Here is a 144,179-nt window from a genome sequence, read left to right on the forward strand (position 1 = left end):
AGATCACATATATGGAGCAGATCAATGAGGGAGGGACTCTTGACCACCCTTCAAAACATTTTAGCCTCCATAATTCTCACCAGCGATGTCACATTAGCTATTGTTTATTGAATGTTATCACCAGCTTGTCTTCACCATAATTATGATCAACAAGCCATGTGCTAATTAAAACCCACAATTAAATATATTTGAGATTTGCACAGCATCCATACAAGTGCACGTGAATGGTTTGATATTAATTTAGTTATTAGCAACTCGTACAACACTCTTATCAGAGTTGCACATGATTTGATGTTAATTTAGTTATTAGCAACTCATACAACACTCTTATCAGAGTTGCTATTAGAAGACACCGCAACAAAGCCATTGTGTTTGTTCAACCATAATTCATGCAAAACATTTCACTACGATGGCATTACTTCTGTAAGCATAGCTGTGTAGACACATTAAACAACTGTGCATGCACATGTGGGGGGGGGGGGTGGGTTCTACACACTAAAGTCCGTCAGCTCAACAGCTTCGTGAGGGCTCGTATAGATCCCTTCACCAAATGTCTATGGCTTCTATAGTTAGCTACTGTTGATGTGTTTTATTAAGGCTTTACAGCACAAGTGCTGAAGGTCTGTAGGACACCTGGCCCTACAGCTGTTGAAAGTTGATACATAAAGTGTAAGGTGGAGAAAGCATCTCAACCTACAACTACCACTTTACAAAAAAACAATTGACATGCTCACATTTGACCATCCCACTACAGATCAGCCCCTAAGCGTCATACCAAGGAACAATATGGTAGTAGTTTTAGTCATAGCAAAAATGGAACAGAGTAATATAATAAGGTAATAGCTGTACTGTTGGAACTGTGTCACAGTCTTACCCTTCTCCAGGCTGTGGTGCAGCTACAGTACCTTCTGCAAATGCACCTTACTCTTTGTATAGAAAAATAATTTTTAATAAAAATCTATAAATAGCAGCAGTATTTCATACATGCTTACTTATAATAGAACAAAGAGATGACAGTGTAGGGCACGCCCACATAACAACATGACAACACCACAGTACTGAAGAAGTAGAACACCACCTTCCGCCATCTTGTATAGCTGTTGGTACCAGAGGTGTATTTATTAATGGAGTACTTCAACAGGTCTGTCATAAACAACACACTGACGAGATAGAAACTAAATCCTCCAATCTTAGCAAATGTCGTAACATTAGGGTCGCCAGTGAAGTGGATCAGGAATGGAGTTCCACAGCCGACACGGAATAATGCAAATATGACTACAAAACTACTGTCAATGGCATATTCCAGCCAGCCGTCATAGTATCCGATCTCTTTAACAAACCAGCGAAATTGTAGCAATGGATTGGTTGATTCACTGCCGCCTAGCACGGCGACCATTTCACACCCTTGGTAACCACTGTAAAGTACATGGAAGAAGCCATATATGGATAACAGGTGATGTACCAACATCAGAGGACCTTCCGTCTTCATCTTGACACACCAAGCAAAGTCAAACATGAAGTATCCTAGACTAATAATGATCAGTATGGTATGGAATAACAAGTTGGGTTGTCCTATGTAGTCAAATGGCCATGGACCAGTAAACATTACACTGATCAGTCCAGCATTAGCTGCTATTAGTCCATGTAACATAGTGACAGCTCTACAGTTCCACTCCTCTCCTTTATGGCCATTAACAACTAACATGATGAAGTACAATGCACACCAAGTTGTGAAGCTTCCCATAATACCCATCACTGTCACTGTATTCAAACTGGGTACTGCTGGACTGAGGTCCGGAAATGACGTCACATTGGGCGCGTCCTCATCCCCGCCAGTGGGTAACATGAACTGTAGAGGGCAAACAATGAATGCTGGGCGTGGCACATGTCACTAATCTACATGACACAACAAACAGCACGCCAACACCACACACACAATAACAACATAAAATATATAAATAAATAGCACAATTACTATGGATACACGGGAGGGATAATGGTACTATACGTGTACTGTTAATCAACACAATAATCACACCTACACGTAGACTATACTAACAGAGTACTCACTAGAGATGTGGCAACGCATTCGTGTGATAGATCGTCTACACTGGCACAGGACATTGGAGCATCCACAAAAGGTCACTGCGCTTTATTTAAATTTCATGACGTGATCACGTGCAGCGTTTCAACTAACCTTTTTCAAGAAATATATTTTTGCGAATGGTCGCCTTTTGCGATTATATTCTTTGCGAACATTCCTCATGCAACAGTACCCTTCAGTATATACCATTTATGGATAGATAACCAGTATTGTCTTCTTTTGGGCATAAATTATAAATCTTGTTAACCATAGCCTATGGTAAATGAAGAAGGATTATAGTATGGCTGTGCATTAGCTAGTGCAAAAACATGACAGGCAGTTACCCTGTCCAGGTGGAATATCATTATGTGCCTATCAATTGTAACCCCCAGTACGGGATCCATAGGGGGATTATACGGGGGTTCACCTACAAAGTTACCCCCAGTAGTGGCCTAGTGGGGCTTTTGACACTGACAAGAATTTCTTATAACCGAATTGTGTAGCTATATTTATTTAAATCATGAGACGTTGACCCGTAGCCTTAGGGTTAACTGATTATGGAGTGGGTGAATACCTTGGGGAATATAGGGGGTAGGTAGGAGATTAGACAAACACTGAGGCCCCAGTAGTGGGGTTATTGCTCTTGCAGGGTGTCAAATCCCCACCTTGTCCCCACATGGCCCATACTGGGGCCTAACATTGATAGGTGCATTACTAATCCAAAGTGTGCTCTTTGTCTAACTCCCCAATTGCAACCTACCACAAATCATAGATGTTCTGTTGCTCTCATTCAGGGTAGGTATACCTGGATGCATGATTCAGCCATGGTCTTGCAGGAGAGATTGCAGGTTTTCGTTCACGGGCTTCAAAAGCATTTACCAGATTTAAAAAACTTTATGCTGACTTTCCATGTTATCTTGCCAGTGTCAGCCCTCCTAGCACTATCCCCACTGAACTTTCTATCTCCCTTAGCAGACCTGACTTGGTCTTGGTTTCTAAGGATTCCATCTACCTGACCATTCCCACTAATACCCAGCAGCACTTATTGGCTGCAAGAGCTAATAGATATGGCTATTTATTGTATGATCTTCAACATACTGGGTCATTTTTATTGAGATATATAGGATGTCTGGGTCACTTTTTTCCAGAAACACTTGCTCAAGTGGCTACTGCTTGTTGTGTGTTGAAGAAAACTGTATGGTCACTGTTTGAGCAGGCTGCTCGTATTGCCATCTCCTGCTCTTACAGAATTTTCAATTCTAGAGCTTCCCCGGAGTGGGATCTATTGGACCTCTTGACCTGAACTTTGTAGTTAATTTTGTACTGTAAGTTAAGTAATGTAAGTCTTGCCAGGGCTCCTGCACTGATCACTCTTAGGCTATCAGTGTACGGTAACCTGAGTGTAGGCCCCTGTTTGTATATATTGTCTTAATAATCAATAAGACACTTATCATCACATTTATCGTCACATTGACTAGTATTTATAAAATCAACAAAATTACACTTGGTATGATTCCATGCTTTGCAGGTGATCCCTTGGTGGATAAATATTAATTAAAAATAAACATCACATACAATAGCCACAAACTGTTTCAATATAAAATACAATATAATCACATGTTAGTCACATGCTAGTCACAGTGTATCATCACTTTGATAGCCCCACCCCTTCCTGTCTTTGCTGTCTCAAATGCCTCCAGGGAGTTGGCTAGTTTGTAATGATGTGTAATCATGTGATCCAACTTGTCTGCTGGTACACGCCCCGAGGACACCATCTCCAAGGCAACCGGGTAGCTGTGTGTAACAACAAAGTAATATCATCTTGATGACCACAAACTTAACAACACCTCACTACACTTACGTAGTAATGGCAGGAGCTCATTGCTCGTGCTTTTGGCGCTTATAAGCTCCCGGTATTGGCTTGAGGAAATAAATATAGCTCAGATGACACAGGGAACGATGATTACCTGACTAGTACATAATTGCTAAGGTAGGCATTGTAAGGCTAACAAGTATGGAGAGGACATAGCATTCACCAAACACATTGTAAGGCTAACAAGTATGGAGAGGACATAGCATTCACTAAACACAACTACCACAACCCTTGAACACTACATAACACCTCCAAGTGTGAAAGAAAGTTAATACTTTACACTAACCAGTCTGTGAACTATGTGGCTGTAACTCTATTGTGTTAACAATGTGTGTGTGTGTGTGTGTGTGTGTGTGTGTGTGTGTGTGTGTGTGTGTGTGTGTGTGTGTGTGTGTGTGTGTGTGTGTGTGTGTGTGTGTGTGTGTGTGTGTGTGTGTGTGTGTGTGTGTGTGTGTGTGTGTGTGTGTGTGCATGTAGGGATCAATAAGGCTGCAAACCAACCATATATGGTATATCTATGAACTAACCAACACCTCTCACAATCCTGTACAGTTACTACACAAGAACCTTGGGGGAAGGGCTTGGGGCATACTTTCGTTATTTTATAAAATTAATGGGTATAGGTTCTATGGATAGTAGAGGGCTTGATAGTAACCAATTCTCACGATTCTAGTAGTCCATAGAGCTGGGGGGGGGGCAGTTAGCTTCCTTTAGCAGTGATAACACAGCTCCTGTAGTATTGGATGATTTGTAGTAAGGTAACAGTAACTTGACATCATTGCTGTGCTTACAGGTACAGCATGACCCAGAGAAGGGCTGAAATGCTTTTATTTAAAAATATACTTTTAACTTTAAGGTGATGTTGAATATAGTGTATATAATAAGAGCCTTGGTGTTTGGATATAACACCAAACAGTAATTTCATTAAGGTGTCTAGCTCTCTTAATATCACAGGTAGACACACCCACCAGTTACGATATCGGAATATCCCTCTGATATCCACTTCTCTGACTGATGCATTTACTATAGGAATAGTTGCCATGGCAGCACCAAGTCCAACCAGCACCACCACACCCCCTGACCGGGTTGCCTAGCAACACAACACAGGTAATTACAATATCATCACATTTACCACACCCACATATATTGCCGTGGAAACACTGGCTTCTACTCCAGTACATTCAATTGCCATGTTGGGTGCCCCTCCCATTTTCTCTCTGATCTGATTGGCTAGTTTCTGTGTGTCCTTTGTGTCTACCTTGATCACTTGGTCTGCTCCCATTGCCATAGCAACCTCCAATCTTTGCTCCACAATGTCTACACATCAATACACATATACACACACTATACACTGACTGGACTTTTCCAAATCACGAAGGTAGAATGTGCAGTACTTATTTGAACAACTATACCCTTGGGTGTATGCCAATAGTGACACAGAATGCTATTGTAGAGTTTTACTCCTTGCCAAGTTTCCATTGCTCCAGTACTTGGCACTGGATCTTCAGGTTTCAGTGATGGACTAGCTGGCAAATGTGTTGATGTTTAGGCCACTCCAAATAAATTCTCTACTTCCCGTCCACCACACTGCATCTGGTTACTGCTCTAAACATTCCATTATTCTGTATTCCGTTATTTTCCAGATATTCTTGCATTCTGTACTGGCTGCTCATGTGTCAGCAGTGCTATTAAATCGGCACAAATTCATTATTTTTGCAACTTAAAAAGGAAGGTACAAGCTTTGAAGCTTAAGCCTTTATGCTGTTTTTATGGTTGTGCCAGGCAAATAACAGCTTGAAAAGCTGCCAATCTTATTACGGAATAATAGAAATGGACCACCCACCCACATGCAAATATGCCCAAGTCCAGGGCGGGAAACAGAGAATTTATTCAGAGTGGCCTTATGTAGCTTGTTACGTAGTCACCCCTGCCCGTGCTGTGTACATGAATAGTATGTCTATAGCTAGCTCATGCATAAGTTTGTATTGTGTATATGACTGAAGTTCACCACTCCATAGTTCACCACTCCACATTGCTATAGTTCACCACTCCACACTGCTATAGCTCACCACTCCACACTGGTATAGGTCACCACTCCACACTGCTATAGCTCACCACTCCACACTGCTATAGCTCACCACTCCACACTGCTATAGCTCACCACTCCACACTGCTATAGATCACCACTCCACACTGCTATAGATCACCACTCCACACTGCTATAGGTCACCACTCCACACTGCTATAGCTCACCACTCCACACTGCTATAGCTCACCACTCCACACTGCTATAGCTCACCACTCCACACTGCTATAGTTCACCACTCCACACTGCTATAGATCACCACTCCACACTGCTATAGGTCACCACTCCACACTGCTATAGGTCACCACTCCACACTGGTATAGGTCACCACTCCACACTGCTATAGCTCACCACTCCACACTGCTATAGTTCACCACTCCACACTGCTATAGGTCACCACTCCACACTGCTATAGGTCACCACTCCACACTGCTATAGGTCACCACTCCACACTGCTATAGTTCACCACTCCACACTGGTATAGGTCACCACTCCACACTGCTATAGGTCACCACTCCACACTGCTATAGGTCACCACTCCACACTGCTATAGTTCACCACTCCACACTGGTATAGGTCACCACTCCACACTGCTATAGCTCACCACTCCACACTGCTATAGCTCACTACTCCACACTGCTATAGCTCACCACTCCACACTGCTATAGCTCACCACTCCACACTGCTATAGCTCACCACTCCACACTGCTATAGCTCACCACTCCACACTGCTGTAGTTCACCACTCCACACTGCTATAGTTCAGTGACTTAGTTTGGACACTTTTTGTAACTGATTAGTGTACGTGTGACTTCCATGAAGTTTATGATTTATAAAGAAGAGTGGTAGCCCAGCAGTGGTAGCTTGATAATGAATCCTCCATCTCATTACAAGGGCTAGATAACGCCTGGTTTATTGTTAATAATCTGTTTCAAGCTCAGTCATGCAGTCCATGAGTCCAGTCGGTGGCCTGTTTGTACTGGGGGATAATTTGTTAACATTACAAACTCTTTCAAGTACATCACTGTCTTATCACAATGGCCACCAGTAATGATACCCCACTCTGTTACACACACTATTACAAACAATCCCCACCCTCCATCCCACTCTGTTACACACTGCTCACCAGTAACAATCACATGAGCTGCTCCACAAGCCTTTGCTGTTAGTAGACACACCAGACCAATAGGACCTGATTGGATAAGCATTGTGTTACCATGGTGATGTGTGCCCTTGAGGGGGTTGGTCATGTGATCCACATGTGATAGATACTTGAGTTACCCGAGTTTACGATAATATTTAGAGGTGTCCATTACTGACATGGAAAGTTGTTACAACTGATGTATTAGCTGCAGAATTAACCTTGATGAATTTAATATGGTGTACATGACAATGTTATCAACACTAAAATTATCTTGTAACAGTAAAAAAGACTACTAAAAGGATGGCAACCAAAGAGAAAAACAATTAGAACCTTACCAGAAATTCATTTCACTCATTACACTATAAAGCTGTAAACCATCACTACATTAGACAGTTGACCACTTACTAAACTAAGCTAAGAGTCTACACTTCACCAATGTACCTGTAGGAACAGGCAATAGTGGTATTTATTTCCTCTATTTTGTTCTACCAGTTATCATAGTGAGATCACATGACCAGTGCCACACCCACCTGCTCCACAGATCAACACCTTACTACCCAGACATACTCCGGCTCGTTGACAAGCATGAACTCCAACTGATAGAGGCTCCAATAATGCTGCATGATCATATGATACGTTGCTTGGCAACCTGGAGGTGTAGTGACATCATCACACATCATGTGATGAACCAGCCACACCCACTTGTAGCAGAAATCAGCATCATGACAATAGTAATGAGCTAATGAGCCATGAATTGGGGGTGTGGCACAGAACCTCATGTCAGGACACAAGTTGTAAGTTCCTTGTTTACAATGATCACAATGTCGGCATGGTACCCCTGGCTCTATGGCAACCCTATCACCTAGGAGATAACAGCATTATTTACAATAGAGTAGTATTGTTAGCACATATAGTGTGGAAACCTCATATTTAGGACACATTAATAACTATTGTTACATGGGCCAGCTGCACTGTGAAGCCTGCACTTTGATACAGGCAAGAACAAATGAGTTGTGAGGCTTTAAAAATATCCCATACATTTAGTATGGACGATTCATGTGTGCAAACATGTTTACAACATGAAAACATGCTTGTTCCAGTACAAAACCATTGGGAGTGAACACATGTTCACTTCATTGATATTAATATAGGATCGGGAGTGTATAAACAGTGGAATGGACTACTGGAACAGTGGAATACTGGAATGGAATTTTTTAAAAGTTCAATATCAGTTTTTACATCCAAATAAGTACAACTCCTTCCCATAAGTAAGCAAATAAATAGGATTCCCCTTGAAGTCAACTCTTCTGGCATAATTCACCTCATCATAGACAAAGTTTACCAATGTAATGTAGTGTAAAGTCAGTTATGAACATGCACAATATCAGTTTACTGGGAACACCAGGAACTCCTGATTGTTCCCAAATGATAAGAAGTTAGCTAGCTAGCTGACTACATGTATGCATTGTAAACTACAGCACACTCACTGTATAATGAAGTATTCATTTATTTATTATCGACTTTACCAGTTAGGCACTGGAGGGCAAACACACAAGGTAGAGCCTGTACGAGGTGTTTACCACTAACCTAGGAGACTAAGCGAAAATCTTTGGGTAAAGTGAAATGGGACTACACTTGTAAGCATTTAAAATGAGAAAATTTAAGTCAAATTTCATTGTGGCGGTGCCACATTGCACACTGAACCTTCATCGAGACAGTTAGTTTCAGACAAGTAATAAAGTATTGAGTTATAAGTCATACAAGTGTTGTGGTGAGGAAAAGTATGCTAAAAGAGTTGACTTCAAGGGGAATCCTTTATTTATTTGCTTACTTAAGGGAGAACTTGTACTTATTCGGATGTAAAAAATAATATTGAACTTGAAAAAATTCCATTCCACCGTTCCAGGATAACGTGTTCATATGAGCTGGGTTAACCTCAAAGTCACAAAATATCATAAGAGAGTTCAACCCTACTAAGCAGTAGGGTTTAACCCGGGTCTGCAAAGTAAAAGTGAGTTGCGGTTTTTGGTGAATACATAAAGTGCTTAGAAGACAATTAATACCGTCACCTGATGATTGTTTGTGATCAGAAACTGGGTTGAAAGTGAGTTACTCAACCGGGTCTGGGTTGAAAGTGAGTTACTCAACCGGGTCAGTTTGAGTGTCCATGTGATAACAGTGTGATTAATGTAATGTGTTATGCAATATTATGTAGTAATGAAGTAATAATTATAATGTGCTACATTTCTTGAACTAGATAAAAGTACACTGTTATACTACAGTGTAACTAGTTACTGGTTGCTATAGTAACACATTACTGGTTGTTACAGTAACACATTACTGATTGCTACGGTAAAATTATTACTAAAATTATTACTAACACGTGTACCTACTTAACTAACACGTGATAACAGCAGTTTAACATTACATTAATATTATTACACTATACTAGACAGATGCTAAAGCATGTTGGGGTGAGCCTGAGCAATGGAACAATTTGCGCAATACTGTCTGGTGGTGTATGTGCACGTGATACAGCTGTAATTTTATTTTAGAAGTACAGTATGGTATTGCTCTAATTGGAATACGCATGCGCATTATGGATGTTTCCGACGTGGTTGCTTCGTCCGCAGTTTCACTCTGTCGGCGTAATCTATCACCCTCCCTTCTTGTGCTAAGTCTATCCTGCCTCTCTGTATTGCTACCTCGGTTGTTCCGATGATGGTGTCGTACTGCTTCTTCTTGCCGTTGTTCTGTAGTTTTAGCTGCACGCCTACTCCTGTCATATTCTCTTCATGTTGCTAATCTATAATATAATATTATATACATTATTGGACTATGCTTTAACTTCCTTTGGCCTTTCATTGAATTAATAGGCCTATGGCCTTTGATTGTGTCCACTTTTGTAGCTGTTCTTTTCATTACGAGTTCCGTTGGGAAAAGAATGGTGTGTAGGTTTTTTTTATCTAGCAATGTCAATACAAACCTTGCCTCTCTTTCTTCAGGGGTCTCCCGTTCTCTTCGTGCCCTATCACGTTCTCTTCTCTTTCTAAGCCTTTCTTCCCTGGTGTCAACATTGGAGGCCATATTGACCACATGTTCTGTACAGTCGCAATGGAATTCACCGCTTTCATAATGTAAATGTTCGGGCACGCGTACAATTCACGGCAGCCTGTGTGGGGGCTATCCGTTTTCGTATTGTAAATTTTTGGGCACGCAACGCTTGTACAACGTACAGCGACTACTGGTTTGTGTGGGACTCGCTCAGGCTCGCCCCAAATAAACCAGTGTATATGAACACCTTGGGATCAACCAGTAGTGTCCTGATCATCAAGGTGTTCTGATCATCAAGGTTTCCTGATTATCAAGGTGTCCTGATCATCAAGGCGTCCAGGTCAGCACTAAGGGATACTTTGGGACCTTAACTAAGTGTCTGGATTATGTAGGGGTCCTCAAGTGTCCATCCATATTAACAGGTTTCTCCACCAATTGATAAGGCCATACCATGTTTCATGGGTCACTTATCATCTAGTAGCAGTAGTGACCCGGCAAGTCAAAATATAAATAAACATCCCGGAATCAGTTCTGATTGTATATGACTGCTCTATTAGAGTATCTCAATCTTTACAGGAGCTAAGCATTTCTGAAATGGAGAAGGGAAATAATTCCCTTCACTTTGCTGCTACTATATTTATGAAGGATTGTACAATATTCACTAGTTAACACTTTAGGTAGTCAAGTGATTTACATTGTTATGGACACATGGGCCTGCTGCATCCATGAAACATAATAAAATTAATTCCCTAGTAAAGTCACTGTGATCATTACACTGACATTCTGTGATGTCATCAGTCAGTAGGCTAATATTTGTAGGTAAATAAGAATTATGAGTCAAGATTTATAAATCATAAATAAAGAATTTAGTGGTTATTACTCTCTAGCTAAACAGCTTGAACAAGACAAGACAACATGATGTTAACATCATACAATATATCATACAATATTACTAGCTACTATAATGTAACATATAACATTGTAGTGACAGAAACAAGCAAATATATTACCATGGTAACACTACTCACCTACTTGAAGGTTCTTTACTCCATCACCAACGGCAACAACACACCCACTAGCCTCATGACCCATCACCATGGGAGATGTGACTACAAAGTCACCAATTCTACCAGCCGTCCAATAGTGGACATCACTACCACATATACCAACTGATTGCATCCTTAGTAACACCTCTATAACGGATCACATGAGCACCATGTAGATCATGTGATCCATACCTCCTGGTTTAGGTAATGGCTTCTCCCATGGTACCTATTATATAAGTCACCTTTAATGTAAGCACATGGTACTTATTGGTGCTATGATACCTATTATAAGTCACGTGGTAGTAAAGTTTTGGAGTTAACAATGTATACAAAAACTACACAGAAGTTTTTTTCTATCAAGTCTGGAGAGATGTCAGAGTATCATAGACACTTAGTTGATTATCAACAACTAGTTCAGAGGAACAACCAAAAATTGTACACTTTTCACATAGCCATGAAACTTTCCACATAAGGAGTACTCCTGTATTTTATAATGCCATCGTAGATGTGACCCCTTTATTGCCATTGTTACATAGAAAATATCTCCCTGAGGTATTGATTACATGGTAGCAGAAGTGTGCAAGACTCTCAAGATTTGGAAGAAATTCAATGTTGTCAATCTCTGCTGGGCCACAACATTCAATAAAGTGAACCATTACCACACCAGCTATGCCTTCATTACTGGTATATATCCCCCGGCCACAACATTCAATAAAGTGAACTATTACCACACCAGCTATGCCTTCATTACTGGTATATATCCCCCGGCCACAACATTCAATAAAGTGAACCATTACCACACCAGCTATGCCTTCATTACTGGTATATATCCCCCGGCCACAACATTCAATAAAGTGAACTATTACCACACCAGCTATGCCTTCATTACTGGTATATATCCCCCAGCCACAACATTCAATAAAGTGAACCATTACCACACCAGCTATGCCTTCATTACTGGTATATATCCCCCGGCCACAACATTCAATAAAGTGAGCCATTACCACACCAGCTATGCCTTCATTACTGGTATATATCCCCCGGCCACAACATTCAATAAAGTGAACCATTACCACACCAGCTATGCCTTCATTACTGGTATATATCCCACGGCCACAACATTCAATAAAGTGAACCATTACCACACCAGCTATGCCTTCATTACTGGTATATATCCCCCGGCCACAACATTCAATAAAGTGAGCCATTACCACACCAGCTATGCCTTCATTACTGGTATATATCCCCCGGCCACAACATTCAATAAAGTGAACCATTACCACACCAGCTATGCCTTCATTACTGGTATATATCCCACAGCCACAACATTCAATAAAGTGAACCATTACCACACCAGCTATGCCTTCATTACTGGCATATATCCCCCGGCCACAACATTCAATAAAGTGAACTATTACCACACCAGCTATGCCTTCATTACTGGTATATATCCCACGGCCACAACATTCAATAAAGTGAACCATTACCACACCAGCTATGCCTTCATTACTGGTATATATCCCCCGGCCACAACATTCAATAAAGTGAACCATTACCACACCAGCTATGCCTTCATTACTGGTATATATCCCCCGGCCACAACATTCAATAAAGTGAACCATTACCACACCAGCTATGCCTTCATTACTGGTATATATCCCACGGCCACAACATTCAATAAAGTGAACTATTACCACACCAGCTATGCCTTCATTACTGGTATATATCCCCCGGCCACAACATTTTCTCAAACAGCTCAGTTTTACCATTCACAATAATATATAAACCACCCCCAAAGGAGAATGCTTTTTATTTTTAATTTTCTATACTAGCTTTAATGCCAAGTCTCTAAAGAAATATGTCACAAAAACTAAACTTCCAATCCTAGGGTTTAGGGGGCTCCAATCCTAGGGTTTAGGGGGCTTCACTCAACAACAGTATGGGGAGGGGAGGGGAGGGGGTGGGGGACTCCTGTAGACTTCCAAGTTGAGCATGGCATGTAATTACAGATCAGAGGAAATCCCAAACAAAATGGAGCCAGGGTAGGTCCACTTTGAACTTAACAAATGTACCAGGTGTTGTACTGCAAGGAATTGATCAAAGAAACAAAAAAACAATGGAATAATGGAGACCTCCTACACTTGAAGATATACTAGTGGACATTTAATGGTGGCAGCCATACCGATGACCAGAGGGGGGGGGGGGTAAAACTGCTGTGCTCAACGTTCTTCATAGGCACAACACATCTCACATTCATGCTGACGAAAAGTAGTAGCAAAGGTGGAAGGAAGGTTGCTGCTAAGATGTTAAACACACGTACACCAAGAAAAGTTTTATGTTATGAGCATCACTACAATCCTGCAGCCCAGGTATCTACTCTTACAGCACAGCAGAACGATGATACAAGAACTCACCTGAAGGTGATTGCTGCTCAACTTGCACATCACAACACACCTGAGCTAACAATTTGGCAGTTTGGCCTCTACATCATTATGATGCAGAATAGGGTAGGTACCATGTGTGCAGCTAAAGGTATGGGACACATTTGCCACACACACAGTGAGATTAGCTAAACTATAACAAAGGCACAAGGCATCAACAAACGAGACCTGACAGCACCCAATAGCCTAATACAGGTAGAGAGGATGGAGTGGTCAAAAGGGACTGTAGCAGACATAAGATGTTTAAACTGTTCATTTTGATGATGGCTCAATGGACAAAAAGATTGCCGGTCAACCAAAATTATTACGAGAAATTGTACCGCCAGAGTTGGATTACAAACTCCGAGACCCCCCAAGATGGGCTGTAGCTCATGTCCTGGATAACTTGGAGGACATATGGTGAACTAGCCGAGGGGTCCACAACTATGGGTTTTCGATTGATGTGATTCGGAATCACACTGATTTTACAACTGATTCCGAGTGATTCCTGGTGCTAATGTTACTGATTCTCGTTTCCAAAACATAGAAATACGGAGAAACACAAAGATTTACAGGAAATTTAAACAAGTTTGTGATTCCTGATTCCAGAATCACGTCTGAACCAACGACGTGATTCCCAGAGTTGTGGACCCCTCGGAACTAATTGTGATGTTGTGATGGACTCCAGTGGAGACAGTAGATTAGAGATAATGGGAGTGGTACGAAAATAATAATTCCATTTAGACAGAAAACCATGAAGAAAAGCTGAATAGGAGGCGTGGGGATGACCGTTGATAAGCGAGATATGCCTTCACACCAAACATGAAGAATACTGGAAAATCCGTTATTCTCTCTAGAAGAGAGCAACTTTCTAACGTGCATGTGTCAGCCCGTCACTACCTTCACTTGTTGCAAGGAAAATACACGAAAGACAAGTTACACAACTCACCATCTTCAGGTCATCCACCCCATACAATACTAGAGCGACATTATCATCATCATCAGTACGAGTCTTCTTATGAACTGGCTCCTCCATTATTAGCAGTGTTCGATTGTGGGATCACGTGGTGTGCGCTACTTGGAGTATTAACTCGTTTGCTAGTCGTTTCCTAGTTATTTAAAGTGAATTGAACAGTCAAAGTTGTTGGAGGAAATTCTTCCCAAGACAAGTACAACTCCCTAAAATTGCAATTGTGAGTGGCAACATAGATTTAAACCCCAGGGGTTTATGATAAACATGCTCCGGCCTAGCCTTCTCACAGGTCCATAGTGGGATAACACTTAATACTGTGGTAGCGACTACACTGTTCACATTAGCATGGCAAACAAAAGTGCCTTCATTCAATCTCAAGTTAATACTTAAAGTTTAGACTTCAGATCAGCTAGTTGTACATGTAGTCTACCCTTCAGATCAGCTAGTTGTAGTCTACCCTCCTATGCTGCAGCATTACAACTATCAAAATTCCTACATATCAGAGAGCCGTAACTTTTTTTTCAACGTAGCACACAATTTCAACCCAAAATATTGTGGGAAGTATGATCAAAATTTCTTAGTACTACGTAGTGGATCAAGATTTACAAATTGACAATTATAATTTAATGTGTCTATATCTAGATTCTGTCCAAAACTGATCAGATTTTGCTGTCAAATTATTCACAATTCAACAATGTCAGATTTAATCTCAGATGAGTCAGATCAACTAAGGCCACTTTATAATAATTATTTCCTAGTAGTGTGGCCACGCAGACCGCTCAGTTTGCAGCATTATAACTATACATCATGTGATGTAGGACATAGTTAAATACTTTCAAAAATAAAACAGCACACAATTGTGACAAACAAAAGTTGTGATCCAGTTAATCACAATGTATAATCACTTTGATAGCCCCACCCCTTCCTGTCTTTGCTGTCTCAAATGCCTCCAGGCTATCTGCCAATTTGTAATGATGCGTGATCATGTGATCCAGCTTGTCTGCTGGTACACTGCCAGAGGACAACATTTCCATAGCAACCGGGTAGCTGTGGTTATATTAGTTGAGATAATATACCATTCAATATGGTATTTCTTGAGGGATGAAATTTTCACAAATGGGATATCTTTCACACAATATTAATGGCTAGGCATCACTGCAGGCAGTGACATTAAAATTGCAAAAGGAAAGTGAGTGCGAAAATTACATACCTCCGAAAATGCCGCTTATATGGTGCTGATTAGTAAATATTTATTCCATTTACTGCCCAGTTCTACATATAATTATGATGACCTCACCAGTTATGATATCTAAATACTCCTCTAATATCAACTTCTCTTAGTACAGCATTTACTATAGGAACAGTTGCCATGGGAGCACCAAGTCCAATTAGTGCTACTACACCCCCTGACCGAGTTGCCTAGCAATACAAAATCATTACGTACACACAGTGACGACACCCACATATATCGCCGTGGTAATACTAGCTTCTACTCCTGTGCACTCTATGGACACATCTGGAGCATCACCCATCGTATCTCTGATATGATTGGCTAGTTTCTGTGTATCTTTGGTGTCTACTTTGACTACCTGGTCTGCCCCCATCGCCATAGCAACCTCCAACCTCTGCTCCATAAGATCTATACACACCAAAAAACACTGTCATAAGCAGTGACCTGAATACGTACATACAGAGGGTGTACTTGTGCCTATTATGGGGGCTGCATCCATTAGGATCAATAGGATTTTTAAAATATGCCAAAACATGAAGTAATAATGATAAACTAACAATGCTAACGTCAGGACAAGTGCTGCAGAGCAACATTTTCTGCAACTTGATTTTTCAAAACCTTTTTTCATTGAGGCTGTAGTCCTAATTTCCTCACATTTGTATGAGGAGGTAAGAGGATGCTAAGACTCATTTATTAAAAGGAGAACTGTGTGATGGATTAACTCAAATGTTAGCTTTAATGTCAAAAGGCCACGGAGGTGTGTTCTGCTAGACACTTGTATATAGTAGCCTTATAGTTGATTTATCAGCAACTACAACATTTGAAGTGATTCAATTGTCCAAGTAATGTGGCTCAACACCAGTGAAAGTAACTGAAGTAGTTACACACTGTACCATGTGTACTGTGTTGTACTAGTGACTCGTGTGACGTTAATTGACAATTTAAGGGAGTGTCCATAATTATTTGTAAAAACTTCTCATGGTCAGCATAGCGTGGTTTATTTGAGGATTATAATAATTACAAACAACCCCCACCCTCTGTCCCATTCTGTTACATTTACACTACAGTGGCAGATCCAAGGGGGTACATGATCCCCATCCCAAAACAGCAGTCAGTCAAATACTCTAATAGAACAGTCACCACACAACACTATTGATATGATAATCGCTATCTCGACACACTTAAACTACTTGTAAATGGACCATGTGTATGATCCTTTGTATGTCATCCTTTAGGTCCATAATAACAATATAACTAAAGTGAACTACTAGTGACAGTTACTTATCCCTATACAACTTTTGATCAGTTAAGCTAAGCAGTATGATTCAGATATTCTACATTTTTAGTACTGAAACATATAAAATAGCTTTTGCTGTGACCCCCAGACCCCTTGCTCCATATACCTACTACCCTTGTGCACCCCCCACCCCCCCCCCCCCCCTTGACAAACTCTGGATCCGCCCCTACATACTACACTATTACAGACAATCTCCACCCCTCACCCCACTACACATCATTACAAACAATTCCTGCCATCATCCACCCTACTCTGTTAGTGTGTGTAACAGAGTGGGGTGGAGTGTGGGGATTGTTTGTAATGAGTGTGTGTATATTACAAACAATCCCCACCCTCCACCCCACACAGTTACACACTGCTCACCAGTAATGATTACATGAGCTGCTCCACAAGCCTTTGCTGTTAGTAGACACACTAGACCAATAGGACCTGGTTGGATAAGCATCATGTTACCATGGTGATGTGTTCCTTGAGGGGTAGGTCATGTGACCAGCCCACACCCACCTGCTCCACAGATCAATACCTTGCTACCCAGACACACTCCACCTCGTTGACAAGCATGAACTGCTACAGATAATGGCTCCAATAATGCTGCGTGATCATATGGTATGTTGTTTGGCAACCTGGAGTTGTGATGATATCATCATACATCACATGACATACAAGCCAAACCCACTTGTAGCAGAAGTCAGCATCGTGACAATAGTAGTGTGTTAGTGACCCATGTACTGGGGGACATGAACAGCACTTCACATCAGGGCACAAGTTGTAACGACCTTGTTTACAGTAGTTACAATGTCGGCATGGTACCCCCGGCTCCACGGCAACCCGGTCACCTGACAAACAGACATATAATGCATGTACCAGCTGAACCTGTAACAGTTATGACTAGAGTTGAGATCACAATAATGGAGTATTTATCATAAGATCTTCCCCACTGAGCTAGGGGCAGGTATACTGAGAACTAAGGAAACCTCAGCTAGTACAGTGTGTGAAACATATTCAGCATGGGGGATTACCCTCACAGGTAATTTTGTTGCAAATTTAGTGTTCTGAGATAATAATTTTGAGTGAATTTTATGGAATAAGCCCTAAGCATTCTGAACAGTTTACTGAGTCACTAGCTGTCATATCAAGGTCACAGTATAATAATGTTGCTTGTGTTGTAGTAATATGTCTAATTCTGTTAGCCTAAATTGATGGCAAGATGAAACTGCGACCAGCAATGTTACTGGATCTATGCTGCAGCTGTTATAGGGAAGGGGCAGTAACTTATGGTCATGATTCACTGTATGTCTTGAAAGTCCCTAAGTTCTTTAATGGTGGCTGGAAAAGAATCACACAAATGTGTACCAAAAAGTCTTTGTGTAAACGTTTGGCAAAATATGAGTAGTGTAGTTGGTCTTATTACCAAATACTATCGGCAGAAGAACCCTCTTGTAGAGTGGTAGTGATGAAATAGAGTACAAACACATTTAAAGTTGATAAACTGAGGAACTGTAAATGATTATAGCATTCTGTTATATATTGTTGTATTTGTGTTGACAATAGATCCTGTTCTACAGGAAAATCTTTAGTTGCTTAGCAACTGTTGCAATGAAATAAAAAATTATTTTTGCTGGCTGTTCTATTAGAGTAGATCACTGCTCTATTAACCTGAACTTAAAAAAAAAAGTCAAATAAAATATTAAGTCCATTCTACTAGAACTTTACACTACACATTTGTAGCAGCTGGTTACAATGCCATCACCAGCTACGTGATGAAGCCATGCTATGATTACACACAATGAACAAATGTATGACATGAGAAGGTGTGTAGTCTGATATTTCATGTCAAATGTTTTACATGTTCACACTATTATTAGTGGTAGTGGTTCAGGTCATCACATACCTTCACTGGTCCTCACAGCCATGACACCTCATCAGGGGTGGAGCAGACACCTTTATTTGGGAGGGCTGCCAGGGGATGACATTTTTAGTGTGCAAACACTAGCATGTCAATCTAGGGGGGTCTGGGGGCTGCAAGGAAATTTTGAAAATTAGGTCCTCTGAGATAGTGATTTTAGCAGAACACTCACTGTTTTATTTAGGGTGACTGCTCTATTAGAGTATCTTGAGGCATTTATATTAGAGTGGACTATAAAGGATTCTGGTGCATGCTGCTCTCCCTCCAGGAAATTTTTTGAGATTAGACTATATAAAATTGAATCTGAGAGTGACTTTAGCAGTCATCATTACTTTGTTGACTGTTGTATTAAGGTGACTGCTCTATTAGAGTATATCGATCTTGACTCATTATAGAATCCAGTTGACTAACTGGAATCGTAGGTAGATATAGTTAGTTATTTGGTGTAATACAATCTCAATGGCAGCTATAGATAATTTTAGGGGGCTAAGCCCCCCCATAATCTTTTTGACAGGGACTATAGTCCCCCCTTCTCCTTCTCCTGTGGCTGCTCCTACACTTCATCACATACAAATGATGACCCTGACATGATTCAAACACACAACCTTCTAGAAAACTGATTGGAATTTCTTTACGAAACAACTTAACAATGGAACCTTGAATCTCTCCCTGGGGACTACCCCTAGGGACAACCTGGTGTTCAGATAACTAAAATGTCCATCACTCTGATGTTGTGCATGAAATTACCTCACACTCAATTTTAGGAGTTTAGTGATAAATGGTAGCCTGAGGTCATTTCATTATCTCAACCTCAGGTGTCATTAGTGATGTCATATTACATCATAACATGTGGTGATAACAGGGCTACCAAGGGAATTCTAAAAACAAACTACTAACTGATAAGCTTATAGCTAGCTACTAACTGATAAGCTTATAGCTAGCTATGTCATAGCTTTAACATGTGAAGCGCCCCACCCCACAGGAAAGTTTTAATTAGATCCTATGAGACTAAATATGAGAGTGATTTCAATAGTTTATCACAGTGCTATAATTATTAATGTTTATTTGACTGTTGTATTAGAGTGACTGCTCTATTAGGGTATCTTGAACTTGAAGTTTATAGCAAGCTTTCTGTCAAATATACATACCACCTATATAGGAAATTTTAGATTAACTGAACATGTACCTGACTGCTGTGATTGTTCTATTAGAGTATCTTGATCTTATGTACAAGTCACACTGTCTATATAAGCACCTTATAAGAGTGATGGTTTGTTGCAACCTTACTGGCTAATAGGTGGTATCTTATACATACTAAGGCTTCCTGTCTACAGGGAAGATTTACACTGTTGTACGTTCCTGATTGTGTGTGATAACGTACTATAGCTATGGGGCTCCTGGAGGCTCCTTACAAAGTGGGCCCTGGCCCCAGTACCTTCCTCAAGTCGGTAGTCCTGGGTGTTAGGAACAAAGCATTGCATACTTGCTGTAGTCAACAAGAATGGTGAATGGTCTTGTCCATCCTTGATAGGTTTTAGTGGTCATGATGGTGTGTGGGGTTTGGCAGTAGGACAATATTTTACTAGTACTTAGCTGGTGAGAACTAAAATATCTAAAATGATGGAAAATCATTAGGGCTGATATACTCTTAAAGGATATACATCACACCACACTGCAGCTGTGCAAAGCACACGCATTGTTGCCCAGTGAAGCAGCACAAATGGTACCTGTTCACTGTTCAAGGGTTGAGATCTGTGCAGCACAAATCCTCCTAGTAACCTGCAGGCCTTGTATTACAGATAGAGGCCATGTAACCTGATCATGAGACAAAGACAGGTGGATATTTAGTTGACACCAGGTCCCATTGATACAGCTAGGTAGACTGGAGCAAGTTTCTTACTACTTAAGGAAACAGCAACAACTGAGCATCATGGACTAGTTACCAGGGTAGTGATCTACTACTTGGCTATGCAGCCACACCCACACCCAGCCACACCCACACAACACGCACCACAATGATAAAAAGTTTATAGTAATAAAGAAATGTTCCCAAAGGATGACATCATTACTCACCTACTTGAAGGTTCTTTACTCCATCACCAACAGCAACGACACACCCACTAGCCTCATGACCCATCACCATGGGAGATGTGACCACATAGTCACCAATTCTACCCCATGTCCAGAAGTGAACGTCACTAGTACAAATACCAACTGATTGCATCCTTAGTAACACCTCTGTAGTGGATCATGTGAGCACCACCATACGGATCATTTGATCCATACCTCCTGGTTTAGGTGATGGCTTCTCCCATGGTACCTATTATAAGTCACATGGTGTTTAATGGCACTGTTCAGTCTCCTGTGGCCAGACCACTTTTTCTCAGCAAGGTGCTTGTCAATTAGAATTATAAGCGCCTGCTCGAAAAAGGAGTAGGCACTTATAATTCTAATCGATAAGCGCTGTGCCGAGAAAAAGTGGTCTGGCTACGCGAGACTAGGCACTGTTGCAGACAAGGTAGGACATTTATCACTTTGATTTAACATTTCTATTTGGAATTTAAATGAATTTCATAACAAGGAATTTTAAACCGTTGCCCCTAGCAACCTGAATTGACATTATTTTGTAGGTGTGAATGTCAAAAGTAATGTCTCCAATTTTTAATAGGATAGCATATTATATAGGTGATGAGATATGACATTATAAAGTTTGTAGTTTTCCCATACATTATCTATGGGAGGGGGTAACAGTTGCCCCTTCTGGGCAATCACATGGATAATGTATGGGAAAACCACAAATTTCAAAATGTCATATCTCATGATCTATATACTCTATCATTTTAAAATTTGGAGAGGTTAATTGTGAGATTCACATCTACAAATAATGTTAGATTGAGAAATGACATTAATTGAATTTGTTGTTTTCCCACACATTATTTATGTGATTGCCCAGAAGGGGCAACTGTTGCCCCCTCTCATAGACAATGTATGGAAAAATGACAAACTTTAAATGTTATATCTCATGACCTACAAATGCTATCCTATTAAAGTTACTATAGACATTTACCCCTACAAATATTGTAAAATTCAGGTTGCTAGGGGCAACTTTTGTTCTTATGAAATTCATCCATTGTAGCAATACAGCAGCAGCAGCAGCAGCAGCAGCAGCAGCAGCAGCAGCAGCAGCAGCAGCAGCAGCAGCAGCAGCAGCAGCAGCAGCAGCAGCAGCAGCAGCAGCAGCAGCAGCAGCAGCAGCAGCAGCAGCAGCAGCAGCAGCAGCAGCAGCAGCAGCAGCAGCAGCAGCAGCAGCAGCAGCAGCAGCAGCAGCAGCAGCAGCAGCAGCAGCAGCAGCAGCAGCAGCAGCAGCAGCAGCAGCAGCAGCAGCAGCAGCAGCAGCAGCAGCAGCAGCACAATCCATAGATCCTTTTACCACCCACTCGCTACTAAATACTACCCGCGGCCGCCATTACACAACTCACCATCCTCAGGTCATCCACCCCATACAATACTAGAGCGACATTATCATCATCATCAGTACGAGTCTTCTCATGAACTGGCTCCTCCATTGTTAGTAGCGTTCGATTGTTAGACTCCACCCACTGTGTTGTTGGGTGGGTCTGGATACGAGACTATCGAATGTGGAATCACGTGGTGCGCGCGTTAGATGGAATACGTTCTTACTGTCTGCCTTTGTCATCTTGTGATATGATCTTAGTAATGAAAAGTATTACACTCGTGACTAATGACTATGAAAGAATGAAGAACAGCAGGTTTCCCCTAGTGGAATAGCCAGTTACCGAGCTATTCTCGACCAACCAACCTAACCTTGTGGTCTGGGTGTAAGACTACTACCAAACGGCACTCACTGTCTACAAACTGTGACTACAGGTATTATCTTGTGTTGGTCTGCGGAGTTCACTATACAAGTTTATGAGTGATGACCTCCTTCAGATAGTCAGGTTCTCAAAGAGCAACTTACTAAGAGAACCTGAGCGCAAGCATAGTATATCTATGGTGAGTTTTGGAGAAACTTGGAGACCACAAGCCTTCTTGAGTACCAGCAGCTATCCCTTGAGCTATTTGGTGGCATGGTGACCACATTAATGTATCCATGCTTGTGAGAATTGCTCCTCCAGTGGCAACCATTTTAAAGGACCTCAACTTTTAAGACCAGGCTGCCAGGGGGATTGTTCTACTTCTTTGAGGATGAAGTAGCACTGTTGCTGACACTGCTTCATGTTTGAAATGAAGTGTACACATCCTACCAGTAGGTGGAAATGGTTAGGCCCCACTAGCTTTCAGTGGCAACTGCAATCTCATCTAGTGTAACAATAATTCAGGTCACTTCTTCCTCATCAACACTGGTATAGAAGTGAACGTCATACCACCATCCGCAGTCAACCAGAGATGAGCCTCCATGCAGTTACTATTGCAACATTTAGGACTCCCTGACATTGTAATTAGTCCTTTGCTCTGATGGGTTTTGTCATTGTGGACTTCCATCTGATACACGGTGTTGCTGTGATGGACTAGGTGAGACAGTATGTGAGCTGGCACCTAGCCTGCAGTGACATAGTACCAACAAGACACCCATATTGACTAACTGCGCTCATGATACTATTGGGGGTGACCATGACTACTATTTCTACCAGGCCAGTGAGAGCTGGTGAGACACAGCCCACGTGCCATTACTCCAGACCAGTGAGTGGCTCAGGTAGTGTTAGTTCACGTAGCCAGCCCCATTTTTCATTGTGTAGGAGAAAATACTAACAAAATATCATCACCAGTGCCTAAACCTCAGCCTGATGAAAAGAGCTAGTTAATGTAGTGGCTAGTAGTGTACGAATATAGTCTTGATATAGTCATGTTGATAAGTCCATACACACATTACGTGTAGTAGTAGTATCTATAACCTGTTAAATATGTAGGTCATACACAAGTACAGCTTATACCAGCTCATGGTACACACAGGTTGTGTAGTGTGGTAGTCATGGCTTGTTCGGTGCAGCTGGAATATAAGGTGTATCTAGGGGGCCATTCATCAGGTTGAACGGGTGTGACTGGTCATACAAGTCAGTATAGTAGAACACCTTAGCCGCCATTAGCTCAGTGAATGAGACCTGCAGATGGCAACATTGTGATTAACAACTCTTATCACTCTTTTCTTCCCCAGCTAGCCCCTACCCTGCTGTACTATGTAATAAAACACATCTTTATCCCAACTATGGACCTACTAAACTGAGCACTATTGATGTTCACTAGGGGTTGGTACAAATACATCCTCCGAGGCTTCTTTTGAAAATGAAGTTACAATTTCATGTCAACAATTAATGCTGGTTATTAGGGCGTACACTGTAGTACAAACTCCTACTATACCTCCAGTATAATCATTGTTTAAACTATAACTATACCAAAAATATGTAAATGGAACTTTCACAAGGAGTGACAATACTTGTGCAACTGGTTTAACTTGTTAGTATCCATGGTAACAAATCTTTGGTGGGGTAAAGCAGCATCCGAATGTTATGAAACAGAACAAAGCTTTAAACTATTTGTCTCAACCCTAATGTTCACTTACACACACACAGATATGGTGGCTTGACTACAAGGCATGATATTACTCACATATCCGTCTTTATCAGTATCCATCAGGTTGAAGGCAGTGAGAGCTTGTTGCTCCCCAGCTCTCCAAGAGTTCATCCTCATATACTCTGCTCTTGACATGTGTCCATCCCTCTCCAACTTCATGAGACGGTAAATGTGTCTGCAGCCTGTAGTTGGAGTAATGGTGACTGTACTGTTAGTGTTTTAGTACCTTCTGTTTGAAGTCTGGTTGGTTAACAGCTATCCAGAGGTTGTTAATAAACATGTCCTCGGTCAGTTGGTAATCTGTAGGGACACATGAGACCTCTATAATCATATCATATCTATAATCATATTTATCTCTTATAGTGAATCCTCCAATTAAGGACAAAAATTTTGGACAAGTTCAACAAGGGCATTTGTAAATCAGCATAGTGTTATAACACAGGCATCACACACATGCAGCAAGGCTGTGTATGTGACTGCTCTATTAGAGTATTATAATATAGTGGCATGAACAGGGATCAATCAAATCTTCATTGTAACCATAGGCTAATTTATCAAATGCTCTCAACATTAACACATTCTGTAAACCGTCACTATTTCACACATCCTATCATGTCATAACGTCACAACCCCCCACCCCCAGTGGTCAAACACACTGTAAATTGCCACTATCTCTTTCATCTGTTATGTGCTGTCCCTACATACCATCTGGTACGCTCCTGCCATTATTATAGAGATGTATCCAACTAGAGTGAAGTGTCTTCTTGATCAATTCCTTCTGGTCCTGACTATATTCATTGTAGCTATATTGTACTATGTCAGTTAGGAGCTGAGCTGTGATATAGCATTATGCAAGGGGGTGGCACTCCAATATGTCCTGTACTCTGATCTTCGTCCTGGGTCAAAGTGGTAAAACTCACCTTGATCTTTGACTTTTGCTAAACATTGCACTTGACTCTTGACCAATATATTTTCATAAATTACGTTCACGTTGCTATTCTAAAAGTATCGATCGTGGTATATACTTCACAAAATCACGCTTGCCCTTTCACCAGCTGCAAAATTCTAGCTTGACTTTAGACTTTCACTTTGACCGAGGACGAAGACCGGAGTACAGGATATATTAGAGTGCCACCCCCTTGATTATGTGTAGAGTGTGATATATGATATGGCTCACCCCTCCTCTCTCGGTCCAGAGAGTTAACACTTTACGAACCTTCATCACCCACAGCTCTGTATAGCCACCTTGCTCCATGTTCTGTCCTCAACACTGTTGGACTACTATGCAGCTGATTCTTATACTGTTATACCAGTATCAAACCATACAACTGCTACTATAATTATTCTAGCGGCGTCCGCATCTTTTAGGGATTATTGGATGCCCCACCATGGCCACTCGTGTCTCACGTTGCACTCCCTTTCCGCGATATTCCCTTCGCTTCACCAGAAGTTCAGTTGTAAGTAATCGATTGTGGTATTACATGGTGTGCACTATATGGAGTCCAACCTAAAGAGATGGAAAGATCCGGAGAATAACCCGTGTATTAACGTGAGTATTACACATGTGTGTCTAGTGTGTGTATTGTGTTGGCCGGGTAAAGAAAAAGCTGTTTATTTAATGCTATAATTTTTTTTCTTCTGATATGTTAGGCAACCCTATTTGGTGATTATTAGTTTCTCATCCAGTCTTTCTAAGTATTATGATGCGGGCGGGAGGGCATTACCATTAGGCCATTATAATATTTATACACTAATGTACAGACCTTGTCCAAATCGTCTTTCTTTCCTCGCACAAATTTACATTGGTTTTTAGTTGCAGTCATGCTCTATTGACTTAATCATAGCGGGATTTCAGTTGACTGTTGAAAAACAGAAGCCACTGCAGTAATTTGCCAAGGAAAACAGCGATACAGGCTGTGGCGTGAGCTGTGGCATGAGCTGTGGCGTTAATGTAAAAAACGCCATCTAGCTTCAATGCAAATTATGATGGTTTGGTATCACGTGTTCTTCTGAGCATACACAGAGTAAATAATGGCTTACCATGCGGGTGGCCTAAGAAGGTTGCGGGCAGTGGATGAGAAACTAATAATCACCAAATAAGGGCCTTAGAGGTTGGCAATAACATTTGGTCACTCTCACACCTACAACACTCGGTGTAAAACTTATTTTGCTAGCATCACTCACCGTCATCTGGCTAGAACACAGCAATATTTTCGACATAGTGCCACATGCTGGTGGAATAAGTTACCATTTGAAGTGTCCCTGTTACTCTATATGACTAATAATAGTTAATTTGTGTATTTTTTAATGTATTGCTTTGTATGTGTCATGTCTTGTATGTTTTTCAGTTTTGTACTTATGTATTTGTATGTGTCTCAGTGTACTCTGTGACGTGGAAGAACGGCTGTGCCGAACATCATGAGTTTAAACAAAAAATCAAAATCTATACCGCACAACATACACAAATCAAGGAATACAGTTACAATACCACACCTATCCCAACCTACCCCCATGTGGGCAAGGAGGGGGAATAGGAGGGGATTTGACCCAACTATTAAGTTTAATTCCCCTATCCTGGGGTGAAATTGTAGATCTAATCCCTTCCTTTCTCCTTAAGCATCCACTCTATACCCCCAAACCTAGGCCCTAATCCCCTCGGTATGCTCCTCATTTTCCTGCATGGGGGTAGGTGGAGAAAAACTTTGATAGGTGCATATTTATAGCAATAAATACATAATTACAGTCCTGAAGGTCTAACAGTGTCTTACACTTAGTGTGTTATGTGTGTATAGTGGTAGCTCGGGTTATTCAGTAGGCTTCGTTACTTTGTTGTGATTAGATGTTACTCAGTGAATTACTAACGAGATTAATAACTTTCGTTACTTGTAGTAATAATATTACATAATATTAGACTCGTTACAGTAACTATATTACTTAGGTAACACGTTACATTTGCAAGTAAAGTAACTTGAGTTATATTACCTGTTTTTATAACGTGTTTTGTTATATTACTTTGTTATCACAAAAGTAATAGTAACGCGTTACATAAGTAACACGTTACGCCAACACTGGTAATATGTAACTGTAACTAAATAGTTCAGTTGCAAGTAATATGTAACAAGTTACTTTTAAAAAGTAATTGCCCCAACACTGATGATAATTGGTCAATATCTATTATTGATACAGTTGCCAATAATAGGTACCCCATGCCGATAATTGGTGCATGATAGGCATCGTGATTTTAGATGTTCATTCATGTGAGATATTTAAAATTTGGTGTGCTACAAGACGAAGGACTGCTTTGTTAAATGGTTCAAACCGGAAGTTCATACGTCATTGAATTAAGGAATTACAATTGCGTGATGAAATGGTGCCGATAATTGGTGAGTTACGCTAACTGAACCATGATGAGTTAGATTACTTTTCTGGTGGAAACGACCACATGAGTAATTAAAAGTGCTTACTTTTGTAAGAATTTATGGTGTAAGTATTCCGACTCCTTGATGTGTAACTTCACCTGCACACACACTACAGCAAGACAAGGTCATTTGCTTTCCCAGTAAACACCAGGTACCCATTGATGTTACAGCTGGGTGGGCTGTTTCCCTAGTTGACACCAGGTCATCAGGTCCCCATTTAACAGCTGGGTAGACTGGAGCAATGTGAGTAAAGTTTCTTGCTCAAGGAAACAACAACACCAAAGTGGCGTAACTGGGAATTGAACCTGGGACCTTTCGATAACCAGGCAGATGCCCTAACCACTTGGCTATGCTGCCTCACACACACACACACACACACACACACACACACACACACGCACACACACACACACACACACACACACACACACGCACACACACAAACACACACGCACACACACACACCCTGGCAGTAACGTTGTTAATTGCTATAAAGGTATAAAGTACCAGTAATGCATGATAATATTTCCCACCTCTTGTTGGTATTGTTAATTATGATGTAATTACAGATATTACTTGTGGCAGTAGGGATGTAGCTGTAATGTGAGAGTACATGTGTCACATTGTTAGGGTATCCTCACTTTGTAACAAGCTGGAAAGTCACATTGTTACGTTAACACCTCAGTATTAGTTAGAACCAGCCAATAAGGGCTATTTGGAGACCCAAGGATGAGGGCTATTAGGCCGTAGGCTGAGGTAGTTAATTGTGGGGAGTCAAGCCCACATCTTCTGCGGAGCTTTTAATACCACAGAAACCTGTTGGTGCATTTTAAGTGCTTTAGAAAAATTTCCTGAATAAAACAGATATGTAAAATAAACAAAGTGCCACCCTTTGTCATACTGTGACATCACTGACTTCTCTCTTGTACAAATAACAGATTCATTGCTTGATGATTATAGTAAACAACCACGCTAGGTATCTGTTGACTTCATTATAAGCTTCTGAACATCAAAGGAAATTATGTATAAGGTATAATAGCAATGATTTAGCAGTGAAGTTTTACCTTATAGAATTATAACACCTAACCAACAATGATGATTACTAGTAACTATTCTGCCACCTGTAGCTACATGTAAAATATTAACTTCCACATGTGTTCTCCAACATGCCTCTAGGCTACACTGGACATGTTGTTATATGATTTATAATGAGAACTGTTGTCGTTTTAACCAATCGGGTTGACTTGTTTATCAAATGTTACTGAGATATTCACAACTAGAAGAGCTGACCAATACAAAACATCAAACAATCTTGCAATTTGACCTAGTTGTTATATACGTATCATTTGAATGTGTTTCCTTGGTAACCCGATAACTTATCATACATTGTTAGGAATATAGCTCAGTAGTTGTGCCATATTGTGTGCAGAGAGTTACCTTAGACTTGACTGGATGATTATTGTCTACCATAAATACTTTACCATATATGGAACAGTAATCCAATCAACTCCTGCTGAAGTGTTAGCAGTGGTAATGTTTGTGTCTTCCTTAAACTTGAGACAATGGAGGGCTGTTCATCCTATCTTAGTAGTGTGATATCATTACACGTCTTATCTCTGGTTGTTTATCCCGGATAACATTCCAGCCTGAGGTGTAGTTTGTAACATCTACTTGTTGTACTGTCCCTCAGGATATGCCTTATATGGTTATCATGATGAGCTGTTTGTCATGACAACCACCAATAGAACATGTTGTTACTACATGTTGTTAGTCAAGTGTGACCAGTGAGCATTTACCATATGTTATACCATATGTCATGATGACTGTGTAGTGTTTCATTGTAGTGTAGTGTTGTCAGTGTGTATTATGTCATGATAACTGTGTAGTGTGTCATTGTAGTGTAGTGTTTCATTGTAGTGTAGTGTTGTCAGTGTGTATACCATATGTCATGATAACTGTGTAGTGTTTCATTGTAGTGTAGTGTTGTCAGTGTGTATACCATATGTCATGATAACTGTGTAGTGTTTCATTGTAGTGTAGTGTTGTCAGTGTGTATACCATATGTCATGATAACTGTGTAGTGTGTCATTGTAGTGTAGTGTGTGATTGTAGTGTAGTGTTGTCAGTGTGTATACCATATGTCATGATAACTGTGTAGTGTGTGATTGTAGTGTAGTGTTGTCAGTGTGTATACCATATGTCATGATAACTGTGTAGTGTGTCATTGTAGTGTAGTGTTGTCAGTGTGTATACCATATGTCATGATAACTGTGTAGTGTGTCATTGTAGTGTAGTGTTGTCAGTGTGTATACCATATGTCATGATAACTGTGTAGTGTTTCATTGTAGTGTAGTGTTGTCAGTGTGTATACCATATGTCATGATAACTGTGTAGTGTGTCATTGTAGTGTAGTGTTGTCAGTGTGTATACCATATGTCATGATAACTGTGTAGTGTGTCATTGTAGTGTAGTGTTGTCAGTGTGTATACCATATGTCATGATAACTGTGTAGTGTTTCATTGTAGTGTAGTGTTGTCAGTGTGTATACCATATGTCATGATAACTGTGTAGTGTTTCATTGTAGTGTAGTGTTGTCAGTGTGTATACCATATGTCATGATAACTGTGTAGTGTGTCATTGTAGTGTAGTGTTGTCAGTGTGTATACCATATGTCATGATAACTGTGTAGTGTGTCATTGTAGTGTAGTGTTGTCAGTGTGTATACCATATGTCATGATAACTGTGTAGTGTGTCATTGTAGTGTAGTGTTGTCAGTGTGTATACCATATGTCATGATAACTGTGTAGTGTTTCATTGTAGTGTAGTGTTGTCAGTGTGTATACCATATGTCATGATAACTGTGTAGTGTGTCATTGTAGTGTAGTGTTGTCAGTGTGTATACCATATGTCATGATGACTGTGTAGTGTGTCATTGTAGTGTAGTGTTGTCAGTGTGTATACCATAATGTCATACCATAATGTCCTACCGTAGTGTATACTAGACTACTATTGTGTTGTGCCATCACAGTGAGGTTTAATGTGTATTATATTAATGATATTAGTTATTGTGTCTGTGTTGTAAGTGTGTGTATAATGTATCATGTTCCCCATCTACTGCTCACATGATCTGCTCACATGATCTAGGAGCACAAGAGGTCACTACAGTGCCTATCACAACACAATTACGATCAAGTGAAATGTGTTCACTACTTTGAGGAGTATCGGAAGTGTAAGAAGGAATGGGTAAGGGAGGTGTGTAGTGTAGTGTGGTTAGTGTAGGGTAGTGTGTAGTGTAGTGTGGTTAGTGTAGTGTAGTGTGGTTAGTGTAGTGTAGTGTGGTTAGTGTAGTGTGTGGTGTGGTGTAGTGTAGTGTAGTGTGTGGTGTTGTGTGGTGTGGTGTAGTGTGTGGTGTGGTGTAGTGTGTGGTGTGGTGTGGTGTGGTGTGGTGTAGTGTAGTGTAGTAGTGTGGCTGCAGTGACTAGAGCTGAGAGATAGTGATCATTATTACAAGTGGTTATTGTCCAGCGACAAATCTTTACATTGTGTATATTCTAAGCTGAATGTCTCAGTTTAACAGTTCTCTTGTAACATAAAATGAACATCACTATTAAATGATATAAAGCTGTCCCAAGGTGTAACACTGTTTATGGTACAGATATTATATAAAGTCTTGTTGTACTTCATATATCTCCTTCACCATCATCACAAAGGTCAGTTCTACAATCATAGCTGGTTGATATTGTTTAACTACTACAGACATCTGTTTGTTAGGTGCATACAGTAGAACCTCTCTTAACAAACTCTCCGAATTAAGAAAAAAATCTCCATAATAAGGACAACAATTTTGGTCCCAACAGGTCTGGTTAATACATTTTACCTCTGAAAGAGGAAAACCTCTATTTTACAGCAAGAAGTGGCTAAAAATTCTGGGTCCCAAAATGTCTGTAGTAGAGAGGTTCCACTGTATTAAAATCGCTGCTACAAGCTCATCGTGTATAGTTTGGAATTGTAGACTACGGTGGACACCAGGGGTGTGTCTAGCTGCAAATACTACTACTATCACCTGCCTGACCATCTGTAATAACGATAGCTGCACCTGATTCCTTAGAATTACCGTTTCTGATCGTCAAACTATTTCACTGGCATCCAAATTGCTTGAAAACGACTAATAGTTCTCTGTACAAGGTAGTAAGTGTCACAAATAAAATTTTATACACACATGTGCCTAGTATGTGCCTTATAACCAGAGTGTGTGCCTTATAACCAGAGTATGTGTGATGAGATGTGTGTATACTAATGTTGTCATCTTTGTATGAATCACTTGGTGTAGGGCGTGACAGCGTACATTACATCATGATGTAAACCTCTTGTTTTTATAATCAAAAGTCCATGCTCACACATGAGCTCATGCCCCATGTGGGCGTTACATGATTTGAGCACTGCTGCAAATGTCAGTAGCTAAAACCCTGATACACTAGTTAACATCAACTTGTTGAGTAGTCACACTGGTTGATCTGGTTCACCAGTCATGTTGGTTAGTGACGAAGTAGTGTAGCATATTTTACACTTTACAGATACGTACCAATCAGATGGCTTTACTGTGTTGTGTTAACAATTTGTCATAACAATTCATCATGTTGTCATGGTGATAATGGGAGTGGTGATCAGATTATGATGACTAATTAGCTTATATGATAATCTGATTTGTTAATATTGATGTTGAACATGTGTTTGAATTGATGCAAGTGTTGCTGGGGGAAGTGTCCATGTCTCACATACTCAAAAGTTTAATTGGGAGAATTTGATATGACCTGGTGAAAATTCTCCCTTTAGATTTTGAACTTAAATATTTAGTTACTTGTCAAAACATTTTTTATCTCGAAAATATGTGCTACTGTGATGGGTGAAGTTTAGGTGAGACTTCATGTTGTAAGACATGGCACAGCCTCCTGGGGGGGGGGGGGGGGGGGGGGGGGACTACTAGTCTTGAAGGATTCAATTATTGGCACTTACAAGTGGCATAGTGTTTTACTGAGTAAATGTGACAGTAGCAACTGCTTCGTGTGTTATGTAGAGCTAATAATGGCTAATATCTGTGTATCATGAACAAACACACACACACACTACACACAAACACACACACTCACCACACACACACACGCACACACCACACATACACACACACACACCACCCACGCATGCACACACACACACACGCACCACACACACACGCACTACGCGCGCACACACTACACACACACACACACACACACACACACACACTACACACACACACACTACACTACGCACACACACTGCACTACATACACACACACACACACTACACACACACACACTACGCGCGCACACACACACACACACACACACACACACACACACACACACACACACACACACACACACACACACACACACACACACACACACACACACACTCACACACACACACACACACACACTACACTACGCACACACACACTGCACTACACACACACACACTACACACTGGGGCTGTCATGTAGTATGGCACTCCGTTGTGTTAAAGAGGTATGTGACATTCTAACTATGTCACCATGTGTGTGTGTGTGTGTGTGTGTGTGTGTGTGTGTGTGTGTGTTTAGTGTAGTATGTGTGTGTGTTTAGTGTAGTGTGTGTGTGTTTAGTGTAGTGTGTGTGTGTGTGTGTGTGTGTGTGTGTGTGTGTGTGTGTGTGTGTGTGTGTTTAGTGTAGTATGTGTGTGTGTTTAGTGTAGTGTGTGTGTGTGTGTGTGTTTAGTTTAGTGTAGTGTGTGTGTGTGTGTGTGTGTGTGTGTGTGTGTGTTTAGTGTGTGTGTGTGTGTTTAGTGTAGTGTGTGTAGTGTAGTGTGTGTAGTGTAGTGTGCGCGTACGTGTGTGTAGTGTAGTGTGCGCGTACGTGTGTGTATTGTGTGTGTGTGTGTGTGTGTGTGTGTGTGTGTGTGTGTGTGTGTGTGTGTGTAGTGTAGTATGTGTGTGTGTGTGTGCTACTACAGTAATAATAACAGCTAGTATTACCTATTAAATGGTATAGACAGTTTTGTCTCATGCTATTTAACAGTGTAGTGGGTCTAATGGAATAACAGATAATGCAATGTATTAGCCACCTAACACACACTGTTACCATGTACACACTGTGTGGTCTTGTTGGCCATCATCACTACATTGTAGCCAAACTATCCTACGATATTTTAATACCTCTCTGTTATAATAGTGTATGCACATGTTGTGGCCAACACAACACTGAACTAAATAACCATTTTGTTGTTGGGTCGGCTATCGATGGACCACATGTTGATAATGTGATGTAGTGCCCCTAAAAGTGAACACATAGGACAAACATGGTTTCCAATGTGTTGTCCTCAGGTGTTTTTGGAGGGGGATGCTCCATACACTAAAATGCTACACATACACCGTATAGTGTGGGAGTAGTCACTAGTTTGTTCTATTGTTTAGTGAAACTCTTGTTAACTATTTTATTAGCTCAAAAAATTTTTTCATGTTAATTCATTAAATTTGTGACTAGCTTTTTCCAGTACTGATCAAAGTGTATCAGTTGGGAGATTATACAAGTGCATCTCATGTCATTTAAAAATGGTTCAGACTGATCAAGTTTTAATGACGCATAATTATAGCATTTGTCCTCTTCCTAATATGGTGACAAGTAGCAACGTCAGCTTGTCCACAAACTGAAATAGTTTAGTATTACAACTTGTTAATATGTTGAGCGTGTCATCACACATCACATGATCTCACCAACACCTCACTATCAATACCAAGTATTCTAATGTGTGAATTGGTAGCGTATCCATGTATGTCCCAGAACCCTCACAAACCTTCTTTCAGCCACCCCAACACAATATATCACTTTCCTAACTATCAAGCAAGTACTACATTATCCATATTTCTTGTGAAGCGTTTCTAATAATAGTATCAATAACAAGCAATGCCATATTTGGTTATGTTATGACTTGCCTCTGACCTATAATCTTGATGGATAAAGATTTCCCTGTTTTACATGCAAAATTACATCTTCAAAAAGATGTAATACACTTCTTGGCACAAAAAGCAAACCTTTTTTTGAGATGTTATGTAGATGTAGCTCGAATCTCATCACTGAACACCTGGCTATTGTACTGGCTAAACGTTATGTCATAAGATAGTTAAGTTTTGTTATACCTGATGTTAAGTGTTGTTATTAAACAATGAGCTGGTGTGTGCCTTCCTGTGGGTGGGGCTGATGAGGTCATGTGATGTCATCATCTTATGCCTTTCTACTAAGGGTTCAAAAAGTGACCTGTTATAAAGGATACTACTACTGTCCTTGTATGGGCAGTATTAACCTTATACTATTAATAGCTTCACTAATATCACATTTCCAGTTATCGCTACTACTACTATACACACACACACACACACACACACACACACACACACACACACACACACACACACACACACACACACACACACACACACACACACACACACACACACACACACACACACACACACACACACACACACACACACACACGACACACAGGTGCTGCAATTAGAATGTGACTATGTGTGTGTATGTAGTGTTTGTGTGTGTGTGTGTGTGTGTGTGTAGTGTTGTGTTTGTGTGTGTGTGTGTGTGTGTGTGTGTGTGTGTGTGTGTGTGTGTGTGTGTGTGTAGTGTTTGTGTGTGTGTGTGTGTAGTGTTGTGTTGTGTGTGTGTGTGTAGTGTTGTGTGTGTGTGTGTGTGTGCAGAGAAACCTCAACAAATGATAATGTCTTTTATTGTCCGTCCCAAACACAAAAGTTACCTCTCCACCTGGTTCCTAGGGTGACACTTTATAGTTTTGTTATTCACTCTTGATAATACTCCTTGATAAAATAATCTGAAGTATTTGATCACAAAGGGTATTGTATTTCATGTGAAGATATTATGGTCAGCTATTCAATGGCTTGTTCTTTAGTGTGGTTGTACAGCTGTTGTCTTACATCATTAATATTCACTTGGGGTGGAGATTAATGATTAACTATTTCTATAGGTGGTTGCTAGGAGACAAGGGAAGCCATTCAGAAACTGACACCAACTGTAATGTAGTGCACGTGATGCTTTAATGTTATTTTGCATAATTATTTCACCATATATGGAATAACACTGATTTGAAAATAGGAGGCGGTCGGTTGGCATGGAAATACCTGACGCTGTTGGTATGTAGGTCACGTGCAACCACACAATCAAGCAAGATAATATTTCTAGTGAAGCAATCTGGTGGTTATGGCGGACGGGTTAACAGAAGAAGCGTTGGAGAGGATAAAGTTCTCATTTTCCAGTAAGAACGCTGAGAACACGGTTGCTCCGTGTCTAGTACAAATCTACGTGTCAGAGGATCATACCGGACCGATCGTATGGCAACAAGTTACAAGCGGAGTGGTTGCCTTACTCCGTAACAAGGAGAGTACTAAGAAGGGCTGGCTATGGAACATCTCAGTCGCTATAGCGGACCGCTATCATGGTATGTGTGTGTGGAAAGATAAATTGACCACGGAATCTGGCTACACAGCTCTGAGTGATAATTTCCACGTGTTTGCAGTTAGTAATATCCAAGCGATTGTGGCGTTTGTGTTTGAAGCTGCTGACCACGGACGAAACTTTGCCGAGACGTACAAGGAATGGGCTTTGGACAAGAAGAGAGATGATGGTAGTAAAGGAAAAGTACAAGCAAGCCGGAGATTTACTCGTGAGCTCATCAGCAGACCTTGTAACTTCCAGCACATCTCAGGGAGCGCTGCTCTAGCTCAAATACAGCAGATGGAAGATGCTAAGCAAGCTGTTGGTAGAGTGATCGCCACAATAGGTCCACGACGTGCTGTACCACTGGACAGCATAGATGGTGATGGTGGAGGAAAACGCAAGAAGAAGACACAAGCCAGGCCTGATCGACCTTCAAGATTTGAGAACATGAACTTACCAATGCCTGGAGACAATTGTAGTGGGTTAGATTTAGCTTATTCTCAAGAGCCGAGCTCAGTCAGAGGCAGTACCCCATCTGTGGCCATGCCTGACACGATAGTTGAGGAACAACAACAACCAGTTGTGGTACAGAGTAATGGAATAAACCATCATCAAGTTGATCACCAAGTGTCCTCATCTTCGTTGATTGTACAACAACAGAACTATCAACAATATCCTGATCAAAACACTCATCAAACTGTCCAATATCAACATCAAAATGTTCAGCATCAAGATCAAGCTGCCCAGTATCAAGATCAGAATACTCAGTATCATAATCAAAATGCTCAATATTACCATGGCCAGAAAACGAACCATTATCAACAATCACATCAAGATCATAATCAATATCAGAATGGTCAGCAACATCAACAGACTCAATATCAACAGAACCAACCTCAATATCAGCACAATCAACCACAGACTCAATATCAACCGAGTCAAGATCAAGTTCAGGAGGTACAGTATCGTGACCGCAGTCAAAGACATCAACCAAATCAACATGTTGGTGCCACATATCAAGTTGAAGATATTGGATATGATTATGATGATGGTGCAGTTGAGCAGAGTGAAGATGTTTGGAGAGAATCAGTGATGGAGGGCACTAATTGGGAGGATGAGGTATTGCAGGCTATCTCAATGCGTACTGGCGGGTCAGCTTTTGTAGCTAGCGAGTATTTGTAATTATATACATAATAATTAAGTAATTTTTTATCCAGAGATGTAAATTTCTACCTCAATTCAAACTACACTATGTACTGTACTGTAGCTACAACAGATTGTATTGTTTTGTTGCAGAGAACTTTATTACCAAATCTAATTACTACATTTTCACACAAACGTGTATGGTTTCCAGATATCCACACTTAAGGCTTCTCTTTGATGGAACGTGTTTGAGAAGCCATTAGCTTCAAACCACGTTATTAGTGGCGTTGCTAGAGTAACACTATTGTTAATGTTCTAATATATTAGAACAGCACGAGATAACGTCATAGAGAATATTCTCGCGATTAGCGGAAGCGAAAGTGTAAACATTTACGAGGTAAGAGGTCTAGAAAGTAAATATCGGATTATTCGTGTGGAAAATTGATCAGTGATAAGTTTAATATCAAAGTAAATGGGTGTGGCATATTAGTACTAGTTTGTTAACACCCTACCGAGTTGTTGTTATCACTTTAGTCGAGAGTTAATATAAAAGTGTAATCTTGTTATAGGTCACGTGCTGATAGATGGAGAAGACGACTTACACAACGTACACGGGCACGCCCCCCACAGCAGTACGGTCCACCACTGTAGTCAACCAACAACCCCCTACTGTGGTACAACAACACACCACCTACACCCCTTCTACTGTGCAAGCTACTCATGTCAGCGTTGTGAACCAACAACCTGCTGTAGTACACCACCATGTGAGTAGTGAACAATGGTGTGAAATGTTACTATAACTTTTGATGCGTGTTTCAGGGATTCTAGTAATGCATTAAAGTTAAACAGACACACTGATAATATTGTAACAGTACAATAACACAACTACAGTATAGAGCATTTTCAACACGTGATCTTCATTACGTAATTTAAAGTTTCGCCTACGTATCCACCATATTGGTGAACCACTGTACTGGTGAACCGTGTAATAGTTCCCTCAGTGTATCGTGTTTACAGTATATTCTTCTGGTATTGAAGAGAATTCATACTAGAAGTGGAAGAGAAGTACATCTCTGGCAATTCTTTACAAGGCTGATTAGTAACTGCACACCGGAATTAAGGGGCGGACTAATAATAGTGGATCCTCAAATAGCGCCGTTCAACAGGGAATTTCTCTTAAAGGCTATCCCGGACAAGTTTCGTTACTCTGTTTGCTATTGTTACTAAAGGTATTGGCTACTGGCCGGAGTACCTCCTGGGATTTAACTCAGCAGATCCATTGTAGCCGAGTTCGAGCTACAGTGTGACTGGTTCAGGCTCAGCTTGATTTTTAGTGAGATATGAGCTCTGTATATCTTTGTAAATGTTATTACTAATTGTTCCATGATAGAAAGCTTATAGCTATGATGTTATATGATTCTTTGGTCCATTGTATATGTAGCCAGCTGCCACCTAGAAATACTCAGTACACATATTGCAATTGGGATTGCTGAAAGGAAGACTCTGGGAGGTGTCTTTCACAAATCTTGCAATGAATGCTATACTTTTAGCAAGAGTTCATAATATATATACTGAGGAGAGTATCCTACTCTCATATACCCCTGTAGAAGGGCGTATCGTGAAGTTGTGATGTAACACTTCTGAGTTCGTCCGTTTTTCTTTGTATAATTAATGATGTCATTAGTTGAACATGGTATCTATTGAACGCGTGCCTAACAACGTCACTAGCAACCAAATTAACTCCAACTCTAAGCGTTTCTCACCGAACTACAATCGTCCCTTCGTGGGTTAAGACCGCTTCGTAGGCGTTTCTTGCTGGGCCATTCGCAAATACGGCTATAGTGAGCGTCGCGAGTGTGAAATAGTGCTAACGATTGTTGCACTTTTATGGCTGCTTGTACGTCACAAATCACAACATCTTGTTGTTACGTCATAACTTCACGATACACCCTTCTACAGGGGTATATGAGAGTAGGATACTCTCCTTAGTATATATATTATGTATGAACTCTTGCTTTTAGGTATTACTGCTGAGGTGATGAGACTGAATATGTTAAAGTTGTCTTTATGTTTGATGACTTATTACAGTGGTCCTTCCTTTATATGCCCATATCTGAACTGTAGAAGTGATAGTTTTGTTAGAGTAAGTGTGCATTCTATTAGACTAATTGAACAGTTCTGTACAGAAATGAATGAGCTTCAATTTCATTTCAATTATCTGAACACCCTCTGCGTTCGGATAGTAGATGGGTCACTGTACTAATCGTCTCTGTCCCCCAGACGTATACAAATGTAAAAACTTACAAAACTGAATGTGTACAATAATCATACATTAAACGCATCTTCGTGAAAATTATAATTTTGGGTGATCCACTTCACAACTGTGAAGTGGTGAGTCTCAGTGGTGGTTAATACAATAAACCTTTCTGACATGATTGTCATAACTGTGGCATATCCAGTGTACGTAGATGTGAGAAGTTGAACTACATTCATGTAGTGCTGATGGGACACATGGACAGCCATGACAACATTTAATCAGAAGTGATTGATTCCCCTGATGTGTGTACTGTTTATGTCATTAAATTGCAGATACTGGTAAACAGTGCATGGAGTCCAAGAATATGGCTGTTTTTCTATAACAAAACAACAACAAACCTTACGAACAACACAAGCACATGGACTGATCCATCTGTTGTTAACAATAAATATAAAAATACATTTTCTGGACATCTTCTATCTAGTCTACTATTCCAATTTTGTAGTTGATCATGACACTTGAGTTTGCATGCAGGTGTGCAGAAGATCTTCACGCAACTCTGTTTGTGTGCAGCACTCGCCATGGAGAAACAACTATATTATCTGTAAATTGTCCAATAAAACCAAGTGTCTAGTCATACCACCACAGCATAGCTATCAAGAACAGAACACATGTGGCACTCAGTAAAATCCAGCTTATTGAAATTTGCATTTGCTGGGCATATTTCAGCAGTCATAATTACTGTTGCCTTACTTTTTTCGTGTTAGTTCTGATAACCCAAGCCTATCCAACACCTAGTAAGCCATACTAAATGCTGTGCCTGGGTGTTGTTATTGCTGGACAACAACCTAAAATGGGCACAGCATGCAGATATCAGCATGATCACTGCAAAGGCAGGTTCAGTAAGAGGCCTTTTACAATGTAACATAACAAAATGTCTGGTTTTTAGCAGTTAAATGCTGTTATGATGCATGTGTTCATCCCATTCTTGTATACAGGCTGGTCTCCATACCATGAACAAAATATTTTAACTAGAGATGGTGCAGAGATGGTGCAGAGAAGGCCAACAAGGTTGTTGCGCTGAACAACTACGATATAACAAACATAGCTAGCTAGTGCCCGGGCCCCCTTACGCGGGAATGTTGAACAGCCTTACCCATCCCAGTCCTTTGACATTGAACCACTACACACTGGAATGATCACTCTTGTCAGGGATACCAAGAAACAGATGTTTAACACGAGAAATTCCCTCGAGATTCTTTATAAAGATCAGCTTGCTTCTTTCAGGTCAGTCCTGGCACCTTTCGTGCTTATTAATCATCCTCCTAGCCTCTAAAGCACTGCCAAAGGTGCAATTCTCTTCCACAGCAACCATGACTTCTCTCCACTGCCAGAAGAATACTGTAAACACACTATACTGAGTGAACTATGATACGGTTCACCAGTGCTTGGTTCACCAGTATGGCGGACACGTAGGCGATCTTTGAAGTTATGTAATGTAGATCACGTGTTGTAAATGCTCTATTCATTAAGGTGTGCCTCACTGCTATGAATGGATGAATGGAGTACTGTGAAAGAATGAGACTAAAGTTACTCTAATAGAACAATCACATATACTACAGCCATTGTAACTCTATCATTGACACTAATAGAGCAGTCATGTATGGCTTACTAAATCATATGAACACACTATTCATCAGTAGAGTTAGTGTTAGGGTCACACCAGTGGTTATGGGGGGGTACCAGTGTGTAATGTAGCATGTTATAATATATTGTATTATAAACATCCTATAGTGTAATTGATGAGTTAATTGTCTTTGAAATCCTTTGTGAATCAATGTTTGTGTGAACATTACTAAAACAACTTTTATAGTTTATAGTAATGTAAAACAACTTTCAAAGTTTTACAAACCACTTTTTTTTCAACGAGATCATGTGACCTTTATGATTGTTATCAGATTGTGATAACTTGATTTCAGACATGTAAGGGTTTGTGCATATTTATGGAGTTGAGAAACAAATCCAGTATTTAGTGAAGTACTCATCCTTTTTGTCTATTCCACTAATAATTTTATAAATTGTTGTTTCCTATCATTAAAGTAGTAATTACTGCTGTATGACAACCTCTCACCATTAATTCCAAAAGTTTCTGTTACAGAGAAATGTTTCACAAAATGTCTTAGCTGTGATGTCAGCACAGTGACATTCAAAACTTGAAAACCTCTCAAAACTTCTGTACAACTTCTCTACAACTGGTCTAGCCATCTTAATAGTGTTGAAATGGCTTCTGAAGTTGACTAGGCACAGTTGGCCTGACTACCTTATATGGTTCCAGTATACCACATAATATTATTGTCTTATCTACTAAATACGCTACTGTGGGTAGGCAGATTTGTAAGGAACGTGATTGGGGCTTTCGGCACATATAAGCCCCTGCTGCTAATAATTTTAGAGGTGTTCAAAATACCTCAGTAATCTAATGTGTGAATTGGTAGTGTATCTATGTGTGTCCCAGAACCCTCACAAACCTTCTTTCAGCCACCCCAACACAATACATGGGCCCCTTAGTTAGGAAACAAGTTCTACATTTTAAAGTGTTTCTAATATCAGTACAGTTTTTTGCATGTTGGTTGTCAGTCATGCAAAAATTCTGAATAGGACTCACGTGAAAAGCAGCCAATGATAGGCGGCCAGACATTTTCAAATTCTTTTGAAGTATCTGATTCACTTTTTTCACGTGATGTCGCCAGCGAAATAAATTGTAACTGACAACCATCTTGCAATCTACTGTAACACCATATTTGGTTAAGTTACAAGTGATTATGGTATGTGATCAACCTCAATGTTTGGTTAACAAACTACCACAAAATGGCCCACAATATCCTCTTGGTTAGTAAACAACCAATCAAGTTGAGGATGTGATATGGTTGAAGTCATTTCTTGCTAATAATATTCTTGTCTTTACTATGATAACAGGTCATGTGATCATACTGTTATCATTACTAGTGTCATTGTTACTATTAATAGCCACATTACTTTGTTGTAGGTTTACCAATCTGGACCAACACTGGGAGGATTTTTGGTAAGTGTGGGTGTGTCAATGGAGATCATGTGATCCACTTGTTATTTTAGTCATCAGTTGGACAGGCAGTGTCGACAGTTGCTGTGGAGACCAGTAGAGTGGTAGCTCAAGTGGTACAGCCAGTGGTTGCCGTGGTGAGTGATCATGTGATCCATTGTTAACAAGTTAATTACCTAATATGGGGTGAACTAATAACAGGCTCAATCAAAATAACCAAATTTAAGGATCAAGTGATGTTTTGGTTAATAATGTTGTACACAAGTGATACACCTGTAATGGAGCTGATCCTCATGTAATGGTTGTCTCCTCTATAGGAGTGTTTCATGCCAGGGTTTGTGGTTGAGTTACGTTCCAAGGTGTCTGGTAAGAAGCTAGCCCTTGGGAAGGATGGACTGGTTAACTGTAGTGGAGATGGTGGAGCGACATGTAAGTCTGTACTCTGTTCTTGTACTCCATTCTTGTGCTCGATAGCGTTTAGCTAACATTATATGATAATGTTGTACTGTTTTCTATTCCACATTTCCTATACTCCAATCCTAGGTCACTTTAAGATCATATCCACAGGCCGGGCTGGAGTATACAAGTTACGCAACGTTGCTCAACCTAATTGTTACCTTGGTTATGTGAAGGGCTTCATTGTGGGATATGTGAGTTAATTGTATTGTTACTACTAGGACTGTGTCACACACAACCAAGTACTATACATGGTCCAATGTTACTACCTAACACCAGGGCAAGGCATATATGGTGTGTAACTGCTGCCACACTGTTCAAGAGAATACACACATGAAACTGATAGTATGAAAATGACTGCTATTATTAAGGAGTGACTGCTCTATTAGAGTATATTGATCTGTGCAAGTTTGCAAACTGGACACACAGAAGCGGGCTTAGTTTTTGTAAACAGGATAGAACTAATTAGGATGGAGAGCTAGACTTACTAGCAATTAAGTGTGTGTTCTATTATGTGACTGACTGCTCTATTAGAGTATCTTGATTGTACAGTATTATACAGTACAACACCATCCTTCTTACAACATTATCTTGCAAGCACCCTCTCCAATGTCTGACAAGCAGGCAAACCATTGGTGACGTCAAACCGCCTGCAAAATAGCTCTGAAACACACATCAGTGAACTAATTAACATTATCAGTTCTGTGTCTACTTCGGCACTGATTGGAATGTGAATAACGTGCTAATCTGTTTTTATTGGATGTTAAATTGAATTTTCGTATGTTTCAATCACTGGCACGAAAACTCTTGATTATTGTATGTTCTTGCTTTTGTTCACCAGCGATCCGAACCCTGGTTAGTACAAGTATGTAGGCCTTGTAGTTTTCTCAAACGTTATTTATTTTTTAATGTTATCTGCATTTCTTAGTACTTGATTATGTAATAATAATTATTAATATTATGGTGTAGATACCACTTGGTGTATGGGTCTGTGATTGAATGATTTATAGTCAGATGGTAACATTGATAGAGTTATTAGGGTAATCTACACAACATGTCATCTTACTACATGTGGAGCTATTTTCCTGATCCTTGTATTGTCCATTACACAGTCAAGTGAACTGTATTACAATATATTTACTATACATGCTAATGTAATACATTCCCTGTAATAAATAATGTTTGACAATGCTGTAAGGTCAGAGAGTCTTAGGGTTAGGGTTAATTTTCTGTAATAGTGTAGTTATACCACATACATACATACAAATTATTATCGAGGTACATAATTTTCGTGGATCAATAAATTTCAGTGGTTTTATTTTTGAAGATCACTTGTTTTTCACTGATGTTGCCATAGAGCTAACCCTTATAATTGTTACCATAGAGCTAACCCTGATAATTGTTAATTTTCGAGGATGAAAATTTTGTGAGCAGCCAAGCAACTGTCCCTCGAATATTTGTATATCAAACAGTACGATAGTACTGTTTAAGTAGGGATCATAATAGCTATATACCTATACCAAAAAAAGTTAACAAACTAGTGAATTTAAAAATTGTTAATTTAGAAATGGAAGTAGGGATCAAGCGATAAAAACTACTGAAACAAGTGATTTGAATGATGGCAACTATTACAACATAGCTTTGTGGGGAAATCCCTACTTTGGCATTGAACATATATGGTGACGTGGTGAGATGCCAATGTAAGGATTTCCCCACAAAGCTATGTTGTAATAGTTGCCATCATTCAAATCACTTGTTTCAGTAGTTTTTATCGCTTGATCCCTACTTCCATTTCTAAATTAACAATTTTTAAATTCATGGTATTAGAGAATTGTATGGCATTAGAGAATTATATGGTATTAGAGAATTATATGGTATTGGAGAATTATATGGTATTAGAGAATTCTCCACACATTTTTCAATACTGATCATATTGTTATATAGTCGTCATGATGATGGTGTTCTCTTATTAGGGTACTGGTGATAACATTTTTCAATACTGATCATATTGTTAGTCGTCATGATGATGGTGTTCTCTTATTAGGGTACTGGTGATAAGGATTGTGAGTTCATCGTTTCCATGGTGCAGGATCATTACATCACCTTGGAGGTGTGTCATCACCTTGGAAACTTCCTAGGGGCGTTGCCTACTGGTCAGATCTCAGACCCAGCTCAGACAGAGAAGTCGTCCGAGGTGGCACAATTTGCCCCTCTTGTTATTGTAAGTGATGTCAAGGGGTTTGTACTTGAATAAGTCTTGATTGTTAAAATAGTGTTTGACCGTTGACCAAATCAGAGGCATAGCTAGAACCCTGGCATCAATAATTGTATGCAATAAACTCTATTTAGTCCAGCCTCATATTCAATTTCAGAGGGTCTAATGTTTGTAGGTGGTATACAGAAATTCAAGACCAAGATACCCTAATAGAGCAGTCACCCTAATACAGCGTATTAATACTTTATTGTGATAAACTGCTGAAATTCCTCTCAGATTTAATTTAATTGAGCCTTACCCTCAAGTTTTGTTGCTATATGCAGCTCGTCCTTGGTATCACCGATGATAGTCTGGCTATACCCCTGACTGTATTGTCATAAGATTGGGGGTGGAGCTGGGTACCCCTCTCATCTGCTTTATTGTGTGTCATCAATCAAAAGGTTAATCAATTTTTCCAGTAGATCAAAGAGAAAACAATCAATGATTACCACAATCAATAATGTCACCCCACCCCCCAATATGTACTGCACTCATTACTGCACATCTTTCTCCCTCATAGTCGATGTAACATGAAGAAGACAAGTCCACTGGTATATAGTAACTGACATTTTGTTTTACGTCATTGTTGTTGTTGCAAAAATATTTTTATCATTGTTGTTTATTAATTGATCACGTGGTTTACAGTTACTCCGGGTGACACTCGTATACTAGAGGTGACCTCAAATAGTCGCGGGAAGCAGTGCCAGTGTCGCGGTGAGTTGCGCGTGTTGTTCGGCGTATGTTTGAATTGTTAAGTGTACTGGTAACAAAACTGTACTGGACAAGTTGGTGTAGGGGTCAGTGGGGGTGGTGTTGGAGCGAGTAACCACGTGGTGTACATACACGCTTAGTGTAACAATATTAAGACTTCATGTAATATCGGAAACAAACAAATAGTTGTAAAGGGGTACATTTCGTGTAGGGCCCACTTACACTTAACGTGTGAACTACACGTTGTTCACACGTTTTGTTGACTCATTACCACTAAAATAGTGTACTGACCTCACCAGCATGTGATCATGGTTTTAATAATGATGGCCTGTTAACTGGTGAACACTGACCTGTGGTAGTTGTGATAATTCTGTTAATTTACATGTTGTATACAATCACTGGACTTGTCTTTTCAAAAGGAGGGTGTTACACAGCTCTTGCTGTAGGTAGATTTGCAACGGCCAAAGTCATTGCCACTAAATTGGTCGATCAACAGTGGGGTCAAGATACAAGCACAATCATGCATTGTAGAACAGGAAATAGAACAGTGGTCAGAAACAATGCTAAAATCACTGGTCAAGCACTGATAAATGCTTCAAGTCACAGCTAGGTCAAGGTAAAAATTTGCCTTGTCAAGACTTGACTGATTGACCTACAGCAAGTGACACCCTAGACCTAATTGATGCTGGTGGACCCACTACCTGTTCATGGTAGCACACAATTACCAGCTTATTGAGCAGTTACCTATTGTTTGCTAATCATTCCTTCAAATCCATTGTACATCACTTAGATTCATTCATTTAAAACTGAAATCTTGGTATGATTGACACTGAATCTCCAGTGTGGGATGGTTGCTATTCTTAATATGAAGTGTACAGTGTAATGGTATTAAGTAATGACCATGTTATGAGCAACCTTCATTTAGTACTTGATCAAACACAGCTGTAGCTGCGACAGGACCATCTTAATCTGATGTGGCCAGACCACTTTTGTGTGTGAGTGCATGAGGAAAAGTGGTTGGTCATGCTAGACCATTCCACCTGAATATGAATAGCTACAGTATTGTCCTAATATTTGTGACCTGATCTGCGAAAACCTGACAGAATCATGCATTTTTTGGATTTCTGATTTATAATCTACTTATCCAAGTGTACCCTCTGGCCAAGTTTCAGCTTCGTATAACCTTCAGAGTTACAGCCCTACAAAGTAGCAACAACAGAAAAATCGATTTGTACAGCAAGTATAGGGAAACACATTACAAGCGTTTACTAAAACGGTTGTAACTAATGAACGGATTGACGTACGGAGCTGAAATTTTAGCCATCGTGTTTGCCATGCATAGGGAAATCCATTACAGGGTAAGTTTGTTATTTTATCACCTTACTTCATTGCATACAAAGGCAAAGAAAATTCAATCGCATACAGTCGCTTTGATGTGGCGTAAAGAAACACCCATAGATTGTGTGTCCTTGGGTCTACTGAAAGATTCTCCAACTCCTCTTAAGGTTACGGTATAGTCACGGGCAATCATTCAAAATTTTGAATGCCTATCAATACTTTTTGAGAAGCCCATAAAACCAGTCTAGCAGCGTGAAAAGTTTTAAATGAAGGTGAAGCCCTTCATATTTAATGTTTTTATGTAGCTACAGTGTAGTTTGAGGCAGGTGGAACACTACAATTTGTTGTAGTAACACAAGTAAGTCAGCCCATACATCGCTCAGCTCCAGCTGTCACTACCATGTTTTTCCGCCGCCAAATACAGCAAAAGCTGTAGGCTCTATTGGAATTTCTGGGGCATAGTGATACTGTGTATTAAATTTATTAGGTCCTGTGGAAGCGTTTTTGGCGTGTTTCTTCCCAGTGACTCAGATACAAGCCTTCAAAGAGCTTGTTTCACTCAAAAAAACTACTAAAAGTTCAATAAAACGTCTATACTAACAGCAACTTAAAAAATCGCTTTCACAGGACCTAGATATTTTAGTTGTTTAGTCACTTGTGTTGAAATTATAAGGATTCAGTAATCTGTTAGTCTGGTTTTTGGTGGCGCATTTTTATAAAACATCACTCTATTGTAGACCACACACCCAAAAACAGTCCTTGTTCTGTGGTAAAAACTAACAAGCACAATTAGTTGTATTGCTAACACTACACAGTTGTTGAAATTATTTATCCCTGCTTGGTTTAAAGCAGGTTTTGTAATTTGTTCCGCCCACGCATTTAAAACTAATTCTAGTCACGGGCAATCATTCAAAATTGTGAATGCCTATCGATACTTTTTGAGAAGCCCATGAAACCAGTCTAGCAGTGTGAAAAGTTTTAAATGAAGGTGGAGCCCTTCATATTTAATGTTTTTATGTAGCTACAGTGTAGTTTGAGGCAGGTGGAACACTACAATTTGTTGTAGTAACACAAGTAAGCCAGCCCGTACATCGCTCAGCTCCAGCTGTCACTACCATGTTTTTTCCACCGCCAAATACAGCAAAAGCTGTAGGCTCTATTGGCTTTTCTGGGGCATAGTGATACTGTATATTAAATTTGTTAGGTCCTGTGGAAGCGTTTTTGGCATGTTTCTCCCCAGTGACTCGGATACAAGCCTTCAAAGAGCTTGTTTCACCCGAAAAAACTACTAAAAGTTCAATAAAACGTCTATACTAACAGCAACTTTAAAAATCGCTTCCACAGGACCTAGATATTTTAGTTGTTTAGCCACTTGTGTTGAAATTATAAGGATTCAGTAATCTGTTAGTCTGGTTTTTGGCGGCGCGTTTTTATAAAACATCGCTCTATTGTAGACCACACACCCTAGAGCAGTTTTTTTTTTTTCCCCGGGCTGGATGGACTGCCCTTACCTACCACCCCCAGCACAAAGAAAGCACATGCTGGACAACTGAATAAAAAGGACCAGATAGCTAAAAGTTTAAAAAGTCCCTGTGCTCATCAATGCGGCCCATCTCAGGAGAGGCATCAGAGGAGCGATGCGAGATGGACCTACTTCCACGTATGCACATTGTAGCTGACTGAAGTAGAGAAAAAGACAATGTGCATCGGATAAAAGCCAGAGTCTGACTGTAACCAGTAGAGCCGCGGCGAGATAGATGGTCAGCCAAACGACGGTAGAAAACTATTGCCTCCCTTCCCATACCTCCAGTGGTCGCAAACACAAGGGGAGTGAAGGAGGCCTGCTCAACCTCTCTGACACGGTCACCATACTCACGTTTCTTCTGTGCCTCGTGACGTCGATACAAAGAGGGGACACTGGTGTTGCAGTAGCTCGGTGCATTAGGATGAAACACCCTTACGTCAAAAAAGGCACTTTGCCGCTGCCCCCAGAATCCCCTAGCATGTATGTCTGCCCTAGCCTCATCCTGACGGTTGGCAGTCTTAGGTGCAATGATCTCCCCAGTAAGTGGCTGTAAAGGTGGCTCAAGGGCCACATCATGACATGTCTTGGAAAGCCACTCTGCAGTGATGTTTCACAAAGCATTGTGGCGAACAAATGTGAGGCCTCCATGTCTGCAAATCATAGCATGATCCGCAGAAAATGGGACCCCACAAACACAGTGACTGGGTATGTTCAGGAGCTTCCAGCCGTATCTAAGATGCAAGGCATCCCAAAATTCTTGCTTCATCAGATGGAATCCCTGCTCTGCTAAAGGCAATGCTGTCAGCCAGGCAGAAGCACCCGGTTCACTGTTCAGGTCTAAAACTCTTTGGGATTGTGACGAAAGATTAGATTTGATCGTAGAAGCCCTCCCCCTCAAAGTAGAGCGACGATCCTGATGAATCTGAGCCTTGATAGAACTAACGTCGGGTAGAGGGGCTAGTAGATTCTATCAAAGATCTCAGAGAGTGTGTGATTTTGATAGATGCAGTAAACTGAGAATCAGCAATGTCTACAGGATTGACAATACCCAAGCCACCTAGGCGGCAGGGTAGAGAGAGCACATCACGCTCTAAGGCAGAACAAGCACCATGGCCAGTGAGGGCAGGGATCAGCTTCAAACGGATGGCATCCTCTAGAGGCTGAAACAGGGGCCCGACATTGGGGATGGTCCTCATGATGTATACCCACCGGCCTATCATCCCATGAGTGAAAGCACAAAAAGCCGCATGAGGACGATTTGTAGCAATCTCAGCCAAAGCAAGCACTTCACTAGACCAAGAACAAACCTTCTTGGCCACAAACCCCTCTGCAAATTCTCGAGAGCCCAATGCAGCCCCAAGATGGCGCTGGCCCTGATCAGTAATCTGCATACCAGTGTCAGCAAAGATAGATTTTGCAATAGTTAACAAATGAGACTTTACAATCAACACTGTCTTAGATGCATTAGAAAAATACCCGAAATTAGGTCCCAAAGAGGATAGTATCTGCCACCATTTATGCAAAAGTTTCAGTTTCCCCACCGCAGTGGCATCATCTGCAAACCATACCTGCCCAACACTGGGGACTGCCACATGGAGTCTTTTAATTAAGGGAACCACAGCCAGGGCATACATTGCCATTGCGAGAGGATCTCCTTGAGTTGTTCCTTCACAAGATGGGATTTCACCCTCTCCAACTACAAACAATCGGACTGGCTGAGCATAAGTGTTGTTCAGGATAGTAGAAAATGCAGGACAAAGGATGGATATATTATGTAGGGCAGCTTGGCGATTCACACAATTGAATGCATTAGTAGCATCCACTAAGAGTGCAGCTTCACAATCACTGTCATCAAACATATTCTTCATAGCATGTACAGCAGCCTCAGAGCCAGCTGATTGTCCCGCACAGGTCTGTAATGGGCCAGCAGCCAGTGCAATATCATCACCTATAACATAAAGGATCGCCTTAGCAACAATTCTACGGGGCACGTCACCGATACCTATTGGTCTCACACCTGGGCGTTTGTCGAGAGGTATCAGCCTGCAAGCAACAAAAGGCATCAAAATTGCAGGTTCAACTGTAGTTATGGATAAGCAGCGGGCAACAGAGGCCAAGGCTTGGCACAGTTCAACAGAAGCCTCATTAAAAGAGGTGCACAGACGCTTCCACCCATAAGCATCCACACCAGACAAACCGGCAGTACCATGAGTATTAAGTGCTGCACGCTTGATAAGATCGCCTGTGAGAGAGTCAAAGATTATCGGATCAAACTGGGGAGTGATTAGATCACCAGTAGGATCTAGAAGAACGTCAGGGGTAGCAAACTTTGCTGATGGATGTTTCTCTAATAGAATGTCTCTAGCAGTTCGATATACAGGATTTCCCGATGGATCCACACCACAAGGAATCATTGAGTCTAGTGACAACACTCCACCTTTTGAATCCTCCGACAGTAAACGAAGAGCCATACTAACCTTGCCCTCAGACATTAAATGATCAAACAGACGAGAGCGATCATGGAGCTTCCCCCCTAGTGAATTATTCTGCCTAAGGCGGTCCTGTATACACTGACCCTCACGCAGCAGATCATCAAAAGACCCCTTGCACCATAAATCCAGTCTTCGTATCAGATGAGATGAATAATCCTTAGCCTTGCTGTTCTTGTAAGGTTTTTGTAGAAGTAAAGGTTGCATCACAGACACTGCTAACAGGGCAATGGAGTGAAGGGCAGAATTCTCTGCAAAACACTGATACAATCTTGCAAGTTCTTTCACAAATCGCTTTCCAGCCTTGCCAAAGGGTATCAGAAACACATTTGGCTTCCAGTGGACAACTTTTTCATACGCCGACAACATGAAGTTGCAGACTAGTTCACCATGAACATCGCCCCACCGGAAATCAGTGTAGGGTGCATACACAGGTGCTAGGCCTGATGTAGTCTCTGAAGCACATTGCTCACCATTAGTCATGTTGTATCCAGAACAATGTGGACCTAACCCTAGCCCTAACCCTAGCCCTAACCCTAACCCACCCTAGAGCAGTCGTTGTTCTGTAGTAACAAACAAGCACAATTAGTTGTATTGCTAACACTACACAGTTGTTGAAATTATTTATCCCTGTTTGGTTTAAAGCAGGTTTTGTAATTTGTTCCACCCACGCATTTAAAACTATTCCGTAACCTTAAGGCTTTAAACCAAGCAGGGATAAATAATTTCAACAACTGTGTAGTGTTAGCAATACAACTAATTGTGCTTGTTTGTTTTTACTACAGAACAACGACTGTTCTTGGGTGTGTGGTCTACAATAGAGCGATGTTTTATAAAAACGCGCCGCCAAAAACCAGACTAACAGATTACTGAATCCTTATAATTTCAACACAAGTGGCTAAACAACTAAAATATCTAGGTCCTGTGGAAGTGATTTTTTAAGTTGCTGTTAGTATAGACGTTTTATTGAACTTTTAGTAGTTTTTTCGAGTGAAACAAGCTCTTTGAAGGCCTGTATCTGAGTCACTGGGGAGAAACACACCAAAAACGCTTCCACAGGACCTAATAAATTTATTATACAGTATCACTATGCCCCAGAAAAGCCAATAGAGCCTACAGCTTTTGCTGTATTTGGCAGTGGAAAAAACATGGTAGTGACAGCTGGAGCTGAGCGATGTACGGCCGGCTTACTTGTGTTACTACAACAAATTGTAGTGTTCCACCTGCCTCAAACTACACTGTAGCTACATAAAAACATTAAATATGAAGAGCTTCACCTTCATTTAAAACTTTTCACGCTGCTAAACTGGTTTTATGGGCTTCTCAAAAAGTATGGCCGGCTTACTTGTGTTACTACAACAAATAGTAGTGTTCCACCTGCCTCAAACTACACTGTAGCTACATAAAAACATTAAATATGAAGAGCTTCACCTTCATTTAAAACTTTTCACGCTGCTAAACTGGTTTTATGGGCTTCTCAAAAAGTATCGATAGGCATTCAAAATTTTGAATGATTGCCCGTGACTATACCGTAACCTTAATTAAGCAGGCAAATAAAATGATATACAGGTTGTTATTGTTATTCCCTTCTTTCACTAAGAAACAGGTGTTCAAAGAATTTTTTCAATAATATGCAAATATTTCACCTAATGCTTTATACTAGGCTTGTGCGATTGTGTCGGGTTTTCGCAGATCCGGTCACATTAGCACACTAACCCATCCCCACCCCCAGGGAGGGTGGGGGAATACAGGGGATTTGACAAATTATTGTGTCAAATTCCCCACTACTGGGGCAAAATTGGCTGTCAAATCCCCACTATGTCCCTACCCCCATAGTAGGGGATTTGACAACACCTCAAGGATGACTAAGCCGAGGACTAAGCGCATATTTCATGCATGCGACTAGTAATAAACCTGCCCTGTAGCTAGTAAAATTATAGCAAGTGCGATTTTATTGTTTAGAAATGCAACTACCGAAAATCGGCCAGTGAATTGAACAACTGTCAATTGCCCCAGGGGTGGGGACAAGAAGCAATGTCAAATCCCCACCTGGGGTGTGGGGACGCCTGGGGGTGGGGGGGTGGGGCATGAAATTGACAAGTGCATTACTGACAAGTCATCCTATAATATCACTACCTTGAGTTATCAGGTCTCCTGTGGCCACATGGTTTGTGTGACCTCTTCTCCATGTGACTTATGTTGATTATCATGTTGATCATGATCATTGTCATGTTGATCCTGATTAGTGATGTGCGATACTTATCGATATATCGGAATATCGCGATACTCCAGCTGTAGAGTATTGCAATACCGATACACACGTACACGTATCGATATTTTGATTGCGCAATCACGAAAATATGAAGGTCTGGCTTTCTTCAATTTAACAGTGTAGCTGGTTTTTTTACCTGTTTCCTGGACTCCTTAAGCTTGTTATATAATAGTGTAATGGTGTAATGGCTGGTACTAAACAATAAAAATTTATCAGCCGCCCACTCACTTTGGCTTCTTTGTACAAAGGATGCAATGTATCACATATTGATATCATATCGTGACTACACAGCTGTTAGATACAAATACACCATTTCAGGTGTATATATCACACATCACTAATCCTGATCATGATTATGACTATGTTGATCAGGAGACCTACCCTGACTGTTGATCATAGACCTACCCTGATCATGTGAGACTATGTTCTCTCAGTATAAGAGGACACCATTACTACACAATGTTGTAGTCCATATGTAACCAGATCTATGAGAGCTCAAAGTGTTTGTACATTTATTTTATTACATCTACAGTAATGGTAACTGAGGTTCCATCCCTAGAAGTTGAGAGCTTTAGAAATTTCAGTGCTAAGTGGTAGCAACAGAAAGATCGATTAGTACAGTGATCAATAGCACAGGTGATAAACTAGTTTACAATATAGCATTTATTTAACACAACAAACAGGCACAAGCGTTTCAACGTGATTATGAAGCGTGCTTGAAACCCTGCGCTTAAAACTTGTCTTAATGTGAGCAATAAGTGAACCAGTTACTATTAGTGCTGTAGACAAGGTTAATATCATCCCATGTAATTCATAGTACAAATCCTATTGTAGTAGCAGCCTGCTGATGAACTACAACATGGAGCCTGTCCATCACCTAAGAAGCAATCACAAAACTGACTGCAGCAATTAACAATTCCAAGTAACATCCCTTCAACAACTTAGCTTTTTTTACAGTTGTAATGCAAAGGGTTCACTTTTGGTTGAGTACAAAAGATTCAAGAACATTTGTAAATGCAAAGCTTAATATTGGCTCAAGCTGTAAGATGGTGTTATTTGCTGTTATTGTAGCATTTGATATTGTTTCCAAAATAGACAAGTTTCTTCCATTCTGTTAGTGGGTTCGTTTCTGTTCTATTCTGCACTTTTTAGTCACGTCCCAAGGTGTACACTAGCACTTATCTTTTGGAAGTATTGACATGGAATGAAACAAACTCCTGTTGCCTTGGGAATATAGGTTTTAGCTGTTAGCACATTGTTCATTGCAAAATCAGAAATAAAAAGTAGTGAAACAAGGGAGGTCGGCTACTTGTATTATAACATGACTAGTGAACCTGTACATATCACATTAGTAGAATGGGACCAGGCTTATTGTTTTCATGTGAACATTCACCTCAACTATCAATGAACAGTGAAGTGGCTATTATGTCTATGTCTCAGCCTGTTATACAGCGTTACAAATGAAGAAGCACTTCTGCAGTCAATGTAGTTACTATGGAAATACGGATGAGGACGAAAGTAAGTCCATGATGTGTGCATTGTACATACTGCAGTATGGCACCAGTAGGGCTGAAATGACATCTAGCAACACAAAAATCAAGCCCATAGCCTTAGCCATTGTTGAGTTATGATTGTGTAAAGGCATTAGTCAGTCAGTCAGTCAGTCAGAAATTCTACTGATTAAAATTAAAAAAATAAAATAACAAGTTGATGTTGTGCTACTTCTAAAAACCAGGCGCCAAGCAGCTAGCTAACTCATCTGGAATAACTATAGACAGTATATACTACTATGAATTAACCAACTATGTATTACTACTTTACAATAGGGTAGTTTGATAATATAATTAGCTATTTCTCGTATTTTGTAATTCATGAAATATTCGTAATTCGTTCAATTACGTTGCTATGCACTGCTAAGGAAGCGTTTGTTAAATAAACCGCTTTAACCAACATATTACGCACAAAACTATCTTCTAAACTGTTTTATAGTGTGACTAACGTGTTTTTTCCCACAAATTCTCTCGACAAAGCCTCAAAGCTGCTCTTCATTTTCGCTCGCGTACGTAAGGGATACGCCCCCTTTCAACTCGAAGCGATAGGCTATTCCTGGAAGTGTACGAGGCCTGCACCGTTGTTTTTCAGTTGCTAAATGCCTGAAAACCTCAAGGGGAAGGTAGTCTGAGGAAAGTCACCACACCCGTATTTCAGTCCGCCGAAAAGAAACCACCTCAGAGCAAAGTTCACCTGTGCAGAAGTTTAATACAGACTTCATTTCACTTTTACTTCTTACGTAAAAGCTGCTTTTACCGTTATTAAACGATTTTGCTCACGTGGGTGCGTACGGACAAACATAGGTAGATAGGTAGATAGGTAGATAGATAGGTACACACACACACACACTTTTACGGAAACAATTACAGTAAACCAGGCGCACGCCCACAGCCGGCCTTCGGCCGGCTGTGGGCTTGCGCCTGGTTTAAAAATTGAAGCAATGTCATGGAACGTGCTGAAGGCACTTTTGGACTTATTCTCCCTAAGGTGTCATGAAGGTATTGTGAGGCAGCTGGTTTCTGGCCAATATTTTTGTGAGAAAGTACAAACCTCCATTATCCCTAGTACACAGTGCTACCATGCTGAGTTTTGAGGTGGAATATATTGTATGTGTGACCTCAAATACTTGTGTGACTGTTCTATTAGAGTAATTGAGCTGTGTACGTAGTATATATCAGGCTAAGAGTGTCCAGACCATTCACTTAGCTGATCATTTATTGAACTGATAACACACAAGTGTTTAAATGAGGTACCACTTTTTACTTCACCCAGTCAAGTATGAAACAGACAAGTAGAGGAATACACTGCTCTATATATATGGTGAAGTGGATAATTCTTATTATGAGAATTTCTTTTTGGTGTTATGCCTTCAATACCAAATTTGAATGGTAGCTATTACAGCATAGCTCAGTGGGAAATCCCTACTTTGGCATGGTATAACAATTATTTTGTGTTCAATGCCAAAGTAGGGATTTCCCACTGAGCTGTACTGTAACAGCTACCATTGTTCATCTCTTGTTTCACTACTTTTTATCGCTTAGATTCCTACTTCATTTATAAATTTATAATTTTTAATATACTAGTAGTTTTAAGAGCTGGAACTATCAGTATCCTTTTATTTATTTAATTTTAATTTATTAATGCTTTACAGCACAAGTACTGAAGGTCTATAGTACACCTGGTCCTACAGCCTGCTCAAAGACATTAGATACTAAGACATTTTGTGTTTTTCTAGTTTGGGGCAGTGACTATTAAATCATGTGTGTATTAACATGATTATTATTTCTACAGGTTAGAGAATGTTGTTAGGCAACAACACATGTCACCATGACAACATCAGTGACCTGATCATCCAATACATTGCTATGGTAGCATGTATCTTATCATCAATTGGCTCATTCATCATCATATTATCGTACCTACTAATCCGTCCAATCAGAACGAAGGTACGAGAGATACTGGTACACTTGTCTGTGATGGACCTGACATATTCTCTGGCTAATCTGATTGGTTTAATATTAAACTATGATAACCACATTAAGGAGGTATCTGGATCATGTGAGCCCAAGTTGACACACCCCTATGACATCATTTGTAAGGTACAGGGAGGCGTGGCATTCTATGCAACAATTAGTTCACTATTATGGACAAGTGGTATTGCTGTATACCTGTATTTCAGGGTGGTTGTTAATAAGGATAAAATGATACGTGTTGTGGTCTTGTTATTATACCTCACTTGTTGGGGAATCCCCGCCACATTGACAACCTGGGTGCTGTATGTGGAAGCAATTGGTTATGATTATTCCAGCTCGGGTGGATGGTGTGCGTTAAAACAGAAGAGTCAGTCCACTCACACTGGAGATGTTGTCATAGCGATATTTAATAATGATTTGTGGATAATGTTGACCACTGTATTGGTGGTGATGTTGTGTGGCTTGATACACTTCCATATTAGGAAACAGATATGATTTATATTAGTGGTTTGTTATTGTCAGACCTTTAGTGCTGGTCAATGTGCAATAATAATAATAGCATGTGTGACTCTGTCTTAAGTATAAATGAAGTCTGTCCTTGAGTATTAGGAATTAATTTTACATTTGAGTATATGGATCATAGAAAGGAAAATTGAAACAAAGGAGGTCATCTACACCTGAAGATATCTTATAGTACTGTATAGTAGGGACCACAAAGGTGTGGACATGGTCCATGAATAAACATGACAAGACAGCCTCACTTTTCCCTGACAACGATGAGGCAGTATTGGTTAGGCCCAAACAAGCCTTCAGATTGGCCCAAAATGCTTTCAACAAGTTTCTATGAAATTTAAAAAAAAAAAATTGGAAGACGAGTTTTCTACTAACTGAGTAACTGACTGATGCCTTCAGACAAGTGTAACTTGATAACGGCTAAGGCCACAGACTTGATTTTTCACTGTTCGACATTGTTTCAGCTGGACATGTACGTACCTTTTGGCATACTGCAGTATGTACAATGCATTCTTCATGGACTCAGGGGTGGAGGAAGCAACATTTTTTTAGGGGGGCTGCACAATCATTCAGGGCTTGCCCCCAGACCTCCCTAGGTTGTTCGCACACTATTAGTATTCCCCACCTCCAGGCATACAGTTGTAAATAAAGATTTAATAAAGGCCTTGGTGTTGCATCATGTCTATAGCTACCCTGAATGATTGTGCAGCCCCCCCAGGGGCAGATCTAGGATTTATAAAAAGGGGGGGGGGCTAACTCAAGGTACTAATCTCTTGGGTAGAGGTAGCAAAGCACACTTCCCAGCATGCGAAGCATGCTGGAACTAGGGGGGTCTGGGGGCATGCCCCTCCAGGAAAATTTTGAAAAATAGATGCTAAAACACTGCAATTTGGAGACATTTCCACATAAAATTCATAATATTTTCTGCCTGTAGATATTTTATATACTGCCTTTAGATTATAGGTATGGCTCTCTGAAGCATTTTGCTAATGGAAAAGTTTGGGTAGGTACAGACAACCAAGTACATGATGCACCCCTCTCACAATTGCACAACACTGAATAGGTACATGTTAGAATAATAATGTTGAAAGTGGAAAATTTTGAAATTTGAACAACACAAGATTGAATTTGAGAGCATATTCAATGGAAATTGTGAACCTGAATTAAGTATTGTCATACACAAGTAGATGAATGAAGCCCTTTAAACAGACCAATTCATTTCATTGCATGTATAGGTGCTGGCAGATTTGGAAAAATTCCATAACAGAACCAACTACATGTTTCCAGTGAATGTTCTATTAGAGTAGTTAGCTGACTGTTCTATTAGAGTATCTCGATCTTGTAAACCTCCAATGCTGATTCGGGTCCTTGTTGCATAAATTTTAGCATAAATCCACTGATAATACCTTGGAAAGATGTTTATAAGGTGGTTTTATGAGTATTTGTATTATTAGTGATCATATAATTATGCTAAGACAAAATTTCATTACAATGCTCAGCATATTGATCAAGTAAAGCCTAAATATGAAGGGGGGGGGGGGGGGGGCTTCAGCCCCCAAAGCCCCCCCCCCTGGATCCGCCCCTGCCCCCCCCCCCCCCCCCCCCCCCCCAGGAAATTTTTGAAAATTTTATACTCTGAGATTGAATCTGGTGGCCTTTCCAAAGTATAATAATAGTTGTAAAAATGTAAAGTTGCAATATGAACTGAATATAAATTTTTAATAGAAAAAAATAGCTACCACTTGAAGTACAAAGCTACAAGATAGTTTTAAAAATTACCAAAGTAATTCTTTCTGGTGTCAATCTTAGAAACAAAGTCTTTTGCGATATATTCTATACTTATTTCATCAAGTAAATCCTTGTGAGTATTCAACAGTATCAAATGATTTAACCTTTCTTGTGTCAAAGTGGATCGTAAATATGATTTAACTCTTTGTAGAGCTGAAAATGTTCTTTCTACTGTATCAGATGACACTGGAATGAAGAGGTAGAGTTTCAACAAATTATGCAATTCCTCTAGACTATGATATTTGGAAATTTGCAGGTTTCAAATAATTGGCACATGGTGCTAATACTTGTCACTGTTTTAATTCCCATTTTGTGTTCAATATTTCCTGTTTTGAGGACATCAGCTAGCAAAGGCAATTGAACTTTAAGTTTAGGAATATCTAAGGAGTTACCGTATAAACACTCAAAATTTGTAGATATAACGAGTGTTTTACCATTGCATGAATCTATCAATAGTTTTTCCATTTCCTGTAGGATCAAAAAAGTTGGTTGGCTGAATCTCTGTGTGATCTCATTCAAGAGTAAATCAAATGCTTCAAAGTATTGTTTCCAAAAGTAATCTTCAGCAGATGAAAAGTGATGGTTAGGGGCACCATCATTGACTCGTTGTGGAATATGTCTTTGCCTGGGTAGAGTTGGCTTATCAGTAAGTTCACAAGCTTCCTCTAGCATTAAATCATAAAAAAATTAAATACAGTGGATTCTCTTTGTCTTTGTAGAAACCGTTTTGCTGCATCTACTGCTGTGGCCATTACTTGCACACTGATATCTTTATATGCAGTGTTTTTGAAAATTGTTCCATAGCTGCAAAGATGAGATAACATAATTTCAAGCCAAAATATGTTGCAAACTTTTCCATTACTGCCATTATCCCAATGACTTTTTGACTTCCTTCTGAACTAGCCTCAGTTCCAATTTTTTCCAATTCCAAAAATATAATTGAATAATTTTTCCAAAAATATAATTGAATAATTACTTATCACTACATGTATAGCTCCAGTACACACTGTCCACCTTGTTGGACATAAAGGCTTCAGCCCAGGAAATCCTTTTGAAAATTCTTCTTGTAAGCACTTTAATTGTGCTAGACACTTTGGTGAGCTGTGAATAATTGTGGCCAGCTCAGTAGCCACTGTCAAAGCATCTCGTATAACTGCACAATTCCTCCCACAATCCTGCTGACAAAGATTCAAACAGTGGGCAGTACAGTGAACGTAATGAGCCTTCTTTTCAATTGCCTGTATTCTTGCAGCAACTTCATTTAGGTGGCCAGACATATGTGAGGCCCCATCATATGCCTGACCGCAACAATTTGATATCAACAGCCCATTTTGTTCTGAGGACTTTCTTCAACTCAGCAGTCAGAGTCGCACTATCAGTTTTGTCTACATCAACTAAAGCTATGATATCTTCTTTAGTTGTGTAATCATCCTCAACATATCTAACAGAAACAGCAAACTGTTCTTTACCACTGGTATCTCTTGTCTCATCACCTATTAAGGAAAAGTATTGTGTATCTTTACCAATATCTTCTCCAACAAACAGACTGTCATAATTTTAATCTCTTCATATATAATATCATGTGATAAGTACTGCTTTTTTGAAAGCCATGATTTGAGACCTTTTACATCTGCAGAATGGCACTCCAATAGTTTCCTTAGATTGCCACATTCATCATTGTGGCTTCTAATTGCCAAACCCTGCCTCACCAAGTATTTCAGTGAGTTCAATCCCATTGTTCTTCTGTTCATTTGCTTTTTGGCTTGATAATTGCACAACAACTGAAGTTTGCTTAACTGCGTGAAGTTTCATTTGTGCCTCCCTATGCATTTGATTTGATTCATGTTCCCTAAACTTTCCTAATGCTTTTTTCCAATCATCAAATCCTACCGAGACAAATGCTTCACTGTTTTTCTTGCTAAATGTTACCAATTGCTGCTTAGTAGTGGTATAGCAATAGAAACAGAAAATCTTATTGCGTGTCAAACAATAGTTCAGCCAGTTGAAGGAAGAAAACCAAGATGGTTGAAAACTACGACAAAGATTTCTTTGCTTTTTCTTAGACAGACTTGAAGCTGTGGCTGGTGAGGTTTATCTCTTTCTGCACAGCAAACTGCTTCGCAATGATCATCATTTGATTCTTCTGCGCCCACACAGTTGCCATTTCCAGTATCCATCAACTCAGTATCACTACATAATATAGTTTACAATTATAAAACAAATAACCTTTCTGCCCTAGCAGGGGCGGCACAACCAATCCGGCCGGTCCGGTTTTGGCCTTACCAATATTTGACGGAGTGGGCGGCGCAACTGGTCGGACTGTCCAGCTTGGTCTTACCCAAGCAAGAGCAGAACTTTACCACACAGCTGAACTATAATAAATCTGAATCGCTCACACTGCAGCTGTCGACGGTCCTGACTCCAGTCCCACGCGTTCTGAACTTCGGCTCCCACAATCGATTTTGTGTATAGCCAATTGATTGTGGGCTTGACACATGCTGCCATGGCGATGATGCATTAATGAATTCCTCTCTTTCCTTCGGAGAAGAAAGTGGTATTCCACCCGTTCCTGAGCTTCATCATCATCCTAAAGAAACAGAATCGTTCAAGTTTCCGAAGCGCTGTTTCAGAAAGACGAAGATCGTTGAGCGGTCCTTCCAACCTTGCTTTTTTGACAAGTGGCCATTCCTGCATTATGATGAAGTTGTGGATCGAGTGTTTTGCCACACATGCATGAATGCCTTGCCCTCCCTTCTCTGCCACCCCTGCATGGACTTACCAGTGTCCTCCTTTGTGTCCCATTCATTATTGCTGACAAAACAAAGTGTCGGTTTGGCAGTAGCATGTGCCTTTGTAACAGATATTGTCTGTATTTTCATAGTGGTTATTTTGATTGCAGAGGTGCTTTTTGAACAATTCTTGATTCGTAATGCTGTGTAATAGCTGACAATGAAGTGTAATGGATGCTTCACTTTTCAGGCAATAATTGATAGCTGGGACACATGGCACTATTTCTTTCTTTTGATGCGGTATGCGTGGCATTGGAAAAGGTGAGGAGGCACTGCCCCTCCACTTTCGAAAGTGGGCCCAATTTCTCCACCTCTGCCCTGTAGGTAGTCCCAGTCCTGATTAACCTTACTTCTCCCCTGTCCCTAGTATCTGCTTTCACTGTTCCCATCCCCTGTCCCCATCCCAGTTTCACCTCACCCCATCACTGATTCGAGGATTTTCATTCTTGACTACACAGCTACGAAGGATCTGCATTGATGTTTACTTCAAGCATCATACAAATAGCTGAAGCGCATGTATAATTATCTATGTCTGAACCAAGTAGCACAGTCTCTGTGTGAGGTTATATTCTAGTTTTGCATTAGGCCATGTGACCTAATTTTAGAAAACCATTGATCTACACACAATAGTACTTGTGTAATAAAATGTATTTAAAAGTAATGGGTAAAAAATGCAAGCTCCGGAAAAAAAATTATGCAAGTTTTTATCGCCTTGCTGGTTGGTGAATTGACACTGCAATGGATAAATTCTGGACATCATCATGCTCCCCTGTTCATAGGGAGTTCAAAAATCCTCCATACACGGGTGGGTTTCTGAGTTACAGACATTTGTTTACGTTGCGGTGACGAAAGAATTTATGACGATCTTTTTTCAATGAATTCGCCTTCCTTCTGGATCACATAAGAATACCTTTGGCATAAACTATACCTTGGTGGATTCACAAATTCATGGCGAATGCAATGAGCGAAGATTCAACTCAGTACGCCGTTGTATCAGTAAGTTATGATGGTTTATGTAAGCGCCTGTAGATTATTTTCTTGATGTCTTCTGCACACATTGATTTATTTGCTCATTCGGCTGTCTAATGCTGTATTTCCCACACTGCTTGCTTACCTTATGAAGCTGAAACTTAGCCAGTCCGTTCCTCTGTCCCTGTAGACAACAAAGAATCAATAAAACAAATTTTAATAAATGTGCGTATATCAATGGTGTAGCTCCTGGTGTGTGATAGTGTTGTAGGCATATGTGGGCTTCACATGTGACCTAATGTGGGCTCCATATGTGACCCAGTCTGAGAAAACCGGTCTTATCGTCCATGTCAGCAGATTCGATTTTTCACCCAGGACACAAAGCTACATGAATAAACTATCTAATTCCACAATCAAAATCAGCTAGACTTGAGTGGTTTGGTTTTGCTGGCTGCTTTTGCCAAGCCCAGTGGTGATTCGTACGTGCGGTGTGGGGCCTTAATGGAGTTCTGGTCAGCCTGGGAATGACTGTATGTGGCTGTACAGCTCTGTGGTGTTGAATAAGTACCTCTGCTGTGAATCTCCTTTCATTTTAGCCAATTTTGAGATACTCCAAAACAGCTAACTTACCAATTTCAGCCATGAAACACATCCAGAAGTAGTACTAGCCACTTAGAACAGCCACAGCAGCCAGTTTACAACTTTGTATTATTGGATGGATCACATGATCTCACGTGACACAGTTGTATGTGACCCAGTCTGAGAAAACCAGTCTTAACGCCCATGTCAGCAGATTTGATATTTCACCCAGGACACAAAGCTACATGAATAAACTATCTAATTCCACAATCAAAATCAGCTAGACTTGAGTGGTCTGGTTTTGCTGGCTGCTTTTCCCAAGCCCAGTGGCGATCTGTACGTGCGGTATGGGGCCTTAATGGAGCTCTGGTCAGTCTGGGAATGACTGTATGTGGCTGTACAGCTCTGTGGTGTTGAATAAGTACCTCTGCTGTGAATTTCCTTTCATTTAAGCCAATTTTGAGACCTGAATGGCCCAAAACTTGGCCAAATTCATCCCTGTGCCTCCTTTTCAATTTTTAAGCACCATCTTGCCCGCCTTCCAGGCCCCCCACCTCCCATCCCTTTTGCAGCTCACCTGATACAGTCAACCTCGGTTTAAAAACTATCTAAAATGGTGGGAAACTTAGTTGTTGGCTACTTGCACAGTGGATGCTCTGGAAGGTTAGGAATTGGTGTAAAACGTGTGAAAATTTGGTACACATAGCTTCAACCATTGACGAGCTACAACACACTAAATACTTAAAACCAGCATTTCTCGATACTTTTAAATAGGCGATAAGCCCGGTTTTCCCAGACTGGGTCACATATGACATATGGAGTCCACATATGCCTACAACACTATTACACACCAGGAGCTACACTAATTTATCAGTAAAGTGAGTAGGACACACATAAATTTTCACATGATAAAATTTCACGGTAGCTTTCTTTACTAACTGTGAAAACCATTAAAATTATGTACCAAAAAAATTTCCAGGTATACGGTAAGCAAAACTTGTAGCGGGGTACTAGTATTTGAGGATGGTATAATAATAATAATAGATTCACCACAATCATGCAAAATCAACACTACTCTTAAAATCAGTTAAGGAAGGGTCACTGTATTGTGTTCAGTAAGACATTGGACTTTGTGGTCATAGAGAGAAGAACTTCCTCATCAAATTGCCATATAAGGGAGACCACTAAAATGTCATAAGCCATGGTATGCTGTCATTACAATATTGTATCAGAGTTTAGTGATCATTCTAGAGTCTATTGTTTTGTTCACTGGTGTGTGATGGATCACTAACAGGACATGTAGACAAGGAGTGCTATAATACTCATTCAAAACTAGGAGTGAAGCAAATAGCAAAGTGTAACGATTTGTTTTAGCCTCATTAAAACAGTAATCAAGTGTTTTGGTGTGGCTGAAACATCTGCTACATGTGGCTACATCTGTCATCAACTTCAGTTAGTTCACTAGTTGTATTCATGGAACCACTAACTGGTGGCCTGCTAATTACTTTACTCTATATAAGGCAATGTTGGAGGAAAGGAATTCAAACACAGTAGCGATTTATAAAGGGGGTTTCCAGTTTAGAAAGTGGACATATACACTGACGTGCCTGCTGGGTGAGTGTGCGAATTCTCACCATAGCATGTGCTAGGGGGTCTGGAGGCATGCTCCCCCAGGAAAATTTTTGAAATTTAGATGCCATGAGACTGCACTTGGCAACAATTTTAGTGGTAAATTATCTGTAAAATAAATGCACATCGCGAGCATGCACATCACTTATTATAGGTGCATGCCGCAATAATTAATTAAAATACTCAACTGTTGCATAGTCATTTTCAAAGGGGATTTCTATGGAAACCTTGAAACCCCTTGTGGTGGGGACCTGTCCCTAACCTGCTCTAATAGAGGACTAGTTGACTACTATCACTTTTATAATGGAAATTGTCGGTAGTAGTAAGTGGATTTGTTGCAGAGTCACTTCTACTCATACAATTGTAGTGTAATTGGCACCATGTAGAAGTGAACTGGTCATGTTCCCTTTTTATTGATATTTAGAGTGTGTGTTAAAGTTCACAATTAATTTTATAATATATTTTTTGCCTCATTCTTTATTTTTGATGTGGTATGTGCAGACTGTATATCTGTAAGTCAGTATGATTGTACTGAGTATAGCTGGTGGCATTGGTGACCTTCATTGTTTCATTACTTACGTTTAAACCCAGTGTAGTAATAAAATGGTACAAACATGAAATACTGCCACATATTTATATCCTTTAGTAGTATTAGCCATATCTGTGTACTGTGTGACTTATAACTGGTACTGTGGCGTATATTCCATCCAGTTAAGGTTCATGAAAGAGTCACACACTCTCCTATCCAACTCAGCAACTGAACTACAAAGAACGGACACTAAACTATTGTTCATTCCTGTGATCTTTATCATACTGAGAATATGGGATGTTGTGTTCAATGTCTTGACAGTGTATAACTCTGTTGACCTTCCTACTGGAGTTGAGATTACTCTGAAACTGTTAGCAGTAAGTGTGTATGTGTGTTTGTCCAGCTAGTTGTAATGTCACTGTGTTAGGTCTGAGCCTATTATACATTTTTTGTGTCATGTTCTCCACACTGTAATCATGATAAAAAAGTTAATATTTTTATATCGTGATATATGATGGTGTAGCAATTTCATCAGAAAATGTGACCGGATTTTACAGAACCGATCCAAATCGCACATCAGGCAAAATCAAACTAACACCACCAGTGGATAGCTACACTATCGTACTACAAGTTTTGACCCTCAGCACTACTCAAACTACACGAGGCTGGTTTTTACACACGTCTTTTCTGGGTGGTGTGGAGTGCTCAAATGGCGGTTTCAGGCCTTGTGAAGGACCTGGCTTGGCAAGAGTCAGTGGTTTACTGGTGGACAGCCTTATAATGTTGGCCAGACGTGTTCTCTGTTGATTTTGCTACATATCAGCCACTAAGGAGCCAGCACAGCCCTGTAATCTCGTGTCTGGACTCCAATCGTGGTCTGCCTCCATTTTGAGGTCTATCTTTTGCCCTCCCCGCCACCCTCCAGCCACCACCCCTTTGTGAGCACTCGTGATACTACTTCGCTCGTCCAACTGCTCAGATTTTCTATCTTATTTGGCGGGAAACTGTACAAGCAGCTACAAGTACTGGAAGTGGCCTGAAAGGTAACAGATTGATGCATCTTTTGTGTGAATTTCATACGCGTGCTTGCTATCCTTGGAGAGTTATGCTGGCTTCAATTCTTTAAAACCGTTTATCTCAGAACTTCTAATGTGCGATTTGGATCGTTTTTCCAAAATCCAGTCACAAATGATGTTCAAGACAGTATTAATTTTCTTTATAACAGACTTACTTGCAGAGGAAAGAGCATGTTAGGGACTATTTTACATGTTTATACTCAAATACTAGCAATTTATTACCATGACTTCATGCAATTTGTATATCATAATAATTTATCGTATCGTGATAAAAGAAGAGAGCAATAATTGTGATAGGCAATATACAAAATTTGCCATATCACACAACACTAATTTTGATTGTTCTATTAGAATGTTTTGATGTGTAGGTACTGTAAGTAACCACAGCAGCTGATGTCTTACAGAGTAGAACTATTGTTGTATTAGATGTCTTTTGATGTAAAATATGCAAAGCTGTTCTTCCTATATTGGTGTCTAATTCTTAGCACTACCTGTTATGTCAGTACTACAGTTTTATCAGCTTATCACTCACTGTGTTGGCTGTTGTTCCCCCTGTACAGTAGGGAAACTAAAGACAGGTAAATAGTCAGCTCACTTCTAGGGAATGCAAAATAAAACGAAGTGAAGTCTATTCTAAGCAGTCAAGCTGTGGGAAATGAAAGTGTTTTAATAGTTCCTGAGGTGCACTGTGTTTATGACAAGATCATGTAGGGTGCCACCTGTCTTTACGAGGGCCTGCTTACCGTAGTATACGACACTTTTGCTACTTATGGTAGAGCCAATCAAATTGCAGTATTGTTCATGAGTTGTGTTACCTTGGTACTTTGATGCACTGTGATGTTTTGTTGAGATAAAAATGGGCACACTAGCTAACTTGTTGTTGTCAGTAGATGGAGTGTTGTGTGCTACTGAGATTGTTGGGTTTAAACTCTTGAAAGATGGGCAGTGAAGGGTAGTAGTTCAATTAATGAAGAACACAATGTTCGTTACTAACCTCGTACATCATATGTGCGCAGCCACAGCTTTCCGGTTACACAAGTGTCGTGTAGTATGGTTCTCCACACCATTACTCTACAAGCGAATAGGCCCCTTAATTATCAGTTTATTTGGATAATGTAATGTTGTGTGTTGTTACAGGCAATAGGAGACTCCTCTCAGGGACTATGTAATGTTGTGTTGTATTGTGTATTCACACCGACTGTGAGAAGATACTTCATGAAGCCATTCAACAGGTGTGGTTGTTGTCATGGTGATGAGGAAGAAAGACAGCGGTTGCTAAGCAGCACATGGTTACTATCAACAGGTAGCAGTCGTCATGGTCACCACAGTAACAGTGGTGTCATGAGAACATCGTCAATTAGTAGCAAACAGGTAACCACATGACATGACATGACATCCGGCCCTACCACCCCTCACTGGTGGTGACACAACATTCCTATCACCTTAGTGAAACACTATTTAGTAAATAATTGTATTGTATTTTTATTGTAAATCATTATCATCAATCCTACGGGTGTGTTACCTTACAATGTAAATAGTCTCAATGTCTCTGTATCATCGAACTAGTGAGGTTGTATGATATGATCAGAGAATGTGAACATGAGGTGTTCCACATGGCTTGGGGTGTTTGGTATAGCATGATATGCAGTGTTGGGCAAGTTACTTTGTAAAAGTAACTAGTTACATATTACATATTACTTGCAACTAAACTATTTAGTTACAGTTACATATTACCCATAAAATAAAGTAACTATAATAATATTACATAGTATATTACTTTGTGTCCACAGCCTTAAGCTGTCACGTGTGAAACTACCACGTTATCACGTGACATGATTGCGTTGTTGGACAATATGCAAATCTTGGTTATAAGTAAGAAGCTGGTGAATAAGCTTCATTCAGTAGGCCTCGTTACTTCGTTGTGGCTAGACGTTACTCAGAGGATAACTAACGAGATTAGTAACTTCGTTATTTGTAGTAATAATATTTCGTAATATTAGACTCGTTACAGTAACTATATTACTTAGGTAACGCGTTACATTTGTAAGTAAAGTAGCTTGCATTATATTACCTGTTTTTATAGCGTATTTCGTTATATTACTTTGTTACCACAAAAGTAATAATATTACGTAACGCGTTATGCACCTATCAATGTATTGCCCCACTACCCCCCCCTCGGGCATATATGGGGCTATAGTGGGGATTTGACACAGCCGAATTTCAAATGCCCCATAGTAGGGCAAACCTATCGTGTCAAATCCCCACCGCTGGCCCCAGTTGCAACGCGGGATTTACTCGGGATTTGACATAGCGAAGGAAGTTACAACAAAAAAATATTTTGGTGCTTACTGAACGATCGTCAAATGCCCCATAGTGGGGCAGCAGTTTCGAGTCAATTCCCCCTGTAAAGCCCCACTTACGCCCGAGGGGGGGGTGGTGGGGCAATACATTGATAGGTGCATTACTCCCAACACTGATGATATGTACGTTAGTGAATTGTGTAGTCAAGTTTTTGGGTTTGATTCGTCATTTTTTTTGAAGTTGCACACAGACCAGTACTTCAGTAATTAATACAATTAACAGGTTGAAATGAATAATTAAACTAACTACGTATACATGCATAAAATATTTAATCAGGAACACACTAGCGATGGATAAACAGTGGAATTCAAACATGGCTGCCATTTGCTATAAAAAGTAACTTAGGACATTTTACAAAGCAGCACATGTAAGTGTGTCACACTACTGTCATGATGTAGCAAAGCTGTGGAAACAAGTTGAAAGTCACGATGGAAGAATGTTAACACAGACATAGTTGAATAGCCTTGTACATCAGTGGTGACATGAAATTACTCTGGTTAAGCTTTTCCATCAAATCAGTAGTCTTATTGAAATTGCTACTTTCACATTCCGTGATGGAGAAGTAGCCAGTATCTGTACCCCGTAATACACACAGCACATACGTACTAATAGTAGCTCAGATAATGCACAGCTGGTCTCAGGAATTTCCCATTCACCTGCAGTACTGTACTTGCTTGCTGTCAGTATAGCTTGTCGATTAATTTTAAAGTTTCCCATGTGCAAAAAGGTAGTCATTAAAAGTGGATGTGCAGCTGAAGGCTGGCAGAGTTTTATCATTCAATTTGTAGAGTGCATGGCTGTTTAGCCATGTTAATGACAATAATTATAAAAGGTTAAGTCAGTTTTAATCAAAATTTGCATTATGTTATCTCAATTATTCAGGAATGTCAAATTCTATTAGATGCCTACTATACACCCTTCAAATGTGGATTTCCCCATTTCTCACTGACCTCTTCAATTGTTCAACTAGCATACTGATGTGTTGGACAGTAACAAAGTATTGCTTGTCCTCACATTGAGCTTGTATGAAGCTCATCATGATGAGCTGTAATTATTTAATTGCTTCAGTTAATTTCTTCTATATAATTCACTGTGTTTGTGCATCATACATAAGCCAGTGTAGCTATCAAGAAAGGCATAACAATACTGTTACATTAAATGGTTGGCCAATCATGACCTAGTGTATTAACTCTAGTGTTAATGTCTTCATTAGCTTTGGCATGTACAACCACAAAAAGACATGCTTAAGCTTGTACCTTCCTTAATGTTGAATTGACAGCACTGCAGATACGTGAACTATTATACAAGATCACTTTTACTGAGCTTGTACAGTATACAACTAAAATCAATCCAGTCACTATGGAATTTAAAGATATGGATGATTTTCGATACAAATATAGGGAACCCATCAAGCGCTATAGACACTATATAACTGTCAAATGGGACACAAAGGATTGGAGAAGAAAAGTAAGTCCATGATGTGTGCATTGTATGTACTGCGGTATGTCAAAAGGCACCTGTTAGGCTGAAGCTATGTTTAACAGTGAAAAATATCAAGCCTGTAGACTTAGCCGTTATTGGGTTGGCTGTTGTAGAGGGGAACCTGCTACGTACATAGAGTGGTCAGCAGTTTAGTAACTATGGATATTTGTGACAACCATATTAATTATTAAGAAGTATAAGAAAATTAGGAATTTTAAACTAGAGTATGGACAATATATTACCACGATAAAAAGTACTGAAACAAGCTGGATTGGAGTAATATGTATTGTCCAATTGCTGTAAAACAATAAGAAGTGAATATCCCTCCTGTACAGCACAGTAGGGATATTTGCTTCTTATTGTTTTACAGCAATGGACGAATTTCATAATAATGAAAAAATCGACCGTTGCCCCTAGTGACGTAAATTTACATTATTTGTAGGTGTCAATGTCTTAAGTCTCCTCTCCAAGTTTTAGAAGGATAGCATATATAAGTCATGAGATATGACATTTTGAAGTTGCAGTTTTCCCATATATTGTCAATGAGAGGGGCAACAGTTGCCCCTTCTCGGTAATCACACAAATCATGGGATTTAAAGAATGTCATATCTTATGACCTATATACTCTATCCATTTATAACTTGGAGAGATTATTGTTGACATTCACACCTACAAATTATGTAAAATTGAGATGTGTACATTTGAATTTTTGGTCTTTGCATACGTTGTAATACCTCATTTTTGTGATTGCCCAGAAGGGGCAACTGTAGCCCTCTCACATAGATATATATGGCAAAACCACAAATTTGAAAATGTCATATCTTATGACATATATATGCTATCCTTTCAAAATTTGGAGAAGTTACTTTAGACGTTATCACCTAAAAATATTGGGACATTCAGGTTGTTAGGGGCAACAGTTATTTCTATATGCTATAAAGCCTTATTATGGAATTTGTCTATTGGACAATACTTACTACTCTTGTTTCAGTACAGTATTTTATATCATGGTACTATGTTGTAGTTAAAAATTCCTAATTTTTCTTATACTTGTTGGTGAACTTTTTCTGCAAGTTCATGATTACTGAAGTAGTGCAAATTAATCTAACTGGATTCTGTCAACACTCATCTATATAGGATTGGAGCTGTGTATAGAACATTTTTTTTTTATCCATATAGCATTGTATTGACCAGATTTGATGTCATTAGTTTCCTTCAATCTGTCTGAAGCTATGAATCATTAAAGTTAGCAAATTGGATGTGTACGTAGGAAGACAAAACCGGTCACAATATTACACAATAATACCGACAGCACTATATAGGCCCAATAGGGGTATATGCAATTCAAGTAGTCAGCAAATCTTTGCCAATTAGTTAAATGTATAACACACCACACAATAAACTGTATTCACTTAGAAGTGTCATCAAGTTATCTCACTAACTTTGTTTACGTGGTAATAGTAGCACTTAACTATATATTGTGGTTTGCTTGACACATCATGTGAAGAAACACAAATAAAGTCATGAAGGAGAGCATGCTACCAGTCTGGATAATGATGAAGTGAACAAGAGAATCAGCTAAGCTAGTGCAGAGGCAAATGTGGGTTGGGGGGGACCCACAATTGGCAGACGCCTGACTGAGTATAAATGCTGACAAATTTTTCTTAATAAAACTAAAATCAGTTTATCAGTCAAAGAAACACTTATTACAAGATTTTATATGACAAAACACTTCTACCTTTGCTTATAGCAATAATACTTCAAATATTACTTCAAACTGCTATCTTTCTGTGATAAGTGCCTCTAAAAATATTTATCGTCTTTGTCAACTGTTAAAGGCTTCAGTTGCAGGACTAAATAGTAAGATTTAACAGTGAAATATTACTGGGGAGTCTACCATTGAGAGTGGAGCTTCCCCTTTTAGAAGTCTGAGCTTCCCCTTTTACAAGTCTGAGCTTCCCCTTTTGCAAGTCTGAGCTTCCCCTTTTACAAGTCTGAGCTTCCCCTTTTAGAAGTCTGAGCTTCCCCTTTTACAAGTCAGGATTCTGGCACGCCTGCTAGTAGTGAAAAGTGCCTTGGTGCGTCACAGCAAACGTTCAGAAACTCAAGTAGATAAGTTAAAAACAAAACATTTGTCTCTGGACAGCTCACTCAGCACTGCAACATCTACAACACATGTCCACGGGTGTACACATTATGTAATACTATATTATTGCATAATGTTGTCATGCCCGTCGATGGAAGCCCTACTATCGATGAGGAACTTTCACTGGTACAGAGGGATATAAGGCAACACAATAGTGCATGCATTGTATGCTTATCAATATGCTAAAGGTTTCTTCTTAAGTGAATTTGAAACATTTTCGTGAAAGTAGTAGGGCTGTAGTTCTATCCAGTTTTCTGCTATGCTTGACAGAACGCATCATGCAGGCAGTAGAAAATTCTGTTGAATAAAAAAAGAATTAAAATTCTGTAGCAACTTAACGAAAACGTTTTGGGTCGATCTGAAGGCATTGATTTTACTCAACCGATACTGTCATGTTGTCATGAGGAAAATTCAAGGCAGGTTTGGGTGATATTTTATTGCAGACCACGCCCACACCTTCATTGTCCCTACTATACAGTACTATCGTACTGTATGATATTCCATTTGGTTAATAATTATACAGAAACTCTATAAGGTGAGCTTGTTACTAATGCTGTTAATGGTCACTGAATACTTTTAAGCAATGTAGCTGGACAGATTATATGAAAGGCAAAATTGCAAGTTTGTTGAAAGGTATAATTGTGAGTGTTGAAACAGTGCCGACCATGGCTAAACCACTAACTGTTCATTATAAGGCAGTGACCACTATATATGTTTGAGAGTTGAAGTTATGTATACAATTGGCTGGCTGTTATACACATTAGACAAGTGACCTCTTAATACAGACCATAGTTTCACATTCTAAAATATTTGGGACCTTGTGAAAATGGCCGTTATATAAAGGTGACTGCTTAATTCAGTTGACCATTAACACAAGTTCCACTGTAATTAAGACTGGTTTCTGATCAATAGATTTTCTTCGTGAGAAAGGGCAAACCTCCAGGATTCCTAATATATAGTGTATGATAACAAAAAAACTGAGACTGTATAATTAAAAATTTATACAGTAAAAAAAGATTAGTAGTGAAACAAGAGATAATATAGCTGTTACAACATAGCTTGTTGGGAATGTTCCTATTGGACATCAGCTCTACATAGATAATGGTTTGATTATAAAGCAGTAATTCACAAAAATAAAATATCAACTACAGTATGTCACATAATTTGCAAAATTGTAAAATTTTAAGTTTGTGATAATGTTCCTTCTGCTTCCCTACAAGGTGTAGATAAATAAATAAACAGAAATAAAATAATTACTACACATGTAGTATCAGAATAGAATGAGGTTGCAATACAGAGTAAAATTTGCAAACTTGTAATTTTAAACTCCTTACGTGTATGACATACGGCTTAGCACCAGTGCAAGCTGAAACTACATCAAGCATTGCTTTGTGGATAAAAATATACTGTACCTGAAATCATTTACATCACATTGTAATTATCAGGTCTAGATCTAACATTCAATACCTCTGTTTGGATCATGTGATTTCTTTGCTTTCTCATTTTACAAGCTATGTTAAATATATCTATCCAATCATGATCTTTGATATGTTGTAGTAATGTACAAGGCAATGAAAACTCCAGTACAGCCTGTACACCGGCACTGTGTCATACACCGGCACTGTGTCATACACCGGCACTGTGTCATACACTAGCACTGTGTCATACAGGAAATAATCATATTGTAATCTAACAATCTAAAGACATTTAATTAATTTCTTGTTGACACTAAACAACCTTGTGTCCATAATTATGAATTAGTGTAGTTAGGAGTATTGTAGGTGTAAAACAGTTGTAATGTGCCATAATCTTGTACAACATAATTATTAAGTTTGTTGCTAATCATATATAAGGCACAATTTACCCACTGAAACTGGTATATATTCTGTAATAGCTTGTTTGTATTAACATTGTGTCCATATTTTACAGGCAGCTACAGCCTCTGTCCAGATCAGTGTCAGCCAGTAGTTAACCGGTTGTGTTCCTAGAGCTGCAATGAAAATGTGTTGCTGACAGTATAGCAATTAGCCTAGTACTTGAAATAGCCTTCTCTTTTGTTACCTATAAAACAAAAACAAAAATGTTATACGCAAATCTACCAGGATGATAGACCGAGAAGGCTGCACCAGACTATCTGGATGACTGGCTAATAAATTTAAATTCCAAGCCAAGTGGGTCTACAGGAAATTACTGAATGATACATGCACGTGAAACACGATCATGCTCTTAGCATTCATGCAACTATACTAATCTTACCTGTAATATATTGATAGACCTGTCAGCGAGCAGAAGTGATCAAATTAAGCATCAACAATCAACCTAGCTATTAAAAATATAGTTTTCAGAGCCAGAGCACTTTTTCGGCATAAATTTAAAAAATATTTATCCGAGTTGCTGATAGGCACTGGCCAATAGTGCTGGCATGTTTTTGGGGATGCCTGAAGCATCATGCAAGCATTGTAATAATGCCAGTAGAACACTTACAACATCATACTGTTAAATCCTTCCCATGACGATCAGTCATGGAAAAGATCTAATAGAAGGGAGGTCGCCTACACCTCCAGATATACTAGTGAATATTTAATCCCTAATTCAGTCTATACCCCAAGATCAAGACTGTATTAGGGGACTGTAGCGATGAGCCAGTAATTATTCTTAGCAGGTATAGCTGGCATCGGCAAGGTGATGGGGCTATGCAAATAAACTGGCTCATCACTACAGCCCTAACACTAGTGCTAAGTACTGAAGCAACAAAGGAAAACATCTACGCTACAACAATATCCTCTATCACACTTTATCACTGCTAGTACTCATGTACCATAAGTGTATTCTAATTAATTAGTGCATGCACTACTTTCATGATTTGAAAAGAAGAGCAGTACCAGCAGTTGTATTGATGTCTCCAGTGTTGTAAGCAATGGATAATGTCTGGATTATTGTTTAAAAGCTGTTTCCAGCTCAGTCAGTGTGAAATACATTACGCCTTTCATAGCAACCTTTTTGGAAGTTTTTTTCAGGCCATACTGAAGGCACTTTTGGGCTTGTTATACCTAACCAATACTGGCAAGGCATCATGAAGGTATTGTGAGGATGATTTCTGATCAATATTATTTTTTGTCAGAAAGCTCTCATACAGTACTACCATACTGTACGATACATATTAGCATGCTATTATTGATCTTAATAATATGTTTTTTGTTTTGTAGTCATGCTACAAAATTATCAAATTAATAATTTAGCATTTCATTAGTAAACTATTCCATAATTCTTGCTACGTCATTGTGCACTGCTAAAGCAGCATTATTTGAACAAACCGCTTTGAGCAATATAAATATTTGAAATGTCTTCTCAACTGTTTTATAGTTTGTCTATCATGTTCCCACAAATTCCCTTTACAAAGCTTCAAGGCTGCCCTTAGTCACACCAAATTTTAATTATTTGATTATAGATTACGTGAATTTACTATTTCATGATAGAGGGAGGCAGAGAATCACTAAGTGGTAAGATAAATGCAATAGTTCTGCATAATATGATGATGATAACATCATAATTTGACAATTGCATGTACAATATTAAGGGGTCAGGAGTCTATAGTTTCAGGGTTACCAAGTTATTAAAAAAAGAATAATAACTGGCGCCCTGGCGAGACAAAAAAAAAGTAGCTACTTACAAAAGTAAATAATTATATAAACAGTTCAACAAATTGACTACATCCCATGATGCTGAAGCCCAGCATTAAATATCCTATATGAACAGGAGATGGCAACATGAGCTGCCTGCTGAAGTATACAGCATATTGTACTCTTTGGTAGATGGCACACATTGCTAAGTTTTGTAATGGTTACTGGCATGAAATGGCCTAGACAGCCAACTTCAATTGTTGGAGGACAGACACTAGCAAGATATCCTGGAAGATCAGCAATAGACTTAATGTCAGGTAAATGCTGTTGGAGTCCGTGAATGAGAACTTTCTTTTTTTTTAAAACACCATCATGAATGAACAAAAATGAAAATTAAGTACATGTATATGGATGGATCCTCGGTCAACATTCAACCACATATCTGACCAATTTGGATCAGCTGTGGACATGGCATGAAAATAAACATCCTAATTATAAAACTAAAATTACAGCTAATTAGGCCACATAAACTTAATTTTAGTTTCTCATCCCCCACCCGCATCGCTGTTTTTCTTACCTCATCAAGAATTTTACCACTGATGGCTAAGGGAAGCCAATTAACACCTTTTATAGTTGGTACCTTGCAAGAGCAGTCTAAGAAAGCTGCATTTTGAGTCATTTTAGCTAGCTAATTCAGCTATCTTGTTAGTAAAAAATAAAATAAAAATCTGCACTTCTGCACTGCTGTTTTGAGTACAGGAAGATGAGAAACTGATAATTAAGTTTATGTGGCCTTATAAAACTAAAATTACAGCTAATTATAAAGCTAAAATTAAAGCTAACATACAAATTAAAAACAGTCTGTCCATTATTTGAAGTTTCTACCATAGAAAACTCTCTGTGAAGCAGAGATTGAGGCACTGGCGCCATTTCATTCAAAAATCCTCTAGCACTCATTTTAGAAAATAGGGATACTTGCTGGGTAATTATAGAGCAGTAATAGTTATATACTTAAATAAGTGTATAATTAATAACCAATAATCACCTCCTGCCCACATCAACTTTGTTGCACTAGGTGATGGGAAACAAGATTGATGGTAGTGATATCCAACCTTGTATTGTTAGTACACGGCTGTATAATCTTCTTTAACAACCAATACTTACTTTCAACATGTTATCACTAAGTGAAATTTCGTTCCTGGATGTCTGCGTTTCTAAATAAAGTTTAATCCAGCTTATTTCGTTTTGTAATTACGAAGTTATCGTATGTATTTCAAAGTCAAAAGTCCATTAAAATTTAAACCTCAGATAATTTGAGACAAAATGTATTACGGTCATGGCACTAGCTACTTGTTTCAGTACAATGGTGTTTCCACGACATTACAGCTGGATTTGAGCGAACTTCATGTTTCCTAGGTTTTTGATAGTGCTGATTTCAAAAGCGTACAAGCCACAAATGTAAGGTATGCAGGTGTTTATACCCAGTGTTGGGAGTAACGCGTTACGTAATATTATTACTTTTGTGGTAACAAAGTAATATAACGAAATACACTATAAAAACAGGTAATATAACTCAAGTTACTTTACTTACAAACTTAACGCGTTACCTAAGTAATATAATTACTGTAACGAGTCTAATATGACGTAATATTATTACTAAAAGTAACAAAGTTACTAACCTCGTTAGTAATCCTCTGAGTAACGCCTAACCACAACAAAGTAACGAGGCCTACTGAATGAAGCTTATTCACCAGCTTCTTACTTATAACCAAGATTTGCACATTGTCCAACAACGCAATCATGTCACGTGATAAGGTGGTAGTTTCACACGTGACAGCTTAAGGCTGTGGACACAAAGTAATATAATATGTAATATTATTACAGTTACTTTATTTTATGGGGTAATATGTAACTGTAACTAAATAGTTCAGTTGCAAGTAATATGCAACTAGTTACTTTTACAAAGTAACTTGCCCAACACTGTTTATACCCTATTTTACTGGCTGTATGCAGTATAACACTATATTTATCTCATGTACGCACAGCAGTCGAGTGTATTAAGTTGTTTTTGATATATTTGTAATGTAGTTGAGCTAAGCAATGTGCATACTAGCTCCGCAATCCAATTTGTTTGCTTTTTTTGTCATTGAATGGATGGAATATTGGCATTGGACAGCTGTGTGATAAGATAGGGCTGTATGCTGAAATAATTCAATAGATTTAAATGGGATTACTGAAGGCATTGCTCTAGAATTAAACTAATTTTGCAGAAGCAGTACTGAATTTTCCGTTGTAAGTTTGATACATGGTTGAAAGCACTATGTCCCACTACTTATTTGTAGACATGTTAAGAATAGTTTTAGTAGTTTATGAACAATTTGAGTCGGTCTAGTTTTATTTTAAAAAATGTAGAAATCACTAGCTAATTTTCCCTTCAGTGCCATTTTTCCTATGTAAAATGGGCCTAATTTTTAATGACATCGTAATAGCTGTAACTTCACTATACAATACAGTATTGATCTGAAATTTTTGGTAGAAGTTGCATGTTAGTAGTGCTTTATATGGGGTGTATCATATGTGCTAATTGAGAGGTGTCGGTTTTTTTTTTGTTGGACATCACTACTAATGGGCTAAGGCATATTAAACCGTTGTCCCTATAACTGCTGAATAACATATAACAACTAAATCACTTACCTGATCTACGTGTGAGAACTTGATTGAAGAAGTCAAGACGTAGCCGAGGGTGTAGCTGACCGGACACACATCATGTGTTAGTAACACTAATAATTTACGGAATATCGTACATTTTCCCTGGTACTGCTACAGAGGAGGCTGCTAGTCGAGTAGAAGTGGTTAAACGATGTTATCACATTATCCGCTACTGATTACTATCTCGTGTTGTATCGCTGTGTGTATAACAGGTGAGTATTCTTATTAATGAGCACCAGTAAACATCGCATTATACTTAACTGTAAGAAGTGAACCCAAATCGCAAGATGTGTAGTTGGCCAAACCATAGATATACACGCAGACGATGGCCAAACCACTGTATTTGTCCCCAAAAGGAAAAAAGCTGTCTGATCACGTGACACTAGATCCTGAAGCATGTACAATGGATACACTGTTTAACCTGGAGAATAGGCCAGCTACTATGTGTTAATGATTTGTAAGTGTTTTATTGCTTTACCAGTAGCAAGGCCCATCCATGATTTTACCAAATTTATGCACCTATCAAAGTAGTGTTCTGCCTCTCCCGTGTGTACTAGGGGATTAGGCACTAATAGTGCCTGCTGGGTTGGGGGGGGGGGGGGGGGAGGTTAGAAAAGTGTGCAGTGAGAACATTGGAGCATGTTGAGTTGTTGAAAACCCATCACTGCCCTCATGAATATAAGTAGCTCCACTAAAGTTTCATTATGGCTGACTAGTGTATTATAGAGGGAGGTTGATGAGGTGACCTGTACACACAAACAGAAGAATTATAATCAACTATTCATAGCCTTGTTTTAGAGGTGTACCGATATGGGTTTTTGGCATGTACCGATATCCAATATTGATGTCACCAAAAGAAGCCGATAACCAATAGTTGATCCAATGTTTGCATCACAAACAAAAGTCACAGATAATCTATGCAAAACTGTACGTTACCTACTCCACAATAACATGTGGATATATTCATTACTCACTCTATGCCTGTGGTAATAGCAGTTTGGGTTTCTATTGTGTAATCCAGACAATTAGGCACCCACAAACATTTTTATGTATAAACGGATATTTCTGCATTACTCTGCATTTTATTTGCTTGTGCGAAGGCTGGTACAGCAGGTTTCCTTGGTTATCCTGTGACTTTTCTTTTTATTACAAAGGTACTATATAACTGCTTTGTTTTTAAAGACTGATAAGCTTTCCAGCAACAAACACTAGAATCACGTGTATTTATATGGCGTCTCGTAGTGTATAGTGCTTGTTGTACAGTGAACAATAAGCCACTGCCACTGAACAGCCACATGGATAACGTAGAAAACCAATATATAATCCATTTATGTACAAACTATTGCTGTATAAATACCGGTAGCGATATCGGTCCTCCTACTGTGGTGTACTGATACTGATATTGGTTTAAAAATGCCATATTGGTAGCCGATATTTTAGCTGCTCTGATTATCGGTACACCTCTACTTGTTATACAGGATGCAGCCGTTTAGATCACAATGTTAAGATCAATATAGTCTAATAGAACAGTCATAAAGGATAAAATTAAACAGTCAAATATAACTGGGTATATGTCTGCCACTTTAAAGATGGGGAACAATCAATGTAGCAATGTTACTTGACTTACAAATGTCCTAGTTAACTTATTGGTAGTCCACATACTGTACAGTAGTTCTCAAGTGTATTCTATTGTATTAGTTTGAGCACATGTTTTGACAACATGTTTTTGGTCATGTGTGAAGAAACATGGAAGCCCATAGATCATAATGGAACATCTCAGTGAGCAAGCTCTGTAAGACTGCCAGCTACTGTTGTAACATTATTCATGCTTTTCAAAGGAGCCGTGCTCAGTTTCTTTACTATAAATGGAATTATGAAGAATTACTGGCCACTTAAGGTGGCGATAAAGCAATGACGCACACAAGAAGCCATAGCAAATACTAATGATGTAACATGCCATAATATTACTGCCAGAGAAAGAAAACCATCAGAAAGTACATAAATTACAGAAAATATGATAGTCCTCGGTCATATGCGACCACGTGTATGGTTCTAAGGAAGAACCTGCGTGGGCATGGTAAGGGTGTGAATATATTTGCTATATAAATTATTTAATACTAGTCACATCCAGCCACTCTTTATTATTCCTAGCCAAAAAATCCTCTCAGAGGCTAGAATACTTTGGTAGGCAGCATCATCTAAACACTTCCTTACAGTAGATTTGGAGATAGTTATGGTAGGGTTGGAAAATTTGATGAAATTAAGGTAGTTTCCAATGGAGGCTGGTTGGTAATGGCCAAGTGTTGAAATTTCGATAATTTCATAATAACTGGAGATACTTAATCTGTCCAATTCTGCCAATAATTGTAAATATTCAACTTTCGATTGCTTTCTATTCTGTGCTGATTCCAGATGATGGGCAGAGTCTAGTGGACAGGTCAATTCCAACATAGCAACAGAATTGACTTGCGAATTGTACACAACAATATCAGGGCGATATGGAGTTATCAGAATCGAAGTTGGAATGGTAGCTTGAGGAGCTTCGTAAGTCAGCAAACACTTGAATAGATGGACAGTCAGCAAAAGCCTTAGCAAGCGTAGTGGCTAGAGCAGAAAGCACCTGGTTATGATGATAAGTGTAACGCTGCTGATTTAATGCAACAGGGCAACCATTCAAGACGTGTGCTGTTGTAGGTCGGGTAGAATCCCACCTCTGCGGAATGATAGCAGTGGGTAGTGTATCAGAAGCGGCTCATAAGTGAAATGCTAGTTGGCCAGGATTAAACCCAGCCAGTAGCCTATTCCAAGGCTTGCAGGAGCGTTCCAATTCAGCAGAGCTACCAAACTTGGATTGGACGGTGAGTGTCTGCAAATGATTTTCACATTGAGATTTATTGTACTGTGCAAGCTGAGTTGTAGCTTTTAAATATGGGGAACGAGCAGATGGTAAAACTGATAGCTGTTATCTGTTTTACCAAGATGGAGTATTCATTGTTGTTACTGCAAAACAACATTCCCAAGGTGTAGCTGTAGGCCTAACTCCTGAAGCCGAGGGTCCTGACACAGGACAGCAGACTGAGCTTTGCCTCCCTGGATACATGAGTAATACAGGGACAACAAACTCTTGGGTAGTATGGTATATCTCTAGAAGCACTACGGGGCAACTTAAGCCATTTCTTGAGGAAACGAGTGGCAGTAGACTCTAACCTTGAAATAGTCCAGCTTGAAACTGCATCTACACACAAATGGAATCGCAGTAAAGAGATGATGTAGTTCCTGTAAATCCAGAGTTTATATTCACCACGTATGGGAAGTAAGTTGGTTGTAGTTAGCAAGTCAGTCAAACGATTAATCATCCACTTACCTGCAGCCTTCTTGGCTGCATTTAACGATATGTCAATAAGCTTTCCCAAAAATTTGGTTTACCCCTCAGTGGTCAATCGTGTTGATCCCTTGGACAAAGGCATCCCTTGAAGTAAGAGCTTGGAGCCATCATACGAAAATTAGACACATTTTGAGGGCTTGAAACATAGATCAATATCTGCAGCTCTAATATCCAATGATTGCAGCACAGATTTGTGAACATCAATATCACTTGAGAGCATGGTAACGTTGTCAGCATATCCATTGAGAGAATGTTTTATTGAATTGACAAACTTTAGAGTAGGTAGGTTTAGTAGAGACAGGATCTCTATCGATGGGCACAAACTTCCTAGCTCTTTTAGAACAGTGTTTCTATTTAATTTCATGAAGGGAAACAACTTCTGAAATAAGGAATTCGTCTTGATCGTCATAAACAATCTTACAGGATTTGTCCAAAATATATTCAACTACACATATACCCTGTACCACCCAGGAGGTTCATCACCAGCCACTTCATATATATATATAGGAGTCTAGAGGAGGGAGTGTCTCTGATCCCTCAATTGGAAGTTTAAAACAGTAGCCATACGGATGGCTTAATGATTCAGCTAATTTGAGTAAAGGGTTAAAGGCAAGTAGACACCTCCTGAATGCTGTTTAGTCCTGAGTAGAAGGACTGAATGTACTGAATATAGCTCGGCAGTGGCACTTTAATAGCATGTGTAACACTCCGGGTTTCTCGCAACTCTGCTGTAGCTACAACTTCTACTTCACTTTAGCAATTGTTTAAAAGAGGGCGGGACTATTGCATGCACATGACATCAGCTGCACAGGACATCAGCTGCGTATGACATCAGCTGTGTATGCATACACACAATAACAACCTTGACAATGAAAACAAGCGCCACTAATTATTTGTTTGTGACTTACCTTATGCCTGTTATAAACATGAAATAGAGGTTGAACAGCCAGAAACATCGTAGGAATGGTAAGCAATGGTGTCTGAATAATTCGTATTGGAGCTAAAACTTGAAGTTATCGAGAGATAACGTCTCTTCTGTGGTACACTAAGTACTGCCAATTTCTTGCTTCGTGAGCAGTTCTACACTTTTTACTCTCTACAAATTAGGACTGAGCGATATATCGCGATATTTTGAAAGTATCAATATTGCAAAATTTTGTTATTAACTATCGTGATACCATGCCTGTACATTATTGTGGTTAAAAATCCATCTAGGCTAAGAATCCTTGTAAGTCATAATCTGGTTTCCCCTGCAGAGAGGCGTGAACACCATAACAACGTCAAAGCATGTGTTACAATATCTGTTACTGTAAACAAGGATGATAGTGGCTAGTTTGATGCTACCTTTAAAGATTTCCTACAGAACACTGGACAATACACTATGTAGCACCAGCTATGATTGACTTATTGACTTATTTGTAAGTATCGTGAACTATTCAGTATTGTGAACTATTCAGTATTGTGAACTATTCAGTATTGTGAATAGTGGCTTTAGTATCGATCGTGATACTAAAATGGAAGTATCGCTCAGCCCTACTACAGATGATAGATTCCTATATCTTAGTTTATTTGCATGCAAAATTAATTACTAGTTTTCACTATGAAATTAAGACACAGTTGATTGTTGTCAGGAATGTGCGTTATTGCTTTAGTGCCACCTTAAATAAAGTGATTTTACCAGAGTGGTTTATATTCAGTCATATTTTAATGGACAGTACCTCCAATACTTGTTGTTATATATACCATCTACCTATGTAGGTTGTTATTGAATGCTATGTATATATGTGTGGTTGTAAATTATACACTATTACCGTAGTGATAGTGTGACTTGTTACCATGGTGATATTCCAGCTAATGATGATCCCAATATTGATGACAAGATCTACCGCTTGCTAGGGGGTGTGTATCCATGTTTCCGTCTGACAAATGCCACTCATCAGATTGGTTGCTCAGGTAATCTAGTGGTTGTCATGGTGATGTGGTAGTTACTTGTTTGATGTGGTATATTGACATAACCTTGTGAGTAAAATACACAAAGCTTTTTAAGATGAAGTTTTTCTTTAAGAAATTTCCAGGCTTGTAGTAATTCTTAACTCAGTCTGTGTGTATTATGTTGTATCCATGGTGATGTGGTTACTATAGCATCATCAACACAAACAAGGGGCGTGGTCCATGTCATCAACTCAACAGAAGATATTGATTGGTTGCAACGCTATGGTGACAAGAGGGGTTATATTGTTGTCATGGAGGATCGGCTGTTTAACAAGTATGTGTTTGTGTGTATAATTACAGAATTATGAAGTAAGTAATGTAGTAATTATAGAAATATGTTATACTGTACAGCGTAATAATTTGATGGGGGGGGAAATTTTGACGAATTCACCATTGTCAAATATTTACAAGGAAAATTTTGATGAATGTGCTGACTTCAGTATTCTAATTAACCAGTCACGTGAGCTTTGACTAGGAATAATTTGATGAATTGCAACAATTTGCCAAATTCGTCAAAATTTCCCCCCGTTAAATTATTACGCTGTACTGTACAACCTCTTCAATTCGTTTGTTGTGACTATATTTGAATAACTAACTATTTTTGACTGTTCTATTAGAGTATGATATTGTGGTCTGGGCAAGGACCTACACACTTTAACACTTCATGTTAGCTAGTACATAATTTACTACACAGCTGGTATTGACCAGTTCAGTAGTTTCTACTGGTCTGTGTGTGCGTGTGTGTTGTGCGTGCGTGCATGTGTGTGTGTGCGTGTGTATGTGATCTGTAACTTGACGAGGGGCTGGTGTGTATTAGTGGGTAATATGTGACTAAAGGTCTAATTTGGACTGTTTTGTGCTAATGAACTTTCAAATTTCACATTTACTCTAATTATTGCCCCCTTAGAGACAACCTGGACAGATTATGGAGGAATCAAGGTGGTCACTTGAGAGTTAATGGGATTATTGTTAAACATGATACCAACGATCTGATCGGTCAAATACCAGGTGGGTGATGAGGTCACTTTAACTTGACCAGTTGTTTCACTAGTGAACATCTCAACAGTATACAATGTGTAGGGTTTGTAGTACCAAAATGAAAATGTTAACAGATATCAGAGTACAAAATGGGGACATGGTCTCACTGAAATGACTAGCAGCTTGCATAGTGTGTTTGAGAAGATATTTGTACATTGGAAGCTTGTGTTTAGAGTTTCTACAGTAGTGGTTCATTTTCTACTTAAGAAAATTTAAGAGGGTTTGTTAGGCCCGTGAAGCAACTAATTAAGTTGACATGACCTAATGGTGTAATTCTAAACCCTTTATACTCCTGTTTAATTAACTCATGTCATAGTGTTGTTCCAGTACCAGCTTGTTATTTCAGTTCTAGAATCATAAACCTTTGGAATTACAGTTCCGGTTCCAGTTCTAGCACTATAACTGTTAGAATTACAGTTCCAGTTTCAGTTCTGGAACCATTACCTTTAGAATTATAGTTCTAGTTCCAGTTCTGGAACCATAGCTTTTAGAATTACAGTTCTAGTTCTAGAACTACAACCTTTCAGATTACAGTTCTAGTTCTAGAACTACAACCTTTCAGATTACAGTTCTGTTTTTAGTTCTGCATAATTAGTTTGGTGCTCCATTTCTAAAACAATACACAGTGTGCGCTAAACTATGGTTTTGATTTGAATGTGTTATGTATCTAGGCAGAGCAACTACCACAAAACTAACTATACATGCAAAGCATTGATGCTCCAAGGCTTTATTATGACGGATGATATTAAACTAGACATAAACACATTTCAGAATGACAGAAACACCTAGGTAGTGAGAATTATTGGTTTCACTTCGGTGTTGCATTGGGTGTATACAATTGCTGGACTGGATCGTGGACTGGACCAGTGGACAAGCCATGGACTGGACTAGTGGATAAACCATGGACTAGACAAGTTTCTTTTTTTTTATTGCAAGTATTTAGGAAACTGGTTGTGACTACAGTATTTTTTCCACAGCAACACTAAATTTAGACTATACATGTAGGTGGACCTGTCAACTTACAGCTTGTATATGGAAAAGCAAGATCGACAGATAAACTACAGCTACTTAATTTTGCTTACTTGAATGCCTATAGCTTGTGTTAGAGGATACATGTCACTAGTGTAATATTAAATGTTAAGAACAAGAAGGATGGTGGACGCACACGCACACAGAGCTAAGAGTTTAACTGTAAATAATATTTCAATTTTTAATAGCTATTTTGCACATGTTTCAAGATTGACTAGCAAGCAATTCTTGCTCACAACATTAACACAAGTTGTTATTTGTAAGCAACCCTAGAAAAATGAACAAGCAATGCAGGTGGGCAAAGTTGATAGGTTCATTTGCACATGTGTAACAATATCATTTCTTTTATAGCAGTATAGCTAAGTTCAATGTCTCAAAAGCATGGAAGTTAAAACCAAAATTGTCCTCAGAAACAATAACTCTAAAAATGTAATGGATATTTATGTAAGGCATGAGTCCAGTTGTCCAGTCCTCTAGTTCAGCCCAGTGTTTCTAGCTATGTAACTTTTTACATCATTCTATTGAATACTTATCAGTTCTTGCTTTTATCACATACTAACTGTAGTTGTGTAATGAGCATTGTATTTGCTATTTTTATTGATAATAACTAAATGATTATGACCAATTTCAGTTACAGTATTAGTTCCAGTACTTGATAAATTTTCATTTTAGTTCCAGTTCTAGTTCCAGTATTTAGAAACATTAATTATTGTTCCAGTTCTAGTATTGAGAAAAGTAAAATTATTGTTCCAGTTCTAGAACTGGAACTAAAATAAAATTGCTGGTACTGGAATAATTACTTTTAGTTCCAGTACTGAGAACTGGAACAACACTATCATGTCACTATTATTGTATGTGACATCACTATCAACATTGTTAACATTTTATACAGTCTTGTCCAGTCCACGTTGTCACATGCTACAAATTACCAAATACATAGTTATTAATATAGTAGGTTTTTATATTGAGACATTAATTGTGATAAGTTCTGCCATATCATATTTTACACTTGTCTTAATTTAAAGTGATATTTAATTATAGTGATGGCCTTCTGTTGCTGGTATTACATATTTGTTTTGAATGAAATTTAGACACTATTTCAACCAGCTGTATGGTTCATACTTCATAGCATGTATAATATGTACAAGTTGAGCTGGATCCTGAAATACAGATTAGCGGTGACAGCAAATGTGTCAACAACATACATGTGTGGTTTGGCTCCATTAAAAGTTCAGGAAAGCAATGGCGGATCCAGGATGGGGCATTTGGGCAAATTCCCTCCCCCCCCCCCCTCCCCCCCCCCATCACTAGTGTTGGACATTTGAAGCCAAATAATCTCGATTTTCGATTTAATCTCGATATTTGTAACATTGTGTGATAATTGTAGCATGGTAAATAAGTAGCTAAAAAAGGCTAACATGTTGACCTTTTCAGGGATCGTTTATTGGTAACAATGTTTCCTGAAACACTAAAACATTCTCAGGCTTCTGTAGATCCTTGGGCATACTGCCACCACCAGGAAGAAAACCAAAATAAGACCAGGCATGTTCCCTGGCTTTAAAATTAAATTAACAGCGTTATTCATAGATCTGGTAGCACTGTCTCCATCACGCTTGTTTTCTCTACTGGCCATTTCACCTGTCACAAACTTACTGCTGTTTATTTCAGCAGCCATGCTCCCTTGTTCCTGACCTTTACACCTGCCACACGCTGACTACCAGCCATTACATCTGCCATGGGTACACAACACAGCAGCACATTAATTGAAACAATTTGAAAACCACTTGTAGACAAATTAAGTTGTTGGCGTCCCAGCTGCACAAATTAAAAAATCGATGTTTACTACATGACAAGATGTGACAAATATCTAGATTGATTGAATAATCGATTAATCACCCAACACTACCCCTCACCTTGTGGAGTAGCTATACTTCTGATTAAAACTTTATGCCGAGCCAAGATCAGCTTATAAAACTCACAAAAATATACTTTTTTATTACAAATTCACCTGAAACTAAAGCAAGCCAAAGTCAAACTAGCTATGAAACTGTCACCCACCACCTTCGTGTGTACTAAGCTCCTCTAAAAGTAATTATTGTTTTGCTGTGGTTTAAGATATTCAGAGCCTTTTAAACAGCACAACTATCTGAACTATCTGCAAAGGCCAAAATGGTAAAATCAACAGTGAGATACTACTAAGAGGTGATTATTTGTTGCTTCAAAAATGCAGCAACTAACAAGAGGATCTGGTTCTTCCTAACCACCTACAACTTGCCTGTTTGTGCCCCTCCCCTTGCCAGGTCCTGGCTCTTCCCCTGGAAAGGGCTGTAATGGGTGGGCACTGTCCTTTTATGGCTTCCTCATAGGAAATGTATGGTGAAAAATTTGGTTGGCCATAAATATTATGTAAGACATTTTAACAAAAAGATTTAGAAATATTTTTAGTGGGTCAAGCAGTACTACAAATGAGCCAAATTTCAAGATCATATGTAATTGCAGGGAATGATTCGTGGACAGAATTGTCAATGAAACTGTGAAGATTATATTTTGTGAGCAAGAGATGTCTTAGCACTAGTTTAGTGGATCACACTTCTTATCAAAATACTCTAATAGAACAGTCACTAATCACAGGTTAATTGACAAGTGGATAGTTACTGTGTACCTGGAAATTTTCACAATATCTAGAAGACCTCTTCTCCTTGGAGAGAAATGGGAAGATGAGGTAAATTGTTTCAACATGACGAAGGAACTGTAGTCAATACAGAAATTGTAATGATCTACTATTTCCTCATTTGTGAGAAAATGTTCACGATTTATTGTATAAAGTAATTTAATAATTGGGCATGCGCCTACAACAGATCAATCATGGATAGGGACGCTGCTTCGCTGGAGAAGTAAGGCATTCGTGATAATGAGCGTGGATGATAGGCACACCTAGCCTTGGGGGCGGCACTAAAACCGAGGCTAAGACACGTCATTCTGGCACAGTGAATCGTTGGGCTGCAATTATATTATCCCATTTCTCTTGCATGAGTAGCACTGATTTTTTTTTCACCATCACTGAAATTTACATCTCTGTTCAAATGGTCTTGCGCCTCACTAGCTATGCCATCACGCATATATAGCAGTTTAGCGATTAGCAAGAAAACATTCGCGAATACATCTAAAATCGGAAAATTCGTGGATGTTTTCTTCCATGAATCATTCCTATTATATAGTATTAAATGTTTTTGAGGATCCAGCTCAGGGTGTACATACTATAGCTTACCACAGATTAATGGGATCCTTTACAACACAGTTGAAATATGTTTGGTGTGTTAACAATATGTGTTGTTTTGTTATAGAGGAGGGGTTTTCCCCTGAGCACACATGTCCCAACTCCTTATTTGGTAAGTGACACACTCACCCTACACACAATTTAACCAATCAGATTACAGGACTGGGATCAGACACAACTTGTGCTAGTAGTCCTGAAAATGACTGGAATCCTCTGGTGAGTGTAATTGGTGAATTGCAGTAATTACCGTATAGCGGGTTTTTACCGTGAAGACTTTATTTTCACGAACAGTGGCTAGCTGCGGTAATTAAATTCACGCTTATTTTATCTCGCGTGTTTTCAACTTTTTGTGTCTTCTTGTCTGTAACTCAATACGTATTGTTGTGCCACAATGAAACAAAAACAAACTGCATATCCCTGAGAGAGCACACTGTAAGTGCCCCACTGCTGTTGAGTCGTCATGCAGCAGCACACCTCCCTACTTTTATATAATGCAAGTAAGTTACTCGCCAATGACAGGAGTCTAAAATGTCTTTATAAACGTGGTAGCCATGTATACAATTGCTTAACAGTGTTGGGAGTAACGTGTTACTTATGTAACGCGTTACGTAATATTATTACTTTTGTGGCAACAAAGTAATATAACGAAATATGCTATAAAAACAGGTAATATAACGCAAGTTACTTTGCTTACAAATGTAACGCGTTACCTAAGTAATACAGTTACTGTAACGAGTCTAATATTACGTAATATTATTACTACAAGTAACAAAGTTACTAATCTCGTTAGTTAACTTCTGAGTAACGCCTAACCACAACAAAGTAACGAGGCCTACTGAATGAAGCTTATTCACCAGCTTCTTACTTATAACCAAAATTTGCATATTGTCCAACAACGCAATCATGTCACGTGATAACGTGGTAGTTTCACACGTGACAGCTTAAGGCTGTGGACACAAAGTAATATAATATGTAATATTATTATAGTTACTTTATTTTATGGGTAATATGTAACTGTAACTAAATAGTTCAGTTACAAGTAATATGTAACTAGTTACTTTTACAAAATAACTTGCCTAACACTGTTGCTTAACAACGCTTCCATTTCCTCTTTCAAGGTTCAATGTATTTCTAGTAATTGAAATTTAAAAACAATCAGCGGATTTTATTTTCGTGGATGGCTGCATTCGTAGAAATTTGTGTCGTGCTGTTAAGATTCGTGATAAATTATAGACACAGTAAAAACCTGCTATACAGTACTGTTGTATATACAGTGTACCTACTATTATTAGCTTCTGATGTTACCTTATAGGGTAATTCTCTTAGTTATGCAGATTTTGGGGATTTCCCCGTATTTTCTGTTAATGGGAACACATTTAACAAGATTGTTAAGGTGAGCACTACACTGTTGCCATGACAACACTAATACACACTTGTTTGTTATAGTGCTACATGGAGTACAATCGCCATGACAACAATAGTGACCTATCATATCCATTGTGTTCACTAGAGATGCACGCTGACATGTGGGTTGTCAAGGATACTGAAACCTGTATGAGAAGAAGTGAGTGTTTGTAATTGTATTTGAAATATATTGCTGTATAAATTAATACCTCCATGAATGCCCCTTTACACACAGCTAATCTACCCATCTACCAGTTATCAGGAAGAGCTGCTATTTGTGAACCACTTGGTGATCGTAATGTGTGGACTATACCATTAGGAGTACCTAGCGATCTCTCTGGTGAAAAGGTCATCTTAGTAGCTACTAAGGTCAGTAAATAACTCTTTATGATGCACACCTTTGGGACTATACTGTACACCGGGACACTTGACCCAATACTGCTACAAAAGTGATATTGTATTCTCTTTCAGAGATGACTAGTTGATGTTCTGCTACTTCTCCAGGAACCCAAAATCATTTTTTTCAAAATTTCCTTGTGAGACAACAGTCTAGGCTGATACTAATTCTGTTCTCTACACCGTACTATGGTAAATTATCAATTTGCTAATTTTAGTCGAGTCAAAATGTTAATTTTTCTGGTCACTTCCTATCCCCTAAACCTCATGCTCTGTGTTTCACACAATGTGTGGTCACTACTACCAGTGTGTGTGTGTGTCCCCCATTCTCAGCAAAATCCTAACTTTTCTCCCTTTTGTACTCATAGCTGGCCCAGCTATGGGTGCATACCTGGTGTATCATACACTACGACAGTAGTGTATAGTAGGGACCACAAAGGAGTAGGCGTGGCACACGAAATAACATCACCCAAAAAAAGCCTCAATTTTCCCAGATGACGATGAGGCAGTATTAGTTAGGTAAAACTAAGCCCAAACAAGCTTTCAGATTGACCTGAAATGCTTTCAACAAGTTGCTACGGAATTTTAAAAATTTTCTATTCAACAGAATTTTCTACTGACTGCCTGACTGACTGACTGACTGACTGACTGACTGACTGACTGACTGACTGACTGACTGACTGACTGACTGACTGACTGACTGACTGACTGACTGACTGACTGACTGACTGACTGACTGACTGACTGACTGACTGACTGACTGACTGACTGACTGATGCCTTCAGACAAGCGTAACTCGATAACGGCTAAGGCTATGGGCTTGATTTTTTCACTGTTCGACGTTGCTTCTGCCTGAGAGGTGCCTTTTGGCATACCGCAGTACGTACAATGCATTCTTCATGGACTTACTGGTGTCCTCCTTTGTGTCCCATTCATCTTTGCTGACAGCGAAGTGTCGATTTGGCGGTAGCACGTGATGGCTTCCCTTCGTAACCAAAATCATCTGTATTTTTCATAGTGGCTACTTCGATTGTAGAGGTGTTTTTAAAACAGTTTTTGATTTGTACTGCTATGTAATGGGTTGAACATTACCAACAATGAAGCATAATGGATACTTCACTTTTCAGATGATAATTTATATAACTGGGGCGCACGTCACCTACCCTTTCTTTTGGTATGTGTGGGTTGCAGAGATGCTTTTTGAACAGCTCTTGATTCGTACTGCTGTGTAACGGGTTGAACATAGCTGACAACGAAGTGTAATGGATACTTCACTTTTCAGACGTTATAGCTGGGGCGTGTGGCACCATTTCAAATGTAGTATGCGTCACCAATCTTAGTAATATTATTTAAAAATTAACAAGCAAGTATTTCAAAAAAATTGGAATTTATAATTAGAGTAGGGACCATATCACATCGATAAAAAGTACTGAAACAAGCTGGAGTAGTGTACAATAGTAAAACAATAAGAAGTGTTATATCTCTACTGTGCATTTCCATTATGGTATCTTGAAGCACAGTAGGGATATAACACTTCTTATTGTTTTACTGTGATTTAATATCGTGCACTACTCCAGCTTGTTTCAGTACTTTTTATCAATGTGCTATGGTCCCTACTCTAGTTGAAAATTCCAAACATTTTGAAATACTTGTCAAACGGTACAGTCAAACCGTTTAAGTAGGGATCGTGGTGAATGTTTCACGCGCCGCCAAAAATTATGCCTTTAAAAATCATCCTACAAACATTGTCTGCGGCGAAAACCACCTTTACGGAATAGTACTTGGCCATATAATACATAAAACAGCATCAAATACAACAAAACACTTACAGGTGGCCGGATATAAAATTTCAAAAAATCGACAAAATCTCTAAATTTAGTACAACTGCCTCACTGCCTCACTCACTGACCACAGTCGCAAGCCTAGAGCCCAAACGAAGCAGCGCACGGTCACCATTTTACGCTACAACAACAAACTCACCTGTGGGATGTGCCTTTTGGGGTTCCGATGAGTGTACTCCCTGTGCACCTTGTCTTTTCTTTTATCTTCAATCAGGCTGCTTGTCTTCTTCATCCAACGAAACCATATCGAGGCGTTAATTTTCCATATCAACACTTTCTTTAAGCAGCATAATAGACGCCACAAAATTATTTAAGTTGCTTAGAGTATGCTACTGTAGCTACGGAGGTACCAGTACTCCGCGATAGGTCACAAGATCACGCCCATTTATTCTATGTATATCGATCTATCTATCGAGACCACGTCCCTTTTACGCTAGCTGTATTTGTGATCACACACCTTCAAGTTAGTAGGCTGATTCAAGATACTCTGCTCTAGTCTAATAGTCGATCGAAACCACAATGAACACACCCTTTTTGGGCAAGCACACATCTTTTGCAAGTCACCCTAATAGAACAGTCACATGTTTATAGCTAGCTGTATACTTTAACAAAAAACTAAACAAACTAGTATATTAAAAATTATGAATTTAAAAATGAAGTAGGAATCCAAGTGATAAAAAGTAGTGAAACAAGAGATGAACAATGGTAGTTATTACAGCATAGCTCAGTGGAAAATCCCTACTTTGGCATGGTCATTTTTAAATTCATAATTTTTAATATACTACTATATGTAGAGCCAGATCTGTTGTTTCTGAATTTGAAGAACATGTTGTTCACCTTACAGTGATAGTGAGACCTGTTGTGGTTATCTTCAGCTAATAATACACTAATCAATTACATCATATTACATCATATTACGTATATCCCATAGTTGGACTCCACATCATTCTTCAAGGATTTCTCATTTGGTGCTAATAACGACATTTCCGCGGTAACGGTGATGTTGGCTGTCATGAATACTATTGGTGGTCTCCTCAGACAGGTGAGTATGATGTGATTTGATTGGATAGTTTACACCACTCCTCTTCAGGGTCTTCTAAACAATACTGATCGCCATTTTATGTTTGTATTCTTCCAAGGGGTAAGAGTGGGTATGTCTGTGATGTCATAATATATTGTGTAATACACGGCAAGGAAGTTGGTAAATTGAACTGTGTCAGCACTAACAACAGGAAGTCAGGTTGAATGAAGAGGAAATTTATATAATCAGTTTACATGTCGTATTTTATGTGAGGTAGTTTTAAGTTTGGACAGACGAGAGATGTCTTAACACTAATTTAATGGAACACACTTCTTATCAAAACACTCTAATAGAACAGTCACTAATCACATTAGAATAACTTAGTGTTTGGTTAATTGACAAGTGGATAATTACTGTATAGCTGGAAATTTTCATGATATGTAGAAGACCTCTTCTCCTTGGAGAGAAATGGGAAGATGAGGTAAAATTGTTTCAACATGACAAAGGAACTGTAGTCAATACAGAAACTGTAATGGCTACAGCTAGTGGTGTAGTTGTTAGTAATGATGTTGCTGAAAATGATGGCCATACAGATATTTCTAAAAGATGGGCAACATGCTTTATGGTCAAGAGAAAGGTAACAACATCAGTGAAAATAATTTTGACAGATTCTGAGAAGCAGTTTCTATCTGGTATTAAACATCCAAACATCCTTGTAGATGTGATATCCATATATAGTGTTATCATTGGGGCTAAAAGTTGTGGGAATTTCTTCGTTGTGTTGACACTTGTCCTGGGTCTCTAATGCTCATGACAGACCGTAATGTTCATATGATAAAACTTCACAGTTTTAGTAACTGTGAAAACCGTGAAAATCACCCACTGCAAAAATTTCCAGGTATACTGGGCCAAGTATGTGCAGGGGAAATTCCCCAACACAGTGGGTACACTCCTTGGCGAGGATTTCCAGTCCACTCTCTCGGTTAAGGTGGAACGGTAATTCTCCAGTATACACATTGTATCATTATTTGATTATTGTACCCCACTAATCATCACAGGAGAGTTATGACTACATTGGATCATCAAGGATGGTTTATGACATCATTAATCAGGGGTACCTGTATAGCCCCCCTCCTGTGAATTTGAAGCGTCAGGTGTGTACGTCAGTGTGTATGTCCTGTATGTGTGTCAGTGTGTATGTCCTGTATGTGTGTCAGTGTGTATGTCCTGTATGTGTGTCAGTGTGTATGTTCTGTATGTGTGTCAATGTGTATGTCCCGAATGTGTGTCAGTGTGTTGTTCTGTATGTGTGTCAGTGTGTATGTTCTGTATGTGTGTCAGTGTGTATGTCCTGTATGTGTGTCAGTGTGTATGTCCTGTATGTGTGTCAGTGTGTATGTTCTGTATGTGTGTCAGTGTGTATGTCCTGTATGTGTGTCAGTGTGTATGTTCTGTATGTGTGTCAGTGTGTATGTCCTGTATGTGTGTCAGTGTGTATGTTCTGTATGTGTGTCAGTGTGTATGTTCTGTATGTGTGTCAGTGTGTATGTCCTGTATGTGTGTCAGTGGGTATGTTCTGTATGTGTGTCAGTGTGTATGTCCTGTATGTGTGTCAGTGTGTATGTTCTGTATGTGTGTCAATGTGTATGTCCCAAATGTGTGTCAGTGTGTATGTTCTGTATGTGTGTCAGTGTGTATGTCCCAAATGTGTGTCAGTGGGTATGTTCTGTATGTGTGTCAGTGTGTATGTCCTGTATGTGTGTCAGTGTGTATGTCCCAAATGTGTGTCAGTGTGTATGTCCTATATGCGTGTACTTGTACTCCTCATCCTCCTCATGGTGGACTTGGTAACACATCACGTGTTAGTGGTATATACCTCTCTCTGACTAAGTGATGGATTCCAGGCAGAGTGAGGGGTCCCTTACCAACAACAAGACATTACATCACTTAATATTCTCTCAAGCTTTAATTAGAGAAGATTTAGACGTGGTTGATGACCCGAGTCTTGTTGGAAATTTGTCCACCTGGGAGTTTGCTCACTTGGTCTATGCAGGCTTGTAAATGGATTGCTCAGTATCCATGGTTACTTGGTTAAATGGATTAGTTAATGGGTGATGCCAGCTACTGTACAGTGGTTTACATCTAAAATTAGTACAACTCCTCCTCTTAAGTAAGCAAAAAGGATTCCCCTTGAAGTCAGCTCTTTTAACATACTTTTCCTCACCACAACACTTGTATGACTTATAACTCAATACTTTATTACTTGTCTGAAACTAACTGTCTTAATGAAGGTTCAGTTAAGTGTGCAATGTGGCACCGCCACAACAAACTTTGGCTTAAATTTTGTTTTCTGACATAATTGTGGAAAAGGCTCATTGTAAATGCTTACAAGTGTAGTCCCGTTTCACTTTACCCAAAGATTTTTGCTTAGGCTCCTAGGTTAGTGGTAAAAACCTCGTACAAGCTCTGCCTTCTGTGTTCGCCCTCCAGTGTCTAACTGGTAAAGTTGATAATAAATAAATGAATACTTCATTATACAGTGAATGTACTTTACAATGCATACATGTAATCAGCTAGCTAGCTAACTTTTTATCATTTGGGGGAACAAGGGTTAAATCAGGAGTCTTCTTGGTATTCCCAATAAACTGCTATTGTGCATGTTCATAACTGACTTTACAGTACATTACATTGGTAAACTTTGTCTATGGTGAGGTGAATTATGCTAAAAGAGTTGACTTCAAGGGGAATCCTATTAATTGCTTACTTAAGGGGAGGAGTTGTAGTTAGTGGTGCTATAAAATGCAACAAATATTGAGCAAATCTTAAACTAATCTTCAGAAACACAGCAAATCTTGTGAGCTAATCAGAAAATACAATACCTAATTAACTGTACAATGGAACCTAAGACGGTCACCTTTGGGCCAAGATTTTTGGCCTTGATAGGCAGGTGATTGCTTTAACAGATGAATCAGTGTATAAATAGTTCACATGGGGAATTTACAAGTGGTCTTTTTAGAGAGGTGGCCTTCTAAACAGATGGCATTCCACTGAATTTAGAGATGACAATGTCTGTACTCTCAATAATCACAACCTATTATCATATCACAATGATGGATCTGTGTGATAAGATTATAAACACTATCAATATTATCGCACATCACTAGGGCTGTATGTATGTACGTGTGTATGTACGTGTGTATGTACGTGTGTATGTATGACATTACCCCACCCTACAGATCAGGTTGGATACAATTGATAGTATAGTGGAACTGAGTCATGTTGGTATACAAGAGAATCCTGACACACCCTCATTCTATGTACATGGTAACTATGGTGAATCAGGCAGTAAGGTGGGTGTGTCATTGTCACCTAGTGATAACCAATCGTATCACTCTAATAGGCGTCAGACATGTTGACCACAATGCAGATGTTTGCTACCAATAGCAACATCAATATTAGGAACAGTTCATCGTCAAGGATACCACCAGCGTCAGCTCAAAGTTTCTTAAGACAAAACTCATCAATTTCTACAATAATCATCTCCGACTATGACCAGCAATACAATAACCAGTAAGTGTGTTGTGTGTGAGAGCAACAACTAACATTACCAGCTATATTGATGGGTACTACCTGTAGTGAAGGATCAGTTGGCCGTTTGTGATATCAGAGACAATTTGTAACCACCTCAGGGAACAGTTCATACAATATTGTATTTGTCAATAGAACACAATGTGGTGTAGTGGAAGTGATGAGATGTATTAGTTACTTGTCCGTTTTAACAAGCTGTAGGACCAGGTGACCTTCAGCACTTGTGCTGTAAAGCCTTAATGAATAAATGAAATATAGCCAGCTATCAGCCTTCTGCAAGTCAATATTCATGTGTGTCCCAGCTCCATCCATCCTCTATATTGTACTGCAGTAATGGACCCAGTCCCCAAGTGACCATTAAAACAGATAACCAGTGTGTAGGGTACACTAAAACCTCTCTAATATGACACCTCTGTGATCCAGATTACCTTTATAATCTGACGTTGTTTTGTATACCAAAAATACTTTTTCTAATCTGACATCCTTGCTAATCCGACATAATTTTCTTATCCCAATGAGCGTTGGATTGTAGAGGTTTCACCGTATAATAACATTTCCTACTGTTCAAAGATTAATTTAAATGAAATATGGTCATCCATTTGCCAGCACGTATGTGATCATGTGAGCTAGGAGGTGTGGTCATGTGATTTCCTTCCACCCCGTAGTTACTATGGTAGCAGATTTGATGACATCAACAATTTGAACTTGTCTTTTGTGGAGAACAGTAGTCGTGTGTCTAATGATTCTGCTACAGTGGTTAGTATACTAGTAGTTTACTGATTTGTTTACTGGTTTGTTTACACTGTGCTATGTACACTGTGCTCCCTAGTTGTCGCATATGGGACCACCTCAGTGAAACCCGTCTAGTTCGCACAACTTCCGAATTTCTTTTTATTTTCTCAGCATTATCTGCATTGTCCAAGGAATGGGCCGGTTATGGTGAGTAGTTTTGGAATTACAGCGCTAGAAAGTAGGAAAAGCAAGGAAATTGATTTGTACAGTGACTATACTAAAAATATACTACAGACGCTTACATTAGCAGCCATAACTTCCTGAGTCTACAAAGTTGGGATTTGGCTTACAGTGTTCACCATGGATTGGTAGATCAACCAAGGTATAGTTTTAGCCTTGCAGTCACTTGCGTATAGGTGTATGAAGGCGGTTTTATTGAAGAAATGGCAACGATTTTGTTTACGTTTACTGCATCGTAAACAAATGCACGTGACGTGCACAACTTTGGAGCTACAGAAATGAAACAAAGATTTTCGAACTCCCCATGAGTAGGCGAATAAGATGGTATATAGATTTAATCGATTCAACACTTCCTTTCCTCAGTAATGGCTCAATTAAAACTTGCATAAATTTTTTTTGTAACATGTGTACTTCCACTAATTTTTTAAAATTTATTTTTTCTCAATATGCATGCTTGTGCGAACTAGACAGGTTTTCACCGAGATGGTCACATATAGTCCCTTACACTTTTGAACATGTGTCCTTTTAAAGGTTGTATCCAACCTGCAACATTTCTTACTATTACTATCAGATTTTGAAGGCATATATAAAAAACCTTGTTTATTATGTGAACTGTGGTTGAGCCATCACAAGAAACAGTTTCTGCTATTCCAACATAATACACAACAGTTGTTATATATCACCACAGGCTGAACATCAGCACACAGCAATTGTGTTCACTTTTTCGTCTAGTGTCACTTGTAATTAGGGCTGTGTGATAATAACGTTAACCGTGATAATAAAATTAATCGTGATGCTTATGTCATTATTGTGATAAAAATAATGAATATTCTGTTATCAGTATCTCAAGATAGTAGTAAATCTCTGTAGACTGTTGTATATTAAAATCAGCCAGATGGTACTCTTGTGAGTAAGGTCACAATCAGTTGTGGTAATGTTGGAAAAGGTGATTTTTCAAAAGATACTAGCCTTAAACAATACTTATTGTGCTTGTAAAAGTGCTCTATGACAATATTTCATTATCGAGATAATATCGTTTGTCATGATAAAATGCTACAGAGAATTGCGGAATCTTTGCAGTACAGGAAGTCACCAGAAACATGACCTATCAAACTTCTGGTGACATAATTTGGGCACATTTCAAAGTTAATGGATCGTGTTTTTCGGTTGGTGTTTTATGGTATTGTTGCTAACATTCTGCAAATCTCTGTATCAAAACATTGAAATATACTATAGGTTTTTTGATTATCACACAGTCCTATCTGTAGTGTATTGTAACTAGAAATGAATATGTAGTCTTCAGGATTGTAAGGTTTGCTATACACAAGATAATAAATGACTTGTAGTAAACAGTATACTGTCATTGTAGACTACACCACAGACACTGGCTTGTGGTTTAGGCTACAACGTAGGTGTTTGTGTTATATGAAAACCAACCAAAAAAACTCTATCAAACACATTACAGAAATTCAGTTACAAAACTGTATTCCATGCGTTATAACAACAAAACTGAAACAGTTATAATACAACATGTAACACAGTATCAGCTTACAGCTCATTTTAAATAGAATGTTGGTCCCATTATATGTTATCACATGACATTGTTGTTACTATAGTTACAGTTGACGGAGTTATCTGAGGTGATCACTAATACACTACTCAACTTGTCAGGTCATTCAGTCAATCCTGATGATGTTATCAGTGATGAGAATGTGGTATGTTACGTGTGTAGTGTGTGTGTAGTGTGTGTGTGTGTGTGTGTGTGTGTGTGTGTGTGTGTGTGTGTGTGTGTGTGTGTGTGTGTGTGTGTGTAGTGTGTGTGTGTGTTGCATGGAGTAGGGCGTGGCAGTGTAGCATCATGTGTAATAGTTATTGTGATATAAACTCAACCTCTTGCTGTTATAGTTAAAGCCTACACTCACGCTCACACCCCTATGCGGTAACTATACAATTTGATCATTATTGAAAATGTCAGTAGTATAGTGTATCTGTGTGGTACAAGTAGTACGAGTGTGGTAATAGTTAGGGTAGTGGAGAGAGTGTTATAATCAACTTACACTTCAAAACCTTACAACAATGAGGTGAGCAGTCTATACTATTGGATAACGTAATACATCCAGTGTATAGTTGACTTCATGTGTGTACTGAGCACAGTTTAAATATGGACAAGTATAAGGATAAGTTCGATTAGGGATCATAGAAATAATTTGATCACTGAAAAAGCCATGAAACAAGAATATAGGGATCGCTGGGGTGATGTTGTAAACCACAAATCCCTATTTTGACTCATTTCAAAATGACAGAGCATGTAACTAAAGTTTTATGACGGAGGGTCAAAATAGGGATTTGTGGTTTACATTGCCACCCCAGCGATACCTATTCTCCCTCTTAAAATTTTCAATTTTAAAATTCATCTAGTGAACATTTAATCCCTAATTCAGTCATGGGTATAGACTGGATTAGGGATTAAATGTTCGCTAGTATATCTGCAGGTGTAGGTGACCCCCCTTGTTTCCCTACTTCTGTGATCCTGAATTGAACTTAAAATTCTGTACTTTTCCTTAAACTTGTTTGTTTACTTATTTTGTAACATTATTATGACTGGTAAACCCATGCTTACCTCATTAGAACAGAAAGAGTGCTTACTGTATTGTTTTTGCTTAAACGCACGTCCCAATATCAATTACTGAAATAGCAAAGTGGCCATTATGCTTCATTTTCAGCCTGTTACATAGTGTTGCACAGTGTTACAAACAAAGTAACACTAGGAGAAGGACCACTGCAGTCAATCCAGTCCTAACGGAATACTTGGATGATTCCCATCAAACGTAGGGAAGCCATCATGTGATGCTACCACAAATTGATGCCTTGTGCTGTCAGCAAAGATAAAGGAGGACACATGAAGCATGCATTGTATGTACTGCAGTATGCCAAAAGACACCAGTAGAGTTGAAGTGATGTCAATACATGAAGAAATCAAACCTGTAGCCTTAGCTGTTATCAAGTTACTCTTGGCTGAAGGCATCAGTCAGTCAGTCAGTCAGTCAGTCAGTCAGTCAGTCAGTCAGTCAGTCAGTCAGTCAGTCAGTCAGTCAGTCAGTCAGTCAGTCAGTCAGTCAGTAGAAAATTCCACTAAATAAAAAACTTCAAAATTTTGTAGCAACTTTTTGGAAGCATTTCAGATCGTACTGAATTGAGGCACTTTTGGGCTTGGTAATGCCTAACCAATACTGCCAAGGCACCATGAAGGTGTTGTGAGGTTAGTTTCGGGGTGATAATTTTGGCCAGAAAAGTCCAAATCTTCATAGTCCCTAATATACAGTACCACCGTACTGTATGATAAATACTATACTCATGTCTTGTGATGGGAGTGTAGTATGAGATATCCAGTTATCACACTTCATGTCACTTGTTATTATCCTTACAGGTAGCTGAACTGCTCTACTGTTTCCTGGTGCATAGCAACTGTGACCTGTTTAAGAGTGTACTGTCTCCTGGCAATGCTGCTAATCTACGTAAGTTGCTTGACTTTAAAGCACTGCCATGTGTGTGTCAGTGTGTGTGTGTGTGTGTGTGTGTGTGTGTGTGTGTGTGTGTGTGTGTGTGTGTGTGTGTGTGTGTGTGTGTGTGTGTGTGTGTGTGTGTGTGTGTGTGTGTGTGTGTGTGTGTGTGTGTGTGTGTGTGTGTGTGTGTGTGTGTGTGTGTGTGTGTGTGTGTGTGTGTGTGTGTGTGTGTGTGTGTGTGTGTGTGTGTGTGTGTGTGTGTGTGTGTGTGTGTGTGTGTGTGTGTGTGTGTGTGTGTGTGTGTGTGTGTGTGTGTGTGTGTGTGTGTGTGTGTGTGTGTGTGTGTGTGTGTGTGTGTGTGTGTGTGTGTGTGTGTGTGTGTGTGTGTGTGTGTGTGTGTGTGTGTGTGTGTGTGTGTGTGTGTGTGTGTGTGTGTGTGTGTGTGTGTGTGTGTGTGTGTGTGTGTGTGTGTGTGTGTGTGTGTGTGTGTGTGTGTGTGTGTGTGTGTGTGTGTGTGTGTGTGTGTGTGTGTGTGTGTGTGTGTGTGTGTGTGTGTGTGTGTGTGTGTGTGTGTGTGTGTGTGTGTGTGTGTGTGTGTGTGTGTGTGTGTGTGTGTGTGTGTGTGTGTGTGTGTGTGTGTGTGTGTGTGTGTGTGTGTGTGTGTGTGTGTGTGTGTGTGTGTGTGTGTGTGTGTGTGTGTGTGTGTGTGTGTGTGTGTGTGTGTGTGTGTGTGTGTGTGTGTGTGTGTGTGTGTGTGTGTGTGTGTGTGTGTGTGTGTGTGTGTGTGTGTGTGTGTGTGTGTGTGTGTGTGTGTGTGTGTGTGTGTGTGTGTGTGTGTGTGTGTGTGTGTGTGTGTGTGTGTGTGTGTGTGTGTGTGTGTGTGTGTGTGTGTGTGTGTGTGTGTGTGTGTGTGTGTGTGTGTGTGTGTGTGTGTGTGTGTGTGTGTGTGTGTGTGTGTGTGTGTGTGTGTGTGTGTGTGTGTGTGTGTGTGTGTGTGTGTGTGTGTGTGTGTGTGTGTGTGTGTGTGTGTGTGTGTGTGTGTGTGTGTGTGTGTGTGTGTGTGTGTGTGTGTGTGGAAAACACAGCACGAAGGAGTATGTTGAGAGGCTAATACAGTACATCCATCCCCTGAGTACTGTATTTTTCATACACACAAGCATCTTTAACCGTATAGGCCGATATATCAGCTGCTACACATGGTTATAAACAAGCCACTGTACGTTTTGAAGTGTTTATCCAATGTCAGCTTACTAATGATGTAATAAGGGTTAGAGTGATACCTAGGGATTTACCCTACAATAAAAGTTCAAGGATCAAAATACACCATGGAAATAAATTTCAGTTTATAAGCATGTTGAAAATGATCTATTGTTGATCCCATTTACTCCAAATAAACTGGCCAATTTGCATTAAATGGTGAGTAAGGCTGTATACACTTCACAGGATTAAAACCTCAACGATGAAGATGACAATTTATAGTTGTAACATGGGCACGAGTGATTTGCCTGATATGTTGTATGACCAAAGCCCGAGGGCTGAGGGCATACATATAGGCAAACCACGAGTGCCCATGTTACAGCTAATATGTAACACTTCCGTTTCAGGCTGATAGCCTGATGCCAGTACAAGTGTAACAACTGGATTCATTATATATGCGTGCCTGAAAGATTTGATTACAGTTAGGCAGTAAGTAACGTTGTGATTGTTATAATAAATGGATGAGTCCTAAGGATATCACAGAAAAGTCGAGTAGGACAAATTTCAGGGAATTTACAAGTGTTTTAATGCTTTCGTGTTGTTTAAAGACTAATCACAATGTATACTAAAGACCTAAAGGGGTAAGCTTCGTTATAGAGTGGTTAACTCGTGTTGTCCGTAATGTGGGCATGTCTGCATTCAAAAACGTGCCATAACACTTGTGAATGCACTGTAAGACTAGTTCTCATCTTTAAGTAACATTTCCCAACTTATAGAATGACAAAGATGCTGAAACACCTTCATTTGAGTGCTTCTTGTCACAACACTTCAATTTGAGGTAATCATCACATGAGCAGTGATTTATTCCCACAATCGATTTTGGTCTGAGCTTGTATAAAACAAACAGAGGGTGGTACCACTACCTCATCCACATCAAGGCCATGTTTGCTTTGATGAAAGTGGCTTGCTCTTTTAGAAGTGCAACCACTTTCCCGGGATACATTTCAGTGTACACCGGTGTACATTTAGATGTCTCCCTGTAAAGAAGTATACATGGCAAATGTATCCTCTGGAATTCCTTTGGTTTGAGGTGTGAAAGTGTTACATACAAGCATGGAATGTAGTGTTGTGATAAAACCAGGCACTGTTCTTTGTTGGTTTATAACAAGTATTGTTACAATGTAGCCCAATAAATAAGCTTTCTTTTGTGTTAATAGAGCCAAGTTACATGTCCATATAAGGCTATCCCATTTTGTGTAAACACACATGCCTGAAAAAATTTATTTTAATTTGTGAAGGTCACACTATTACAATGTAACTGTGTTCTTCAACCTTGTTAGTGTAATGGAATAAAATAAATTCTAGAAATTTATCAGCAGCACATTGAAGTTCTTTGTACATAAATGTACTGTGTCATGATATGATATAGTGAATAAAAGTATTTCACATGTTGTAATGTTATATTCTATTTCATTAGGAGCTCAGCCATACAATCGTTATGTGACGGTGTCCAGTAGAATTAATGGTGTAACCATACAAGTGTACTACCTCATGACGTACATGTTGGCACGGCAACACACCACACTCAACCAGTCTGCCTGTAATGCTCTCAAAAAGGTGACCACTTGTTGCCATAGTAGCTATGTATTACATGTATCCCATTGTATTGGGGCACATGTGATGTAGTACAGAAGTTGTGGGATTATGACTCATGTTCAGCTGTTACTGTGTGTAATTGTTGTGTGTTGAGTGATGACTTAATGGACTTATATGGCTCACTTCTTCCCCTTTAGTATAATAATGAGATGTGGGTGACCAGTTGGGTGAGGGGTACAGCGTACAATGACAGTTGCCATGGTCACTCTTGCCTGGGGACATGTCTGAACAGCAGTAGAGTACAGTTCCACTTTGCAGAGTCCCCAGCCTTTGATCTTGAGGACTATCAGTCAACAACATACTCCACCTGGGCTGAGAGCACGTAAGTGAGATCATGTATGTGTACACTCTAATTATTGCTCACCATAGGTGGAATGCTGTACAACTGAGGATGTACTTAATGACCAGTATTGAACATCAGGTAACCATAGTAACTGTTGTAATAGTGTGTGTACACTATAGCGTAAAAATTTAGACAAACTTAATAAGCTTTATCAAAAAGAACTTAAAATACTAGTATTTTAAAAATTGTTAATTAAAAAATGAAGTGGGGATCTATATAATGAAAAATAGTGAAACAAGAGATGCAGTGGCGGATCTAGATGGGTTTCTGGGGTTTTGACAGAAACCCCCTTTTAAATTTAGCTCAGTTGCAGTCTAAATACATAAACATTGTTGTACTGACAATTTGTCATATCAAACAACTATATACCACTGTATTTCAGTAGCATGCTTGCAGCTGCACTTAACTGACACCATTTATAACTATTAAACCCTCAGCAACACTTCACTTTTCATCTCCCACTGCATTAAAAGCGATCGAGATACTCTAATATAGCAGTCAAGTAACTACTCTAATAGAGCAATCAAAGCTATAGCTGTAGTCACAACTCTTGCCCTACAGTTAGCTATACAGTTTAAAACATTGGATTTATTGTGATTGCTAACTAAAAGTATCCTAAAATCCGATCTCAGAGCTTCTAAAATTTCTGGAGAAATATCATCAGATGCCTTATTCAGTTACACCAACTTTCAGAAACCCCCTTTTAAAAATCCTAGATCCGCCACTGAGATGAATGATGGTATTACAGCATAGCTCAGTGGGAAAGTCCCTGAGCAAAATAATTGCTAAGCTAATGTGCCATAGTAGGGACTTTCCCACTGAGCTATGCTGTAATACCATCATTCATCTCTTGTTCCACTACTTTTTGTTGCACAGATATAATTCATTTTTAAATTTACAATTTTTGAAATACTAGTTTGTTTAGTTTTTGTTGTAGCATACCTAGCTACAGTGTAACTTGTGACTCTTCTATTAGAATATCATACATGACTGTTGTATTAGAGTATATCTCGAGTCATCCAAGGGGTGTGCAGCTAGCTAAACCAATAAGGAGTGAGATCATCTTGTTTACTGTTATGTAAACAGCTAATTTTTATGAGGTGTAGTCTCTGTACTCTATCGCTATTAGTCCACTTAGATCTTTAATTGATGGGCGTAGTCGTGAACCTATCATTAACGAGATCTCAATCACGAACTTGCACATATCTAGTCTTATAATAGCGCCAGGACTGAAGCGCTTCTGAAATCCAGCTCTGAAATAATTCTGTAGTGTCTATATGTGTTGCTGAAAGAAAGTGTTGATACGGAAAATTAATGCCTCGATATGGTTTTGTTGGATGATGAAGAAGACAAGCAGCCTGATTGAAGATAAAAGAAAAGACAAGGCACAGAGGGCACACACTTGTTGGAACCCCAAAAGGCACATCCCACTGGTGAGTTTGTTATTGTGGCGTAAAGTTGTGGCCATGCGCTGCTTCGTTTGGCCTTAGCCTTGCGACTGTGGTCAGTGAGTGAGGCAGTGAAAATAAAATTCGAGTTTGGTGATTTAAAAAAAATTCTATATCCGGCCACTTTGTTATATTTAATGCTGTTATATGGACTAGTACTATTCCGTAAAGGTGATTTTCATAGCGTAAAATGTCTCTAGGATGATTTTTAAAGGCAAAATTTTGGGTGGCGGCGACATTTTCAAGGCAATCTCTACTTAAACAGTACTACCGTACCGTTTGACACCTGAGTATATAGTCCACTTTAAGTAGTGGTGTAATGCCGAACACTAATAACACTTCTCAGTCACCACCTTAATATCACGTACTTAACTAGTCGATATTTCATGAGTCATAATATTATTGTTTGATCTGTTATGTGACATCATCATTTGCTAGTGCTCTATTATAAATATGACTGCTCTATTAGAGTGTTTCTATTATCCACTTGTGACACACCTTTGTGTTGCTGACAACAAAATAATAGTTGTAATATCTTTTAAAAATTAGCTTGTATCGTATAATTATAGGGAAGAAGTGTTGATGGGTGAACTTTCACAGTTAAAAACCACAAAAGGTTCTTCCTGCTAGCTAACTGTGATAACTATCAATCCAGAATGGTTGATGTGTTGATTTGCTTGACAATGTAGAAAACCCTGCAGCAGCCCAGCTTCTTTAGTGAGCCACGCCCCTTTATTAGGATTCTGTAGTCATACATGGAACCACACCCATTTATCAGTAAGATGTGTTGCAGCATGCATGAAGCCATGTCCATTGCCGTGTGATTATGTGGAGCCACACCCACTGTAATTATCATCAGATGTATGTATCTTGTATATAATCCTCCAAATTTGAAGTAAATTGTGTGGATAAAGCAAGTTATTTATGTATTGTGAAGAGAGAGGAAGGAAGAAGAAAGTTAAAAAATACGAGCAAACCACAGGCATAGAGATTAACTTTAAAGATGTGTTTGGCTGGATCATTAACTCAAATAGGTGACCCAATGCAATAATGATCCATTTACTTGTGCTCATTACTGAGTTACAAACTTGTGTAAACAATACTTTCTTAATGATACACAGTACACTGCTGTGTGCTAACACTAACCACCGTTGACACATACATGTGACTTTGTCCATTATATGTGACACCACCGTACCATTGTAGGTGTTGATCTTGATAATAGTAATGATATTACTTGTTGTAGGTGTTGATTTTGATAATAGTAATGATATTACTTGTTACAGGTGTTGATCTTGATAATAGTAATGATATTACTTGTTGTAGGTGTTGATCTTGATAATAGGGATGGTAGTTCAGATAATATCACTATACTTTTCCATCATGTGTTGGAGGAGAGGAAGAACATTATTCACTGTTACTGCTGAATCACATCATCTTTGATTACTTGTAGTAGACTAAATGTATACTATAATAATATTATGATGATATGTTGTATTTGTATGTGAACTGTTAATACTGGGATTAATGTCATCAGTGTAATAGGATAATAAATATATCAAGCGTTAGGGTTGTGACATACAATTATTGCAATGAGCTATGTATTGCAGTTTTGTGTTTCCACTCAGAATTAGTTTACATTGCTATATTGTATTACAGTTACTTGATTAGATAATTTATTGACCTGTAACTGTTTTCAAGCTCAATCGAAGTTAACTGATATATACTCTAATAAAACAGTCAGCTTTTAAATAAAATCTTGTTGAAATAGCATTATAATAGATTGTTTTCAAACACATTATTGGCTCTAGCCTCTGTATGTAAGTCATTGCTGTATGTGTACACAAGTATAGTAGTTGATATTGTGACATCATTTGGCACATGTATAGTAATTATTGTGCTTAGGTTAGTGGTTGATGCAGGAATTATGCTTGAGTAAATTGTTGTAGATAAAATTCAGACAATTTTTACATACAATGGTACACTGCTCTGATATAGCTATGATAATACAGTGTGGTAGTTCTATGATAATACAGTAGGGTAGTTGTAAATATAATAACCTGCTCTATAACTTTCCGTATCATCATAATCTGTAATTGTAATATGTTGCATAATCTGCTCTGTATGTATATAGCCAACATGTCAGAAGGTGGGTTAGTTGAGGTACGTTTATGGTAAAATTATAGGCTTTAATTATTGGTTATATTTTTATAACAAAAATTAATGTAAAAGGAGACATTTTATCAAGTACACTGTACAAGCTTTAAGGTCAAACAGGAAGTAACTTATGCTATAATAGCCAAGTCCAGTGCCAAGCTACTATAAAGAAATTAACCTCACTGTATTAGTCAATTATCCTATCCCAGAATCCCGGATCTGCAAAGAGGCTACAGCAAGCCTATAAAACAGACGATAATAATTACCAAATATTTAATTGACTATACTAAAAGTTACAGAATACAAATATTCTATTCCAGCACTGAGAAATGATCTGCTATGAGACAGGGTGTGGTTTGTGCCTACATGCCCTGTTTTGAAGCTATGCTGTACATAGGAAGGGTGAACTTTTTGGATTTCACAGTTTTTGTTCATAATAAACCACGAAAGTTTTCCTACAAAGTGTGTGGCTAACTGGGATGAGTATCTATCTGGATTATGAAATTATTTGCTTGACAATGCCTTGTAGCAGCCCAGCTTCTTTTGTGAGCCATGCCCACTTATTGGGATTGTGAATTACTGTGTAGTCATCACATGGAGCTTTACTCATTTTAAGATGTGTTGCAGCATGTATGAAGCCATGTCCATATGCATATTGCTGTACATGTGTGTACACTTAAGTATTACTCATATCCCTGATATCTTATTAAAAAAAACTCATCAGAGCAAATTGTGTTTGGTTGTTTGGATTTTATAGTAGAAAATTCCCATTTTAGGCATAAACTCGATTCCTCACACAGATTATTTTTCTACCAAAATATCACTGACATCAATGTGTACAAATTATAACTTGAACATTCTAAAAGGCTTGTGTAGTGTAGAGCTGTATTTCTCATCCGCCATTATTCAAAAATAACAAAATTTGTTAAAGTAGGTAGCTGTGTGCACAGATTAAAAGTATATATGGTAGCTCACATGGCTCAGAATGCTGTACGTAGCTAGTTACCAACTTTTAATAGCTCCATTCAGGAACCAGCTGTATAACAGGCAGAGGAAGCATCTACAAGTTGGGTAGGCAACTGTAAGATTGTACTTCTATGACTGCCACCATCATCATAGTTGTGCAAGAACAACCAGCATTTGCAGCATGCTTAGGCTAGCTCCAGAATTTTTTAAGAAAAATTGCTTCCTGAGATTGAATTAATCTGGACTATTCTGGAGACAATTTTACATCAATAAAATAGATTAGAATAAATAGTCACTGACTGCTCTATTAGGGTATCATTGACTGTTCTATTAGAGTAACTCGAGTGACAATGTCTTTCCATGGACTTGGAACATGGCTCAATGGCTACCATTAAAAGTTGCCTATATACCAAGTTCTGCTGCCACCTTAAAATCATTGATGTAACAAGGAAAATACTGACATGAGCAAGGATGAGAAACATGAAGTTCATGTGGCCTAAGTATGGGTTTCCTGATTTATATAGGGAGTCACAAATGTGCGGGAACTGCTGACAGATTGATTTAGCTCACGTATGACTGAAACTGAGAAATTCAAGTTCAATAATGTCATGTTATATCTCATCCCTGTTATCCTGTGTAGATAGCTACCTATGACTGTTTCAAAAACCTTTGGCCTTGCATTAATCTGTCTCTTCTGATTTTCTTCTTGTGGACAGGCACAAGTATCTTGTTCTTCCATTGCCCTGAGAAATTAGTGTACATGCTTCTGATAGAGACCATAATCTCACCGTACTGTTCTTTTCTTGCATGCTTTCATACTGCCAAATTGACTTTGATAATAAAGTTTGTATTGCCTACAAGTACACAAATTTCAAAGGGGTTTCCAGAATGGAAATACATCTGATTGTACAAAATAATTGAAACTTGATAGGTAATATGCACACATTACATATTCAAGAGTTATACTTGACTCTAAAGTATACATTGTCAGTTTTGAGATATTTACCATGAAGCATATCGTCACTAAATAAAAACATGAATGTTTCTCTTCCATAATAATGCCTATCACCTGCTACTACTCTATTAGAGAAGTCAATAGTATCAAACAGAACATTATCACTATAATGCTTGTCATCTTTCATTTGGTTTAGTAGTTCTATTGTAAATGTTCCTCTCAATGGAAAGTGACCTGATTGTTCCAGGTCATCATCATATGGACCCTTCATGAGGACTACACCTACTGATATAGATATGTAAGCACCTTCACGATCTTGAGCACCAGCGGGATATACAATCATACTCATTTTATGTCCACCCTCAAAAGTAAAGAATGGTTCACTGCACCAGCTTTCTTTGTTCCTCATCTTCACAGTAAAAGCAGACATCTTCAAGATAACTGGTGCTACTTGATTACCATGTGATGATAACTCACTGGACTGAATGAGTATTTGGGACCACATATCTTCTTGTAAAGAAGCATGTTGTTGGCTAAACTGTTTAGTCATCCTGCTGACTTCTTTACTATAAGACGTTCTTTGGTCATCATTGTACCGAATTCCAAAGTACAGATTTTCATCTTTGATATAACTGATATCTGATGAATCGTTTGCTGTAACTTCCTGGTGTTGGATAAAAGTGGGATAACCACAACTAGTAGTAGCCCACAAGCCATTTGTAACTCTCTTATATGCATCTTTACAGAGGTCAGTTGGTGAATCATTAATTACAATATCAAGGCTATGATGGTTCATATCACTCAGTTGGTTTAGTAGTTCAATTGTACATGTTCCTCTCAATGGAAAGTGACCTGATTGTTCCAGGTCATCATCATATGGTCCCTTCATGAGGTACAAGAATATTGACATGTGAGTACGTTCACCTTTACCATTACCAGCAGCATGAACTATTAGACTCATTTTATATCCTCTCTCAAAAGCAAAGAAAGGCTCACTGTACCATACTTCTTTATTCTTCAACTTCCCAGTAAAGTTAGACATCTTCAGAACAACTGGTGCTACTTGATTACCATGTGATGATAACTCACTGGACTGGTTAAGTGTGTTAGACCATGATGTTACCTCATGATTATGTATATAGTCTTGGAAATTTTTTATTTGCTGATTCAGCTGGCTTATATTTATCTCTCTTGTGGGTATCCACAGAATACAACACAATAGTAGTACTGCTGCCAGTAACAGTTGAGTTTTCAGTTTATGAATACCATTCATTGAACGACTTTTACCAAAGACAGTAACTTGTACAGTTTGAGTTGTCATAGCATTACAGTTTGCTCTGCTGTTAGACTTGGTTTTGTTGTGACTGTAGTCACGTTGAGAGGTGGTACCCAGTCCACACCTGTTACCACATGGTAGGGAGTCTTTGTTGTTGTTTTCAAGGGTCCCTTTGACTGACCATACAAACACTTCATCCTAATTTATAAGAAAACATACACATGTATAAGTATATTATTTCAGTGACATAATGTGAATGTTAAATGTTCCCTTAGTACAGAGTAGCTATAGCCATGTACTGATGAGATAGCTCCATTCACTACAGACATACTAAAGTATTATTTATTAAGGCCTTCTGTACTCTGGCTAACAAATATAAAGAGTCATCAGTGATATTGTATGTATTATACCTGCCATCTAGTGCTGCACAATATACCAAGTATTTAGTTAAACCATGGTATCTGTTAACACCGCAATACACATGGATTTTAAAAAAAGTCTTGAAAGCTTCATTATTTGTATGAAAAGTGTACAATAATATACTGGCATAAGCTTGCTAACACAGTTGTGTCCTGAGAAAAAAATATTTAGGAACTATACTTTTGTATCTGATCTAGTAGTAGAGATCTAAAATGACATCTAACTAAGTCATACCAACAATATAGTTATACCACACTATCAAGTAGCAATATTGTACCATCTCTGAAATATCAAAACTGCTCAGCACTACTGCCATCTTACTGTAAACTAGATTAATTAATGATAAAAGCACAACAAAGAAATTTGTAAAACAACTGATGACTTCAGTTAACATTGATTCTGAATAGCGAACACCATAACACACGAATCTACCTGCAAATAGGTGTTAAATTCCAAGTGTTTCCAATCCTGGGCTCGTACGTGCTCCTCTATTATCTCTGGTTTGCATACAAAGGGGATAAGGCATGTTACATTGTTTTTCAGTTGTTACGACTGTTACAGCACGTAGGCTAACCCCTACTAAACTATTTCACCTGGTTTCAGTTACTGGCCACACCCTCTTAAAATAAACACAACAAAAACAGAAAGTTAAGAGTGTGTAAACAACCTTTATTCATTGAATGAAGGTTTATTTTTTGTAGCTCAAAGCCTGTTTGCTCACTTGAGTGTTGGACAGACATACCTACATGCAGACACATGTTTTTTGCAAAAACAATTTCAGGAAGCCAGGCATGTGCCCACAGCTGGCCTTGTGGACATGTGCCTGGTTAAAAATATATATTAGTTCAAAATTAACTAGTAATGTACACACGAAAGCCCAAACAGGGATTGACAGCATCCCAAAATATTTCTGATTAATGGCATATATTCATTACTCGAATTCGCGTAATTAGAAAATACGGTCGGAGGGGCATGTGCGTTAAAAGAAATAACTGTGATGATGGAAAACCTCGCGGAAGACGACAAAAGGCTATCCAAAATGAAGGTTATAGAATTGAAGAACTGGCTCGCCAGCAGGGAAGCACCAACGAAGAGGAATAAAGCTGAATTGATCGCCAGGTAAGATATTCATAGGCTTATTTATACGTGTTTGTAGTGGCATCCCCCACATACGCCTGTGGTGAGACCGCTATCCTGTACACGTAGGTTTTACAACTACGCTTAAACGAAGGTCTATTCCCGGGGTTGACATCTGTTAGAGTATTTTTACATGAGAGCTTGCTTTGTTATAGCATAGTGTGTGTGTCTATAATCTATGGTTATAGTGGGATGTTGCTTAATGTTTACATTAATATTTCATCTTATATTGTGTATGGAATAATTATTAGTGTCCTTATAAACATTACACAGGGTGAAGGCTTGTATTAAATATGGAATTAAGGACAAGATTGATTCTAAAGGAGTAGACATTAATAATCAAGCTGATTGCACTGACTTAGAATTCCCAGAAAGTGGATGGGAAGAGTTCGTAAAGGCTCTTACGATCACTGACAAGTTCCATTTTACTTTTGGTGAAATAGTATCTTATTTTGTAAACCGATCTGTCTCTGATGGACTTCCTGCTGATGATTTCAAAGCAATCAATTCATCTGCAGAGAACTTGTTTCAATGTGGACACATTCAAGGCATTCAGGTATGTGCTACAGAAGATAACCTGTTTTTAAAAGCCAAGTGCTTACCCGAGATGAGAAAATACAGAGTCTACTTTCTCAAGATGGTGAACAGTTGAGATGTTTTTTATGCTGAATGTGGATGCCTTGCTGGAGTTGCACCATAAAGAAGTTGCAAGCTCATTGGTGCCTTTTTCTATGCTTTAGCAGACTTTTGCTGAGTACGGTGTTTGCCAGAATACATGACTTGCACAGACAAATTGCAGGAATGGAACCATGGGAAACATGTAGAACCAATTCCAGTAAACCAACTTGGTGCTCGTCATCCAGAGTTAAAACCAGAACAATCTCAATCAAGAGGCTCGAAGGCAGTATTTGATCCTAGGCCATTGAAGTTTTAGAACTCCTTGCCCACAAAGGTTAGAGGAACTCCGTTGCAATCTTTTGAAGCTTGAAAAGCTACCAAGTTTCTTGAATGTTATTCTGCCATCAGTTGACAAAATTCAGCATGATCATTGTTATTGTATCAGAAGGATGAAGTTTCAGATGTTGACCTCAATGGCAATGAAGAATGTGACAATGATGCAGCAGCTTTGCCAAACCAACTTTTTGTGATCCCAGCAGTTGCAGTTGAGCAGAATATTTTGGAGAAGTTGATACTTACAGCTGAGGAAAGGGACTCTTTAGAATCATGCACCAGACAGCAATCTGAGTGTGACAAATGGCACGATGCACGTCGTCTGAGAATCACTGGCTCCAAATGTGGCCGTATTTTATTGCAGAAGAAAAGGATTGTTTCATTGCTTCAGTTTTGTATATATCCTAAGGTCATGCAGCACCTACCCAAACCTATCACTTGGGGTACAACAATGAGGACAAGGCAAGACAAGAATATGTGGTCATGAAAAAAGATGGTCATGATGGCATTGAAGCCACTAGGGCAGGATTTGTGGTACATCAAAGGAAATGCTGGCTTGGAGCTTCACCAGATGCATGGGTTACTGATCCATCTGTAACAAACCCACAGGACATAGCTGAGTTCAAATGTCCATATTCTAAGGCATTTGTCCATCCTCGTGAGGCTTGGTAAGAATGCCGACTTCTACTGTTCCATTTATTAATGCTTTACAGCACAAGTGCTGAAGGTCTGTAGGGCACCTGGTCCTACAGCCTGCTCAAAGACTTTAGCTACTTAAGGTGTGTTTGAAAAGTTGGAGAAAGGAGAAAAAATCCATGACTGGACCTAGGTAGCCTCGAACCCGCAGCCATCCGATTTACGCTCGAACGCTTACAGGAGTCTACCAGGTGGTCAAGATGTTTTCTCCTTGTTATTTTCATGTAATTATATCCATAGGAATTCTAGAGAGTAACTCATTATCTCTAAGTACCCCAAGTAGAACCAAATGGACACTAGTTTATTTATTAATGCTTTACAGCACAAGTGCTGAAGGTCTGTAGGACACCTGGTCCTACAGCCTGCTCAAAGACTTTAGCTACTTGACATTATTGATGGACAGCTACACCTGAAAAGAACACACAGTTATTATCACCAAATACAACTGCAGTTACATGTTTCACCCAAATCTAAGTGGTGTGATTTTCGCGTGTATACCACATGCGGCATTGCAATTGAAAGGATTTACCCTGACCCTTTATGGGAGGATTCTTTTTGTAGTCAACTTACATGCAACATGTTTTACCCGAGCTTATATCCCCGGAACACAAGCCCAGTTACTATTTATAGAATATGCATTGTACATAGATATACAAGTTTCTTTTGTGCATAATTATGTAATATGTTTAATATCATTACTACACAGGTTTTTGTGTACGCATATTAGAATATACATAAAAAATGTCAATAATTTACATTTACTTACACAGAGGAGGTGAAAAATTTGCCAGAACACAGCACACAAAAAGATTCTATCTGTGATATCTGTCAACGAGGAAGGTATGGTCCGATCAAATATATGAAAATTCTTAATCCTTTCCATGGCTCTTTCAACATGTATCTGTAGGGACGCGAATCTTCTAGTGGACACTAATTCATTTTCTGATAGTTGCTTTTTACCATGTAAAAATGGAGGTATATTTAACTTCACTCCAATAAGCATCAGATCTTCTTCAATTTCAAAGCCTCTATCAGCCATAACCGAGTCCCCTTCTTCCAACAAATCAAGAATGCCACTCTTCCTTGTCAACTCTTTATCAGAAATACAGCCTGGATATAGTGAGGAAACGAAAGTTATAGCACCGTCTGGTGAAATACCAACTAATGCTTTGAAAGTGTTGTGGTTTTTGTAGCTAGAAGATGTCATTTTTTGAAGCTCTGGTAACTGTGGTTGTTCCACAAATATTTCTGTGGCATCAATGATGACTCTGGTTGATGGGTACTTTTCTCAAAATTGTCTTGGCATATTTATTTGCACTAGTTCTCTAGGTGGCCACAATGGAATGTCTTTGAGTTTTAGATACAAAAACTTTATCCAAGTGCTGGATACTGTTGACTGACTAACTTGGAGACATGTCCTGCTCAAAAAGGCCAGCACGTAAACGTAGCATGGTCATAAAGAACTCTTCAAGTGGAGGTAGTGCTCTTGATCGACATCTCTTAACTTGTTCGTCAGCAATGGGACCATCATGTGAATAACTCAGGTGATCCACAGCCGGCCCAAGATAATCATAAAAACTCTTGAGGGCAAAGAATGAACTAAATCCTGTATAATAACATACTTGAGAGTCGTTTTTAATGTTTTCTAATCGAAACAGTTTGCTGTTTACACTGGCAAGCTCCTCCAATAACCTGGTGTTCTTTTGCTTTTCTTTACGAAGCAAACGCTCTAGTTCCTCTATATATGCTTGGCCCTTCCCTTTGACTACTCTCACACTTACTACACACTGACATGTTTATAGCATCACTTTCTGTAGAGCTTGAGGTTGGGATCTTGGCTGCAGCTTGTGTGCCTGGGATGTGGCTCGACAAAGGGGTGATCTTTAGGGGTTTTCGAGTAGCAGTTTTATCACCTGTGCTTCTCACTGGAAGGTGAAGAGATGGAACTTCATCTGGCCTTAACAAACACCCAGCTGCATTCACGAAATGAATACTGCAAACACAAGTACTGCCATTTATCGGTAGATTTATCCTCCTGATCACATGAATCCATTGCTTCAAAATGGCTTTTCTGTTCAATGGCAACTTAAAATAAGAAAGACCTGTTTCTCTGTCCGATCGATTTGAGCAACCTGGTACGCAGCAGGAGTGAGTCATTACTAGGAGTTATTCCAAATAATACGCATGCCCCTCCGACCGTATTTTCTAATTATGCGCATTAGAGTAATGAATACGTGCCATTATGTAATTCAAAAATTTGGAATTTTCTACTAACTAATTGATGTCTTCAGCCAAGACTAGTATAAATTGGCTGTATGGTGAATGCTTTGGACTTGGTTTCAATTCATTGTTCAGCATCACTTATGACCTATACCACAGCTACAGTACAGTAGTCCTTGTTTGTGTCCCATTTCTTTCATTACTACAGAAGAAGCGTTGATTCACAAGTAGTGCATGATTGGCCTCCTATTACAAAAATCATCTTTAATTTCTGTAGTGAGTGGAATAGTATGATCTCTACTCAAGTGTGAAATTTTCTTTCTACTTGCTAGTTTGCTTTTTTGTAACATATGTAAATGTGTTGTAATGGTGTATTTTTCAAATTCTTGATTATTGAATACTTACAATCTATACATAGCCAAATGTATGCTCTGGTGAAGTTTTGGCCTCCTTACAAGTAGCAATAACAGAAAAATCAATTTGTACAGCAAGCATAGGGAAAATAAATTAGCTACAGGTACTTACAGAAATGGTTGCAACTTACTAATGAAATAACATACAGAGTTGCAACTTACACCATCATGTTCGCCATGAAAAGAGGAATTCACTGCTGGGTGAGTTTTTTCTTGTGTCACCTTTCTGTACTACATACAGAGATGAAGTTAGCGAAGAAAGATAGATTGCTCTGATGTTACATAAACAAATGCCCATAAGTCACGTATCCATTAGTCAACTACAATCAAACAAAGATTTTTAATTTCCTGTTAAACAGGCAAATAAGATGATGACCCAATACTTACCCTTTCTTCACAAAGCAAAAATTGTACAGATTTTTAAATGAAATATGCAAGTGTTTTACACATTGTAACCAATGGTATAAACTGCAAATTTAGGCTGCACCGTTATGCCGAGTTTTTTCAGATGTGGTCACAAATAGCTGGTGACCCAGCACATACCACAAGAATGGTGCCAGACATACTGGTATTATGATGGTGTAGCTGAACACTCACCCCGATTATTAATTGCTGAAAGGAATGGTAGCATTACACTTTGCTTTTAGCTATGTTCCACCCGTTATACAGTCTCATGAATGAAGCAAGAAGCCTTTCTGCAATCAATCCACTCACTACAGAGATTGCAGATGATTTACGTGATAGCCAGTGCTGAAGCTATGATGTGCTACCCACAATCAACACCTATGCTGCTATGGAGAAGGAAATGGGATGTATACCAAAGGGGATAATGGTCAGTCCACAATGCATGCATTGTAGCTGCTATATAGTTAGAAAAAAGGCATCTCTGGCTTAAGCGACATTCAACATGCAGTGAAGAAATTGAGTCTGTAGTCTTGCATCAGACAGTTAGTCGAAAATTCTAAAGAAAACTTTTATAGAAATGTTTTGAAGTGTTTGGGGTTACTTTGAAGGCATTTATATTGTCATGAATTGAGGCTGACATTCTTTGGCAGAAAAGTACAAACCCTCATAACCCCTACTGCCTTATTGTGTGATAAATACAATAGTTATTTGTTTGCTTGTTTGTTATACCATAGCCAGTGGCATAGCTAGACTGGGGCCCACTGGGAAACATGCCCCACCATCAGCTTTCCAGGCCCCATCATCAGCAACTCACATGACGATCTCTCACAACACTACCCCATAGCTTTTATAATACAAAATTTGCCATTGTATGCACTTCTTGTCTTGGTTGTCATTTGTTATAAATAACATGCAACCAATTAATTTATGCAATTACAGTAGACCCTCGGTTATCTGGCCCCCGTTTATCCGGAACCTCGATTATCCAGAATTGAAAATGACTGTTCTATTAGAGTATTTTGAGTATAGGTGTGCGTTCTATTACAGTATTTCAATGGAGCTCTGTATATAAATGTATGGGCTTCAATTATCCGAACTATTCACTTATCTGAACACTTTTATCATTGCCTGAGAACAAAGGGGTTCGGATAACCGAGGGTCTACTGTATAGTGAATTATGCAATGCTCAACTAAGAGTTTCACTTAATGCCTGGTATCACATGATCACAAGTATAAATAAGCGAATTGGAGGGAAGCTATATAACTGCATAGTGATTGTATCAATATCAAGAAGGGTAACAGTACTCTATGCAAAGGTGCTGAGTGAAATAGAAGTGATGAAGTGCATTCCTTTTAATGCCTGTTACTGCTAAGATTGTCAATAGACCATATTCCAAATGACGTCACAAAATAAAATGGTCACGGCTATTTGGGGGTATTCTAACATTTCAAGTGAGAGCTAATTTCAAGTGAGAGTTCCAATAGGGCTTAAAAAGATTCAAATCACTATTCAATCCTGGAAGAAGATAATGACCTACATGTAAAACTAACAGGTACAGTTATAAGGGTATAAAACCTATTCTCTAACGCTGGGTTAGAATTTTTCAGCTGGTTTTCAAAGTTTACAAGAAATACTACCATAAAGTTGGGTTGTTAAGTGCATGCGCTTATAATTTTCGGAGAAAACTTTTTGTAAAAATCATACTATCTGTTATGCGCCTAATAAATAATTGTGGTGAGTGTAACACGGAATCACTACGTTGTGAGAGTAGTTAATAGTTTGTGCCAGTCGCCACGCCAGTGTGTAAGGATATTTGACTCCATTTCTGGGTGAAATCCTTCCTAATAAACAAGATTATCACTATCCAGATGGCTGATTTGCTGTATACACAGCAAAGGGATACCTCAAGGGAGACGTAAGTGCTTGAGAAAACATTAAATTTTCAGTACTTTCAGCCTTTCTTGCTGTGTGTAGCTTTATCGTCACATTTGGCCATGTGCGGTTATCATCCATGGTTAATTACAAGAAATGTGTATGCGCTTAAAAAATAATATGCGCTTAATAGATATATGCGCTTAACAGCCCGACTCTACAGTATTGTTTCTTTGCTGTAATAACCAAACCTGGTAGTTTCACCTCGATATCTTGTTTGGTAGCCTCTATATCAATCTTCGAAATCTTGATCACCATTGGTGATAATACTTGAAAATATAAGAGTCCCCCAAATAGAAAATTCGTGTGACATCATTTAGAATACGGTCTATAGTGAGCTGATAATAATAATATGAATAATAGTTACTTATGGTAAATCAATAATGAATCCTTAAAAGATTGTCTAAGTAATGAGGCACAAGCGCATTCCTTTTACTGTTCACTATGACTAAGATTGTCAACAGTGTGGAGTTGGTATGGTACAAATAATAAAAGTTGCTAGCGATTGAAGATTGGAGCAATGATGAATCCTCAATAGTTGTGGTAAAGTGTGAATTGCCAGTGTTGGGGGCAATGCATTACCTAAGTAACGCATATTATTGTTACTTTTTACAGCAAAAAAGTGTTACTTATCATGGGGCAACACATTACTGTAGTAACCAGGAGCACATAACATGTATCTCCGCATACTCACAATGTAAACAACAAAATTAAAAACATGGTGGACAATTTTCCCAACATATCATATTCCTTATATAGTAAAACTTGTGACATAGTATGAACACTTGTGCCGTTATCTTGTCACAAAATATGGTGCGCCTGGATGAATTTGTGGAAGAAAGTGATTGGCGAAAGAAAGAGAAGAGTTAACAAAATGGAACAACATATTCTGGAGACTGCTAGAAAATATCCAAGTTTCCAGCAGTCCGTGCAGCGCAGAGTATCTATAAAAAAATATCAAAGGGTTTGAGCATCACCCCTCAATGCTACACAGCAAGAAGACTCTGCTGGCTAAACTTTATTGTATCAGGAGAAAATCGTCGGAGTAGGAGTTTCGTCTACACCAATGGAGCCATCAGGTAACTTGATACAAAGATTACAGGACATGTTGCTGACAGGCTTTCAGTGCTGGTCGCTGTAAAACCTAATAATATGAAATTATCTTGACTGGCTGGTAGCTAGCTACGGGTGCCACTCCTCAAAGTTATTAAAACCCACTTAAATTTGTAGTGCAATTCAACCCTTCAGCATCTTTCCAGACCTAGTGTTACCAGATAAAACTTAGGAATGAAGCAGTATTTCCTCTGATTCTGTCCTGTTGGCTTTAGCTGCACTAGTGGGTGATGCGTGACAAGCTATTGCTGACTATTCCCCTTTTATGTAGTTGTGAATCCCCATGTAGCAGATAAAGAAAGTACTACTATGGATGCAGCACAAAAATAAAATGAAGGAAGTGGTTGCTGAACCAAAAGTTTTTTTTTTTGTTTTACATGGATAAGACAAATTAACTGACAGTCATCCATCTATTTGAGTATCAAGTATGCCCCAAGTATTCAACTTTAGGGTACGACTCTAGAGTAGATCAGATTGATTACGTACTGTACAAACATTAAACTGTTCTGTAAAAATGCATACCTACAGTAACTAGTATTAAGTTCTGAGTGGCATACCTAGATGCCTGTTTGTCATGCTACGCAACGAGTCAACAAAAAGCTGTACATACAACATATACCTGAACTTGACAGACGAATAATGTCTTGTATAGTATATCAGCTGCTACATCCTCTTCAATAGAATCCAACTTGAGTCTTCCATGTTCTTTGCATTCAATTATGGATTTTGTAAGCAAGTGCATTATGCATAATTCTTATATGGTTACTGTGTGAACTATTATTTATAAATCACGACACCTTGCCTAAATTTCGCCGTTTACGGAGTTACATGACTCAATAAAGCAATAAATTGTCTTCTGGCTACAACAAATCACCTTCTAACATAGTACACTAGATACATATAGCCCGCAATCCTTGTTATAGCCATTACAGAGAGCCACTACAACAATAGTCTAATAAGTGAGCATTTTAAGCTAAACACATGACCTCTACATTTCGTCCAGATTTGAAGTGTTAACAGGCTAAACATGGCTAAAAGAGTTGGACACATGTTAATGTATAACTAGAACAAGTTCTGGAGCAAGATACAGCTGGAAGAAGAGAAGGCAGGGTTTTGATGATTTAAATTAGACATTTTGCAAAAGTAATAGCTATTACTTACCAGTGACGTAGTCAGGAAAAATAATTTATTGAGACAAAGTTTATACATTGATCTAACTGCGAGTATTCATTATCTGTATACTCTGAAGATTACTGATTTGAGGGGTATACAAAAATGTTGAAATTTCTACAGTGTGCAAAGCGCACACTCCGAAATGCAAAGCATGAGTCATCTATGGGGGTCTGGGGGTATGTCCCCCACCCCCCCAACCTAGGAAAATTTAGTTTCCTGAGATTGAATCTGGTGTTAAATTTGACAGAAAATTTTAAGTAGTCCTCTACCTTATAAATTAGCTACTTCTTATTTAGTTAAGGTTAACATGCAATAGATAACTAGATGTTCAAATTTGAATACAGCAGTTATATATTTAGATATACAATTATAACCGGATGATGATCATGCAAGCATTAAGGTGCATATATGGTATAGCAACATTGTCATTCCCTGCAAACTTTATATGTTTATCTAGTTCCCCAGGTTTACACAAATAAAAACTACACTGAATTGCAACTCTTACTACGTACTTATTGTTGCTGTACAAAAGAAGATGTTTCTCTTACAATTTGCTTCTATACAGTCAAATCTTTTAGAATACTAACTTTTGTTAATGGCTTTTTATTGGTGAATGTACATCAGTGCTAGGCCATTCATCCTCTCCTGTAGACCTGCTCCAGTCCTTCAAACATCTTATGTATGAAAACAAACATTCACAAGGAAGTGAACTCACCGGCAAAGTTAAAAAATGCTCTCTGTGATTTTTAGTTTATGATACATATCGTTGTCAAAACATCAGGATATTTGGAGTGGTCACTGCAACAGAGTTCATAGTCATGCATGCTACTTTTTATTGATCTGATGTGATATTTAAGTCCATGTGATACTCAGCTGCTCTATTAGAGTATATTACGATGACTGCTACATTAGAGTATCTCATTTTTTTTACAAATTCAAGTAGCTGAAGGCTGGACCTTAATTGGGATAGCTCCACTGTACTACGGCCATAGATTCTATTATGCCTGCTATCATGTGTGGTACAGTAATGTTGTCTAGTAACGTAACATTTGAGTAGAAAATTTAGGGTCCCAAAACTCAGGCCTGCTCAGCCTGAGTTCAGTGTTGAACATTTTTTTTTTACCGAGGCAGCTGCCTCAGTTGTTTCAATGGTAGCTACACCACTGATTTACTATATTACAAATTTTAGGTTCAATTAGGGATCATAGAAAAAGGTAGGGAAACAAGGGAGGTCACCAATACATGCAGATATACTAGTGGACATTTAATCCCAAACTTAGCCATGGGTATAGACTGAATTAGGGATTAAATGTCCACTAGTATATCTGCAGGTGTAGCCAACCACCCTTGTTTCTCTACTTCTTTTGATCCCTAATTTTTCCTTGTACTTGTTTGTTTACTTTTTGTAACATTATTATGACTGGTGAACCTGCGCATACGGCAAAAGAAAGGATGGTGCCAGAGTTAATGTTTTCATCTGAATGTGTGCTCCAGCTATCAATTATTGACTCAAAAGTGAAGTGGCCATCACGTTTTGCTTAGTTCAGGTATATTCAGCCCGTTACACAGTGCTACAAATGGTGAACAGCAGAAGAACCACCTCTGCAATCAATCTAGTCACCATGAAAAATATGGATGATTCACATGCCCCAACTACTGACTTGAAAGTGAAATTGCCATTATGTTTTGCTTTTACCTATTTTCAGCCTGTTACACAGCATTACAAACAAAGAACAGTATTAGAAGCACCTCTGCAATCAAAATCTGGTCACCACATAAAATACAGCCATGCATTGCACTACTGCGAATCAACACCTTGGGCTATAAAAATATTTTGTAGAGGCAATTTTTGTCGCTTAAGATGTCTCTAGGATGATTTTGAAATATGACATTCTAGGGGGGATCTTATTTATACAGTACTATTGCACTGTTCTTATTTATTAGGTTACTTGGACAAGGATGAACACTTGTTGCAATGACAATCATTTACGTATTTGCTATGCGTTCCCTAATTCTTCACATGCATCGCATCAGTAGTCATTTATAAAATTGTTTGAACTTTATGTCATATGATGTCATAATTAATCACTGAATCATGAATCGAATGGAGGAGTCTAGGACAGTCTGAGTATACCTTCTAATCATGGTGAGTTTTGGTTTTGTACATTGTAATTGGTTGTTGCATGCATATAATAGCTATAACAAAAGGGAACACTACTGTATTTACATTACAAGTGGTACAACTCTATAATGTAAGAAACTAATGTGAACACTTGATGTAGCTACATGTAGTGAGTTTAACACAAGTGTTAGTCAATAATTAGCTAGGGAATTTACAGCTGAAAATAGTCTCAGATTTAATCTCAGAGCATGCAATTTTGAATTTTTTCCTGGGGGAGCATGCCCCCAGACCCCCCTAGCATTCACACAAGTGTAGTATTTCATAATGCCTACCCCTTGGCCTGACCACTTTAGAATTGCCTCCTCCAGCCCTGCCTATGCATTTTCATAATAAAAGGGCTAGATAGTGTATAAGTTGGGTAGTGCTAAAAGCCGGAATGGAATGGAAAGAGGCGTGTGCCAAGTTAAAAATCATTTTGTACCGTTTCCAACTATCACACAGTAACTAGAGTTGTGCTCGAGTTAGTTTTCTTCTACTTATAGGTATATGCTCGCTCAAAGTTTCTATTTATGCCAACTGTATAAATGTGTTTTACAGTCACCTACACTGAAAAACGATCATTAACCTGCTAAACTATTATTATGTAAGCATTGTAAATGTACAATTCACAGCCACTAATGTACACTGCGGTTAACTCTTGTAAATCATTGCTAACGTTAGGCAGACTTCAGAAAACCAGCTATGTTACGACACATCTACAACATAAAAATACTACTGTACATTTACCTTTTAGAATGATAAGGAAGTAACTCTACATCAGGATTAAACAGAAGGATTGGTAAGAACACAATATGCCAAGTGGCAGGCATTAAAATAGAAACTTCAATTGCTAGCATGCCTATAAATAGTAGCAAACTAACTCTAGCACATACTGTGTGACGGTTGGAAATGGTGCTTAATCCACTAAAACAATGTTTTTCTCCTTGGCGCACACTCCAATTGGTTCTGTTCCGTTCCATTCTGTTTCAGCTTTTAGCACTACCCATATAGGTTTTGGTCTGTTAGTAATGAAAATCTAATATCTGAATCTAACGCTGAATGAATAGCCATACCGTATAGAGGGAAACTTTGGCAGGGAAAACTTTGGTGAATTTGGTGATTTGCTACAAATTCGCCGAAGTTTATTTTGCAATTTAGCTTGTTATTCACCAAAATTTACCCCTGACAAAGATTCCCTCTGTATGGTATGCAGCACGTGCTGCATATATGCACACAATACTTATGTATATACACGGTACCGTTCAAACGCAATGTCATCTCGCGAGTGTGCAAGTGATTAAAAACCTCACTACACGCACCCATTTCGCTCACATTCAAGTATTCATCCCATTTTGTTTGGGATGAATTCTTTCAAGTGAAACAGGTGCCACGTCCTTTAATAAGCAAGTTTTTAACTGCTCGCACTCTCGCTAGACGACATTGTGTATTGTGTTTGAGCAGTACCGTACAAGCACAGACGATCATGCACACACATACATATATGTAACACTTAACACACACATGACTGTCTCATCACCATGCAACAATTATAAGTCACAAAATTAAAAAATTCACAGGGAGCCTGCCATGGATTTCGCTTAATATCAAATGTACGTACTCCTGGAAGTTGTATAATACTGGTGCATAACATTAATTCAATTGTGGTATTCTTTTCACCCACTGCATGGAAAACCAGTTAGTTACAGATACACACAAAACCACCTTAAAACACTGTACATATAGTGCTGCATACCATGTCTGTAATTTTTGCTGGAATTGAAATTTCTAATCCAGCACTCTGCAGCTCAAGGATCATGACTTTATTAGTTTTAAACTCAGCCAGATCATGTCCAGTGAACTTGCATTGTAGGAGATATGACATTGTTGACACAGAAATTTCATAAAATAGTTCGAAGCAACCATCTTGAATGCCTTTTAAGTGAAGTGAGTATTCTTCCAAGTTAAACTTCTGACACATCATCTCCTTCACCTTCCTCTCTATATACCGACTGCACACCCTAACTCCAACCTTGATACGCAGTACTGGCTTCACCAACCACTTTCTGTTAAATACTTGAGAGCAAAGGACCAGATCATGCTCTTTTGTTAGAGTAGATAGATCAATTCTTGTTGAGAATGTTTTAAGGGTTGTAATTGCCTGTTTACACTCAGTTATATCAACAAGAATTTAAAAAATATCATAATTATAAATTGTCCAATAGTTAGTCAACTTTCGCCACAGTTGCTCCATTGTGGTCACTCTAGTGAACACATCTTCATCCAGTAAAGGTACGTGTTGATCCCTTACAGCAGAAACAGTTCGGAGTTGTTCAATTAACGACATTGGGTTTATTCTGGGATGGTTAAATACTTGTTGTTTGATTCTGTTGGTCACCTTTGCAAACTTCACTTCAAGTTCTTGAATACTCTTTGGCTTGACATTACTCAATAAATCATCAACACCATCATCAGCTGTAGTGTATAAAAACACACTTAATTTCAGAAAACCTGTACACATTTATATGATATTAGCCCTGAGAAAATTTCACTAAAACTTGAACTACTTATGACTATCTGAAGATTGGGCTAATTTTTACAATTTTCTACCATTTTAATACAAGTATAACTATATTACAGGACACAGGTGCTCACAAAAAAGTGGATGGTGAAGGGTGGTCAGACTATTTTTCCCAGTAGCTTGGCTAAGGGGACATCGTATTTTAAATACCAGAAGTATGGAAATTGTTGAATGGAGGTGAAACAGTTCTGAGAGGTGTGGAAGCATGCTATTTACTTAGCCTCGAAAGCAAATACTAACAATTATTAGTTTCTATACTTGGGTTGCTCCACACTAAATAGTTTTATCTGTTTTTAGGATGGGTTTTGTATAAAACAGGTCTGAGGTACTCCGAATAGATGGAAATGGTATGAAACTGAATGTGGCAATAGATGACTAGCGTATTAAGCGTTTTCAACCATCACTGGTACAAGTGTTACGTTTAATAAGTTAGTGTATTCATGACCTTTGTTATCTGTAAGGATGATCAGTACCAGCAGTTGTAGCTCACTAGTGGTGTCTCCAGCATTGCAAGAATTATTATTGTAATGCTGTTTGAAACCCAGTCCAGTCCATGAATTCATTTTGCAAAAGTACAACGTGTTGTAGATTTTCCATTATATGATTAATAGCCCTCAGAGAAGGCATGAAACTAAAATCAGCTTCACTGAAGCTGCTAATGGAAGGGACTATTGTTAGAGTCTGTCACTGCTCCAGTACTTGGCACTAGATCACGCTACAGTTGTGGGTGAATGTATGAAGCCTGAGGGATAAGACTTGTATAAGATTTCCATGTTGATTTCTTCTGATTTCTGTCCATATACAGAAATTCTATCCACATAGTTTACAGTAGTATCAGTTCTTGATTTCTCATTTCTACCTCAAGAGCATACAAGGTGCTGTATACACTGATGTATGAGCATCTAGTCTCACATCACAAGCAATGAACAGTCAGTTTATAACTATGTAGCTACAAATGAGTTCACTATATAAAGTTTGGCTTGAAGCAGCCATGCTACAGAAAATTAATGAATAACTTCTTTTGATGTCTGAAGGCTTAATGAGTATTTAGATAAAAAACAGAATACTGAATTACTGATAAGATCTCCCATAGAAAGTATACTTCATTTATGCAGCGTTCCCCTTGTGATGTCAGCAACTTATGACACATTCAAAATTTTGATTACTCCTGAAGCAATTTTTGATCATGTATTTCATTAACAAATCATCAATCTCAAATGTACAACCATACATAAGGGTATCAAATCAATACATTAATGAAATTATAAAAAAAGAATTTATGTCTCCCTCCCTTTAAATGTAACGCTACAACTAAGCTGGTGTGGTTAAAGCTTGATGCTGTAGCAAATACAGTTTGCTCTTTCTCCCAACCTTCTTTGTCTAGCTATTTCATTCAAAAGTTTCAACATACTTAGAACGCACCAACAAGGTTTCTATACTATTTAGAGACCTGAGGACAATGTGGGTGACGGATATCCACAAACTAATCACAGAGCCACATAGCATATTGATCAACTGCAAATGTCAGTATCAATTGTACATAAACTTACCATCTACTGTATCTGTACAAGGCTTTATATGTGATTGTCTCTGGGAAAACGGGTCTTATCACATATTTAAATGTACTGAGAAATGCTGGTTTTAAGTATTTAGTGTGTTGTAGCTCGACAATGGTCGAAGCCTCTGCACTAATTATAAACCAATTCCTTGCCTTCCAGCTAGATCATTTACGGTTAAAGTACGTAGCCAATGGCTACGCTTCCCATCATAATAGATACGTAGTGGTTGACTATATCAGGTGTGATCCAGTAGGAGTAGTAGGAGGGGGTGGAGGGGAGGGCAGAAGGTTGTACAAAAAATTTAAAAAAGGTGAATTAGGTCTCCCTTGTTTAAATGCTTTTATTTCTATAAAATATAAAAATCTACTTTTTGTAACATAACAGTAGTTGTGACTGGTGAATCCACACATACAGATAGAATCATGTCAAACATATCATAAAGCAACTTCAGTATCTGAACTAAACTATTAATTACTAAAAAGTGAAGAAATGCCGTTGCAATCAATTCCAGTCATTATGGAAATTACAGACAATTCACCAAAGCCATAAGACATGTTAACTTGAATACACACATATGTGGTAGTAGAGAAAGAAAAGAGGACAGAGGTAATTCTATGATGCATCCACTGTCGGTGCTGCTGCTACTGTGATTGAAACAAAGGGATGTGTCAGGTCTAAGTGACAGTGAAAAGTAAAGAACTCAAGTCCTAGCATTATTTATATTTGACAGGCACCAGTCAACTACTCAGTAAAAAAATCCAAAAATTCCATAGAAACTTAGCTTCATTTTTCTTTCATGACAGCTTGTCAGTATTGGTTAGGTATAATCAAGCCCAAAAATGCATTTACAGTAATCTAAAACACTTCCTAAAGTAGTTTCTGGGTGACATATTAGGCAGCCCTCATCAGTACTATATAATACAAAGTCACAATACGTTAATATGCGTTGCACATTAAACTATGAATATTTCTATCCCACAAAATAACCCAGACACACTCACCAAGAGTATCCACCACTGCAACTGGCTGTATTGACTGACTCTCTAATACAGTTTCCACTGCTCCTGGAGACAGTACATAAAATATATGCAGTCAATTAACTACATTATAGTTAACAAAAGTAAAACTGATAGCATAAATGTGTGATCTAGCTCTAATGGTTTTGTACCATAACAATTACTATTTGTGTTTATATTCCTGTAGTCAATGTGACTATGTGATTAAGGGGTTAAGTTAGATCCCAGCTGCTGTTGCTTCTTTGGCACATGCAAAGATTACTGGAGGATCAAATCATTACCCGCTCTGAGGTAGTTTCTACGTTTTAGTGAATTTATAGGCCAGCTTGTAGGGTACCTTGATGGGATAGCAATTTCAGTATTTTCAAACTGACATAATGAGATATGGCACCGCTCAAATATAACGTCGTTTCACAAGTAAGTTATTACAAAACTTGCTAATTGAAGGGCGTGGCACCCATTTTGCTCATAAGTATTTATCCTGTTTCATTTGGGACGAATACTCGCTAGCGAAATGAGTGTCATGCCCTTTAATTAGCAAGGTATTTAACCATTCGCACTCTTGCGAGACAACATTACATTTGAGTGATAACATACATAAATACTGCCCCAATAATATTATAGAGCTAACTGCTATTATCATATCTTACTATTTGTTAAGGGATTCAATCCTAGCTCTTCTCTTCTGGCATTAGTGATGGCTATTTCCAAATGGTGCCAGGTTGCATTATCACCCTGTAGTAGCAGCCAGTTGCACAAGACAACTCGGAAACGTTCTCTCACTGTCACATGATCTGCAGCTACAACATCAAGTACAGTAGGTTTTAGTCTTAGGTTGAGCCCAATTCTTCTCCAATAATGGCAATGCACAGTCAGGAAAGTTTGAAATTCTCTTTCCTCTGGCCTGCTATTATCTAATAAACAAGGAAATAGTAATTATGGATCACTTTTTAAACCAGGCGCGCGCCCATAGCTGGCCCCGCGCGTGGTTTACTGAAATGTTTCGTAAAAGTGTGTGTGTGTGTACCTATCTACCTACCTATCTATGTTTGTCTGTACGCACCCATGTGAGCAAAAATCATTAAATGGTAAAAGCAGCTTTTATGCGTAAGAAGTAAAAGTGAAATGAAGTCTGTGTTAACTTACACACAGGTGAACTTTGCTCTGAGGCGGTTTCTTTATGGTGGTCTGAAATACGAGTGTGACGACTCTCCTCAGACTTTGTGAATTACCTTTCCTTCGAGCTTTATGGGCATTTAACAATTGAGAAACAACAGTGCAGGCCTTGTAGACTACCAGGAATAGCCTATCCCTTCGGTATAGAAAGGGGGCGTATCCCAATGTACGTGAACGAAAATGAAGAGCAGCTTTGAGGCTTTGTTGAGAGAATTTGTGGGAAGTAGCACAGCATCAACTTGTTCCACAAGGTATATATATATACTAGACATATTAAAAATTTAAAATAAGAAATAGGGATTGCTGAAAAAAGCCACAAAACAAGAAGGGATCGCTGGGGTGGTAATGTAAACCACAAATCCCTATTTTGACTCTCTATACTCAAATGGAGCATTTATAGAGAGTCAAAATAGGGATTTGTGGTTTACATTACCATCCCAGCGATCTCTTCTTGTTTCATGGGTTTTTTCAGTGATCCCTATTTGTGTATGTTAAAGCATACCCGCGAGTGCTATATGAAAAATAAAGCACTCGGCTTCGCCTCGTGCTTTATTAGCATCTCGGCCGCGCGCCTCGTACTTTATTTTTCATATAGCACTCGCGGCAATGCTTTAAATGATTTATGGAACTTTCTACTCGTGTAGCTTCACCATACACTAGGACTCGTAATTAACACGCGTTGCACGAATTATTAGCAGCCTGAACGCACACAAACTAGTTTAACAAAGTAACTCACACGTATTTCACCATAGTTTGGCATGGTAGACATTCATCGCATATTTTGGCAGGTTTTGCTTGCAACCCACAATCGATTTTATTGTGAGTCACATGGTGAAATATTTCCGTGATATCTCCAGGACTTGTCCGTTTACATTAACAATCGTAACAGCAACGTTACCTTCTCCTACCCATCATCGAAGCATTTAGGTATGTCTATAAAAGCAATCCAATAGTAAAACTCGTATTGGCTGGGGTGATTGATCACTCAGCGTGGCGAGGCTATCAGCCTTCACCGGCTTGGGTGATCAGTCGTACTGGCATGAGCCCCGCAGGCTATTAACCTGAACTAGAGCATGTGGGCAACTGTGCTTTATTGCCCACAAAGAGTGCTTTATTGCACTGCAAAGAGTGCTTTATTGAACAAATAAAGCACTCTTTGTGGTCGATGAAGCTGTTGGCCGGCTGAGAGTGTACCTTTATGAAATTAAAAGTACACTTTTTCCTTTGATCTCGCCCACGCAAAGTTCTATAACTTATTTAAAATTTTTAATATGTCTAGTTTGTGTACTTTTTTTTCCAAATCCATTTATGGATTATAAGTTAATTGGCACATTAGTGTAATAAGCTAACAGAAATTCCTTAGTTTAAAAGGCTAACTCATTAGATATCTTAATGTAATATTAATTTTGTAAACTATGATAAAGACTGCATTTTCATCCTGATTCATTTGTACACACACAAATATAAGGCAAGATACATTAATTCCTAGTATATACTCAGTGTTTGAGTCATCATTGTCACACTTGGTGCCATCGCTGAAAACACACTGCTATATGAGCTACCTACCTGTCAGAAGAATTACTGATTGTGCACCTATCATACAGGAGACAGTGTTGATGACAGCACAGGAGACTTGAAGAACAAGATGTCTAGGTGTTTATTCTAACAGAAGGACAAGAATGAAACTCAAGTTATAAGAATGGTAACTGTTAGTGTTATAATTCCTGTAGAGTCCAATTTTTTTTTTTCAAAAGAGAAGATAAATTTTCACGTGATGTAACGATGTATACATCAAGCACGTGCATTATAGATGTAGAGTTGTCTAGCAGAATAGGTAGTGAAGAGATAGTTATACATTGTAGCTGTAGTGCTATTATTGTAGCGATGATGCTTTACAACACCTTTGAATAAATGCACGTATGAACAAGGCTGAATACAGCAGCAACATTGTGAGTTAGTATTAATCAAGCTAAATAGGAGATGGCTAGGCTTGGCCGAAAAGTCTTCCTATGACGGTGTCTGCATGTACAAATCACAATGTCACTACTAGTGGCCAGTGGTGTAGCCAGTCTTACATGATTACCAGGGATTTGGCAGTCATTACCCATGCATGCAGGAGTACTTTAAACTGGCATATTGAGTTCCAATTGCCAGGACTTAGACTGGACTCTAGCCCTGGAAAGCCTAGGTGTAGCCTGCTAGCAACAGTGTGTCACAAAGTGGAACACCATAGGTATAGTCAGCAAAGTCTGGTTAGCATGTGGTCATAGCTAAATGTTTGCAACTGTCAATGTCACTAACTGATCGGAAGAATGTACTAGAATAAGTACACAGTAGTTAGTTACAGTGACATAAGTACAGTAGCACACAATCCTCCCATATAAGACTGTCAGGCTTCACACTCTGTAAGTTGTTTATGACATGGATACCATATGGGAGGGTTGTTGATGATATGTGGTTAGACCACAAAATATTTTTAAATGGTAGGGTTGTAATAAACACCCCACCCAACCTTTTTTGCGTGTGAAAAGCAGCCATGATATCAGCGCTACCATTTATCTTCCACCTATAATGGACAAACAAAGCACTCACTGTGATGGCTAGGAAGAATAAACTGGATGCCTTGCATGTGCACTTGAACGGCTTCTCGTAGCGAAGATGAGCAACTCACTAGAGACCCTAATATGGCGATCTTGTAAGGTAAAAGAGTGCTGCACAACTTCAATCTGCCATCTATTAACGTTATAAAGACTATAGTCGAAAAATACGCATCCCTGAGCATACAAGATCCCATAATTTTGTTCTTCTACGGCTTCTTCCATATACGGAATAGCAGGCAATGGCGAAGAACTTAGAAATTTATCAAGGTGGAGGCCGTTTAGCGATCTGTAGAGTACGGGTTAATTAATGGGTCATGGACACGCGGAAGGACTCAGTGAGTAAGGCTGTGTAGTTTTTATCGCGAAAAAATGGAAGCCTTGGGCTGTACATGAGTGAAACAAAATAATAATAAGAATAATTATATTATGAATAATATGAACAATTCGTGTAAAATTTGCAATTTTTGAATGTTTCTAAATTTCGTCTAGACCATTTTTACTACTATATCACAATTTGTCTGAGTTCAGTGTTTGATAATAAGCCATCTGAGTGTTGTTTTATGCTCGAGTCTGCTTTCTAAGGCTGGTTTTAGGTGACTGCTCTATTAGGATTTTCAAAAATTCTTCTGCAATCCCTATTATGAACCCACTATCGTGGTTCATGATATAGTGCATGTGTAGTGTGTGTGTTTGTGTGTGTGTGTGTGTAGTGTGTGTGTAGTGTGTGTGTGTGTGTGTAGTGTGTGTGTGTGTGTGTGTGTGTAGTGTAGTGTGTGTAGTGTGTGTAGTGTGTGTGTGTGTGTGTGTGTGTGTGTGTGTGTGTGTGTGTGTGTGTGTGTGTGTGTGTGTGTGTGGTGTGTGTAGTGTGTGTGTGTGTGTGTGTGTGTGTGTAGTGTGTGTGTGTGTGTGTGTAGTGTGTGTGTAGTGTGTGTGTGTGTGTGTGTAGTGTGTGTGTGTGTGTGTGTGTGTGTGTGTGTGTGTGTGTAGTGTGTGTAGTGTGTGTGTGTGTGTAGTGTGTGTGTAGTGTGTGTGTAGTGTGTGTGTGTGTAGTGTGTGTGTGTGTGTGTAGTGTGTGTAGTGTGTGTGTGTGTGTGTGTGTGTGTGTGTGTGTGTGTGTGTAGTGTGTAGTGTATGCAGAGCCCAAAATAATGGCCTGTCATCTGTCATTTTCCAACTCAAGTCACAATGACCGACCAAATTAAAAATGACCTGACATTATGACCTATAAAACAAAATAAGCATTTAAAAATACACTCTGTATGTAAACTGTTACCATGATGCATGTTGGTCTATCATTTAGACACATCAAGTAAGAGGCATTATATTGAGCACTGCCTATGTACATACAGTATACTTGACTGTACATATCCACATGAGCAAATTCATTAAATAGTAAAAGCAGCCAACAAATGTAATGCTAACCTTCGGCACAGGCTAACTTTTCTCTGAGGTGGTTTCTTCTTGGCATTTGAAATATGGGTGTGGTGACTCTCTAGAGACTTTGTGAACAAACTTTTCTTTGGGCTTTAGTTACACGAATGAAAATAAAGGGCAGCCTTTCTCAAAAGACTTTGCTTGAAATAACATGATAGACAGATTACAAAGCAGTTGAGAAAACACTTCTGAACACAATTGGTGGTTTGTTTGAGTTAAAATAACAGGCCCGTAGCCAGGGGGGGTTCTGAAGAACCACCCTCTTGGAAAAAAAGGTCCACAATTTCAGTAAAAAGGTCCACATTTTAGCAAAAAGGTCCATAATTTAACCAAAAAGGTCCACAATTTTAGTATACAAGTCCAAATTTTCAGGAGCAAAAGTCCATTAGCTACAGTTTACTAGATACTACTAATAAGAAGCTAAATTAAGAGCTCTGAGTGACTAATTCAGTGCTTGTATTAAATGCAATGCAAGATCGAGATACTCTAATAGAACAGTCAACCACTCTAATAGAACGATCACTCTAATAGAACAGTTACAATTACATTTTCTTTTAAAAGCTACGTAATTTACATGTAGATTGTCTAAACCGAGCTTTCATTAAAATATAAGATTATGGTGGACAAGCCCCTCCATGCAGAGCCCATGAATAGCATTCATGCTTCAACTCCATGCAATGTGTAAATTTCATTGTTTAAGACACTCTTTGTTCTGCTCCACTGCCCCTGTTGATCATGGCAGAGTGCTCAATCTTTTCATTCTTATCCACTGTGACATCCCAATATATTATATTTAGACACATGCATGTGCAGATGGTATAGCTCATTACAGTAGCAGTAGAGATATATTTTTCCAGATATCATCCATACAGCTGGTCTTCAGCTTGCATAAAATAATATTTATTTTTATTGCCTGAAATACCACTAAATTCAACCTTTTAGCATCTATTTTCAAAAATTTCCTGGGGGGGGCATGCCCACAGACCCCCTAGTTTTAGCATGCTTTGCATGCTGGGCGCCACACCATAATATAATCTGAATCATGTCATATAAAATGGTCCACTTTTTTCTAAAAGAACCTACCCAGACAAAAGTCTGGCTACAGCCCTGAAATAACTAGTGAATTACAAATACACTCAATTACAATAACTGAATAGCAAATTTCCAGGTAGCCATTTAGCAGTGTTGGGGTAACGCATTACTTATGTAATGCGTTATGTAATAATTATTACTTTTGTGGTATTGTGGTAACTAAGTAATATAACGAAATACACTATAAAAACAGGTAATATAACTCAAGTTACTTTACTTCATGTAACGCGTTACCTAAGTAATATAGTTACTGTAACGAGTCTAATATTACGCAATATTATTACTACCAGTAACGAACTAATTTCATTAGCAATCCACTGAGTAGCGCCTAGCCACTACGAAGTAACGAAACCTACTGAATGAAGCTTATTCACCAGCTTCTTATTTATAACTAGTGCTGAAACGAATAGGAATTTTTAATATTTGAATAGTCTTGAACAAAATGACCAAATTTATTCTTTAAGTTTACACTTCTATTGAATAAGTACTGAAATCTTTTGTTAGGGAGCAAGGTAAGGCCTAAGAGCTATTTCTGTCATTTCTAAAATAGAATTTATACAGCATAGATACATCACTTCATTCACAATCTTAAGTTTCAAGGCTGGTTTTCCATCTGAATGTAGTGCACAAAGTGCTAACGATTATTCGAATAGTGTGTTAACGAATCGAATAGTGTCATACCGACAGAATAGTTAAATAACCGAATAATCATTTCAGCACTACTTATAACCAAGATTTGCACATTGCCCAACAACGCAATCATAAGGTGGTAGTTTCACACATGACAGCTTAAGGCTGTGGACACAAAGTAATATAATATGTAATATTATTATAGTTACTTTCAAAAAGTAACTGTCCCAACACTGCCGTTTAGTTTAAATTAGTTAATTGCATGGTATTTGTAATTTGTTCGGTGTTACAGGGCTGGAGCCCGAGTGGTCATGCAGGCCATCCATGAACTGCAATGGTGGTCATAGTCATGTCACTACTTTTTATTGATCTGAAGTGATATTTAAGTCAGAGATTATCTCTTTCATGTGATACTCAAATGTATGTGCTAAGCATAATATGCAGCATGCATTTTTAGTGTGCCAAGCTAGGGGGGGTCTGAGGGCAAGCTCCCCCAGGGAATATTGAAAATAGATGCTCTGAAATGGCATCTGTAGGCTATTTTATATACAATTTTTTTTCTTGCTTTGCAAGACCTTGCATAAATTATGCACTTTTCTTGCAAGATTCTTGCATGCAAGAGTGCTGTGCAAGATACTTGCAAGAAAAGGGATATTTTCATTGTAAGTTTCTTGTGTTTCTTGCAAGAACTGTGCTTGCATTACAAATCTTGCAAGTTGTGCAAGATATTTTTTTCCTGGGCAGTGACTGTGCAATCTATACTGAATGCTCTATTAGAGTACAAGCACACAAAAATTTTGGAATTTTCAACTAGAGTAGGGACCATAGCACATTGATAAAAAGTACTGAAACAAGCTGGAGTAGTGCACAATACTAAATCACAGTAAAACAATAAGAAGTGTTATATCCCTACTGTGCTCAAGATATCATAATGGAAATGCACAGTAGGGATATAACACTTCTTATTGTTTTACTGTGATTTAATATCGTGCACTGCTCCAGCTTGTTTCAGTATGGTCCCTACTCCTATTTGAAAAGTCCAAACTTCTTTGTGCACTTGTTTGTTAGCTTTTTTTTTGTAAAATAAAGTTATTATGACTGGTGAACTCACGCATACCGCATCAAAAGAAAGAAATGGCGCCATATGCCCCAGCTATCAATTATTGTCTGAAAAGTGAAGTATCCATTGTCAGTTATGTTCAACCTGTTGTTACACAGCATTGCTTCAGCCGGACAAGTGTCTTTTGGCATACCACAGTTACATGTACAATGCACTCTTCATGGACTTACGTACCAGTGTCCTCCTTTGTGTCCCATTGACAGCGAAAGGTGTCGATTTGGTGGTAGCGCTTGACGTATTGGAAATTGTCTGTATTTTTCATAGTGGCTACTTTGACTGCAGAGGTGCTTTTCAAACAATTCTAATGACATTGAAAAGTGAAAAATTAAGCCTATAACCTTAGCTGTTATAGAGTTATGCTTGACTGAAGGTATCAATCAGTCAGTCAGTCAGCCAGCCATAAAATTGAAAAAAAATTCATATATAGCAACTTGTTGAAAGCATTTCGGGTCGATCTGAAAGCTTGTTTGGACTTAGTTTTACCTACCAATACTGCCTCATCATTATCAGGGAAAAATGAGGTTGGTTTTTGGGTGATGTTTATTCATGGTCCACGCCCAAACCTTACTATACAGTACTATTGTACTGTATGATATTGTGATGATTGTTCTATTAGAGCTTGATCTTTTTACAAATTCAAGTAGCTGAAAAGTGGTCTGGTCTACGGCCCTGATTTAGAAGTAGCATAGCATCAACTTGTTCTAATCCACAATTTTTTAAATTGGTCTCAAATACAGAGCAGATTTAGTACGAACAAAGTAAATTAAACCCTTCATGCATTATAGTTGAAAACAGAGAAGGGCTGATACAAAATAAGTGCTATCTAAAAAACCCACGGTAATTGATAATTTGAATTGTTAAAAAAAACAATGTCTAATTTCATGATGTAGAGTTGAAAGGCTCCTGGAGACTTTTAAAATCCATTTCAGTCACGTTCTCTTCCTTGCTAAACAGTTCCCACTTTCATATTGAGAAAAGTCAAACCATCGGAGTTGAATGGGGTTGATCATACCGCTGTTGTGAGCGTAAGAAAGCTTTCAATTGGCATGTATGTATATTTTAGCAATATCTTCCTGAAATAGGTTCTCTGTACAAACCCTATGGCTCACATAAACACGTTGACTTCTAACATTTTAGGTAGTCATGACAACATAACATGTGCTAAAATTAACTATATATGATATTCAGTATTCACACAATATTCACATATACATCACTTACAATCCTTTCCAAGTGTCACCAAACCCTCAATGTCTGTCATCTTTGATTGTCACTGTATACAAAGTATTTATTGCTCTATAGAAAACAATCTTGGCCTTTTTGCACCTACCGAACAGATATGCATGATTAAGATGATTCTCTACATGTCATTTTAGTGTCATATGACTAGACCATTTCCCACTTATCGATTGGAGCTTTAGAGTAAGTGCTTACAATTCAAAATTGATAAGTGTTGTGACAGAGAAAAAAAGTCTGGGCATAATAGCATATATATATGGCTTCATTACTATTAGTGTTGAAAGGAAAATTACATTTAACTTGTTAAAACACTATTTAAATATTTAAGCTGTGCACGGATGTAGACAACCTTATATGTCAACAAAGTAGTATATTCTTAATGCTATTTTTAAATTGGATAGTTAATAGTTCTCAGGCCTTAGCTTACTAGTGAAGGTTTCAAATTGTTGTTTATTATTCTTTACGGTAGCACTGTATTTTTAAGATTATTAAAAATAAAGTAGGGATCCAACCAATAAAGAGTAGTGAAACAAGAGATGAATGATGGTATTTTACAGCATAGCTGGGTGGGAAAATGGTATATTACAACAATTGATTTGTTCAATGTCAAAGTAGAGATTTTCCCACTAAGCTATACTGTAATATCATGATTCATCTCTTGTTTCACTACTTTCTATTGCTTGAATGTCTACTTCATTTTTAGTTTGTTGCTATTCAAGCATGACTGTTCTATTAGGGTGACTGCTGTATTAGAGTATCTCGAGTTAGCCATTACCTACCAGGGTGTGTGTCACTGTTTTATACTTTCACTGTGCTAGTAGTAGAGCAGCAAAGCAACAAATTTTGATGAAATTGTTCACTTTGCAATAAAAGCACCAAATTTTCTGTGGAAGTTGAATTATTTGAGGTATGTTGCCATGTAAAAATCATTGCCTTAGGGCATGTTTTGAAAATTTAAACTAGGGTGTAAGTCCATGGTCAGAAAACCATACAAGTGCATCCAGTTTTGCTTAAATTGCATACTACAGGTGTGATCAAAAAATCTTTCAAAATGTGGTAAAATAAACTGTTTTTATACAGTTCTAATGGAGCCAATATTTCAGTGTAAATAATACAGGCACAATCCAATAGAAATAATATATTGCACATCTATGGCTTATACCATGAACTTCCATGCTTCTTAGCATGGCAAGCTAATGACCTAGATGGATACCTCCCTAGCTTGATCAGCTTTTGAATACGACTATCCCTTGCTTGTCTATTAAGATGCAGTTCCAGTATATCAACGCACTATTGAACACTTCTATGGTTTTGCAATACATTTTCTATTGATTTCACTTGTCAGGTCCTTTGAGTGTGGTAATTGTATCTAAGGAAATGTTGTACCAAGTTTGGTGCTTTCATCAAAAAGTGAACAAGCATTTTGCTTTAGTTGCTCTACTATAGCATTATGAATACAGTTATAGACCACCCTAATAAGGGAGTGGTGATTGAATAAATAGATTAAGAGGTGTGTTTTCTGAGCACGATTGTTATTAATCAAACAAGATTGTTAATGGGCATTGCTTTGAAATTACCGTGAAGCTACAGGTATCTACCGAGTGTATTGATATGGAAAATTAAATCCTTGATATGATTTCAATGCATGAAAAACTACCAGTCCGATTGAAGATAACAGGAAAGGCCTCCAGCCTTAGGCAGGCAGATGAAAATTCGAATTTCAGTGATTTAAAAAAAAAATTCTATATCCGGCCACCTGTAGTGTTTTCTTGATTTTAATGCTGTATTTGATTTAGATCTAGATGGACTAATGTTATTTTGGAAATATGATTTTCGTCACATAAGATGTCTCTAGGATGGTTTTTAAAGGTGGCATTTTAGGCGGCGTACATACTTAAACAATACTACCAACTGTTTGATAGGGATTGGGCTTTTTTGCCCTTAATATCACCAAGAAGCAGCCTTACTTTTCAGCTTGGTGGTATTGGTTAAGCACAATCAAGTCCTCAAAATGACCCTATGGATTAAAATAAATCAATTTAACTGAATTTTCTACTAACTGACCAACTGATTCCTTTAGTTAAACATATTAAATTAGACTATGCTTAACAGTACGGGCTTGATCTCTTCACTATTTATCATCGTTTTGGCCCAAGACATGCCTTTTCACTACTGTAGCAGCTACAGAGCATGCATCATGGACTTACTTTGATTGATTTTTATTTTAGCCTTTCTTCCATATGAGCGTACAAAAAAGAACACACACACACACACACACAAAACAATGCACAACAGAAGCAAAAGTACAACACAAACAGTTACAAGAGCTATTAAACACATCACAAAAACAATACACACTAAAATTACACATCATTACACAATATAAAATTATACACCGAGGATGGGAACAGAGTAACGTTATCAGGTAGATCATTCCACCAGAAAGTCTAAACAGTTTCTTGGGAAATGACAGTCTGCAAAACACAAATCATTGATCTAGTATTATATCCATGATTAGTTCCAAATACTACAGGAGAAGCCGGCACAGCGCCATCACCAATATAAACCTTCTGTAAAACAAATAAGCAGCAGTACTTAAGTAAAGATGACACAGTCAGCCAATTAAAGTTGGCATGATGTTCTGACACATGGTAAAATTGTGCAGTGATACGCACACTCCAATTATGCAGTCGTTGCAAACGATGAACATTTGACTGAAGGACCCCAAACCGGTAATGCATAAATCAGGCCAGAAAATACAAGTATTGATTACTAACATCTTGATGATATCAGTTGGTAAAGCTTTTCTGTGAGAACTAATCCAGAATAGGTAATAAGACATAATAGCAGCTACATGCCTTTGTCCTCCCTTTTTCCACTGCCTTGAAGGTACTGATTCATGGTAACATGTGGTGGCTTCAGTGCAAGCTAACTGGCTGTTATGATAATCACGTGCGTTTAGAGAGAGTGGGTAATTTCCCTCCATATGCGGCATTAATAGAGTAAATTATCTGTTCTCGGACACCATGTATACTCGGACACTCGTTCTTGTACACTGCTGGACAGGATCCTACGAAAATTGGTGTGGACATACGTTGCATATAGCCTAACTATACCTCCAAGTTTGAGCCAAAATGCTTGTTTAATTGTTGTGTTAGACCACATCAAAGTTGTTGCTCGAAATCATATATTCTCGGACAAAATTCAAGTATTGTCGGACACCGGTCAGTAATCCTACATCAAATATTTTAAAGACTTACCACCAACACCATCTGTTAGGGCTGTTCATTAGCTAGCAGCAGAGCCATAGTTTATTTCTTTCTATCTCATTTGCAGGAAGCTGTGATCGGAAATGTGCGAGTGTGTTACCACCTCTATTCTCAGACACGAACTATCAGCTGGTTCTCGTACATGGTTATACCAAATCGTACAAAAATTATTGTGGACATAGTTTACACATAGCCTATCTAAACCTCCAAGTTTGAGCTAAAAAGCTTTTATGGTTGGCTAACTAGAGCGGATTAAAGTTTCCACGAGAAAATTGGTATTCTCATTTTTCTCGTATAATAGCCAATGCTTCTTACACCAAATAATTTATCCACTTCCTACCACCACCATCTGATAGAGCTGTTCATTGGCTATCAGCAGAGCCATAGTTTATTTCTTTCCATCATCGTTATGGATGGTTATGATCGGAAATATGCGAGTATGTAATTACCTCTATTCCCAGACACATTATTTTGTGCTGTCTGATTGAATCTTGACTC

At 38.7% G+C, this 144,179-nt stretch overlaps 9 protein-coding genes and 1 long non-coding RNA gene across 14 annotated transcripts in view; 4 read left to right on the forward strand and 6 right to left on the reverse strand.

Annotated features, from left to right (window-relative positions):
• Positions 1-925: 925 nt before the first annotated feature.
• Positions 926-2,197, reverse strand: LOC136241788 (TLC domain-containing protein 5-like). Its single transcript, XM_066033427.1, has 2 exons — positions 2,071-2,197; positions 926-1,849 (listed from the first exon to the last, which is right to left on the reverse strand). Exons 1-2 carry the CDS (start codon positions 2,122-2,124, stop codon positions 989-991), a joined length of 915 nt encoding a protein of 304 aa, XP_065889499.1. The 5' UTR covers positions 2,125-2,197; the 3' UTR covers positions 926-988.
• A 1,418-nt stretch (positions 2,198-3,615) lies between these two features.
• On the reverse strand, positions 3,616-14,794 carry LOC136252079 (sorbitol dehydrogenase-like). The gene is made up of 9 exons (XM_066044439.1): positions 14,655-14,794; positions 11,478-11,511; positions 11,268-11,432; positions 7,888-8,047; positions 7,716-7,834; positions 7,168-7,233; positions 5,098-5,273; positions 4,925-5,046; positions 3,616-3,877 (listed from the first exon to the last, which is right to left on the reverse strand). Exons 1-9 carry the CDS (start codon positions 14,739-14,741, stop codon positions 3,715-3,717), a joined length of 1,092 nt encoding a protein of 363 aa, XP_065900511.1. The 5' UTR covers positions 14,742-14,794; the 3' UTR covers positions 3,616-3,714.
• A 691-nt stretch (positions 14,795-15,485) lies between these two features.
• LOC136252069 (sorbitol dehydrogenase-like) lies at positions 15,486-26,198 on the reverse strand. Its single transcript, XM_066044428.1, has 13 exons — positions 25,879-26,198; positions 25,407-25,535; positions 24,928-25,001; positions 24,738-24,883; positions 22,592-24,232; positions 21,399-21,432; positions 21,186-21,350; positions 17,883-18,042; positions 17,711-17,829; positions 17,570-17,635; positions 16,142-16,317; positions 15,976-16,097; positions 15,486-15,725 (listed from the first exon to the last, which is right to left on the reverse strand). Exons 5-13 carry the CDS (start codon positions 22,676-22,678, stop codon positions 15,563-15,565), a joined length of 1,092 nt encoding a protein of 363 aa, XP_065900500.1. The 5' UTR covers positions 22,679-24,232; positions 24,738-24,883; positions 24,928-25,001; positions 25,407-25,535; positions 25,879-26,198; the 3' UTR covers positions 15,486-15,562.
• On the forward strand, positions 26,092-37,990 carry LOC136252051 (histone-lysine N-methyltransferase 2D-like). Its single transcript, XM_066044402.1, has 3 exons — positions 26,092-26,250; positions 31,265-31,363; positions 36,195-37,990. Exon 3 carries the CDS (start codon positions 36,428-36,430, stop codon positions 37,844-37,846), a length of 1,419 nt encoding a protein of 472 aa, XP_065900474.1. The 5' UTR covers positions 26,092-26,250; positions 31,265-31,363; positions 36,195-36,427; the 3' UTR covers positions 37,847-37,990.
• A 70-nt stretch (positions 37,991-38,060) lies between these two features.
• LOC136252098 (uncharacterized) lies at positions 38,061-46,483 on the forward strand. Of its 3 annotated transcripts, none has more exons than XM_066044475.1 (8): positions 38,066-38,204; positions 38,377-38,571; positions 43,111-43,146; positions 43,197-43,280; positions 43,461-43,572; positions 43,687-43,793; positions 45,644-45,820; positions 46,374-46,483. In XM_066044475.1, the coding sequence occupies exons 2-8, from the start codon at positions 38,392-38,394 to the stop codon at positions 46,380-46,382; spliced, it is 705 nt and encodes a 234-aa protein (XP_065900547.1). In that variant the 5' UTR covers positions 38,066-38,204; positions 38,377-38,391; the 3' UTR covers positions 46,383-46,483. The 3 variants fall into 3 exon arrangements, with proteins under 3 accessions (XP_065900561.1, XP_065900547.1, XP_065900552.1); XM_066044480.1 differs by having other exon boundaries at positions 38,118-38,275; XM_066044489.1 differs by lacking the exon at positions 46,374-46,483 and having other exon boundaries at positions 38,061-38,204; positions 45,573-45,765.
• Positions 46,471-69,100, forward strand: LOC136252064 (G-protein coupled receptor 157-like). Its single transcript, XM_066044418.1, has 4 exons — positions 46,471-46,567; positions 57,531-58,198; positions 66,688-66,885; positions 68,722-69,100. Exons 2-4 carry the CDS (start codon positions 57,539-57,541, stop codon positions 68,965-68,967), a joined length of 1,104 nt encoding a protein of 367 aa, XP_065900490.1. The 5' UTR covers positions 46,471-46,567; positions 57,531-57,538; the 3' UTR covers positions 68,968-69,100.
• A 5,562-nt stretch (positions 69,101-74,662) lies between these two features.
• On the reverse strand, positions 74,663-79,948 carry LOC136251928 (uncharacterized). 2 transcript variants are annotated; one of them, XR_010699276.1, is made up of 4 exons: positions 79,888-79,948; positions 75,041-78,171; positions 74,908-74,985; positions 74,663-74,786 (listed from the first exon to the last, which is right to left on the reverse strand). It is a non-coding gene; the product is annotated as an uncharacterized lncRNA (long non-coding RNA). The 2 variants fall into 2 exon arrangements; XR_010699281.1 differs by having other exon boundaries at positions 75,041-75,634; positions 79,888-79,944.
• On the forward strand, positions 79,942-109,525 carry LOC136251919 (nicastrin-like). The gene is made up of 21 exons (XM_066044313.1): positions 79,942-80,114; positions 85,139-85,240; positions 85,430-85,553; positions 86,187-86,287; positions 90,691-90,735; positions 90,784-90,839; positions 91,936-92,016; positions 92,070-92,187; positions 92,263-92,396; positions 95,196-95,306; positions 95,355-95,405; positions 96,344-96,439; positions 98,522-98,635; positions 98,686-98,855; positions 99,539-99,629; positions 101,462-101,560; positions 103,273-103,360; positions 106,023-106,162; positions 106,339-106,523; positions 106,571-106,622; positions 109,319-109,525. Exons 1-21 carry the CDS (start codon positions 80,054-80,056, stop codon positions 109,433-109,435), a joined length of 2,136 nt encoding a protein of 711 aa, XP_065900385.1. The 5' UTR covers positions 79,942-80,053; the 3' UTR covers positions 109,436-109,525.
• Positions 109,526-111,841: 2,316 nt separating this feature from the next.
• LOC136252057 (uncharacterized) lies at positions 111,842-128,152 on the reverse strand. The gene is made up of 2 exons (XM_066044413.1): positions 127,722-128,152; positions 111,842-113,544 (listed from the first exon to the last, which is right to left on the reverse strand). Exons 1-2 carry the CDS (start codon positions 127,947-127,949, stop codon positions 112,069-112,071), a joined length of 1,704 nt encoding a protein of 567 aa, XP_065900485.1. The 5' UTR covers positions 127,950-128,152; the 3' UTR covers positions 111,842-112,068.
• Positions 127,623-144,179, reverse strand: part of LOC136252117 (uncharacterized) — a 17,849-nt gene continuing 1,292 nt past the window's right edge. The window contains exons 2-6 of one of the 2 annotated variants that reach the window (XM_066044505.1): positions 140,395-140,499; positions 131,905-132,035; positions 131,772-131,856; positions 131,107-131,169; positions 127,623-128,440 (exon numbers count right to left, since the gene is read on the reverse strand). In XM_066044505.1, the coding sequence (XP_065900577.1) occupies positions 128,157-128,440; positions 131,107-131,169; positions 131,772-131,856; positions 131,905-132,035; positions 140,395-140,434 (603 nt within the window). In that variant the 5' untranslated portion in view covers positions 140,435-140,499 and the 3' untranslated portion in view covers positions 127,623-128,156. Of the gene's footprint in view, positions 128,441-131,106; positions 131,170-131,771; positions 132,036-140,394; positions 140,500-144,179 lie in introns of both variants that reach the window. The other variant, XM_066044498.1, reaches the window with a different exon arrangement.

The sequence above is a fragment of the Dysidea avara genome, chromosome 1 (genome assembly GCF_963678975.1).
Source record: "Dysidea avara chromosome 1, odDysAvar1.4, whole genome shotgun sequence".
In the NCBI taxonomy this organism is placed as follows: domain Eukaryota; kingdom Metazoa; phylum Porifera; class Demospongiae; order Dictyoceratida; family Dysideidae; genus Dysidea; species Dysidea avara.

Coding starts and splice junctions, on each gene's coding strand:
- LOC136241788 (XM_066033427.1), bottom strand. CDS start 2,124: ATGTCCTGTGCCAGTGTAGACGATCTATCACACGAATGCGTTGCCACA. Junction 1,850..2,070: donor AATGCGTTGCCACATCTCTA/GTGAGTACTCTG, acceptor TGCCCTCTACAG/TTCATGTTACCCACTGGCGG.
- LOC136252079 (XM_066044439.1), bottom strand. CDS start 14,741: ATGGAGGAGCCAGTTCATAAGAAGACTCGTACTGATGATGATGATAAT. Junction 8,048..11,267: donor AGTAAAGAACCTTCAAGTAG/GTGAGTAGTGTT, acceptor GTTATCTCCTAG/GTGATAGGGTTGCCATAGAG. Junction 7,234..7,715: donor GGTGTTGATCTGTGGAGCAG/GTGGGTGTGGCA, acceptor TTATCCAATCAG/GTCCTATTGGTCTGGTGTGT.
- LOC136252069 (XM_066044428.1), bottom strand. CDS start 22,678: ATGGAGGAGCCAGTTCATGAGAAGACTCGTACTGATGATGATGATAAT. Junction 17,636..17,710: donor GGTATTGATCTGTGGAGCAG/GTGGGTGTGGGC, acceptor TTATCCAACCAG/GTCCTATTGGTCTAGTGTGT. Junction 16,318..17,569: donor AGCTCATGTAATCATTACTG/GTGAGCAGTGTG, acceptor TGGTGTGTATAG/ATCTTATGGAGCAGAGGTTG.
- LOC136252051 (XM_066044402.1), top strand. CDS start 36,428: ATGGCGGACGGGTTAACAGAAGAAGCGTTGGAGAGGATAAAGTTCTCA.
- LOC136252098 (XM_066044475.1), top strand. CDS start 38,392: ATGGAGAAGACGACTTACACAACGTACACGGGCACGCCCCCCACAGCA. Junction 43,147..43,196: donor CAACACTGGGAGGATTTTTG/GTAAGTGTGGGT, acceptor TTGTTATTTTAG/TCATCAGTTGGACAGGCAGT. Junction 43,794..45,643: donor AGGGCTTCATTGTGGGATAT/GTGAGTTAATTG, acceptor TTCTCTTATTAG/GGTACTGGTGATAAGGATTG.
- LOC136252064 (XM_066044418.1), top strand. CDS start 57,539: ATGTTGTTAGGCAACAACACATGTCACCATGACAACATCAGTGACCTG. Junction 58,199..66,687: donor TACACTTCCATATTAGGAAA/CAGATATGATTT, acceptor GTATATTCCATC/CAGTTAAGGTTCATGAAAGA. Junction 66,886..68,721: donor TTACTCTGAAACTGTTAGCA/GTAAGTGTGTAT, acceptor GTGTTGTTACAG/GCAATAGGAGACTCCTCTCA.
- LOC136251919 (XM_066044313.1), top strand. CDS start 80,054: ATGTTATCACATTATCCGCTACTGATTACTATCTCGTGTTGTATCGCT. Junction 90,840..91,935: donor AAAATGACTGGAATCCTCTG/GTGAGTGTAATT, acceptor GTTACCTTATAG/GGTAATTCTCTTAGTTATGC. Junction 98,856..99,538: donor GACCAGCAATACAATAACCA/GTAAGTGTGTTG, acceptor TCCACCCCGTAG/TTACTATGGTAGCAGATTTG.
- LOC136252057 (XM_066044413.1), bottom strand. CDS start 127,949: ATGATGTGTCAGAAGTTTAACTTGGAAGAATACTCACTTCACTTAAAA. Junction 113,545..127,721: donor CAGCAAAAATTACAGACATG/GTATGCAGCACT, acceptor CTTATAAATTAG/GATGAAGTGTTTGTATGGTC.